A 121896-nucleotide genomic window follows, 5' to 3' on the forward strand; every position below is an offset into this window, starting at 1 on the left:
TAATAAAATAAATAAATAAATAAAAAAAGAAAAAAACATTTGCGTCAAAAATTTTAATAGCAAATAAAATAGTAGACTGGAAAATATCAGTAACTCGATTTTTTATTTCTTTACATTTCATTGAATACCTACGTCTCTCGTTTATTACTCTCTTATCTAATGACATACTCTACGATATCGTGAATAATTGTATGTATGCATCTACATATAATAATTATTGTTTTCCTGAATTAATTAAAATATAACAATAATTTTAATATTTTTTTTTAGAATTACAAAGTAAAAGTAATTTTAAAATTAATTAAGAGAAGATAAAATTATTTTTATTGAAAAAACCATGAATTTTTTTTTTTTACCAATTATTATGAAATACTCGAATATAAAACCATTAAAATAATTCAATTTTAGAATATTAATTAAAAAAAAAAAACTCAAATTTCAATTGAAATTTAGTTGACGCGTTAGATTTTTGTATATTTATAATAACGTTGAGCGTGAGATGATAAAAATTAAATTTTTATATTATTTTTTCAATTCAATTGAATTTAAAATAAGTAAATAAATAATTAAGTTTACGTTTGCATAAATTATTTTACAAAGTATATTTACTTAGTAGAGAAATACAAGTATTTATGATGAGAATTCGATTTAATTTCGATCATATTAACGAAAATTGTTACTTATTAAAATTGGCATTATTAATAATAAATTATTTGCCGTAATAATTAGATACTCAGAAAAATATTTGAAAATTGTATTCAAATTATTTTCTCTGAATGTCAAAAGACGATATAATATGGCCATATTGTATTTAAAATGTGATAGTGTGACGCTAAAATCGAATCGTAATTTTCAAAATTCAAATACATTCTACATACTCAAACATTCTATACGTACTCAAATATTTCTTGAATAAATGCAATTTCAATTTTTTTCGCACTATTGGTTTTGATATTGAAATATAATTGTAATTTCGTCAATAATGACATCTATTGTAAAAAAAACCTTAATTAAAAAACGTCAAAAATATTTACAACTCTGGTAGAATTATTAAGAATTTCTTTCTCATATTTTTATGAGAACTAGCTCAATATTTTATCATTTTTTGTTTCTTCTTCTTCTTTATTTGTCCATGACCTTTCTACAAATAACAACAGAACATACAAAATAAACATGAATAATATTTTTTTTTGAGGAAAGAACAATGAAATTCTTAAATTCAATAAATTTTTTAGAAAATTGTATGTAGTTTTAATCTATACAAATAAAAAAACGAAGGTTATTTTTGAATCAAAATTTACACGAATAAATTCTACTGAAATTTTATTGTTACAATAATAGTGTTGTGTACCTTTTCTTGCAAAAGTTATAAATAAAAATAATAGTTATTTCCAAAAATTTGTTTTCAGTTATAATATTGAGAAAGGGAGGGGTCCTTTTTACTTTTCTTTCTTTTTCAATGACTCCAAAATTATTGTTTTTTTGAACTGTAATATAGTTAACCAAAAACGTAAATACATAACAAAAAATAAAAACTATGTCATCAAAATTATTATAGACGAATAACTTTCATAATTTATAGGCTATAGTACCAAGAATATACCTATATATCGTCTATTTCTATGTGTGCGTAAGTTCTGAAAGACACATTTTGTGTACATATATTTACAAAATTTTCGAAATCAATAATTTCATCGTGGAAAAACGCGATTTTGTTTTAATTTTACCAAAGAAGGTTTTCTTTCCCTCTTATTTATTAGCGAGTGTTGTTTTTTTTACAACTTCACGTATTGTTAATCTAAAAATTTCAGCATTTGTATCGATGAATTTATTATCGAAATTTTAATTTCGAATATTTTTCCGCTTTCAGCTTCATAAGTTTCTATAGAGTAATGAAAATGTAATACGAACTTTTATAACTTGCTGTATTAACCAATAAACAATTTCTAAACTCCAAAAATACAAAAAGTTTAGAACTAATTTCTTCTATCGTCAGAAATTATGAATAAATATCAAATTGGTGAATTTGAGTTCGAAATCACAGTTAATTTTAACGATATAGATAACCAGAACTCGATAAGTTTCTCGTTACTATTTCTTAGACATTGCATAAGCTTTATACCGAACTTATATAATTGTAACAATGTAACAGTAATCTTCGAATTATGATTTCTCTTAAATATTTTCAAAATGAACTTCAAAATTTGACAATTCTGCAAAAAATTAAATTAAGTTTCCATGTTACGAGTATTAAATGGTAGTGAACGAAATAAGAATTTAACTTCAAAGCAGCAATTCAAATTTGTTTTATTTTTTAAATTTGAATCTGCCAGCTGTCAAAACATACAACTTGTCGCTGTTGTTGCTTTACAAAATTTCGAAACTGTAAAATTTTGGAATCCTACCTTGCATTCTTATTATGTTTATAGCCACCGATATATAATCATAAGTTCTATACTAGAGTAATAGCTTTTTTTATATAGAATGGACCGAGCCCACTCCACTGAAGAATTTTGCAATTTTTACAAAAAAAAAAAACTTTATTTACTTGATCCATTCATTTATTATTTTGGGTACTTGTTAAATAAAGTTTACGATTTATTTATTTTTACTTAATCCTTTTTCTGAATCGCAAAAAAAAAAGGTAACGCAAGAGTATGGGATGTGGAATATTTTGTGTAAACGTATGGCTTATTTACAAATAAATGTTATCAATTAATATACATCTACATAGTATATTATTTTTGTATTTAAATCAATTGTTTGCAATGCAAAGTTTTCGTATTATATGAAAAAAAAAATATTAATGTAAATTGAACATGTGTACATATGTACATTTGTTTACATACATTTCAATTTAATTAATTTTTTTAATCTGTTAAAACTGTGACGAATAAAAATGTGTTCAATTTTACACTTGGACAGTTAGAATCAATTTCAGTTATTTCCAATTTTCAATATTTTTAATTTTTTGTACTTATTTCAATGCATAAATATACACGTATAAATGTAGGTAACGTAAATATAAATAAATTAAATTCTGCATTAAAATAATAATAAAAAAAAAATCAGAGAGACATGATAATTTTTTATAGGATTAAAAATTATTGACAAGATAGTATCGTAAATGTAATTTGTTAAAATGCCAATATAATAGTTAAAACAATGTCAATGAAATAATAATGTTATACATCGAATCAAATTACGAGTAATATAACGGCTTATATCAAGATAATTAAATCAGTTTCCAATTACAATATAATTAATTGAGACAAAATATAGAATTTAAACACTGTACATAAAATGCTAATAAAAATCTTAAATTGTAATGCTATTCAAAATTTTAAATTGTAACAGATAATGACATATTTGATTTTTTTCAAAAATAAGAAAAAATTTAACGTTGATGAGCGCAATTAGAGTTTTTAATGTAATGTTGAAACCTCATTTTGAATTCTGTTCATCAATAATTTTTACGTTCAATGCTGAAATGATGGGGAGGTTGCAAAAGCTTCAAAATCGAGGTATGAGAATAATATTAAAATTAAATAAATTTACTTCCAAGACATTTATGTTGGAAACTTTGAAATGGATGAGTGTGTCGCAGCGGGTTAAAATGAATGTATTGATGACGGTATTCAAAATAAAAAATAAAATGATGCCAAGTTATTTAACTAATAGATTAATTTATGTTGAAAATGCTCAAAATTATTACTTAAGAAGTTTCTTGGATTTTAGATTAAATTTTTATACAAAAACCAAAACGCAAAATATGTTGATGTATAAGGGCTTAAAATTGTTTAATGAATTACCTACAAATTTAAAGTATGAGAATAATTTTAAAATATTTAAAAGAAACTTAATTCGACACATATTAGAAAACTTTGCTCTTTAATGAATAATGAATATGTATACTTTCCATAAAATAGTAAAAACAATTTTTGTAAATATGAAAATTTAATGTGATAATGTAAATACCTTAGTATTAATTGTAAATAGTTATTGTTATACTAAATAAAGAAATAATAATAAAAAAAAAAAAAACTTAACAAAGACGAATTTATTCTATAAAATGGTAATAATTTTACTTGTATATTGCATAGTACTATGTGATTTTGAGTAACCGTCAATGACAATATCTGACATTTGATTCAAGTTTAAGTAACGAATTGCGATTATGTTTTATTAACAGGAAAGGAAACTGTCAATTCAGTTAATTGTATGCCTGTTTGAAAGGTCTCCGCAGCATCTACAACTTTTGTTCGGTAGATTATTGAAAATTAGACCTTTGTAGCCTGAGATTCTGAAAAGAAATATTTAATAGAAAATAAGTTTAATACGAGTTTAATTTTCTTTAATTTATTAAGAGCCCACGCGAGATCACAGGACAGACCTTAATATTATCGGCAATCTTAAACATGAATTATATTTAGAATAATAATGTAGAGTATCAAAAAAACAATCTTAACATAGGAGAAGTTTTCTCAATTACTAGAACAAATGAAAACAAAAAAATGCTATTTCCTGTTATTCGAAATCGCAGAATAACGCGGCTGTTTATCGAATTAATAAATAATTTATGTAAAACATTTCGAATCTGTTACACATTAATCCTTGAAAAATTACTCAATTTTTATTAATATTTACAGCGAAATGTATATGCAAATTTCTTGCAATTTCTCATATAATAAAAGGCAATTTTCGGCCTAAAAATTTTTTTGTCATATTTGACTAAGGCGATTGATATAAAAAATTTGCATGCAAATTGTCACAATATCGGGAACCTTTTGATATAAAATAAAAAAATTAATTAAAACTTAACAAATATTGTTATTATTTGTTTTATTTATTTTAATTATAATATTAAAGAAGTAAAAAATACTTTTAATTCTGAAATATTCAAAAATATTTTGAAAAAAAAAAAACTAAAAACATAAAAATAAGATCATTAACCTTTAACTTTAATTGCATGTCAAATGCAATTTACACTTTATCAAAAATTTTTAAAGCCAAACATAACTAGTTCCTTAAATATTTTAAAGAAAAAAATAGATTAGTCAATAACGAGTGCATACATACACATATATATATATATATATTCGTTAATATTTACATTGGTATTATTAAAATAATTTAATGAAATAGAGGATTTTCGATAATTCAGACATGCACTGAATTCTCCAAATTAAATCTTAAAAGTCTTTTCACAATTACATACTTACAAATCTACAGAAACTAAATATATCTGCAGATTTGTAAAAATACTCGAGTAATTCTTCAATATTTCCAACATTTTTCTATTATGATCTTCTAATTTGTAATATTTTTCTACAATTATAAAAAAATTCTTTCAGAACTTTAAATGAAATCATAATTTTGTAACATGCTGCTGATTTTACAAGTTTTGCAGTCTGGATTTATCGAACGTGCTCTTTATTTAGACCAAATTTAGAACAAAATTATCAAAAATTGCAATACCTAGTCAATATTCTATCAAATATGAAAAAATTTATTGAAATGGAAATTTAGGAAAAGTCATTTAATTTCAATAAAATAAATTGTCAGAGCTTTATACGTGGTATTATTTAAAACATTTTATATACGCACATTTTTTCATTAATTTCAGCATCATTAATTTCAAGTCCATTCCTTTAATATGCCCATTCATCACATAATTCTTAGATTCTATATTCTTAAATTAAAAGTCTGTTTTTTATGACGTAAATTAAAAAAAAAATTATGGAAAAGATGGTGTTATTCGAGGAATTTTATAGAAAACAACGATATAAAGCAACATTTCTAATTTCTAATTTTGAGTAATTTTAAATTACAATAAATTATTTATGTATCAAAATTAAATATTATAAATTAATTTTGTCTATAAGTGAGTACAGTACATTAATATTTTTTTAAATAAAAAAAAAAAAAAGCTTATAACTATCAATTTAAATTATTTAATTTTAATAGTCTAATAAAAAAATAATTTATAATATGGGTACCTTCTATTAAATATTCAGATATAACTAAATCATCTGTTTCATTTCCACCACAACCACTCATTATTGGTTGTTGTTCACAATCATCAATAATAATATTATTTAAATTATTATTTTTATTAATATTAGTTGATTGTGTCGTTGTTGTTGCTGTTCCTGCTACTGTTGTTGTTTGTATTGTATTATTAATTCCACTATTACTAGTACCAGCATAATTTATATCACAATTAATACTATTATTAATAACACTAATACCACTATCAAAACGACGATTTTTAATATTTTTCATTGTTTTCATTGCTGTTGTTTGTGTTGTTGTTGCTGTATTATTATCAAAATTTTGTTTATTATTATCTAAATTAATTGATAATGATTTTTTAATATTATTATCATCATCATAATTATTAAATACATTTTCATCATTATTATCATCTAATATATCAATTGAATTTATTTGATTACGAAATGGTGAATATTGGCTTCTTTGGAAGCCCTTTGTATTAGGTGTTATTGGCATTTTCAAAAGGTTTTTTTTTAACTTAAAAAAAATATAATAAAAAAAAAATTTCTTATTTTTTGTTGAATAGTTTTTTTTTTTTTCAATTTAAATTTTAATTAAAATTTTTCTTTTTTAAATAATTAAATATTTTTATTGAATAATTTTATATAATTATATTATTTTATATTAATTATTATTTATTTTTTATATCACAAGAATAATTTTTAATTTAAATTTAATATTTTTATGTAAATGAATTGTAAAATTATTTTATATGCACTTATATCTCAATTTTTTATATTTTAAAATCATTATTATTTTAAATGTAATTAAGTAATTAATATAGTTATTTATATATTGTCAATATTCTGTATATATGTATTAATTTTCAATACACATGCAAAAAAATTTTTATTTTTTTATATAACACAATAAATTTATAATTTTAATTTAATTTGAATAGTTTTTAGTATATGTATATGTAAATGATTTTTTAATTTAATTATTATTATTTATTTTAATAATTATCTTAATATTTTTTTTCACAAATTATTTCAATTCATTAATAGCTTTTATACAATCTTTTCTTTCAATAATTTTTAATATCCTTAAGTACGATGTAATTGTTTTTTTTTTAAGTAAGTAAGTAATTATTATTATTGGGGTTATAATAATGTCACAGTTAATTTTTAATAGAAATATTTTTCTTTAATAATCAATTTGGTTTTTATAATTTTAAAATTTTCTTTTGTTTGTTTTTAATTTATTAAGTAATAATTTTTTGTTTTTAAATAATTTTATTACAATAATTTATTATAATAATTATTTTTTGTTATAATGCACCTATACAATATTTAATTTAATATGTGTCTTTATTTTTTTCTCTTAATAAAGTTTTATAAATTGTTTTTTATATTCTTAATTTATATTAATTTTAGTTTTTTTTTTTTTTTGTATAATTTATACGATTCTCCAAACCTGGTATATTTTGATATAATTTATTTTTTTTTTTGTTTTAAATTATGTACATTTCATTTATATATATTTTAGTATAATTAAACCGGTGGTTATAGCTTAGTTAAATAATTATATTTATAATATATTTTAATATTTCTTCATAAACAATTCAATTCTTGTAAATTATATGCACTTGTTTGAAAAAAAATTATGATTATAGCAAAAAAAAATAATTATGATTATTAATTTTTAAAATTCCAATTTATTATAAAATTAAAAAATTTTTGTTATTAAGTAATAATGATTTAGAAAATAATTTTAGTTGTTTATTAAAACTCTTAAAATTTTTTGTTTTAATATTATTAATAATTTATTTTCAAATATGTTTTCAAGTGATTTACAAAATTTTTTTAAGAAAATTATTCAAATTTTCATTAATTTTAATTTAATATTTATCTTTAATTTGAAATTACTTCTATTTCTGTTTTTTTTCGACCAATATTCCGATATTCGGATATTTCAGTGCTTTGCAAAATTTCTTTCAGTTTTTTGCTTTGAATTCAAATTCTAAATTATTTTTAGCTTTTATTCTCCTTTTATGCACCTTTTAATTTGTTGCAATTCGACAGTAATAATTACTTTGTCGCTCAAATAATACTTGTTGAATGATTCTTCAAATTCAATGCTTGAATTCAATCTCAATTGTAATCTCCTTCGATTACAATTAAATTCTCATCTCAAAAGATGTCCAAAAAAATCAAGTATATATATATATACATATATATAAGAAATGAAAAAATTTATATCAAATTATTTTTAATATTAATTTATTATTCCTTTTAATCTTCCTTATTTTAAATATAATTGTATATATTTTCTTTTATGTGATAAATTGCTATCTGTATAAAATTTTCTTAAATTTTCTTTTAATTTTAATGCTTAGTAGTCAATCTGTATACCACCACATTATAATATTTCTAATATTGTATTTATAATGATTTAAATTCTTCTTCAATATTATTATACAATTATATGATATTTGCATTATAATTTCTTTAATATTTGCAGCTTTCAATATTTTATAATAATAATGATAATACAATTTGTCGTAATTTAGTATTATTGTATTTATTGTTGTTGTATCTGTTGTTTTTATTAATTTCTTTTGTTTTGATTGTTCCTTTATTATTTCGCCTTGTATTTGTTTTATTTCAGTTGTTATTTCAGTTGTTTTTCTATCTTCATTTATATGAATTTCTTTTTCAAAAAATTGAATATTATTTTCAAATAATTTTAATTGATCATTTATTTTTAATATTATTTTTTCATAAAATAATATTATATTTTTATTGAATTTATGTCAGTCTCCTGGATCTGGTTTAACCATTGATATACCAACACGCCATCCAATAACAGTTGGTAATATTTTTAATTTATTAACTTTCATAATAATTGCGTTATAAATTTGATATGAAATTTTATGAAAATTTAATTTAATTAAAAAATCTATTGTTGATAATGTATTAAAAATTTCTTTACGTTTTTGTATACGTTTTATATAATTATCAAGTAATAATTTACCAATTATTATAAATATTATAATTAAAATAATTGTAAATAATTCAATAATAAATAATAATATTGTTGAAATAATTGTTGAAATTTTTGTTGTTGATATTAATGATGCTGTTGCTGTTGGTATTACTGTTTGTGCTGTTGTTGTTGTTGTTGAATTAATTATAATAGATTTTATTAAAAATTTATTAATAATTATTTGTAATAAAAATATTATAGCTGTATAAAAAAATACGGCTGCTGCTACCGCCGAAGCAATATAACAGCGCCGATTTTTAACATCATTTTTTTTATTAAATTTCGTTTTATCAATTAATTTTTTTATTTTGTCTTTTAAATTTAAATTATTTGCTGATTTAAATAGATTTTTTAGAAATTTTTTAATTGAATTATTATTTTTATTTTTTTTTGAATTTTTTATATTTCTAATATTATTTTGTTCTTTATATAAATTTTGTATATTTTGTTTTATTTCAATTGTAGAATTTATTTCACTTTTATAGTATTTTTTAGGTGGTAAATTTCGAAAGAATTTATTACAATATTTTTCAATATAAAATGTTGATTTATTTAATAATTTTTCACTATTTTTTTCTGAAAACATTACGTGTTTCAAATAATTTAATATAAATGAATTTTTGTTGTTTTCAATGTTCTTTTTTTTAGACTTTTGAACTTTTTAGAATTTTTCTTTTAATTGCTTTTTGTAAATATAATTGTCATTTATCTAGATAATTATACAATATTTGTGAAAAAAATTATTAATTATTTGGTTTTTGTTGAGTATATGAATTTTTAATTTCATGTCGATTACTTGTAACATTTCAAAAGTATTTATTATTTAATTATAATTTTTTCGACTGTATACAGTTTTTTTTCGATTGGTAACAAACGGTTCGAAAGAAAGACCTAAACAAAATTTAGTATGTTCGACTCAAATATTTGATTTGTATGGAACGCTTTATCGAATTCATATTTATCCATCACATTTCTATTAAAAGATAAGAAATCAAAAATTTTTTAAATTGGAATTTCATTGATTTGAACAAGAATTTTATTTTCTCTTCATTTAATATAAATAATATTAAAGATTATTATATGAATTTATCTTGACGCTATGCAAGAATATACTGAACTTTCAATGATACTATTGTGTTTATTTAAGATAGATTAGTTAGTATATTACGTCAAATTTTAATTGTATGGAAATTAGTCTGTGTAATTTCCGCCAATGATTCCGTGCGCAGTTTAAAATGAAATTGTGATAATTATGTACTTTTTGCGTTTTTTTTTTTTTGTTTTAAAAGACCGCGTTCTTTTACATTTATCGAATATTCATTCGAATTTTGAAAATTTGTGTAAATATTTTATAAAAGAATTACGTGAATGAATTAAACATTATTATCAGGCAACACTTTTCAATTGCTCTTAATCAAAAGAGAAAAATATTGACTTGCCAATTATATTATTTTATAATATATTATATAACTGTAAACTTGGTTGTGAAAAATATTTACAAAAAATAAAAAACCAGTGTTTGATATGTCCTTCAAATAAAAATTACATTTACACATTGAAGCCCGTGAAAAATTATTCATTATACAATTTTGTCTTTATTTTTAAAATCAGCATGTTAAAAAAAAATTAATATTATGAAATATTTTTCGAATCTCTCAAAAAAATCTTAAAATTTAAGCCTCTCAATGTTAAGTTTAGATCTTATACTTTAAATCTCTAAATTAAATTCGTTTTCCGCCATTTTTTTATTCAAACTTAAAAAAAACAGTTTTATTTTCTTTAATTTAAAAATTAATTTAAATACGAAATCTTTTATTGATTTTAATGCTATTTCTTCAAAATCTGTGATCTAAAATAATTATATAAAGTCTCCAAAGAACAACAAAAAGGATTTAATCAAAAAGAAATGCCAATAATCTATTAAATGTTGTCACTACTATTTTAATTTATGTTGTGTACCCACACTATTAATATTTTCACACATATGTATATACATATATATACATACTCAATGTTCGTACACATTTATAACATATTAACGGCATTTATTAATCTAATTATATCTTTGTTTATTGTACTTTTGTTGGACACACATAATTGAAAAATAAAGAGAAAAACACTTAAATTATCTTTTGATTTTTTTTTATTTGAGTGTGTGCCCTCTGCTGATGACACTTCAAATCTCTTTGGTATTTAAAAAAGAAAACTTAAGTTTAAGTATTCGAATTTTTCTTTTTTCTTTTTTAGTACAGTAAAGATGCAAAATCAATTTATAGTGTTGAATGAAATCCAAAATACGAATGCTCATCTAGTTATTCTACAACTGCTAATTTTTAAGAAAATTCAATGTTTGTGTTTTTAGCACTTTTCCAAAAGATTTTTGAAAAAAAGTGCTTATTAGTTTCACTCTGTCCGTCCGTCCGTCTGTCCGTGTGTCTGTTTACAAAACTTCTACACCGTTGAAGATAGAAAGCTGAAATTTTGTATGTACATAGATCTTTACTAGAAACTTATTTCCATAGAACAAAATTTTTACCTATCTCCCCCCCTCTAGAAGTTATACCCCCCCAAAACCCTAAAAACGGCCTTTTTTAACTATTTGTTGCAATGAAACCATAAGCATTTTTGAAATTTTGCAAACGCAGAAAGACAACGGCTTGCTTCCTCTAGCACGGTATACTATAGCTAAACTTTAGAAAAACAAAATGGCCGTTCAAATTTACCGTTATCTAAAGTCTTTTTTTTCCAAATTTTTGATTTCGTTTTTCTTCTAGACCCCAGCCTGTAGAAGCTTGAAATTTTAGGACCTTTTAGACATTACCAAATAGTTCATTTCGTTAGAAGAAAATTTTTTTCCATCTCCGCCCCCTCTCAAGTTATCGCCCCTTGAAATTTGTAAAATTTGAATTTTTGGCACCCTATATTTCCGAAACCGCAAGCTTTTTCAAATGTCTATAAACGCTAAAGGTTAACGGTAAATTCCATGACATTAAAAAATATAATTATTTTTCTTAACTCACACATTTAAACCTTAAAATCGAGCATTATGTTAACCCCTCTTTATATTAATTTTTGCTTTATTTCAAAGACTGCATAAATCGTTCATCCTAAATATATGCAATCCTAGAAATAGTTGTGTAAATTAATGAAAATAATTTTAATAGTGTGAAAGGTATACATAGACTGTATTTAAAAACAGAATTTTCACTTGTCGAAGGGAAAAGTGCTACAATACAAACCATTGGTTTGACCCAACTTTATTAAATGAAAGGTTAATAAACAAAAAAATGTGCTTATTGAAATGACTTTTTTGGTTCCAGTAGTTCAATACCAATTCCTCTAGAGCAATAAGATTCTAATGAAAATGTATTTTCGGAAGAAATTTATTTTTTAGAAGAAAAAGTTTTAATCCCTCAAATCCTTTAAAATTCAATTTTGACAACTTATCGTCCGAAAACCGTAAGCAATTTCCAAATTTAACTAACAAAAAAAAGTCGAATTTCGTTTTTATGAATAATTTTACAATAAGTATGAAATGAAAGAGTCTAATTTTTGATAACTAATTTTTCCGATACTCTGAGTTCTTTAATAAATATTTTTCTACAAAAAAATATATATAACTGTTTATCTTAACCGTCATGATGAGTTGCCTAATAATTGACAATTAAGTGATGATCGCTTTCGACAGATTAACAGAATTGAGCACAATGCGATTTTTTCGAGTGCCATTTGTTAAATTTTTTTTTTTGAGTTACAGTGGCTAAAAAGTATCATTCTCTTGAATTAATAGCTAGCACCTATATAAAAATTTTATAGTATGTGTGACGACACTTCAAAAAAACGTTAAAGAAATTACTGTCCGTCTCTCAAAATCGGCGAACAAGGAAATATATTTACCACCTGTTTTCATTTATTTTTTTTTCGCCCTAAAAGTATGCAATGGAAGAAAATATAGCATGTATGTATTATGATTTTAAGAGAATAAAGTAAATAGAAGATGTTTTTGGGACAAAAAAAGAACAGTTCACTTGTTTAAAATAAATGTGCTACTTTATAAACTTATTGATTCAATTCGAATTAACTTGAATTTGCAAACTTTTGTAAAATAGCACTAAAAATATGTATGTAATTATGACAAAATCAGAGTGTTGTTCGTATCTTACACAAACGTACACAATTAGTTCAAATGTTATAAAATATTCAATTTATTTAAATTATTTATTTAATTATTTATTTTCTTTTTCTTTCTTGTAGGCTTTCGAAATCAGATCTTATCATTTTTGAAATGACACTTGGATTCATTCAATTATGAAGTTTCGAATGAGCCAAAGCGAATGAAGTCGCTCTTTTTCTACAGATGCGGATTTTTTATCCCAAAACCTAATTAAAAAAAAATGGCTTTATATACACAGAGTGACGTTTTAAAATATCATGTAGAGAACGTGTGGAGCTGCCGTTTTCCTCATTGAATTGGAAAAGTTCGGTTTTATTGAAGATTTTGAAAAAAAAAAAAAATTAAACCTTCTTAAATTCTAAAATAAAACTTTTGAAATGTTATAAGATTTCCAAGTATAATTTTTGTATCTCATGTTTACCAGTTTTATATTAGAGTTGCCGCTTCCTTCTTTATAATACTCAATTTTCACTTTCAAAAATCAATTGTAAAGTCATAAAAAATTTGAAAATAAAATTATAACATGCGAGATAATTTTAATTGTTATTAAAAAAAACAGTTTATAAGTACACAGTCAAAAATTATTGGTGAAAAAAAAAATTGAATACACTCAAAAAAAAATTTAAGTAAAAAAGAAAATTTTTTCCTTTTCTCTATTTTTGTTTTTTGAACAGTCACAATTTATAATGTTTTATTTGTATTATAATTTAATGTATACTTTTTATATTAATTAATTTAAATTAATAATTGTAAAATAATTAACTTTAACTTAGAACATCTAAATGCTGATATATTATACATAATAAATAATTGTTTCAATAATAAATTCATTTTTATAGTATTTTTAGTTTTTTCGTTAAAATAAAACATTCGCACAAATTTAAAATAATTATTTTAACTTGTATATATATACAATTGCAATAATTTAATAATTAAGTAACAAAATTAATAAAATTTTCTTTTAAGTATAATATAACTGAAATGCACACTTTTTGTTTTAACAATAATTCTTTCACGTTTTTATTATTTTAAAAGCAAGATAATAAGAATGAATTATTAAAATATTTGTTGTTTTAATTTTTATTATGAATAAATTATTTTAAATTAGTTAAATAAATAAATTAATTAATAATAAAAAAAATTTGGTTTTCTTTTAAATACCAAAAATTAACATTATTAAGTTAAAAAAATTTTTTTAGAAACTTTTGGTTTTTTAAGTAAATGTTTGCTTCTTGTTTTTTCACAATTTTATTTTAATTAAAATTTTCTTTAATTATTTATTTAAATTGATATTTTTAACATTGTTATTAAAATTAAATTTTATTAGAAACAATAGTGTTTTTCATTTGTTTTAACAAAAAAATAGCAAGATTACTGTTAGAAAAGGTTTTTGGAAAATGTTCTACTCAGTTAATTAAATTAATTTGATTTATTTTAAATACTTAAGGAATTGAATACCGAACACAAAGTCAAAAAAAAAAACTGATAACTTTTTGGAATTTTCCAAATCTTTGTTTTATATTTATATTCGGAATGTTTAAGTTCAACTTGTTTGTTTTTTTTTATTACTTGTTTCCAAAACTTTCCTTTGTATTAGCTTTATTTTTTACGTTCACTAAAAAAAAAACAGTAGTATGTGAATTATTTTTTATTCTAAAAAAATTTTCTCTTTAATTTTTAATTTCTTAGAAAATTATTTAAAATGAAAGTAGAAAGCAAAAAGAAAATGAGATCACAAGTCCTTTTTATTTTTTTTACTCTGATTTTTTTTTAGATTTTTTTTTTTTTTTTTTTTTCTTCAAACTTCTTCAATTATTTTTTTTGTTTGTTCCTTTAAATTCCTTTTTCATTGAAACCACAAAATAGAAAACAAAAAATAAAATAATTTGTAAATTAAAAAAAGCTCTTTTAATATTTCTTTTTTCTCTGTGTGATGAATACACACATATGCATTGAGTATATACTCGTATGTATACATACTAGTGTATAAAACGTAACAATGAATATACCTACATATAATATGAATTTATACCTACATATAATATGAATTTATGAACTTATATACTTAACTATATAGAGTGTGCATTTGTATTTATTTCTGAACGTATGTTTGCGTTACGGTATACTTAATAATAATTTCAGTATAAATTTTAAATTTTTTTAAGATACGTTTAGATAGTGATTAAAAGCTGCTTTTGTAATATTAAGCGAATCTAACTTTACTTTAAAAACAAAATTTAAGAGAATTGAAAAAAAATCGAAAATAGTTATACATATAATACGCGTTTGGATAAGTAAAACTGATATAAATTGCATACCACTTGGCGCACTCGTTTAATAAATTATTCGGTAGAAGGTCAAGGCGTCCAGTGCTGCTGTTATGAACACATACTGATGTGATATTAGTTTTTATTACTAATTTTATTATTTTACTGTTTGTCATTTTTCAGTTTTACTGTTTGTAAAAGACGGTGCGGTGCGGTGCATCCGTCTTGTACCGTCCGTCATTCAAATAAAGACATAATATTTTGAGAGTATATGTACATGTTAAATTTTTAGAGTACATACTTTAAAATACTTTTTAAAGTACATGTTGAAAATAGTAATAGTAAAATATTTTTGAAAAAAAAAAATTTTTTTTTGAATCCGAAACTTAAATAATTTAGTCTTTCAAATTTAATTTAAATTAATTTTCTTAGAAGTTTATTTAATTTTTTTTTTTATGTTTAAAAATAATCGAATTTAAAAATTGAAAATTCGAAATCACTGAATTTAAATTCATTCTGAATATGTTTAATTTTTATAAAATATTTTATTATTAACAGTTAACAATATAAATCGTGCTTCTGCATAATGAATGTATAATATTTATGGGTATGTAGTAGTACAGGTAAAATAATTATACAATAAAAATTATATGAAAATAATTACAAAAAATAAACAGAATATATAATTATTTTGTTGACTATATATACATACATATATATATAAGAAGAAATTATAAAAAAAAAATATTGATGCGAATAGCACATGATCAACTGCTAAATTTTTCAAATAGTTACCAAATAGTTTAAGAAAGTGAACAATTTTGATTGTTGTTAATAAATTTATTTTTAAATTCAAATTAGTTAAAATTTTATAAAAAATTTTCAAGAAAATCTACTAATTATTATCTTAGATATTGTCAAAAATTTAACATGAGCATTTAGTTTACGAAGCAACCAACCTATTTCAGAAACTCATCAATTCATTCAAATCACATTTAAAATTGAAATACAAATTTTTATTAGAATTGATTAAGACGAAAATGATATGCAGGTGCGCATAAACTAACAATTATCGCGCATTAGTAAAAATTTTTTTTTTATTTTTACGTTCTTCTAGTGTACAAAAAGTTTATTATTTCCGTTTAAAACTCATCATATTAAATTTTGGATATAATTACAACATTAAATATAACTCTCTTAATAAATGCAATTAACCGAATTTCACTAATTAATTATACAACATTAATTCAATACATTATTAATTCAGTTTAAAATTAATTAAAATTAATCACTTAAACTAATTGTAAAAATAATTTAATTTTACAATTACAAATATACGAGTACATATGTATGGGGCATAGTTATTAATAATTTTTAGGGGATTTTTTTGTTAACTGGATTAAAATTTATTTAATTACATTTCACATGAACTTTTACCGTAACATATGCACACAAATACTCTTACTCTTATATATAAAATCAAAATCTGTATAAATTTTGTACACTCATATTATTTTAAGTGTAAGTATATTTTTTTTTTTATTCAGTGCAATATTTTTCTATTTTTTCTTCAAAATTTACTTTACAAATTTTTAATATTTTCAATATTAAAATTATTAATTTTCATTATTAATAATTATTATTTAAAATTTAGTATAGTGAAAGAAAATTCCGAGAAATAAAAATTAAGAAAAATAGAACGAGATTTTCATTTTCATTTTAACAAATTCTTAAATTTTTCTAAAAAAATTTTTGAATTCAAATTAAATATTATAGTTGTAAAAATTCTGCTATTATTTAATTTAAAATTTGTTTCAAATTCCTACAATTACAATAAATACAAATTAATATTCATTACAAATTATTGGATTGAAAAAAAAAAAAAATTATGTGTGTACACTGTTTTAATATTTTTTTTTTATTAATTAACAAGAAATTTCATATTTACTCCATATTTTTTCTGAAATTTTTTAAAGAATTTTTGCAATATTTTAATTTTTTAACAAAATTTTAAACAACTTTTTAATATTTTACAAATATTATATACATATTTTATAAATTTATTTTTTTCAAGAAAATTCAGCAAAACAAATATTTTTTTAATCGCTAGTGTCTTTAGTTAAGGATTCTCAATAAAATACTGAAAAAACTGAAATCGTATCTATTTTTTATACTCTCCCAAATGATTGTGTTTTTGTTAAAAAAAAATTTTTTTTGTATTTACATACAAAAATTTGTAAATATGCATATATATATATATCAATGAATATAATATACATATGTATGTATGTATAAGTATGTATATATACTTGGATATTTTGTATATATCAGTTATAATGATGATGACAGTATAGATATTTTAATAGAAAAAAAATATTAAGAAGCTTTTGTTTCCTCGAAAACTTTTTTATATTTTATGAGTTCATAATATATAAAAGTAACTGTATATATAAATGTTTAAACTGTTATTATTGCTAAGTATATAATGTATATGTGTATGTAATATAAAATAATAAGCATTTATTTCCCTACAATACATAAATATATTTTGTTTTTGATTCTCTTTCTGTTTTTTTTTTTCTTATAATATACCATAAACTTAATCAGTATGGTATACCCCTGCACATACATACAAACATATACATTATTTATACATATAGATCAGTGTTGTCAGATACTATATTCCTTGAAAATTCTCGAAAAAAAATAATTACAAATATAAAACTTGTTCAGTTTATTAGGTTTTATTTACAAAATATTTCATATTTTCCTTGATTGTGATTGATAAAACCTCATTTGAGCAGTTCTTAACAGATTGCATTGTTTATAATATGTATATACATAAGTTCCAGTAAATTTATCTATATTTACGGGATTTATGAATGTTTAATTCTAACTTAAAATTTTAATATCAAAAATGTTCGATAAATTCAAACTACCAAATCTACAATCTTTGATACAAAAGAGGCTAGTTAGTTCCTGCATATGTGGAATGATGCAAAAAGAAAAATACTTTTCTGTCAGAACTTCATAAATAGCCAGAACTTCAGGTGGTACATCTGAATTATAGAAAATCCCATATCTTAATAAAAATATTTTTGTTTTTACTTAAAATTTTTAATAAAATTGGTATCTTATACTTATAAATCCTATACTAAAAATACTTAAATAAGAATAAAACTGTAAATTTTCACTTTCTGGGACACAATTTTGCTAAAAAGTTTCTTAACTAGTCTCTTTAACAAACTGAATTTAAATATTCAATTTAAAAAAAAAAAAAATTTAATTGATTATTTCTTTAGACGAAGTTGAATTGTAGCAAAGGATTTTTTCTTTGAACTAAAGCTAACACACTAAAAATGTTTATTAAGACGGCAATTCGGTTTATTCTCTCAAAAAATGTTTTTTTTCTTTAGCATGTTGTTCAAAATGCGACAGAAAGAGAAATTGAGAGAGTTCCAAATTTTAAAGCAGTAGATATTTTGCTGTTTCTGTAAACCAAAAAATTTTTTCAATAAAAAATCAAAATAATTAATTTCAACGATTTGAGGAATTTCAAAATAAAATTTTCCCACTATTTTGATCAATTTGATTTTCTTATCTTCTCCTTTTACACTATAAAATTTCTATAGATATATGAGAAGGAAAATTTTTCACGATATATGACAACACTGATACACATACATACACATAATTTATATTTTATATAATTATATTCAAACGTTTACATACCAATTCCTTTTTAACATATAACATATACTATATAAAAACTTATATACTTAAATTGTAAATAAAATAATTGCTTAAATATTGCAACACAAACATTTTGTATATATAAGGACAATATTGGAGAAAAAAAAAAATGGAGTAATTAAAATTAAATATATTTGTAGTTGTAGTTCATTGGTAGTAGGACAATATTAAAATCATTAATGTTTTTTTTTTATTTTTTACTTATTTTACTTTTGGGTGCGAAAAAATCTTTATGTGTCTATTTAAAATTTATTTACTACACGAGTTATTTATTTGCCTTATTTATGTTCTTTATTTATACATATATATATATATAAATAGGTACACCTACAATAAATAATTAAACAGTTAAAAAATGATTGTTTTTCCTATATCCTCTTTATTATAATTCTTTTATATATTTTGACAAGAGGAGTTCATTATTTTATGTTATTATGGTGGTGATGAATTCATTTGTGTCGGCAAAATATTTTGTTATTTATTTCGTAATTTCATTTTTATACGAGTAGAATTTAATTTCATATTATCGCTTGTATTTTATTTATTTATTTATTACTTTTTATATATTGTTATTTTTCATTTCCTACAACTTTTTCCTATTAGAACGTACGTGTTAAGTATGTACATGTTATGTATGTAATATAAAATATAATTGGAATTTTCATATAAGTACCCACACAGTAGAATTTACTCTTATATTTTTTTTTTATATTATTCATTAAAATTTTTATGTTTTCTTATTGAAAGAAAATAAAAATTGTATTATTAAAATATTTATTAACATAATACTCGTATTAAACAATTTCGAGACATTAATTGAATTCAAATGTTATCACTATTATAAAAAAATAAATGTAATATGATTTGGGAGTAAGGTGAAAAATCTTATCATCAGCTTTTAAAAAGGGAAAATAAATTTTATATAGGAATTGAATATACTTGGCCTAATAAAATATAAAAATTAAGAAATACGATATTATAGTAAAAAGAATAAGAGAATAATAAAAATTATTTAATATAATAAAATAGAGATAAGTACATTGCACATATTATTGATTTGAAATTAGATTCGGAAAGTGAGTAACATATATTTGTATAATGTAATTTTCGAGTGAGAAGAATTATTCACTTCTATTTTTGAAATTGAGACGTTCAGTCGATAGTTTGAGAAAAAATGCAAAAATCCAATTAAAAAAATTCGCCTTAATGAGCTTAGAGAAATCTTATTGGAAATGTGAAACATCTATTAGAAAATACCGAGAACTCTGATTTGAACCAAATGCGGGTAAATTAAACTGTTTACGAGAAAAACTCTCCAGCTTGCAAGAACTTTAAATTGATTAATATTTTCACGGATCAAGTCATGATACTTTCAAAGTATAATCATGTATATATGAATTTTGTCAAATGAAATTTTTTGTAGTTGTTGAAATAGCGTCACTTACACTATAATAATTGATCGAAATATCTAGACAATTTTTAAATCTGTAAACATTTTTATATTGCAATCAGTTTGTAAAAAATTACAAATTCCATTCGATCATATAGCGGCATGTATGCGCGTTTGAAAAATTTTTTTTGTAAGTAATTAATATTTTACATTTAATAAATTTCTTTACATACTTTTAAAATAAATATTTAAATACTGCAATAAATTTGATCTTGTGGCTATTTAATCAACAATTTTGTTTTATTTTCTCATATTCAATAATTGCTCCCCACTACCTCTTCTTTATTAACATTTTCGCGCCTAAAATAAATTTGATTTCAACATCAGAGAAAATGAAAAAATTTTTACTTTTAAAGAAATTTACAATTTTTGTGAAATTTTTTTTTTAATTTTAATTAAAAAGCTTAACACAATAAAAATATTTATTTTTTGATTTCCTTTTATTTTAATAACTTTAATAAAATGCATTTAAAAATTTTTTTTTTAATAAATAAAATTGGATTTTAATTTTTTTTTTGTTAATAATAATGGGTGACTTTTTAAGTGTTAAGTTTTTAAATTTAAAAATGTTAATGTAAATTTTACTCGCAACAAAATTTTATTAAATGTTGACATTCGACAAATCAAATTTTTAGTTAATTTTTCTTGCAAAAAATGACCGTAATATCAACGAGTACACAATAATATTGTTTTTCAAACTGCAATTAATACAAAATAAGCCCTTTTCAAAAGCACAGTATATTGCGATATATAGTAAAAACTTCGCCATATTCATATTCGAAAACTAATATTATTAATCAAGTTTGTTTATAAACATTTCTTAATTATTATCAGAACTTTAGTGAAATTATGAGTAGTGCCGTTTGATCATACGGAAATGTTTTGCTTTAATGCAGTTATCAAAAATATATTACATATTCATCACGTATTACAAAAATCACCCATTATTTTATTTCTTAGTGATTCTAATATCATAGGATTTTTCTCAGTGATTTTTCATTTTTTGAATAGATAAGAGTACAATAAAAATTTTTCATATTGATTGACCTTCATATGAAATTACAAAATAAAATCTCTTTTAAGTTCTCCCTCTATATATGAAAAATTCGTGAATTCGATCGACTTGAGGAAGTTTTACTGCAAAAACAAAATTTTATACAAAAAATGCACGCACACATCCACACACAGCTAATAAATATACCTATTTCAATAAATATGTCCGTATGTATGTATATAAGTGTGGAATTTTCTTATGGTATTGTTCTTATTTATTTTTTTTTTTCATTTAAAATAAAAATTGCTATTGATTTTTTTTTGTTTGTTTGTTTTTTGAATTTTACCTTTCTTTTTTTGTCTTTTTCATTCAAATTTTATTCTTTTTTTCATTTTTTATATTTTCTTTTCATAATAAAAAAAAAAGCTCTTTTATTGTTATTTTTTCATCTTCTTTCATTATTTTTCTCATTTTTTTCAGTTTTCTTCGTTTTACAATTTCTTTTAAATATTTTCTTTTATTTTCAATTCAATTTTTCTTTTCTTTTCATTTCTCTGTTTTTTGTTTTTGCTTTCTTGATTTCTTTGCAGGTTATTTTGTTGTGTCTTGTGTGCGATTATATTTTTTTTTCTCTTTTCAAAATCCGGTAACCATTATCAAGAGATTATTATTTCATATATATTAAAAGGTAAAATATAAAATATGTGAGTGTATAGGTGTGTAAATATAAAAAGAAAATATAAAGATAAATGATATTAAAAAGGATATTTTTCCTTCCAAAGGATGTTGTTGGTGTGATAAAATCAAATTCAGTTTAAAAACAAAAAAAAAGGAAAAAAATTTTTCTTTTCTTTTGTTTTTTACATCTTTAATTTCTATTTATTATTTTGTATTTTATGTTTATTTTTTATTTATTCCCTTTAACAGTTGAATTTCTTAATAAAGTTTTCATTTAAAGATCAGTTTTTTTTCTTTTGTTTTTGTATAAATGTTTGTGTACCTAGCCTAGACAATAACAAAAACAATGGTTTAAACCTTTTTTTATTTTTTTTATTTTTGTTTTGTTTCCTTGTGACTTTTTGACTTTTTAATGTGTAGAGGTCTTATTTGAATTCAGATATACATATATATATATATATATATATATATATTTCTTTTTTCAAATTAAAGGTGCATAATGCAAATGCATAACAAAAGTATATTGATAAAAATATGTTATATAAAATTCAGGTGTATCGTGCAAGTGATTATTTTAGTTCTTTTAAAGTTTTCTTAAATTCAGTGTTGAATTTTTTTTTAATCAATTGGAAATTATGAAATTATTGAATATATAATTCGGGAAAATGAAATTTTTTTTTCAAATTATTTTGTTTCACATTAATTTAATTTGAAATTTTTAATGTTATCGGGAATCTTATAATTCACCAATTTCAATTTTAAACAGCTTTTACAGAAGAAAACACACTGTCATACGAAATGCAGTAGCAAAATTTTTATTTTTTATGACATAAAAGAATTTTAAAAATACTCTCTTCGAGTCTAATATTAATATATGAAAAATTAAAATGCTTATGACAAATCTCAAACTTCAAGTGATAACTGAGGTGTTTTTTTGATTGCATGATTGATACTATAAAATGAATGTCGTGGTTTGAAATTTGACATATTTTTATGTGATTTATCGTGTTATATCAAATAGTTTTTGAGAATTTGAAAACTAATCAATTAATTAACATGAAATTTGTCGAAAAAAAACTGCTCATATAAACTCATACAAAATCGTGTAAAGTTTCGATAAAAAATGAAAAAAATTAAAACTCAAAACAAAATCTGAATGGAATATTGAATAAGTACGATAAAAATATCATATTTTTACAATAAATAAATATTATAATCTTATCATATTAATTTGTGGGATGTGATTTTAGCAATTCCTTTGATTAAAAAGCATTTTTACGTAAGGCCAAGATAGAGACTAAAAAAATTTTTATATTATTGGCACCTATACTTAACCTGTTCCATTTCTTTTTTCCACCAAATTTGAGTTTAATTCGAAAAAAAAAAAAACAAAAGTTTCTCAAATTGTAGTACTCCGAGTTCTAAATACATTATTCATGAAAGTGCGGATGCGAATATTGCAAAAGTATAAATTGTAAATTTTATTTTATAAAAATTCAGTGTTGAGAATATTTTTGTGTATTTTAAACAGAATAATTTTTTTTGTGTGTGAAGAATAACAAAAATTACGCAGAAATTTTCATTTTTCAAATATGCACATATATTATGTACCTAGTCTCCTAGGCATGTACATACATGTATATGTATATATGTATCTAGCTAGCTATTAGTTCTACCCACGCTTTTCTTTTCCCTTTTTTATATAAAATTTTATTTTTTATTTTGTATTTTATTTTATGCTTATATTTTGATGTGTTTTAAAGAAAGAAAATAAATAGAAATGTAAAATTTTATTTGATTTTATTATTATTATCCTTGTCCCACGTTACTCTTACTGGTTGAGAAAATTTATAAATATTTTATAAAATTTTCTTTCTTTTTCTTATTTTCATTGCAAATAATAATGGTGTATGTTTTGTATGTAAGACAAACGATATACATACATATTATATGCATACGTAAGTATACATAAAAATTTAAGTAAAAAGGATTTATGTTTATTTTTAAAAAACTCTTATGTACTTATTATGAATAAAAAATACTTATATAAAATTTATGTAAATATTTTTATATACTATCTATTTTTATTATTATTACTGTTATTTTTATTATGTATATGTGGTTTGATTGAATTGCGAATCTTATATATTTAAAAAAAAAATATTTATTTTCTTACTTTTGTTTTTATTTTGTTTTGTTTTTTTTTAGTGGGTACATAATTGTTGCTTGACACGAATTTTTACTACACAAACTCATTTTTTATGCACATACATATTTGTGTATAATTTTGTTGTAAGTACAAATATTTTGTTAGTGTAGGTACGAAAAAACAGAAAAAAAACTTTTTTGCTGAATGAAAATGAGGTCGCGTAATTTTTTACTTTTTTTTTTTGTTTTTTTATTTATTTTTATGCAATTATATTTAAAATAAATTTTCAATTTTTATTTATTTTTTTCTTTGAATTATAAAAAGTTCATTATACAAAAAAAAATTAAAGACTTTCCTTTTCTATTACTTTACAAATTTGTTTATAAAATAAAAAAAATTAAGATGACTTGGAATTTTAAATAAAATTTCTGTAGGTACGTCCACCCTATTTGAATTCATGTTTGTTTTTATTTTATTTATCAAATTCTATTTGCCACCCTATTTGAATTTTTATGAAAATTTTCTATACCTTTTTTTAAAACTGCATATGAAAAATTCAATTGTCTTGCACAATTAATTGAGTTTTTAATGATTATTGCAAAAAAATATATATATATATATATATATAAATTAATAATGAAAATTTAATTTTTATTAATAAACTGCATAATTAAGACATTAGAATTGTTCCAAATAAGTATCTTATTTTATATGTATGTAAGTATATTATATTACTTAAGATGAATTAAAAATTTTCAAAATTTATTCAAATATTCATGTCATATGAAATATTACAATTAATTACAATTAATAGTTAAATGCAAACAAGCATTTTAAAAAAAATCAGAAAAGAACAATAATAAGCATCTATTTTATAGACAATTGAAAAAAAATTATAATACTCAGTTAAATAATTCGAATTCTATAAAGAAAAATTAATAAATAATTCTCAAATTTGAGATAAGATAAAAATGTACATATTTTTGATAAGATTTTAAAATAATGTTCATTTATAAAAATAATAAATTAGTTTGTAAGATAAAATAAATTGAGTTGAGCGAATAAAAATGAATTATTCGGAAACATTAAAAAGTTTATTCATAAGAAAGCTAATAAGAATAACTAACCATTTAGTTTAAACAATTTTTGAAAGAGAAATATTTAAATAATTTTTAAATTATAATTACTTACTTATTGTATAACATTATTATTTTAATATTCTATTATATCAATTATATTTCAAATTTAATAGAATTTTTTTTTATAGTTATCTACATATACATACATATATGTAAATATTCATTTTTAAAATATACTTAATAATGAACTGATTAATGAACTCATTACTAATCAATAAAAGATTATAATAAAAGATAATCTGTTTTTTCTTTTCACAACACATAAGTAATATTAATTTAAATAATTAACTACTTAGGTATATACTTGTTTCTGTCTTATTGTCTTTAAATCAAGCTCAATTCAAAATTCTTAATGCAAATATTACTTGATTTTATTATAGAAAATGTTAATGAACAACTTTTTTTTTTTTAATTCAAATAAAGGTATTGCATTGTTCTTTCAGTTTATTTTCAATTTATTTTGATCAACTTTATCAATAATCGTAAAATATTACAGATGTTAAAAACCTTATGTTTTTTATAAATAGAGGCTCTGAACACGTTTACGGGATCAGAACCATAAAAAGTTTGTTCAAGTTTTAATTATATAAATTAATTCATTGATAAGTTAAAAAATTTTATTATTCAAAAAATTATAATGATCTAAATTTCCGCAAGTGGAACAATTTGATTATTATTATTTAATTAAAGTTAAGGAACTGATTATTTTGCCGACACATGTTCCTATTTATAATAAATAAAACAGAATCTATTGAGTTAAACATGAAATTATAAAGTCATTTTAAATAATAATAATAAGTGGTTGGTATCTTACTACTTAAGTACCTCGTCAAATTTTAATTTTCAATTTTTGCTATTTACTTTAAGGAATGTGTGTGTATTATATTTCGAGTAGTTATTATAAATTTCATAAACCCTAAATATTTTTAATAGTTTTATTAAAAACTGCTTTAAATTCTAATTTACTCATTTTACTACATACTATACCTATATACTTAACTATTAAAAATATTGCAAAATTATCACAAAAATTTTTACATAATTACGTCGTAAAAGCAACCCTAAGCAACATAAACATTCATTATTGACCTTATACTAAATTTGAATGAAAATAATCTAAAAAAAAAAAAAAATAGTAAAAGAGCTTATAAATACAAAATAATATGTGTATGTACATGTATTAGAAAACAATATAAATTTTATAACACATCATTATATTCATATCTTTAAGAAAAAAGTGTGTGTTTACACAATTTTTATTTTCGAATAAGATTTTTTTAACACGTAATACATACAACTAAACAATCCCTAAGATATTTTAATACATGTACATACATATGTATCCACATAATTTAGTCTAATGAATTTTTATATAAAACAATTTAATTCAATGAAACATTTTTATGATTTTATTACAATGTAGATAAAAATATACTTCAATAACATACATATGTATACTCATAAACTGAACAGACATAATAAAGTCCTGAATGATTCAATTTCCTAAAAAAAAACACAATAATCAATGTGCCCAAGTTACAAATAACTTTTTGATTTGCAAATTTTATCCAAATCATTAGTTTAATAGTTTTTTCTTTTTGTGAATATAATAATTATGGATTGTATATAAGCATGTGGGCAGATTTTGAATACCATATATTCAAATGCAAAAAAAATTTTTATAACCATTTATGAACTTTGATACTTTACAGCTTTAGCTGACTTTGATTTTTATTTCAAATAATGTTTGATGATTAAAGAAAATAAAATTTGAAAGCAAAAAACGAAATTAATTTAAAAATTATGCGAAATCTTTTTGTAATGAATCATTCTAATGAAACGTGATGAATTTGCCTTCCATTTGCCATTTTTATTTTTTTCTTAATTTTTTTTTTTTGCAATCACTCCCTTTAGCCCGATTCTTAGCCTAAAATATTAGTATTAAATTAATTATTGTAATATTTATTGACAATTTAATTGAAATTACAATTTATTAATTAAATATTTTGTATAAGTTTGAAAAGTCCTTATGGTTATTTTTCTTTTTGAAAATTGAATCATTCAAAACTTGAGAGCTCAATTGAAATTTATTTCTTTATTTTATTTTAGCTTACAAAATTAATCAAAAAAAAAAACTTCTTATATAACTAAAAAGAGTTTAAATTCTTTTAAAAATATTTCATCACTTTTAAAACTTTTATATGACGTTTTTTTTCTTGGAAGAAAAAAATTATCTAAAAAATATTTTTTTTTTTTGTTATACCGACTCAAAACTGAAATTATGTACTTTTTCTTTTAACGTGCTTTGGATAACTGAGAAAAAATTGACAATATGTTGACAAATATTAATGACATTGACATTTGACATTTTTTTTTCTTGCAAAATGCCAAGAGATTTTTTTTTTCTTTCAAGTATTGCCAGGTGATGTAAAGACTGATTCTATTTTTTTTTTGGCTATTACAAAAATAAATGCAACAAAGTTAAATTTTAGCATGGGTTCAATTTAAAATTTACCTTTATTGTATTTATTCTTGTTAAAGTTTGAAGAAAATGAAAAGTTACACAAAAATTTTTTATATTTGTTGAAAAAATGGCTCCTTTGGTTTAATTTTTGCTTTAAGTTTATAAAATTCAGATTATTTTTTGATATTATAGTTGAAAATATTTTCATAATATTATTTATACTATTACAACTACTATATTTATAAAGTTTAGTATTTTCAATTTGCTAAAAAATTAAATAAATTTATCATTAGGCAAAATAGAGGACTGGAAGTTAATTTGTACGTTATAATGTCATTGCACAACATCATGAAGTAAACATTTCATAATTAATAAAAATCATTTAAAAAATTTGAATAATTTTGTAAAATTAAAATACGAAATAAATAAAATAAATTACTAGAAAAATAAAAAAAAAATTGTATTGCAAACATATTAAATAAAAATGGTAACTCTTATATTGTAAGATGCCAGAATTTGTTCAGATATTTTTTAACATGTACACAAACCAGTACAGCAGCGCTTAAATTTTTGCGGCAAGTACACATAAATATAAATTGACATTTCCTAATTTTTTATTTATTTGAATTTTTTTTTTTTTTGTCAATTATACAGTTGTATTTTCAATTTTGATAATGGAATTGTAGTAAGCTTTATTTTGAATTCAAATTTTTTAATTTAAATAATAAATTATGTAATATTTTTCCATAAAATGCATTATATATGAGTAAAAAATTTTAAAATTTATTACATATTAATTTATTACTTGGGAAAATTTCAATTTTCCCAAATTGAGAAAGTCTCGAGAACTTGGATATGTTTCCAAGACTTTGGAAAACTGGGATCTCAACTTTAAAACTACTAGTGCAAGTAACTGTTATTACAAATCAAAAATCTAATTCTATTAGATAAAATAATACGCAATTCCATAATAAAATACGTGAACAACGTAATGTAATTAAAAGTTCTAGTTATTCAAAAAAAAGTAAATGAAAAGTTGGGGTAGGTAATTAATACATAAATTTTTTTGGAAATTCATTATACATACATATAATTTTTTTTTTTATTGATTTTTAATTGATTTAAATTTGTAAGTGTAATACAATATTATTATAAAAATCAACATTAAGCACAAATTGAAGCTGAAATTGTTTAAATCTGGTTTTGTATTCAAATCCTGTTTGAGAGAACCAAATACCTAAGGGTATTACTTATTATTTTAATTTTGTTATGTAAATATTTGGTTTTATATTACATATTGTTATGATTTAAGTTTTTTTTTCTTTTTTGTATGAAGTAAAATTATACTCGTATTTTTATTGACAATTATTGTATAGAGCAGAACCAATTTTTTAGTTCAGACCCAGCAAGTGTTAAAGATTTACATAGTTTGAAAATGTATCAGAGACCAAAGAATGATAGAGTGGCTGGCTTTATATGCCGCTTTTATCAGATGGTCACTTGACAAATTTTATGATTCGTCTAATTTTTATTCAAAAGAATAATATTTTTCTATTTTTTTATTGCAAATCAATACAAAATCAATTTATTTAATTTAAAATAAGTCAATAAATTTAAAAATTGTATTTTATTAAATAAAAAAATGTTATAAATATAAAGGGACTTACCATTTTTCTCTGAATACTGTTGAATTTTCTCCTCCTTATCATTTTTAACATTTTTAAATTTAAGACGTTTTAAAATGAAATTTTTCATCGAAACTGAGTTTTTTTTTATTTTTTTCTTAATTAATATCACAAATTATGCTTATAATTTTCGTTTTAACAATTTTTAATCAAATAACTAAAAAATTCTTTTAATTTTTGGGTAGATGTTGTATGTACGAAGAAATTTCAAATATTTTATTTTATCACTTTTTATGATTTTTTTTTAAATTTATTGTAATTGATAAATTAGTTTTTATATTTAATTATAAATTTTAACAGTCACATAATTTCTATGTCACAATTTAATTATATTTTATCAAAAAAAGAAAATTTTACCACAAATAATGAATAATTTAATTGTTTTGTTTATTTTGAATAAATTTTTTGAATATTCAAATACGCTAGCTAATAAAATAAAAAAAAACCTTTAATTAGATATTTAAGATATTTAATTTATAAAATCTGTTATTGTAATTGAAATGAAAATATAAGCATCCACTTAAAATATACCATACAGTGTACTCTCATGTTTTCTTAGACGGCATAGCGTAAGTGGAGATACATATTACGATTATTCGCTTAAAACTCATCCCTTTAAGTGATGGGATATTATTTAAAATCGCATCTCTTCAAATGATTGAAGATTTCAGTATAGAATTTCAAATTTCAAAATTAATTTTATTCTGAACTTTATAAAATTTTTGAACATCCTTTCACTCTAAGATGGTTTTTAAAAGAATACGGTTTTCTTTATATTTTTAGGCACTGTAAAGCATATTGGAAGGATGAAATGTTGAAACTTTGCTTATTAATTTCTACCATTTTTCAAACAAGTTCGAAATTGAATTATTGAAGAAAACTATTGAAGAAGAGCAAATAATAGCTAAATAATAAAACATGTACACCTACATAATTTTGAAGTGATATGAGAATTTCGTAGATTTTTCCATGAAAAAATTAAAGAAATTTTATGTTTTTATAGCACCTTATATGTGTATATATTCGTGTCGATGAAAATATGCTTAATTTTAATAACTATAGCATTGAAATTTAATATTTTTAATGAACAAGAAAACAAATATAATATAATTTATTTGAACTAAAATAAATGTTTATCCAAGTAATACTAAAATTTTATATTGTATTGTAAAAGCTAGAATATTTTTTTTTAATTCGTTTAAGTTTTTTAACAAGAAAACTTTATTTTTCTGTAAATTAGTAATAAATATTAAAAGTATTGATCTGAAGGTTGAACAGTTTTCATCGTCAAAATATAAAAAGAAAAAAAAAAATATTGAAAAACAATTTGTTTTTAAAATTGAGAATGAGATCAATGAACGCGTTTTAGTTTTTAAAAGTTGAATTAGCGTATATATATGTATATAACAACACACATTTATTTTATTTTTACATAAAAAATATTTAATTTCGATTTTATTACTAGATAGATATTTACACATTTATTAACATATATTTGTATACAAGTATTCTTCGTTTATTGTAAATATTTAAGAAAATATATTAATTCTGGCGAATTTTTAATGATTGTTTGCAGAGTAATTGAAAAAGTACATAAGTATTCTTTGTTTTTAAAGTATATGTGTTAGTATTTATAAGTTATCTTAAATTATTGAAAACCTAAAATTTTAACTATTAAATTGAGTAAATATCAAACAATAAGAATCTTAAATTTGGCAGGAAAATAAAACTTTTCAAATTTTTGTAATACAAATCTAATTTTTTACTTTTAAAATCTTTCACTCTTTCACTTTTTACATTTAAACTTGTATAAAAATATTATAGCAACAAAAATTTCAATACAATATCACTTATATTTGTTTATTGATATCCTAAATAATTTTTATCATATATTAAATAGAATAATTCAAATCATTTAATTTAAATATGTATTAGAATCAAACTTAGTTGTATCGACCTAAGTGGATATAAAACTTATTGCAATTAGACATTGTAAATTAATTATAATAAATACAATTTAATTTGCATTTAATTTTTAGAAGAAAATAGGAAAACCACACCCGCATCTATCAAGTTTGAAAATATTTAGATTAAAACCGAACTATAAATAAGTTTATAAAATTAAAATTAATTAATCCCTTACTATTTTTATTAAAGTATTCAAAAAAAATTACTTGAACTATATAAAATATGAATATTTTATATGTTTTAATCGTCATTAAATTATAAAATAAAAAAATACATAAAGCAATCGTATAAAAAAATTAAAATTCAATCCGATTTATTTCATATTACATATTTCAAAATTATTAATGCTTTTTCATTTTGATTATAAATTTAAAAAGTTAATTATTAAGAAGGATTAATGAAATAATAATACCATTTGGTATTTTTTTGTTTTGCAAACTTTAAAACAAAAAACCGATTAAAAATTTTATTAAAGTAGACAAAGGCTTATTTTTCTATGGTGTATTTCATTGGAAATTCATAAAATATATGAGCGATTCGGTTTTCTTTTAAAATTTTACTTCAATTAATTTTATAAATTTAATCAGATTTTATAAATTTTTATTTTTAAAAAATTGATCGATTTTAATTATTATCTTTAAAATAAAAATTATTTTGAAATTTTCATTTTTTGCGGAAAAGATTATGAAATTTTGATTTTTAACAAGTTGTTTATTGTAAATTGATTAATTTAAGTACCATTAATTCACGTTGAATGTATATGTAATATGAATGTATTTTCTTAATATGAATGTATGAAGTTTTATAACAATATTGCATGAATTTCTAAAAATATTTTATTTGTTAGTTGTTACATAAATATTTTATTTACATACATTGAGTAATTGTGAATTTAAATAAGTAATTTTTCTTTTAATAATTTCATATTATTTAATTAATATTTTTATTCTTTTATCTTTTAGACATTTAAATAAATAAGTCTTGCCGAAAGCCTTAGCCAGTATTTCAGGGATTTCCAAATTTATATACATATTTATGAAAATATCATCCCATAATATGTGCAAAAAGGATGTATAAAAAGGATATGTTATGATATATTAGAATTAGCTTCATCCGATTTAGCTTATAAATGCAATGGTATTACACAAAAATATGCAAAAATATTTTGTTAAAGAAGAGAAGTTGAATAAGCCAGAAATTTAACTTTTTTTTATAATTTTATTTCTGCAAAATTTTTTGTATATCTAGCTTTAATATTTAAAATCAATATGAAAATAATAGAATTCAATTTTAGTGCATAAATAATTAAAAATATTTTTGTTATGAGATATTAGGTACATTAAATGTAGAAACTATTGTGAAAATTTATATCTTAAATGTCTTAATTAAATAGTTGTTAAAAAAATAATAGCATTAATTGTATACTTTGGTAGTTTAACATTCTTGAAGTAGAATTTTTCTTAATTTTGTTTGAATCTTTTGAATTCTTTTGTAATAAAGTGATTATATTACAACAATATTGCTAATTCTGTATTCATGTACGTATTATAAATTATTTTTTATTATAAATTATTTGTATCACATTTCACTAACGTTTTGTACCATAGATTTAAATATGATTGAGTTTTAATATTTAAAACTAGATTATTTTTTATAGTTTATTATTATTAATTTAAATTTAAAAGATATGTGTACGTATGTAAATTATATTATTTTATATTATTTTTAAATATTATAATTAATATTTTGTATTTATGATCGTTAACAATTTAATAAATGCGCATTATTTCCATTATTATTCAGGTGGAAAATTTACAAAGAATTTGAATGTTATACTGATAAATTTATTTATTTGTTTATAATTATTACTTATGTGTTTACATACATATATTAATACAAATAATAGTAATGTAATTATGTATTTATAGAAAAAAATTATTATCTTTTAATTGTAAAACAATGTAAATCAAGTCAAGTCTAAAAATTCGGTAATTAAAAGTAATTGAATAATTAAACATTTAAATAACTTTGGATTGAAGGTTTTTCAAACACATATATAAAATTTTTATATAAATCAGTTCAGAGGTATTTAAGAGTACATTAGCCTTTTTTCATATTTGGAAATGTATTTTTTAGAATATAATAAAAATTATTCTTAATTATTATTGTATGTATAAAAATTTATAATCTAATGTTTTAATTAGGGTAATTAAAGATTTTCTTTAATTTTTATTTTAGATTAAGATTTTATGCAGTTTACATAATCATCTTGTTTTTTTATTTAGAATTTTGATTACTGTACATAGACTAGAAAACTTGTTGTATTTCAAAAATGTTATCCTCATTTTCATAAATTAAAGTTCTGAGGAATCGCAAAAATGTAGATACAAGTAATATACCATGTTTTTGGTCGATTAACACACATTTTTGATTTCAAAAAAATTGAAATTATGAAATTTAGCTAAGCCCCGAAATAAATTTAATATTCAACACTAATAAAATAAAAATTTAAATAGAAAGGTATTATGAGATAAATTTACTTGAACACAAGTTAGTAAGATGTGGAATACTTAAAATTAATATGAATTTGGAAATAATTATAGTTATTGTCATAAATTTAAATTTAAAAGTTAAAAAAATGGAATTTATTTAAGGAAGAACTTTGCAAACAAAATTTAGTTGGCCTAAGTTCAAAAACTTTTAGCACTATCCTGAAATTTAGTTCAATAAGATCTGAAAATGAATTAAATATAATTTCTATGTGAAGAAATGTTGGACTAACGAAAAATTAAAAATGTTGTACCATTTATATTATGTAGACATAGAGAAATGTGATTGGTTTATTAAATGATTAAATTCCTAGAATGATATATTCTAAATGAAAAAAAAATTAAATTTATTTATAACCATTTAGATTAAACGAAGTTTATTTATAAATTGTATAATTTAGCAATATTATAAATTAAAGAATATTTTAATAACAAATTTAAGTATGTTCTCTACTTTTCCAATGAATAATTAATTAAAGAATAAAATTCGTTTTTTAATGATAGCAGTAAAAGAAAAAAAAAGTTGGAATTTAAATTAAAAAACTAGTTTTAGTTTTTATTATTTTAATCAATCATTTCGTCGTTATGTACAATAGTTTTGACATTAAATTTTCACTAATATCATTTTTAGTTTTAACTATGTCCTGACCCCTTTAATTTAATTACGGTCATTTTATATTGTAGAATCTTTTAACGAAATATTATTAAGTTTCAGTCTGTATATTAAAACAGCGAAAACAAAATCTTTATTTTTATAATATTATGGCCAATAAATTTTATTTCTTCTAAAATACACATATTTCGTTATTTATCAAATAGTGGTTTATATTTATCTTAATATTTAGAGTTTTAATTAGTGAAGATTTTATTGCTTTAAATTATAAATTTAAGCCCGCTGTATTGTAAAAGGAAAGTATTATTTTCCGATCTAATGTCAAATTTTGATTTTGTAAGAAACTTAGATTCCTCCGTGTCTATTGGTCAATTAGTTTTTGTGTATTAAGCTTTTTGTGTATTAGCTTATAATTAGTGCGAATTTTCTATAAATAACAAAAGTGTCGTCTTTAAGCATATTTTTAGCATATATTTACCATACATGTTCTATACGAATTAATTTAAATTTCCATTTAGTTTTGGCCTGATTTGAAGTGATTGATTATTCAATTTAATTAGAACATTTTTAATAAATTCTGTATAAAATCACAGCGGAATATAGTTCTACGGTTAGTGTTTAAGTAACTGTAATAATCTATTCAAAAAAAAAAGGTTAACATATTTTAAATTTATGTCTTATGGCCTCGATTTTTTTTTTATTACAGAATTTTATTATAAGGTTAATATTTTTACACATATTAAACACAATTAACACAAATATTATTTTTTTAAACATAATAAAATTATGGTTACAATTCATTAAACTTAACGTGATAATTTTTATGATCAATAGTAAACTAATATTCTTTAAAAAAAAGAAATTCATCAAATATAAAAAAAGGTTTAATCAAAAAATTTTAATTTTTGTCCTAAAGAGTATTTGTATATTGTTGTAATAAGTTTAATATTTCTAAAATAAATTATAATAATTAATTAATGTAAAATTAGGTTTATTTAATATCTTAATAATTCAATGGAACATGATACACATACTTTTCCACAAGTTACGTTTAATATTTAAAAGGTGTCTTTGACACCGGATGGGAGATACAAAAATGGATTTCGCGCATGCCTAGAGAAAGAGTTATTTAAAGATATTAAATGACATGATCTTGGTGCTTTAAAACGTGAAATTAATTGCTGACCCAATCCATCTTTGATTTAAACTTTGTTGCAAAAGTAATTATATGTAGAAAACAATTCGAATTAAGGTTGATAAGTGAAACGAATCACGTGGGAAATGTCAGAAATAAAAATTTAAAAAGTCACCCTTTATAGGTGCACACTTATATATTTTGTTTTTGAATGAAATTTTTTCAAACGTGATTTTGCATAATAAATTCATATATAGAATAAAATTAAATAAGCTTTAGGAAAAAAATGTTGATTGCCTAATTGTTACTCAAATAACAATTTCATTTACAGGGCAAAAATTACAATAATTTATGTTATTACTGTAATAAAACGCATTCGAGCATATTTTATTATGTAACTTGTAACTTTTGCTGTTTCGCTGGATTATTAAAGTAAAAATAAAAATTATTAGAGAATAATTTAAAATTTTTTTAATATCATAATTAAAAGTCTATTGGTATTTATAGTTCTGTTTTTTATTACAAATATTGTTTAAGTTAACTTTAAGATTTACTCCAATAAGATTATCTTGCTCATTTTTCAGGATTATCTTGACTTTTCTTTGAAGAAACCGTTTTATAATAGAGAAGGTTAATTTCGACTAGCCGAGTATTTTAGTTTTTGGTATAAGATTAAAATTAACAATGCTAGCTTTTTTATTTAAATTTCATTTGTTACAAAACTCATTATCATATATAATTGAATAACAATTATTAATTTTTATTGTTACTATTTTCAGTACTTACATAATTCTCCAATTAAAATTAATTATTTTAATGAATCAAATATTAATTTTATAGTATTATTAGTTGTTATACTTGAAAATAAGTTAATTTTATTTTTATAGTAGAATGTATAATTTAAATATCCATTAAATGAAATATTCAAAATTCTAAAATTAAATATTAAAAATTACTAATTACATATATATTTTTAGTACCGTTATTAGAATTATTACAGTTACTTAACTGACTAATTAATAATTAACAAAATTTTAGTTACCGTTATTAGATGTTGATTAGATGCTTAAATAAATTAAAATTAAAGAATTATCGAATTCATTAAGTTTAGAACTGTTAATTACTTTAAATACAATATTTAAAACTTGCATAAACGATGAATTTAAAATTTTTGGACACTTATTATTTTAAATTGAGAAAATTTATTTAAATATTAGCAGTTTTTAAATGTTTTCATAATATTCAAATATGTTTTTGTTTTGTATGCACAACTTTAATTTAGTCCCAACAATATTTGAAAAATATTTTTTATTATATTTTTAATTTATATTGTTGTTTACTTAATTTATTTTTTTCACCATTTTTTAATAATTAACACTTTTTTCTTCGACCAAAAATATTTTAATTTATCTACGATTTAAAAGATTCTGTTAGGTTTATTTTTATTCGAATATTTGATGCTGACTGAAAAATTTACATATGGTAACTAATATTTTATTTTCGAATTTCGAAATCAAAAAAATTAGAATAAACAATTTTTTCGTGTTAAGAAAAAAATAAAGAAAAACAACTTTAAAAATAGAGAAACAAAAGTTAAAATATAATTACTAAAAAAAAAAATCAAACAAGAAAATATTTTTTTTTTGTTGTTAAATTTTTCTTGAATTGATTATTTAATTTTTGCCTTCCACCCAGTGGCGTTACTTCAAGGTATTTTTTTTTCTTCTTGTTTTCTCAAAGAATACTAAAATTTTTATTTGAAAAATATATAAAGAATTTAATAATATTAATTTATTAACAGTAACTTGTTGAGAAAAGTATTTGTTAAGAAAAAGTGTAATTAAAAAAGATATTTTGGGGGTTAAATAACAGATGGCGGTAAAAATTTTAACATACACACTTGTATATATTTATATTAAAATTAATTAAGATAATAATTTGTAGTTACTTTTATTTGTGCATTGAAATTTTGTATTTCATTTTCAATGCAATTTCATTCAAATATTTTGAAAGTTAAATAAAAAGTAATGATATTTACATAAAGTTAGATAGCATAATAAAAAAGATTTACATTGCACCCAGAAATATGCAACATTAAATTAATTTTTAAGTGAAAGAGTTTTGTAAAACCAAAATCTATGTATGTACATATGTACATTTATTATTTATTATACGAACGAAACTCGTTATTAACTACGAGAAAACAATATTAGAAAGTCTAACAATTAAAATTCATATTCGAATTCGGTGAAACAATTCATAAAATTAATCACTTGTTAATACTCACATGTTTTTATTCTCACGTGTTTGTTATAAGTATATATAACATTTTTCAATTATTCGACTAAGTTGTAATTCAAAATGAATATATTTAAAATTAATTTATAAAATTGAAGTATGTTTATATTTAACAATTAAAATTGTATAATTATGTGCATTTATAAGTGTATGTTAGGGTAGGTTACAGAAATATCATTTTGTTAGATCTATTTGTAATACTGAGATTATTGTGTCTGCAAATCAATTAAAAATCTGTTTATTATTTATTGGTTTTTTATGTAAGAGTTTGGGAGCAGGTCTCTTAATTTCAATGCAAACAAAAGATTGATGTTTCGTCCACTTATAAGCATTTGTATTTAAAATTTGTTATAATATTTACATTACGTATTATTGGAAAAGGTTTTTTAATCTAATATATCATACATTTCATTTAAAAGTTGTGAGACCCAAGTACGAACTAAAAACGGGGTTTAAATGGAACTGTTTTGTTATGTCATTTATTATTTTTGTTACTATATGAGGCCACATAATATCACTACACTACACATAATTTAATATAAACAATTAAGCTTTTATTTTTTTTATAAACCAAAGGCCGACCCAGCCTAAAATACATGTTATGAAAAAATTTATATTGTAAGATAAGTGCAAGTATTTACTTTATGTTTAATATAATTGTTTATACATTAAAACTTCATAAATAAAAATATATATGCATGTATGTGTTACGATTTAAAGTTGTTTTAAAAATCCCCATTTCAACATTTTTATTTCCAATGATTCATAAGAATTTTGTACATCAAGTTGTCAGACAAGAAAATTAAAAAAAAAAATTTTATATTAGCAAAAAATTATTTCTATATATAGTTAATTATTTTTTTCAGTATTTTCTTATTAAATTCTTACAGTCAGTGAATGATCAACTCTTCTTATACATATACATATTATTTTTGTAAATTTTTAATTCACCTCAACCAAATTTTATTATGGTCAATTTTGAAAATGCAATAAGAAAATCAGAATTTATTACAAGATATTAAATTATTGAATTTCAATGTAATTAATATACATAGTTTTATATAATTTATAAACTTTATTTGTTATAAATATTTTTTAATTTGATAAAAAAAATAAAAGTAAAATCAAAATTATTCTTTGACACATAAATGACATAAATAGCGGAATTTATAGCTGGCGTCATATATTGTATTTTTGTTGTATATGTGTTTAATTAATTATAATTAGAAAAATTTGATATATTTATATTTTTTATGAGATTATTAATTATATTAAAAATTTATTAAATTTTCTTCTTATGATAGATAAAGAAAGATAATATCAACGAAAGATTAAAACGAAAGAACCAGGATGATTATGCGGGGGAAGAAGAACGAAATATGTTTTTATGTTATTGATTGTCATTATTAAATAGCAACAACTATAATTAATAAATTAATTAATTAGTAATAATCGAAAATCATAATAGAAAAATTAAAATAAATTTAAATTCAAAACCTGTTTATTTATCAAAAATTTGGAATTAAAAATTCTAAAATCATTTTCATAAGCTTGAGCCTGTAATTTTTTGTTAAATGTAGATATAACATGAAAGGTGTTAGCCCCAAGAACGATTAATATGTTAAAATATTTAAAAATATCTTGATCTTAATCTACTTATATATTTTAGTGCTTATATATTTTAATTAATTTTCAATGAAAATTTCACTTTTATCCTTGTTATTTCCAAAATTGTACACAGTATGTTAACAATCAACTTATTTTAACAATAATCAACTAATTTCAATAGATTATTAATGTTTTATTTATTTGATATTGAACTGTGAACTTGTTAAACATACATAATATGAGCTATGAATTTAATTAAATATCTTTTAGTTTTTGTTTGCAAAAGACATAAGAACAATTTTTTTTTCCTAAAATAATGAGAAAGAATCAAAAATTTTAATCACCACTTTAATGACATATTTGCTTTTAATTATTTTCAGAAATATTTTTTACAATTCTTTTGTATTGTTATTGAAACAAAAAACCTCTCTTTTGAACTTTTATTTAAAAAAAAAGAGAAATCCCGCTTTAAAAAGGTCATAATTGAGTATAGAGAAAATATTAAGCATCTGCTCAAATACAGAGAATTTTATACTTCAAAAAAATTTTTTTTTTTATTTTTTTTTAATTAAAAATTTTAAATTAAAAATAATTAAAAACTGAAAATATTTTTTCGCCTTAAGATGTAAAACAAACCTTTCAAATCAAGGAATTTTTTTTTAATTCATTGAAATTCTAACCAAATAATTAATTTTTTTTTAAAATAAATTTATATATAGAAGAAAACCACACTATGTCTTCGTATTAATTACAAAATAAATTATGTATACATATTAAAAATATTAAACACACCACGTTTACATTTACAATACTAAAATAATAATAATAATAAAGTTGAGACACGTGCTATCACTCTTTATCATAAAACCCGACTAACTGGTGAGAGAGTAAAAACATTGAAATTATATTAAAAAATTTGAGGTGCAATGACGCGTTTACTTTACCTCTTACATCAATAATATTGTAGTAACTAAACTATGTATCCGATTATTATCATAAATAGAAAAAGTCTCCGATTGTGGTGATTATAAAAAACAAGAATAAAAAAAATAAATTTTTAAATTCAACTTTGTTTAGTGCTCAATCAAAATCAACTTTATGCTGGTTGTAAAAATATATGTATTTTTCTTTCTCCATATACTTATATATATATATGTATTTTTGTATTTTTATTAACTATGTTGAATAAATAATATTGTATTATATACTAAAGCTGTAATATTTTTATACTTTAGTATACCACTTTGTTATTATTATAAATACAATTCAAAAATATATATACAAACATCCAAATATTTATATAATTTTATGGTATATATTATGCTATAAAATACCTGCACTATGTGCATATATATATATATATATATATATCTTTTTTACTTTATTATGTAGTGTGTGTATATTTAACTGGAGGAAAAACAATGAAACATGTTTTAAAATTTTTAAATTGAATAAATGATGGGTAGTTTTTTTTTTAACTTTGTTTGATGAAATGGGAGAAAACACACACTACACAGTATAAATATAGAGAAAACAAAACAAAAACGAAAAAAAAATATAAAATATTTGTTTAAATGAAAATAATTTTATGTTTTGCACAGCCTAAAAAACAACAAGTATAAAAAATGTGCAAAGGTATATTTTAAAAGTGTAAAAAAATTCTTATTACACACATACATATAAATTTATAAATATAGAATAAAAATTTAAGGTAAAATGGGGTTAAAAATAATGAATAAAATTTGGTGAAACTATATTAATAATTTTAAAAATGAAATTTTTTTAACGCTGGCAATATTTCGAGAAGAAATCTTCATATCGTGGCAGTCATAAGATGAATGAGATGAAAAAACAATAAGGATGCTTATCCACCATGGTTGAATTCGCATTTACAGTTCTGACTGCGAGAGATCTTGTAAGTTAAAGCAGCGCAGGAATAGAATTCCTAAAGCTGCGCTAACAACAATTGAGGTTATATATAAAAAAAACAAAATTTATGCGAGTGACAGCAGATGTTTTGCAGTTCTACCATTAAAACCAGAATATTCTTTGCAGTAAACTACAAAAACGTGCTTCCATTACAGAAGTGTAAACGAATTTCTGCGAGTATTCGGTTTTTTGTATTAAACAACTATAAATCAGGCAATCTGGTCAATGGATTCGGCGATGATCTTCCGGTCCGATCGATTCCTAAATGGATATTCCAGGTTATCATGTCTGCGGATGTGCGGCTTATGGAAAAAAGCTATCAGGACCAATCCGCGCACTGTAACAATTGCAGCTCTATCTTATTTTAAAGCCGTTTGTTCTTGATAATTTCTTATTATTCCGAAACTGTTAGTCCAAATTTTTACGAGGGTAAACTAAGAGTCACCAAAAAATTTAAATAGGTAAATATTTTATCTTAACTAACACAATTAGCCATTAAATTTGACCATTATGTTAAAGCTTCTTTATTTTTAGTTTCAGCCCTAAAAGTATGCAATAACTATTGCGCTATATAATTTTGGGGTGTTAATCAGAATAATTCAACAAGTAGGTTGCGTTTAAGAAAAAAGGATTTTCCAAGTAAAAATTCTAGGCAAATGTGCTTCTTTACACATCATTGGTTTACTATTTAAACATGACCCCTTAAGTACCCCCACTTACCACAATTTTATAATATTCAAATCAAAAAATATTACGTCAAAAAAAATCTACTTTGATATTTTAATCATGAACATCTCTATGTAAAGCATGAATTCTCGTCATCTCATTTTATTTAATGGAACCCATACTAGGTAACAAAATTTTACATTTACAACACAAAACTTGAATATGTTCACACATACTTGCAAAATTATATAGAATTTGTTTTAGTCCTTGAAATTTGTAATCTTGAATGCATATATTTAATAGTCATCCAACTGCATTCTCAATTGATGGTTAAATTATAAAAACAAAAATAAAAAAAAATAACAAAAGAAAAAAGCAAAAATACAAAAATTTAATGATAATTTTTGTTTTTGTTTTTCTTTTTGTATATTTGATCGCGCAAGGTGCTATGTCGGTACTTGTATACATCTACCGTATATAGCGGTGATTTGTAAAACAAAATATAAAAGTGCGCATTATAAATTATTACCATAGATGTATTTACGGTGTATTAATAAGCAAGTGACAGCCGCCGGCCGGAAATAAGCATACATATATTATGTATAGGTATATCTGCACCTTCATTCATCGTACATCACATATAATTTATTGTGGACCGTTTTAAATTTTTTTTCGTGTTTTTTGGTCTCATTCAATATAGGTATACTTTAAAATTTTTGTTTTAGCTTTTAAGCTTTCAAATTTATTTTATTTTAAATTTTTTTTGTTCTTCTCTATACAATTTTTTTTTTTAATATTATTAATTATACTTCAATATTAAATCAGCTTGGGAAAATATTAAATAAATTAGAAAAAAAATATAAAATTATTTGTCTAAATTAGTGTTTTTAATTTTTTTTTTCTGAAATATTTCACGGTTACTATTGCCATTTAGTAATCATTCAAAACATTATTAAGCAAACGAATTTTAAGAATTGAAAGGCGAAAAAAACCAATGATATTTTGTATGTGAAGTTAAGAGAGTAATTAATTTTATATTTATTTGAAAATATTTGATTTATAAATGTTATTTTAGAATTTTCACAGAAAATCACTACCGCAAGAATATTTTAATCGCATAGAGCGTCACTAAGGTCAAAAATTTTAGAGTTCCGTAATATGAAGTAACATTACTAGGTCCTGGCTAAAGCACCATTTGATTTTTCAATTCCATATATAATATATATTGAGTATTTAAGCGTTCATATTAAAATTTTCTATTATTCTTTATCAAAAATTCTTACCAAATTTTTTTCGATCATTTACATATTTTCTATTGTACAAATTATTTTGAAACGACTAGAAAATGCTCGACAGAATACTTATGTGCTAACAAATATGTTCGTAACCAAATTAAAACAACCGAACTACTTTAAAAATTGTCGAAATAAATTAATAGAAGTATGTTTTACAATTTTTTTTTAAGAAATTGAAACGTCACATTTGAAATAAGTTACGTGCTGCCGTCGCACAATATCTATAGGGCTTTGTTATTTGTTTGAATTTTAATTATTTCAACAATAAATCAATAAAGTAAATGATAATCAAATTGGAATATATTTCTAAATTTTTTAATTTTTTTAAGGTTACGGTTTTTAAACAGAATTTATTATACGACCGAATTTTATACGTACATATATGAAAAAATCTTGTAGTTCTCTGTTTTATTCACTAGAAATTATCACAAAAAATCATTTGAATCATTCATTTAAAAATAGAATTCATAGAATCCTGTATAAAATCTTAAAGAAATATGATGCTAAGGCATTAAAATTCAACAATATTTTTGTCATTGTAATATGGAGTTTCCCTTCAACTACGTTGTATATTGTATTAAAACAATTTTAATACAAGATTTAATTTATTATAAAAATTATCATAATAATTTTATTAATAAATTGTCATATGAGTGGGGATTTTTTATTTTTCTTGTTTATTCATAATTGTAAATTGTTAGAGATGTCGAGGAAAGTACATTTTTGTCTTTTAAATTATTAAAAGACCTTTAAGGTTAGAAATTTGAATTCTTATAATTATTTAAATTAATCTATTCGTACAATTCTACTAAATTACTATAAATTTTAGATTAAAATGCTTGTCAAAATTAATTTCATTTGATATAGTCGTATATAATTGCGAGTAAAAAGCATTTAAACATTCTAAACAAACTTTACTATAAACGCTTAATCTTAAATTGTACTAGCAGTATTACAATTGTTTAATGATAGTTGCAGAAAAGTAATATGAATAATTCATTTTATAAGGTTTTTTTTTTGTAAATGCGATTTAATTTACTTTAAGTAAATCATAAAAATTGTAAAAAAATTTCGATGCCAATTTTTAAATCAAAAATTAAGTAATTGATTTGATCATATACTTAAATATAATTTTTTTGTTGATAATTTACATAATTATGAATTATAATTTAAAAAATATAAATTTTGAAATTATAATTTATAATTGAAATTATTTGATAGAAAACTATGAGAATAAATAAAAATTGCATTGTGTTGTTTTGCAATTTTTAATTTTAGTGTTGGAAATCACTAAGAATTAATGATCTTATTGTTGATGCTATATAATTTTAAACAATTTTCAATAATTATGTGTCAAATTGCTATATAATTTTATGATTGTTTGAAAATTTTTAATTGAAAAAGTATTTAGTTTGGTTTTAGCATATTAAACATTGTAATTACTTTTTTATATGTAATTATATACAGTAGTCATAATTATGAATTATGATAGTGTATTAAATGAATATTTTTAAAAATTTATTCTTGAAATAAATGTGTAATTACCATTCTTTTTGCAAAATTGAGAAAAAATTATTTATAAGATATAAAGATATAGATATATTTTTGTAAAGTGTCGAATTCTGATTCAATTTGGTAACATTTCTTAATCTGCCATCGCAATTAACTCGTATAGTCCTATTTTAATTCAGTGCTACCGCAACAAATATGATTGAACAATGAAGTTTTAAGTACTGTCTCAACAAATTTAACCATATTAATTAGGAATTGCTCGCACCTTGGTGGTGAAATCACGTACGAATAGAGTTTATAATAATTGGTTTACTATTTTCGAAAAAATTTAGAACAAAATTCTAGATGACTTCCGAGTGACAATTACTTATACCAAGTGCTGCAGATTAACAAATATTTTCATTATATTAAAAAAGATATATTTAACGGAATATTTAAAAAAGAAGTTCACTGATTGCAGAAAGCAATCGTTATGGCATAAATCTTTAAGGCAAATGTCATGGCATTTTTAAAAGCAATTATGTATTTGTATGGCTATAAAAGAGAAATAATAGCAGTTTTCAAAAATTGTGTCAGACCATATGAAATATGATGTTAATCTCTTATACTTCTATAAACTTTTGAAAGTAATTTAACCATAAATAACACATAATGGTAACACTACGATATACGATATTTAAATGATTAAAAATGATAAAGTTTCGTAATAATTTTAAAATTATGAATAAGATTTCACAATATTGGGTTTTTCTGTCATTTATATTCAATATTTGTACGCTCACCAAGAAATTTCATAAGATCAAATTTCTACATACATATACGCTATAACATATATTATATACCTAATATATACTAATTTAAAATAAGTGCCGCTTAATTTTAATTATCTAATCTAATCTTTTTCTTTTAAGCAAAATTATCAATTTACTACGAATATTATACACTATCGCACATACATTTCAAAAACGTATAAGATACTAAAATTTTTATTTGTAAGTAGGTACAAGATCATATATCGCTATTTAATCATATCGAATGTGATTTTGAGTACCTTTGTAGGAAATACTAAAAAGTATAACTAAGTATAATTTTTTTTTATAGATTATTATAGAAATTATGAATAGTAGTTTGTTGATTAGCATGATTTGTATAATATAAAGAATTATTACTTGTAATTATATATACAAAAATGTTTTATTAGAGAATAATTATATAGATATACTTAATGATACTCAAATTAAGAATTCCAAAAGGTTATAGTTTTTGAAAAATGTGCTTTTTTATAGTTTGATTAAATATTAATTATTTTAATTCAATATCATTTGATTAAATAAAATTTACGTAATAACGTATAAGAATATTTTTCATTTTAAATAACAATTTTATAATAAACTTAGATTAACAAATTTTTTGTGGTTCAGTTGTATTTTTAGTAATTTAGATGTTAGAACATTCAAACTGTCATAGAGCATCTAATAAAATGCTGATCTAACTTCAACTTGATAGTTGTCTGGCAAAAATTTGACAAATATTTTACCGTGCGTAAGCACTTTGCACTGTAATGAAAAATTTGTATTAGTCACTGCGGAGAAAACAAATGAGAATTCAAATAGGAAGAAAAGGCATGATAAAATACCAAGTCCCTTCATGAAATAAAAAATAGAGGCTAGTTTAAAAATATAAATAATCACTTCAGTGTTTCAGTTATGTCATGTTTGGTATTCGGGCTATCAGATGTGTAATTAGAATTTTTGTATTTTATATTGTAACACAATAGCAGAAATGAATTTTTTAAAATTTATTATAAAAGGTATTATTTTAAAAATTTTATTTATTAAATATTCAACAACAAGCATAATTAGAAATTTTCTAAAACTTAAGATTTATTTAAGCAAAAATGAATTCAAAATTCGGTATATCTTCAAGTTATATCAAATTATTAAAATTAATTTGTATATATGTGTGTATTAATCATGATTAACAAAATTTCTACTTTAAATTCTTTAACTTCAACCTATACAGCTATAGTCAATTAAATATTTTTAAACATAAATTATTCTCGTATACAATAATATCGCGATACTATTTTTATAAACTTCTCAAATTTTGTATATTAATTATTTTATACTCAAATTTATATTTATATATGTATATTAAATTATTAAGAAAACAATATTCATTCAAAAAGCAAAAATTCCATTAAAAAAATTTTGTTTTTTTTTTTGATAATTTCAATTCAATAAATCCATTTAGCAACATAAGACTATGGATGTCTAACTTTTTTACTCTACTTTTTGAAGATAACAAAGTATTTCCTATCTTTATATTCATACTTAAATAATATAAATATTTGTGTATTGTATACATATTATATATACTTATTATTATACATATAGGAATTTATATAGAATTCGCAAAATATTTATTTTTTATATTGTGTATTTAATTAAGAATATACGTTCTATACAGGTAATGTATCGTACAGACTATGACGTATAATAAGTAATAACTCTACGGACGTTTTCAAATTGCTATTCAATTATGATTAAATTCTTTGTGTTCGAAATTCTTCTTTTTCGATTGTTCGAATTTCTATTCGAAAAAATTTTTTTAGAGAGATTCAAATATAGTAACTAGTATTATTTTAATTTTTACGAATAATTTTTATATTAATTTAGAATTTATTGCATATTATTTTAGTATTTTTTTCATATTTATAAATTTTAGTATTTATTCAATTATCTCACTCTCTATATACGAATTTGATATCAATTAAATATTTAATTTAATGTTATTTCAAGTAAAGCACGATTAAATTGATAAGAAAATTATTTTTAATATAATAATAATAATTATGTATTTTGAGGTTAGAAATGAATACCCTTACAATTTTAAATTTCAATTATATATTTGTTATGTACATATATTTTAGTATTTAATTGCAAAACAATTAAAAGTTACTTTATGTATGACGAATAAAAATTTTTTTATAATTTTAAACGCATTCCACACTTTAAATAAAAAATTAGCAAATTATTCCGCTCTTTATTTTTTAATTTGATTTTATTAAATTACACACGCTTAATATTTCAATAATGAAAATTAATTACTTTTTAAATACTCTGAAAGCACATAGAAATTTTTTTTTATTTTACTATTATCTCGTACTTATTAAGACGATGGTTAGAATCAAACTAATTTTTAATTTATTTTTAAGTTCCCTTTTTAATTTAGCAAAAAAAAAAAAAAAACAAGAAAAAAAAAGAGAGACAATAAAAAAACAAAAACAAAAAATAATTTTTTTTTAAAGGTATAATTATTAAAATGCGTTTATTTTATTGTATGTGTGTTATTTTACAGGGTGAATTAGAATATTTTTTGCTGAAACCATAAATTTAAAGTTATCTTAAGTGTTAACCTGAAATGAATATGTCAAGAGCACGTCTAAGCTTAAAGAAGACATAAAATTTGACATATTTTGTATGTAATTTTGTCATATACTGACAGAAGTAGATGCGTCTTTATTGTTAAAAAATTTTAAGATCAGCTTGATACAAATATATTTCTTTACTATAAATGAAATCGTATTGACGTGTATTGAACTCTTCATACAAAAAACTTGATCAACTCATCTATTTTTTGAACGAGTTCATTTTTGTTGAATACATTTATTTCTTTGTACATCAGTATGTTTGGTGTACATCTCGCCATGTTCTTTCTGATTAGCATTATAAGTTGTAAACGGAAAAATAACGATTTTCCGCTTTTCCGATTAAAATTTCTCTTTTTATTTTGTTCAGTCCGGTAATATGCATAAACAACTCTCTCTGACAACAACATTTTTATTTCTAACATATTTAAAAACTTATCTTGAGAATTTGAAAGTTTTAATACTTGTAATTGAATAATTTGTTTTTTCTAATATGGAATTGAAGGATTCATAAAAATCATAGATTAACTTTGGTCCAGAAAAATTTTAAATTTGTTCTATTTTGAGAATTTTAAGTGATAGGAAGATTAACATTAATCTTAAAATGTATATGACATTAAAGGTTTCCTCGTATATGAATTTTATTTAATTAACATTTGAGTTTGTTACAAAATTTAGTTAAGATCTTAAAATAAGAATATTCTAATTGAAATCTTGAATTTAGATAATTTATATGCATACATTAAAATGAAGAAAATTTGTTTAATTTTACTAGGAAAAATTGTATGAAAAATTGATAATTTAATTCTAATAATTTTTTACAGATATTTTTCAAGAATAAATTAATTAATTTAGTTTTGTATATGCACTATACTTTTTAAAGAAATTTAATTTATTATTTCAACATTCCTTTAATTGAATCATATATAAATAAAATTTTATTAAAATTAACAATGTTCTAATTTTTGTAATAAATAGTCGTACCTATGAATTTATGTGATATTTAATTAAAACTATAAATATTGCTTTGATTTAATTTTGAAAGTTATCTTAAGCTTCCAATGATTTATAAATCATATAATACAGGGTGTTCATTTTATTTAAAACTATATTTTGGAACATTGATTCTCAAATTTAATTGAAATTTTCTACAATTTAATTAACATTCTGTAAAAATTTGGTTAAATTATCGCAATTAAATTGTAAGTCGCATAGTATAAAATCGTATAGATTTTTGTGATAATTTTAATAATTTATTTGATCAAAAATTTGATTTAATTTCTAATATTTTAGAGATTATGACTAAATGTGTTATAAAAACATAAATCTTATGAGAATGCGTATAAGAATTAAGTGGCAATTCTCACGTGTCTCTTGAATATCGACATTATTAATTAAAGATGTTACATACGGAGATGAGAACACTTTTAGCTTCTCTGGAAAAGTTTTCAATGCACTTTGTCGGTGATTTAATGTCATTGATTTGCCAGAAGGAAAGGGTTTTCTGAAGCAATCACGGTTTCATAGTAGTAATACTGCGATAAATCGAGTGTCAGCAAAATAAGCGAATTCATCGAGAAGTTTTTTTTGAGGCAAATCATTAATTTATTTGGAACTACAATTGATCCTCTGCTTGAATCGCAATACATTATAGTGAGCATAAAATACCCTATAGTTTTTCAATTTAGAAAAAAAGTTTAACCCTCTTAATGGAAATTTCTTCATGCAACTGCAGAACAGATGGATGACGTAATCAAAGGAACGAGTTAAAGGCAGAAAAATTAATTAAAAAATTTTTCTCCTCGAACTGGACTCGAACCAGTGACCTACCGCTTTCTAGGCGGACGCTCTACCAACTGAGCTACAGAGGCATGAAGAAATTGCCGACGAAATGTTCTCTACATTGCTTATACTGTAATTCACATGATTACTAAGTATTTGTTTTGTTTACATTGATTGCTACATACAATCTACTATTGAAACACACAATAACAAGAACATATATATTTATAGGATTGTGCCTATTGCACTAATTAAATTATGAATTTTACTATACAACATCATAGTTGCGAAATTAATAAGAATGTGCTTATTACACTAATAATTTAACTTAATGGAAATTTCTTCATGCAACTGCAGAACAGATGGAGTGTAATAAGCACATTCTTATTAATTTCGCAACTATGATGTTGTATAGTAAAATTCATAATTTAACCCTCTATTATTTCTTCTCTAATTTTTGTGTTATAAAAAACAATTTACGAGTATGCTCATAATTTTGTATGTACGAGTAACTCTTTAAAATTTCGTAAATCAATCAAATTTTTTTACAATTTTCAATAATTAATAATTAACATTATTTATTAATCACAATGTTATTTTTACTCAGTCATTAAAAAAATCAAGTTGAAAGACCATAGAAAATCATAAAATTTACTGATGAAAACATGATAAGCACCTAAAAATAACGAAATTAAATAAAAATGAAAGTAAAAAGAGAAAAAATAAAATAAATTCGGAGAACCTTGACTTTGAATTAAAAAAAAAAAAACAAAATATTTTTCTAAAATGAAAATGTTATGAAATTTTCTGGCTATTTTTTACTTAAACAAATTTTTTTATACTTTAATTGTTATGTTTTTAAACCTTAAATCGCTTACTGATGAATTATGTACAATTTATACACACAAAACACACATCTTTGTATGTATTTGTAATTGTTTGAGCATCGGTTATTGATTCATAAAATTTTTGGCAAAAATTTTTAGCGGAAAAAAATTCTTTTACCGTAGCTTTTAACTGTTTCGTAAATTTTATTTGATATTTCGAAAAACATAACATTTTTTCTTCTTCATTTATGGTATTATATACAACAAATGCCATTTATAATATTTTTTCAAAAAATTTTGCGTGTTTTAGTTTCACTCTGTAGGTTGATCTGTCCGGGTGTTTATAAAATTTCTGTTTGAAAACTACAAACTTTATGAACAACTGGATGTTTGCTAGAAACTAAGTTTTGCATTACATATTTTCTTTTACATTCATTCTTTCTCTTTCAGGACATAAGGCCTCCACAAAGTCGCTGGAGCTTGACAAATAATATACTTGAATTTTTTGTTTGGCACACATTTTTTACTGTTAACATTAAAGTTATTGAAAAAAAGTCTTTTAAATTTTAAATCTGTATTGTGTAAAGTGTCTCAGTCCTGTAAAGAAAATATAATCGAGTTTTGCACACCTTGTATACAAGTTAAGTGATGCGAATTATATACAGAAAATTTTACATGTATAATTTGTAATACAGCGAGAATTTGTAATACATTTTGTAATACAAAATTTTACATGTATAATTTGTAATTGAATATGATATTAATTTAAACTTGCAGCAGCAGTCATAGCAGTACAAGTTAATTTGACATTGCATATATTTCTTAAACTTTAAATAATCTCTACGATAAATGACTCAATATTTTACGGTATAGCGAATAAATTATTTATCCGGTATAAATATATAAATACATTGACCTTTTCTGTTTACTTTTGGATCTATGTTTGTATATGTATACTAAAATATAAGTACCGTCATTTTGCAAAGTGACAATTTTACATATTATTTAAGTATATAATTTAAGTATTTTGAAAATTATTAAGATTATTATAACCGTTAATTAATGCACGGTTTTTCTTGCACAAAAATAATTAAAAATAAATTTCGTTTTTTTTTTAAAATTTAATAGGAAGTTAATTTTAAATATTAAGCTTTTAGTTTATAACAAGAACAAAGGTAGGGTGTGTGTTAGTAAAACTCTTTTAACAAATTTTTATTTTTTTTTTGTTTTTCAATAAATCATAGGTACAAGGTGATTTTTTTTAAATTATAATAATCAGGATTTCATTTTTATTTATTTATGTCTTCTGTGTTAGTTTTTTTATAAGTTATCATTGAAATATTGTGAATTATAACAACATAGTTACTAAAAATGTATTCAACAGAAGTGATAGACGAAAATATTGGTCAAGGCTAATTGGATTTTCTCCAAGAATAAAAGAAGAAATAAATATAAAAATTCGATTTGAGCAACTTAGAATATGGAAAATTGATAAAATTTTGATAGGCATTAATTCAAATATTCCAATATGTCAAATTTTTCCTGTGTTGGCCTTAAGCATTTTTTTTTTAGCAAACTACATAACGCTCTCATCAAAATATAAATATTCTTTAGGCAAATCTTTAATCTAATATAGGAATTTACAGCATGAACGCAAATGCTAGATCTAAATAGGTTTATAAGAAACTCAAGTGTATTTGAAAGAGTGGTTTGTGTAATTGCATTGAAATGAAGATGCAACGTTACCACAACATTGAAGCAAGTGTGCCTTACGATAGTGGCGTTATCCTAACCCAATCGTCATCAACCGACAAATAAAAAAGTGGTGGTGCCGGAAAAATAATAACTTTTATGCATTAAAGATTCTTTTAACGTAGTACTGAAAAACGCAATACTGTGCAAAAACATAACCTGATAGATATGCAATATATTTTTAACTACGCTCAAAATAGTTCAAACGATCAAACTGCATTACCCATAACAATTTCTCTATGCTGCATATAATTTGTGATGTTTATTAACAATTGATTCCTAACATTTCTTTATGAACATTAATGAAGCGTAGCGTTGAAATAAATGTAATATATTCATACCAATTATATTATAATTACAATAATTTGTAAGTAAATTACAATTGTTAACTGAAATTTTAATTATTAAGAATGTTCGAATTCTTTTAGTGATTTTTTATAAATTTTTGTCTTTCCTCAATTTGAAGCTATATTGTATTCGAATATTGTAATTCAAACAATAGCGTTCATGGTGTATAACACTCTCAATTACACTAGCTTATATGAAGGAACAGTTACACATATTTATTTTAGTAGGTGGCTTTAAAAGAATTTTCATACAAAACAGTGTTCCACTTATACCCAACTACTATAAAGATGTAGTGTGGATTGTTATATAGTTTTTTAAAATTTTATCTAATTATAATTTCTATATTATTTTAATCAAATTTAATAGTATACATATATGTATGTCGAATTGTTATAATTGTACATAAATAATGGAATTGTTATAATTGGCATACAAGTATTTACTTTGAATATTAACAATATTATTTAAATAATATAATAATAGTATAATAATAGCTATCACATAATAAATCAAAAAAAAATATTTAAACTAAATTAGCATGTAAGCAATTATTCAATATATTAATGTGTACTTACTTATATGTTACATATAATATATATAATGTTATTCAATACATATATAATATGTATGTATGATAGCCTTTCTTTAAATATTATAAAATAATCACTTAATTTAAGATTATAAAAAACTATTATAATTATTTCTAGTTTGATAGCTTTCGTAAAAATATTATTGTACAGTATAAATATGCCTAGCATATATATAATATAATTTATATCTGTATTTAAACTTTATATTGGTTTACAATTATAATTGAATTTATGTGGGTATACTTACCAATACATATAAATATATATATTTTTAAAATTTTGACAATAAAATTTATAATAAATTAATTATAGACGTGCAGTACAGAACAGAAAAAACTACATTATTGTGTATTCGGCTTAATGGAATGAAATTTTGAAAAAGGCGATTATTAATTTAAAAAATATTATTAAGTGTGTGTAGGTTTTAATAAATCTTATCTTTAATGTGATTTGAATATTAAGAATTTATTTTGTTTGCAAGTTTTTGTTCCAATAATATTATACGTGAAAAAATTTCAATTTATTACTTACTTGTATTTCATAATTTTATGTTAAAAAAAAAATTAGTATTCAAAAATATTTTTTTATTTACTTTAATTTTGTGACGATATGAAACAAAAGTGTAATAATCGATTAATTTATATTATGTATTTAATTTTTGTATAAAAAGTGGTAAATATTTTATAAGTTTGTTGTTTAGTGGTAAATATGGTAATGTTTACACAACGACTTGGCAAGAGAAATGAATTATGTGTCAAGCATTAATGCAAAAGTTGTCGTGTAAACATTGGTAATGGTGACATAAGAAATAAGGTGCATTTTGTTTATATGTGCTTGTAGAGAATTTTACACAATAATTATAAAGTATTCCAGCAAAACTTGTTTTAAATTCAATTTAAAATACAACTGCAAGAAAATTTGTACTACTTAAATACTTCAGTAATTAATTATATCTGTGATTTTATTTTTCTTTTGAAATTAAATATAAAATGTACTAAAGTGTATAACTCATGCATTTAAGTATGTTGGAGTCGAAAATTGTTGATGATCGGCCATCGGTATTGTTCATTATATAAGACCCATTATTTTTCAAATAGAATTTTGAGTCATTTAATATATTTTTAAGTCTTGAACTAAATTTAAACCCGAAATCCTTACAATTTATAGTTTTGTTAATAAATCTAAATAATTTAAATAAAATATTAGTATATTTAGTAAAAATTATAGAATTTTTGAAAATGCATTTCAATAATTTTGAACTTGAATAGCTTTGAAAGCGAAAAAACAACAGTACCCCTATGACTGCGACAGCGCGTCAATCATTGCAAAAATTTTCTTCAAAATTCATTATATTGTATTTTCTACAAGTAGTTACTTTAAATTTTTTGCAGTAATTGAAATACAAAAACTACTCTTATAATTGTTAAAAATTTTCCGAAACTTTTAAATCTGCCTCGATCTTTTGTTTCCAGTGGCATAAAATTAAAATTGTGAATTTACACCAAATATTTTTGACATGTCCATGTAGTAGTACTAGATTATCAAATTTTCTGTAAATTTGGTTCTAGAATAAAAGAACTCACTTATTAAAAATATACATATTTATTTATTGAATTTACATGCATACATATATTATAAACCCTTACAAAGTGAAAACTAAACATTTTTGGTTTTGGATGATTCTGAGTACACTCTGTTTAGAAACAAGCAGAATTTATGACTAATAAAACAAATTCGATTAAGAAGTTCAAGTTACAAGATGTTCGAATAAAACAAGTTTGATCACAATAATTGAATATTATGAACATTTTTAAAAAGGAAATTTTAAAGTAAGACAACAGGTTTACACTGGCTTCTTTATACTATCCTCAATGACCTAAAACACTAAAAGGCATAATTTTTATTAGAAATCAAAGTAATAAAAATTTTTATATAATTCATCAATGGTGGTTTTCGTTTTTTATTTATTTATTATTTAATTTTTATTAATTACACATAATTTTGTTGTATATATATATATATATATATATATATATACGTATATGTACATTTATGTAACATTAAGCATTTTATTACAATAATTAAATTCAAAAAAATTCATTTTTAAATTAAAAGTTTACATATAAAATAATAAAAAAAAAACATAACTAAAAATAAAATTAAAAAAATTTATATGAAAAAAATTAAAAAAAAAAAACAATAATTAAAAATTACAACAAAAATTCAAATAATTAAAATTAATATTTTTAATAGTACACAAATTTTATTGGGGGGTAGAAAAAAAAAAGAATTCATTTCAACATTTCTCTTAATTTTCGTACTCTAGTTGTAGCGTCCAATTATTTTACTAACATTAAGGCTGGATTTAGATATTTGAATTGAAATGTTGATTATAATAAAGTAAAGTTGTATTTGAAAATTTCCCTTTAGTTCTCTCAAAGTAACTAATGGAATTAGTTTTCAAAGAGCTTTAAAAAATTAATTAATTTTTCAGATGGGGTTTTTTAAATTAGGTGTAGGTAACAAAATAATTAAATTTTTTTGACCCAAATTTATTAATTGACAAAAAATTTTCCTTCGTCTTAGGGTCTTAAAAAATATTTCTTTTTATATACAAATAGCATTTACATCTATTCACCTTCTATCTTTTATACATTGATACATAAAAAAAAAATTTCCAGAAAATAGAAAAAAAATTTTCTAAATATTCTTTAAGAATTATTTGAAGATGTAGGATGACTTGAATAACTTAATAATGTTCCAGCATTATTTGGTTTTAAATCATTTGGATTAACATTTATTCTTTCATGTCCATTTGAATGTTGTATTTCAACATCATCATGATCAATATGATCTGGTTCAATAACTAAAGATCCATGTGGACCATGTGTTAAATGACCATGACCAAGATGTTCACCTAAATGATGATGACCATGTTGATGATGCATATGATGATGATGTTTTGAATGAATTTGATGAATTGTTTCATCCTTATTCGAACCACCATTATTCACTGAAGAAGAAGACGACGAAGAAGAAGAAATTGATGATGGTTTTTCAATTTCATTTGCAGCACTTGAATCTGTTGAGCTACCAATACTGCCAGATGTATTATCACCACCAACATGATGTATTGTACCAGTATTACCATGATGATGTTTATGATGCATATGATGTGTATGTATTTTATGATGTAATTTATGTAATAAAGAATTCTCATTTAAATCTAATTTATTCGGTATATTTTCAACTTCAACATCATTATGATGATGTTGTTCATTATGTTCATCACTTCTATCATCATAATCTTCATTCGATGATGAATTATCTGTATCATATTCATGATGTGATGGTTTCTTAGAATGATGATTTTGATGTTGATGATGATGTGTATAATGATGTGTAAAACCCATACCAATATGTGATCCTTTCAAATGACCCATACCAACATGTGAACCATCATTAAATGAAATATCATCATTATTTTCATCATCATCATTATTATTATAATTATGTTCAGAGCCGCTACCTTCATGATGATTATTATTTTTACGTAATTTTTCAAAATATTTTGAATTATCTAATGCTTGTAATGTTTCCAATAGCTTTGGTAAATCTAATTCTATATTTTCTCTATAGAAACTGTTTACTAATGCAGCAATTGTTGAATCACTGACTTTCTCTTTAGATTGTTCATTAATTATTTTCAATGCTTCAGTTAATTGTTCTTTATCCTTTTGTGAATTTTCTGATTGTATATTTTTTAATAATGTCATAATTTGACTATTCATTAAATTCTTTAATAATTTTGAACGTTCTGGATCTAAATTAAAGAATTTTGGATTAATTTCATCACGATTTTGTAAAGCATCTAATAAATCTGGTGCATCATTTTGTAATTCTTTTATTTCTTTGGCTGAATTTCCAAGTAATATTTGTTCTAAATATTTATCTTTTTCACATGATGTACATGTACAATTTGTTATATATTGAACAACTTTTAATTGTTGCGATTTTTTATCAGATTCATTATTAGCGTCACATTCCAAATTAATCTAAAAAAAAAAAGAATTTAAAAAAAGAAGTTAATTTTGACGAACGAACAAAATTCCAAAGAAAATTTCAAATGTGTTCGCCTAAATATATGCAATATTAAATGAATAAAATTTTAATAGAAATTTTTAGCATATAAAGCAGTCTAATTCAAAGCTTTTTAAATATAGCTAACAAGATGCATATATCTTATCTCTTCATCTGTTTTGAAATAAAAACTAGCAATAAGAAATTTATTTGAAGAAAATTAATTACCTATATTATAATTTTTATTTCAGAATTATTAAACTTACATGAATTAATTTCTTTTCTGATGGTTGACAGCTATCACAATATGGAACTATAACCTAAAAATAAAATAATATAAAGCAAAGTATATTCAAAATTACTAAAATTGAATTGAAAAAAAAATTATTATATTTACTTCTCCAGGATCACTTGGTTCTGTATGTGGTATTGAGTAGCTGAAACATGCACCAACACAAACATTATTATCAATTTCAACTGATTTACATCCAGGATGGCTAATTACTTGTTTTATTGGCAAAACATTACACCATGAATGTTTATCTGGGTACAAAGTAATATTGTGAACCTATATATGAAAAATGAAAATTGTAAATATAAATTAAATAATTTCTTGGTTTATATTAGAAAGAAAATCTATTAAGCAAAATTTCTAGAAATATGAAATTTTTAAAATTTTTTCAATGTTGTCAACATTACAAGGAGATTTTCAATTTTTCCACAATTAAAATATAATAGTATACTAGATTTAAAATACCACACTTGTCAAATTAGTAGCCAATCAATTTTTTATTACTATAATTCTTGGAGGAAATTAAAAAATAAATTTAACGCACTGAGTCTATCCCCAGAATAATTTTCTCGGTTTAAATTTTTGATTAACCAATCGCTGGCTGTGGTATTCAAGTCTTAAACAATATTATTGAAAATTTTACTCAATAAGCGTTAATTAACAATAATAAATACCTTATGTTCCCGATGTCCATTCACTGAGCTCAATAATAATAGTGATTCCAATAAAATAAAAATTAAAATGTCTTTTGTTCGCATGATTTTGTAAAATTTTTTCACATCAATATTAAATTTTCCTGGAGATTCTAATGATTCCATTGCTACTCCTTTGCTTTGATTTTTTTTTCAAATTAAATTCTGGTTTTTTACGCCTCAATTATTTTTTTTTTTTTGATATTAAAGAATTGCTTCAAAAGACCATTTAGAAAATTTTTAAAAATCTAAAATGAATAAAAGAATAAATTAAATTGTATAAAGAAATTAGAATGAATTTTTGTATTTATAAATTTTTATTTTTTTATAATGTCAAATGAAATTAAAGATTTTGACAAAAATAAAAAAAAAAAAGCTAAAATTAAAAAAGTATAATAAACAAAGAAAAAGCGTGTTTTACTAATTTATAATCTCAATAAATTATTTGAAAATCACAAAATGGAATTAATAAATAAGAAAAATAAAATACATAAATGACTGTTAAATTAAAAACAAAATGTTGAAATTATTCAATTGAGTTTTTTTTATTCAAATTTGGCAACTTAAATTGAATGTTTCAATTTTTCTTTTATTTGCAATGAATTTTCTGTCAATTCATTGGGATAATTGATCTTTGAAATTCTTTCTGTTATTTTTAGCCCAAATGATTCTTCTGTCCCCGTTCAGCATATAGTTTTTTTCTCGATTACTTCAAATTGGCAAATGGAAACGTAATTTGAGAGGTGAATTGATATTGAAAATAACAATGTTTAAAGGTTAAATGTACAATTGCACAGAGGGTAATTACGTACAAAACTGAATTTGTTTTCTTTTTTCTCAACATTCTTGTTATTATATTTTCTTATTTTTTTCAGGTATTCTGAGACAAAAACACTATTATCAGTAAATTAGAATTACGACTACATATTCCAAATTTGAAGAAAATTTATTTTCTATACTTGATGGGAGATACTACTAATTATGACAACTGGAAAATTTCTTATTTTTGTTTTTAATAAAAATATTATTGTGAATAATTGTTAAATTCATGAATCTGAGTTATCAAACATGTTGTAATTGTATTACTGTCAAAATTTTTTTCTCCAAAATCATTCAAATTGAACTACATAACATAAATTTATATTTTATAATTTCTACTATTCGTTATATGAAATATAACAATTCCATCAATATTATGTATAATTTTATTTTATTTAAAATGAATTTTAAATACATATAGAAATTTGTATTATTTTAAGGGCTAATCTAAAATGCAATCGTATTTGATACTTGAGAATAACACCAAACAGTGACACTTTGGTACAATCCTACATTTGTAATGGTAAAGTGACATTTCCATATCAATTTTTAAAATATTCTTAATGATAAATTAATTTTTTATCTACATATATTTTAAAATAAAAACATGAAATCAGAAAAATATTAAATAAATATGCACTTATGTATACAAATACACCTTTGCGATATGACAAGATTATTTTTGTTCAATTCACAATTTGATCTTGACACATGATCTTAGCAATTTTAAAATATTGCAATCATTTTTAACTAGGATAACATTAGTGTTTATGAAAAAACAATTTATAATTTTGATTAATACACAAATATTCTGCAAAATATCTGTTTGTTATCATAATTATGGTAATTTTTTAAATTTAAGTATATAAAGTGACCATATACCCTATAATAAAGAAATTAATATTTTTCCATGAAAAACGGTTTTAAAAATTTCAGCAAGACATCAATTAAGGTAATATCTTTGATTTGAAATAAAATATTTAACTAAAAAGGAGTAAAATACACTATTTTTAAATTAGAAGATTTTGAAATAAGCTGAGTGATCCTATGCTAATTCGAAAAATTTAAGCTTTAACTCAATTTACTGCATGGTCTGCATGGTTCCTGAGATCAGATCTGAAAGATTTTGGCATTACATTAGTTTTATCCAAATTACAGAATATGAAGCTACAGAACTGAAACATTAAATGAAACAATATATTTATGAGTGTAAAAACAAGCCTGATACAAAAATCGGAATATAAAATTTTGTAACAACTGTTTTCTTGAAATTTTTGTAGCTCTTCCAAATTTTTTAGAATATAAAGTACGAGTTATGGAGTTTCTATATATAAATTTAAATAGAATATAAATTTTGAATTTTTGGACGTCTTAAAAACTTTGAGAAAAAATTAATTTTTAAAATTCACCAATTCTCGTATGGTGAACGTGCTATATGAGACTCATAAAAACTTTGAGACTCACTCCCAAAATTTTTTGCATTTTTCATAGAAATGTATATAAAATTAGATCTCAAATTTAATTTTATCAACAAAAAAGTCAAATATTCCGTTACTGTTTTTTGGAATAAACCTAAAATTCAAATGCTAACAAATTGTATTTTTATATAATATTTTTTAATAAAATTTGTTTCAATTTTTCAATTTATTATCCTATAGAAGTCAATATTCCTTAGTGAAAAATAAATCACTATATGCGCTTAAAAATTCCCCGTAGTATACCTATTACCCGTTTGAGCTAAGACTCTTATTTATTGGAAAGACTTTGAATGTGGTCACTTTTAATTTTTTTGAAAAACCACATTCAATATAAATTTAATTTATTCATGTAAAACATGTTTGTCTACACTCACACTATTTGAACCACATAAAATTTTTCCATACTTTAATTTCCATACTTTAAATTATAAATTATAAAAATTTCCTTCAATTTATTTTTTTTTTCTTGTAAATTAATGAACTCCATTATATCGAAAATTTCATAGAAATTATTCATGACACAATATTAAATAATATGTATTAGATTAAATATTAAAAATTACTCCATATACATATATATACAAAAAATTTAATGTGCGGATGTATGTATATGACTGTGTTTTAAAATTATGCATAATATGTAAGTTTACCGTTTCAATATTAAAGACATAATCTTAAATCGTTCTTGAAACTGAATGCAATTAACATGGTTATAACACTCGTATAAATTTTGTTATATATACTAATATTTTAATGATCAGTACTGTTATATATAGAGCAAAATAACGATATATTGATTACTTAGAAATACATATGTATACAATGTGGTTAATGATTATATGTTCATATACACTTAAAAATAAATTTATTTAGAGTTAAAATCTTGCTAAAGGAGCTGAAAACATATTAAATATTTAAACTGGTATTTAGGTCAATTAATTTTATTGTTTTAATTAGTATAAATTTAAAGTAAGAAAAAATGTATAAAAGAGGTTTGATTTTGTTTGAAAAATAACCATGTTGCATGCAATACTAATTAAGTATATTTGGGCCATATTTGTTTTATGACACATTTTTAAGCTAATCAATTAATATGCTAAATACTTTAATGCTTTCAACTCTGAAAATTAAAGACAATATCTGACGAACATACAGAGTTTCTCGAACCAAGCTTTAATTCATTATATAAATAACGAATTAAAGTTTTTGTTGCTAATTTTTCCACGTGCCCTCATACTGAATATTATATTGAAATAAAAGTGAATTTAGAACTGTTATACCGCATTGTTTAGCTCTTATATTTACATTGTGTTTATAGCCAGTAAAAAAATTAATTGATTTATTGTTAATACAAATTAAACTGAAACTTTTAAATAACACTTAACTGCATTTTAAATAACACTTTTACCTAAATTACATACATATATATTTATGTATATGCTTTAAAAAACAATTAAATCTACATATGTACATACACATATAAAAATTTTCATTTCTAAATTGTAAATATTTTTGAATTATAAGAAAGAAGGGTGTGTGATTTTCAAGATTTAATTTATTTAAACTTTTTTTTCTTATAAATATGCTAATTTAAAATATATAAGTTATATAAAATTCGTATTTGAATTAAATTTTAAATATGTATTTGAAAATTCATACATATGTTTATGTATGTGTGAAATTATTTTTTTTAAATCTATATTTTTTATTTATAGAATAAAAATTATATGAGGCGCAAATTTTAAAAAGTATCTAAAAAATAATATGAGCTTAATCGAATATTAAATGCCTAAAAAAATATCTTGAAAATCTCTAATTTTTCATAGTCTACAAATATAAATTACACGAACATATTTTAAATGTTGCAAATTGTCAAAATTCATTTTTTGTCAAAAGGAATTGTGACAATTTGCAACATTGTTCAAATTTGAAACTGTTTATGATGATTTTTCAAAATAAGAAGCTCACAAGACCAAACTTACTATTTTTCATTAAAATAACTGAATTATACGGTCTCGTATATTTAAATAATATATACGGTCTCGTATATATTAAATACGGTCTCGTAAAAGGAACTTACAATGATCATAAGTCATAAATTTCAAAATTAAGCGTAATATGGCTGTTTAATTGACAGTTAACTCAATTTTTTAATTTATATTTGTCTAAACTAAAAAATATTATGAAATAAATTTAATTGAATAGGTTTAAGAATAAAAAATAACCAGTAAAAATCGCAAAATTCCATATATTTAAGTTGTACTGTACTTATACTCGATTTAATCGAAAATATGAAGTTAACGTCTTACTTGTATGCTTATAAAGTATATAAAGATTAATTTGCACTTAAATACCCAATGATATACAACTATACAAAAAAAAATATAAATACAAATTATATATTTTAATCTTATACAAATACATGTGCTAGAATATGTATATGTATATATGCATGTATATATATTAATAAAGGTGAGGAACATCTAAAAATCAGCAATTCCATCATTAACAATTTGCATTTTTTATTTTGCTTTTAACTTTTTTATTATTCTTATAAGGTCTAAAAAAGAGTGGCGAACAGTACTAGAAACAAAAATAATATTTTATTTATTATAAAAAAAAAAAAGAAAGGAAACAATCCAAGAAACGGCGAACTGGTTTGCATATAGAAAAAAAACTGGACATCGAATAAAAAATAATTTAAATTTTGTGTGTCTTTTTCTCTCTTTTCTGTTTTTTTTTTATTCAATAGATCAATGAACATCAAATAAATTATAACTGATTACATACATACATTTGTATATATATTATACACGGTGGCCAAGACATGAATGTATCACTGAGGTATCGCTCTTTTGTGTATACAAAAAATGTTCTGTTGTTGCTACTTTTTCAGTGATTTGGATCAGGTTTGCCTATCATAGACATGCTATCCCTAAAATTTTTGTTTGGAACTCGACGCCAATTCACGTAAAAAATAGGCCAGTTACGTGAATGTATGAGGTAATTTAAGGGTTAAAGGAAAATTGCTGATAAAGTTTTTTAAAAATTTTTACTTTAAACATAAATAATTAAATTTTTCATCAACAACTAAAAAAGGTTAACATTATTCAGCTGCACTTAAGCCAAATTCAATACGTAGCGCTCCCGGGATATAAGGAAAAAAGTAAAACTTGGACGCACTTCATAAACACGGGCTTTGAGCTCTAATAATAAAAAAAAACCTGTTGTTTTAACGTCCTCTTTCCGAACTGCTTCGGCAAATTGTTTCCTATCTAGGATACCTTGTATAAGATATATAAATATATACATATATAAAGCTGTACAAAATAATACTAAATATTATTAGATATAACAATATTTTACATAACAAATTCGCATATCATATTATTTTCATTCCGTTTTTTTTTTTTCTAAAAAGAATCGAACGATATGATGACGTTGACTAAAAAAAATATATCCATACATTGTGTGTGTATGTAGATCATAATATAGATATTATATATTAATATGTGTACGTGTGTATTTATGCGCGTTATATGCAAAATTCTATTTAAGAGTAGAAAATATATAAAAAATTTTTGCCTATAAATAGTCATTCATTCTTAAAAGAATTATCGTCAACCCAATTAACGTACTCGTATATAACATCGAATTTAATGTATGCGTGTATGAAGTACAAGACGGAACTTATATATACAATTTATAATTAATATAAATAAGTAATTAATGCTTATGGTGCTATTGCATATGGAACGAAGTCTTCTTGTTTTAAGTTTTTATTTGGCGTTTTTATCACTTCTACAATTAATGTCACAGTATAAAGTTTGATTTGATAATTTAGTAAATTAAACATAAGAAATTAATAAAAAATTAATAAATAAATTTGTTGTATTCGAAATAATGATGAAAACTACAGAGCATAAATAATCCACAATCAGTCTTAGAACTCGACTTATTTGCCATTAATTATGAAGCATATTACGTACGTAGATTTATACAACTCCGGATGATATGCAATTTTTAATGTTGCAATAATTGTTTGATTCCTTATTTTGTTTGATTATGGTCAATAACTCCTTTTGTATACTATACAACTGTATGATTGTATTTATTAAAGTAATCAAACAGGTTGTAATAATTCGTAGGCAAACTAATAGCAAGAATTTTAGTTAACGCATTCGATTTGTATTGATACAATTATTTACTTGCTTACATTATATGTGATCAATGATAATTGCATCAATATTTTATTAGAATAAAAAAATTTTATACAAAAAAGAGTAAGATGTTCATCAAGTTAAACCTTTTCAGCCCCACAATGTTTTACAATGAACAAACTAAATAGAGAAATGAACGAAAATAAATATTTTTCTTACTATTTCAATTTTTTTTTATTAAATTTAATTTTTTTTTCATCAAAATTATAGTATGATTGGTGTATGAAATTTCAATAAATTCGATCCGCTTATAATCTCTTCCCTCGTTTTTCACTTTTTCATTCGATATCTTATTTGCCTTCGTTTGGCAAATTCTATCCTATACAAACTAGTTAACCTTCAAAAAAACAAAAACAATAATTTGTTTTTTTTTTTTTTTTGCAAAGCTTGATTTTAAAAAATAAAAAGCTGTAATAATAATCTTTAATTCAACTTTAATTACAAATCAAATAAATTTACATTTATTTATATAGAAATGTATACATAACATATGCTATATCGGGGCTGCATAACCAGTTGATTTTGACACCAAATTCGGGTGATCTTGTGTTAGAAATATTTTCTTGATTGCAAATTGAACAAAAAATTTTAAGCAGAAATATTCAGTTCTGAATCTTCTTATAGGAGTAGGTAACAAAAGCATGTTTATCCTGAATTTTTCCAAAAAGGATTTATGGTATTTAGTCATCATAAGAATAGCAAAGTGTTATTGGACGCTAAGTTTCATTTCTATTAATGTGCAGCCTCTCTTTTTGATAATATGAAAAAATTTTGTTAGGTCACTCTCATAAGTTTGACATTAATCAAAATGGCTTACACACATACATATTTCATTAATTAATTTTAAAATCAAATGAGGAAGACTAACATTGCATATTCTTGAAGAATTCTAAAGAAAGTAATCAGAATTTCTTGTCTTTTTTAGTAGATTTCGAGACAATGGTGTTAATATTACTTAATTTTTAGAAAAACAAATGTTCGGCAGATCTGCTGTATTTTCTTGTATATTTTCAATATATACATATTATCTAAGTATATTACAATCAATATGAGCTGAGTATCAATATTTAAACAAACACTAATAAAAGTATAAGAATCTATATTTAAAATGTAATATAATCATACAACGAAAACTTCTCTAACTTACCTGGGTGTTTGTAATTAGAATTCAACAAAAAAAAAACAGCAATGAAAAAAAAATTAATTCTAAGATAAATTTAAAAAACAAAAAATAAAAAAAAAAAAATTGAATATTAGAAACACAAATTTATTAATAAAAAAATAATATACCAGAGTCGGATTGAATTGGTATTGAGGCACTCCAAATTAAAATGTTGTTAAACAAGTTCGTCCGCACTAAACAGTAACATTTAACAATTACTATTGGGTAAATTGGTTTTTATAACATGTGTTTGCAATAAAAAAATTTTTGTACCCCATTTATGTATAAAGAAATCTGTTAATACGGCTGTGAACTCAAGCTAGTAAATTAAATTCTAAAATTATCTGATTTTATAATAAATTCAAAAACTAAATCAAACTGTTATATGCTTGTAGTTATAAATCGACAAATAATCTTAGAAATTTGATGAATATATAGATAAATAAGTTTTTTGTTTGATAAATTACAAACTTCGTTCATGAATGTAAATCTAATCGCAGTCTGACATTTAATTTAACATTTATTTGCATTTCGATTGAAATTTTTGAATCGATTTGAATTAAATTGGTAGGATCAAATCGACTTGAATTGATAATAACCCTTAGTATATCTGATAAATATTTTTGACAAGTTTCATTAATCAATTAATTGTATTTCGTCTGTCCGTCTATTTACACAGTTTCGAAAAATCCACACCTTTCAAAATAGAGCAAAATATTAATTTTTGAAGTAATTTTTCCCCTACCAGGTAACTTACTTCAAATGTCAATGTTCAATCCTATTTAACCGACATTAATAAAATTCTTAATCAATTTTATTAAATTTCAATAAGATTTTTGCAACCGACCCTGGATGGAAAGAAAAAATTATTTTAGTTGTGCGGTTAGAAAAAAAAATCAAGTTTATATAATGCAAATAAGTGCATTAAAAAATGCATACAATTTTATCTCCGCTTTTCTTATATTTTTTGCGTCTTGTTTAAAGAAACTGTAAAATATGTACTAACACAAATAATTTATAGGAAAAAAAAAATTGCAATTATTAAAAAGAAACCAAGAAAAAAAAAATCGATAAAAAAATGCATAAATAATAAATGATAACTAGAAGATTATTTTTTTTATTAAACAAAAAAACAAAGTAAAAATTATTTAAAAAAATATAATTTGCTTTTTTTATTAAAAAACGACCAGAATATAGTCAAAAGAACCGGTTGAAATCTTGAACTTCAATTTCATGAAACTATAAAGAATTAACTATGCATACTTTTTATTTTGAGTTGAACAAGTAATAAAGAATTAATTTCAAATTCACAAAACTCAAAAAGAAAAAAAATAATCGAATTTTTTTGACAATTGGTATTTGAGTTTAATTTTTGAACTGTCAAAAATCATGAAAATAGCAGAATTGTAAGTAGAAAATTGCAATTTTTTTTTAGCGAAAAAAGTTATTGTGGTACTCCAGGGTTGATATCAGTTAATTTCGTTTTAAAACAATAAGAATTTTATTTGATTTAAATAAAAAAAAATGTTTTTAAATTTAATGGACTTTTATTTACTTTAAAATAACTTTATTGACTTTACATTCTTGATCCTATTTCCTTAAAACTTATGTGATACAAATACTTTATGGAACATTTGAAGTATTTGCAGAGTTTCAAATGGTGCGTTATTCCGCTCTTTTAAATTGTTCAATGCGGTTAAAGCTTTGTATCTTACATAGTAATTAAATACTTACATAGTAATTTTAAAAGGTGTGCTGTATATAAGATATTTCGCTAAGTTATTGAACACATTTTATAACAAAATAATTTGGTGTGAAATAAAATTACGGCATAAATGTTTTCAACATATGGGCTTATATATGTATGTAAATTGTCAGAAGACTTTTATATATCTTTCAATTTGCATTTTTTCGACTTAGCGAATTTCGTCGTCTTTGGAACTACTAATTACGAGTATATACCGTTTCATATATTTTTACTCATTTTAAATCTGAGAAATAAAGTTTTTTTTTGAGCGAACTACATCCATCTGCTGGATCATTTTCATTTTTATAATATCATATATATAACTATCGAATTAACTTTAAAAAAAATCCAAATAATTTTCAAATAAAATATTTTAAGAGTTTCATTAGGGCAATAAAATTTGAGAATAAATTTAAAATGTTCTAAAAAAACTTTAAATTTTTAAGTTTGATAAATCGAATTCAAAGTAAATAGCAATATTGAAATTGATAATAATTAACATGAACACACAAACTGCACAATTGTATATACATATATGTAACTAAATGCCTGCAGGTAGCTTCATCTATTTCTGCACATTGTTGGAAGATCATATACAAACCAAAAACAATTTAAAAAAATATAAATTATTTTTTAACCGAAACCGAATCATTGGGAAAAAATTTTCTGGTTTATTCATTATCATATAACAATTACTGTGATGATAAAAATATATATAGATGATGCAAATAAATTGATAATTACCACAATATTTCATTCATAAATATTTGTAATTTCAATATATACATATAACATTGATAAACATAATAATAAAGAGGTAATCGAACTTTTAACCTTAAGGCGCCTCAATGTTTAAAGTATGTTAATAAAAGGCGCCTCTATGTACTAAATTCAATTCATATTATATATATATAATATATATATATATATATATGTACTTAATTATTATTTTATATGTCTTCGTGGTTACCTTTCGATTATTCATTTTATAAACAATATATTGGCGAATATACTTAGATTTGTAATTGTTAATTTAATTAAAATATAAAAAATTAATTTATTACATATGCATTTAACATGATGACATTGTTAATAATATTAATTATTAATTGGTTTCATATTACTTTTTAAAGCCTAATTGAAAAGGGAACAATTTTATTAAGGTTTCTGGTTTATAAATATGATTTAAAAACAGAATTTTTAATCAGAAATTAAAGTAAAGAGAAAATAAATTCGAATCGAACCAATTGTTTATAAAGATTGCGAACATTTCATTTAAACAAGTGAATTTACTTAAAATTGAAAAAATAATATAATACTTGCACTCCGCTAGGAAGGAAACAATGAGAGGCGGATTAGACGAAAAATTTTCGTGAATAGGGAAATTGAAATTTTCAATGGTTAATTTAGAATTGGAAAATTTAGCAGAAAATTTTAAAGATATTTATATGTTATCGCCTAGAAATAACTAAAACTTCAGACTCCTGCAGATTATAAACTAAATGTGTAACTACAATTTAAAATATTATAAAATTAAAAAGGGTTCAAAATAATGGTTAATTTAAATGCTCCTTCTAACAAATGGTTTTGCTATTTTGTAACAATCCTTTTATACTTTAAAATGTAGTTGTTTTGTTTGTGAAAAAAGTCCATTTTAGAACCTTCAAGACGTCATAACTTCCAAAGAAGGCAAGGTTAATTGAAATTTTGTTCTTGAAAAATAGATTATTTATTTCAAGTAGAAGTTCTGTAAGCGGACGCACTAATGGAAGACGGACAGAATAAAACTAGTAAGCATATTTTTTTACTAAATTTACTTGAAAAGAAATGTGAAAGAAGGAAACCAAAGATTATTGGGATAATTAATTAATGATCGACTATATTACCCGTTATGTTCATAATGAATAAACAATAGAATAACAAAGTTTTAAATTAAAATATCAATGATTTTTATAATATCATTTAATTTGTTATAAATTCTAAAAATAGATCTCTAGATATATGAGAAATATGAGAATATTTAAATACAATTTTTTTAGCCATAATAAATTAAACCATACATGAATGAAAAAAAAAAAGAAAATTCAAGATCAGTTCCTGTAGAAACCACAATATACACCAACCATATAATTATGCAGAAATGATCAGAAATAATGGTAAATCAGTGGTTAAAATTCAATCTACGTTAGTACTACTATTATTAAAATTATTCTAAGAAGAATTACTTGGGAAATTCATATTAAGGTTTGTAGGTGTTCCTACAATATAGCTACAAAATATTTTTCTTTAAAAATCTTTTGAATTCGCAAGATTTAGGATCATGTTCTATTAATCACTCGTATACAGCGGTAGAATTGGGGTACTCCGAACTTAATTGTTATGAACAAGCTAGCCGAACACTGAATAATATTTATTGCTATATACGCACCAAATTAATACCAACTGCTAAGCCCTGAACAAGTGCATATATATTCCACTACATACATGTCTGCGAAATAACGTTAAACATACTTATTTATATACATACACACATATGTATTCAGTAATAATATTAAACTAGAAAAATTAAAAACAAAAATAAAAAAGAAATTATAATTAATTCCGACATATTTTTATACAAACTTACATTTTATGCATAAAATATAATTGCTGCGCGACCTAATCACTTCTATATTTTGCGTTCATTTGATAACCGCCTCTAGTATTTTGCTTTTCTTTGTATTTTCTACTTAGAAATTTCTAAATAGTTGCCGATCGATACTTTTTTTTTTAATTTTTTTATAAAACTAATTTTGAGCGTATAACAGTTTTGTCTAATTTTTCTATACACTTTTTATTTTTATTTTCTGGTTTTTTATTGTAGGAAACAAGGGATAGTTGTTAAATTTTTGCCTTACGTAACACCAAAGTGATACAACGAAACGCCCTCGTTATTTAATTTGAAATAAAGGAAAAATATGAAAAAAGTATGAAGCCCAAAATTACAGGACTCGGAAGTATGAAATTTCTGTTGCCTATCTAATGAACTATTATTGCAGCATGATATTGAAAACAAAACCAATACAAAAACAGCAAGTTTATTAAGAGAAAATTTCAATGAGAATTCAATAAAACCAAATTCCTATAAGAGCAACTTTACTAATATTCAGAATTGAAATACTAACAATTAGAATTAAAGTTATATTCAATATTCTTATGACTGGCTAATTTATAATGTATTATCCATAACATCGAAAATCAAGCAGATCTCAAAATTTTTCGAATACTCTTTAACAAAAATTCCTCTGTATTTTAAGTGAAAATTTTATATAAAGAAAAAAGTGAGAAAATCCACTATAGTCTTGAAATAAATTACTGCATATAGTTTTCACCGATAGTCTTTCCCATAATCTATTACAGGCATACTAGATTTGACATTCAGTCAAATACAAGCTTTGACAGACGGGGAATTTTTTTAAAAATTGGAATAGTTTCGCAAATAAAATTGTGTTAACTTTTCAAAATTAATTTCTTAATAACTTTCCATATTAATTTATCCAAAAATTCCAGATTACAAATTATATCTATAGCAAGAGTGATACAAATTGTTTCCCCCAAAACTATTCTTTCAATATCACCTACCCATTGCAATGAAAGTTATAAAAATTCAAAGTCGGTTTTGAGGCAATCGATAACAAACGATTATACCAGTTTCTTCATTCTTGCAGTTTCCAATGATTTATGTATATCATTCTTAACTTGAACTATGGAAATGAAATTTTCGAGACGGAAATGAAAAGAATGGCACAAGATGCGCGGTGCCCAGTTTCAATATATGTTCTTCTGTTAGGCTTATATTCCAAAAATTTCAATATACAGACTAAAATAATTTTTTTATTCGAAACCAATTTTTATTTGGTTTTATCTCGTAATTTGTTTTTATTACGCTAATAAACAGAAAAATATTAATAAAATACAAGTTTTAATATACACGAAAACCATACCTAATAGACAATCTATGAGTGTTTTTTAACTCCCAATAAAATGACCGGTTCAAAAATATATACATTGCACATACATAACATAGATCTACGTATATATAGATCTATCTACGTATATATAGATCTATGTACGTACAATAAAAAATAATATTACTTTATAGTAAGATAAAGATAAAAAAAGAAAAGAGAAAAAAAAATAGACAAATTCGCATAAAATTTTATGTGGGTTTTTTTTACTTTGGGTTTTAGAAAAATTATGAAAAGAAAAATTTAATTTTTTTTTTTGAGAGAGAAGAAAAAAAAAGCTTTTCTTTTCTCTGAAATTTTTTTACTCTTTTCCACCGTTTTTAACCATAATTTTATTTTTTTTTTTATTATTTTCTGTTTAATAATTACAAACAAATGAAAAAGAAAGAGTTTTGAAAGATATTAAACATGGTATTAAAATTTTTTTGGTTGTTTTCTTACTGTTCAACTAAACTCAACTGTACTGTTGTAAGATATTTTAGAGAGAAAGAGCAAAAATTCAAATTTCAAACTCCTACATTAATTCCTACATTTATTCGTGTATTATGCAGATATGCAGCAATTTGATATGGTATAACATTTTCAAATGTAAATATAAAATTTTCTTGCACAAATTATAATTTTTGCATTTTAATGTGTATAATTAATTGCTTTATCACAATATATTTTAGAACATGTTATGTAAAAAACGTTGTGGGAATGTGGGATTAAATTCTAGTATTCTAGTAGACATACAACTATATTCACTTTATCCACTCTTAAATTCACTTTATTGTGCCAGTTTAGGGTTTATAGTTATATAGAGTGTCCAAGACTCGATGTTATTCCCGAAATAGCACAATAGAATAAGTTCAGGCAAACAAAGTACACCAAGTAGAATATTTTTAATTCTTCTCTTTAAGTAAGTGAGATTTCAACCGTCCAACTTTTTTACTTACTTTTAGCTCGGGCAAATGAGATAGGCAAAGCCAATTTAGTGTACTTACTTTTAAAGCTTATGAAATTCCCCTTCTAACGGTATACTAATGGTGTCAAGGAATTGGCAAAAATAAGGTGTTTTATTGGTATTATTAATTTTTGAAGGGATGTGTTTCTATTTGCGTTTATGCACCACTTTCATTTCAACTTCAAACATTTACAAAAAAATTTTAGGAATATCATGCCTAAAGAGTAAAATTTTAAATCAAATTTCCAAAAAAATAATAAAAATTGGCTCAACCATATAAATTCAATTATATAATCCAAATTATGTTGATAATTCTTCAGATTTTATTGATATACCAAAAATGTAATTAAAGATCATTAAAATTCTGTTTTCTTCTTATATATATTAAGTGTTTTTCTTTAATAAAAATACTAAATTAATAATATCACGTATATGAATTAGAAAATTCAGTGCCATTAGGAGTAAATACTTTAATTATGCTCTCCTTTATTATTTAAAATAAAATAGAAGCAATATAATAGAAATAGTTTTAATAATGTCAAAAGCTAGACTCTTCAAAATTAGTTCCTTTTTTTTCAAATTAAAATCAAGCAAACAATAATCTTTTATTCTTTTATAATTTGCCTTAATATATGCAATATACTTTTGATAGTTTTATTGAAACTGTGGCTATTTTGAATTTGCAGTATTGTGTTTATGAAAAAAAAATGTTCTGGACCAAACATTTTTGTTTTCTTTTGCATATCATTTATTATTTTCAAATCTCAATAAGTTTTTGTAAATACAGTAAGAAATTTCATGAAAATTATAATTTCTCCAATTTATACTCTCAATTAATTTTTGGACCAGACATTTAAAAAAAAATATATAAAAAAAACAAAAACAATTCAACTGATTTAACTGCGCTAATCATGACAATTGAAATATTTTTTTGATACTTTAAAAATTTTTCTAATTAAGAATTGATTTTTAACATTTGTTCGTAAATATAAATATAGCGCAGTTTTTTGCTATATATATATATGTATGTACATATATATATCGTGATATGTTGCATTTATGATAAGACCTTAAATTTTTGGTCGAGGAAAAAATATTGTTTATACATGAAATAAAAACAATTCACATCTTTCGCAAATATGAATACATAAGTTTTTCGATGCTCCGATGCTTAGATTAAATTTTCACTGTTACCGATACCCAACAAATTTTGAACAAATTTTCAAATTTCCATGTTCATGCACATATTTAATTAAAATATAAATAGTATATTATAAATGGAATAATAACAAAATTATATTTAAATTTATTAAGAAAAGAAATACAGAAAAAAAAAAACATAATAAAATTTATTTAATTTTTTTGTGTTTATTTCTTAAAAAAGTAAAAAATGAACAATAAAAAAAAACAAAACGAAAGCACAACACTTTTAATATTAAACACAAATATCATTCGTATGTGTGTATGTTAACACAAAATATTGTACACAATGTAGTCATATACTCGTACATATGTACACAAGTATGTACACATATATAACGTGTATAATAGTTATGTTTTTAATTTTATTTAATTTTTTTTTTCTTTAAATCTGAAAATTTCACCTTTTACTTCTATATTTAAGTTTATTATAATTATATGTATATATTTATATATATGTATGTATGCATGTATATATATATATTATATGGTGGTCATTAATTATACCATCGCAAAAGCAGATAAATTCATAGTTTTTTTTTTGTATCCTAATTTTTATTTTCTTATTTTTTTTTTATATTTTTTTTTCTTAAACAACACCTATACAAGTAAAAATAACACTATTTTTTTTTTTTTTACCATGCATATGATTTTTTTATTTTTTGAATAAATAAACAATGTGTATACGTTTGTATGAGTGTTATAAATTAAAAATTTTTTTAATATTTAAAAAATAAAATTTTATTCACTTAATAAGCTTAAATTTTTGTACCCTTTTCTTTAATATTTTTATTTATTATTGCTGCTTAAAAATAAAATTTAAATCGCAATTTAAATTTTTTATGATATTAAGTAAGAAATTGTTAAAAAAATTTACACTGAGAAAATTAAACACTAAGAGCACCGCACACTTGATAATAGTGTTGCCACACTTGTATATAATTTTAATTATTTGCAAATTTAATTAGATTATTTTTTCAGATTTTCTATACATTTAATTAAAATTTAATTTAGGAAAATTAATTAAGGATAAAAAATATTAAATTCAATAACACGAACACTAAATTCAATAATACGAAAACTAAATATAATTAGGGTAACCGAATACACAATAATATTTGCATGAAAATGATTTTATTAAGATAAAAGAAAAAGTAAAAATCGTAATTATTACAAAATAAAATATTTTTTTTTATGAAATTAAAAAATAAAATAAAACCTTTTATTTTTGTTTTTTTTTTTCTTATTTTCTTTTTTATATATAGATTTCCCGCTTTCCGCTTCGTATATATATTTTTATATATATGTAATTATATACAGTTTATTATATAAAAGACAATCTCCGAATTGATCGCTTCAATGGTACATTTTAAACTAAAATCTCATATTAATAAAATTATATACGAAACCATTCGACTCTTTTCTCTATATATTTTTATATATATGTATTTATAAATTTATTATATATACTTACGTTATTCTATATAGTATATAATCTAGTGAGTATAACTGAATTGTGTGAGTATAGTACTCTCAAATAGTGTTGTTTTTCTTACCTTTATTTTTTTTTCTTATTTTCATTTCTTTTATATTTTTCTTCTTATTTTTATTATTGTCGTCGCTAGTTGCAAAAGAATATAGCAAATAAGGTGAAAATATATGCATATAAATATAATAAAATGTATACATACATATACATATATGACTTATATATGTATAAATAAATTTGAAGTTGATCTTCGCTATTATAAGTGATATTTAATTTAAAAAAAAAATGTTGAATGAAAATATTAAAATAAAATTAAATAACTTAATTTTTTCGATACTTAAAAAGCTTTCAATTACCCCAGCAGGGCAGTGCGTTGACTTACTGATTTTGTCCCTTCCTTAGTCCTTTATACCTTTTCTCTCTCTTCCCAAGATCATTCCGAACAAAAGAAATATCAAAAACCCAATTGGAATCGTATTGACAGCAAAGGAAAGTTTGACAACTGCACAGCGAAGATTTTTTACAACTTTACGGAGAAAATTTCTTATTGAATGGTAATGGCACAGCTGTTAAATTGCTAGAAATATTTAAAATTGCAAAAGCTTTAATTTTCTCCTTGCTCATCATCTATATATATGAAAGCTATTAAAAAATGAATTTAAAAACTTAATTTAAAAAACTTCTTAGAGTCATCAACATGTAATTCATCAGTAGTGCTACGATGTGTAAGAATCAAATTTAATAAAAAATAATGGTGAGATTAACAAAATGAATTATTCATGCGCTTATACATTTTTTTGTTTAAAATATTTAAGATTCAAACTTCATATTCCTTGTATGTTGCCATGTAGGTAAGTAAAATTTTGCAATAATTATAAGGTTATAGTAAAGGTTTAATAAATTATTAATTCATTTCCCATATTGTCGTTCTCATTTAATCATTTTAACTCATCTATTTTTGAACTTTACTTCTATAAATTTTATATTTTGTAAATTCATTTTAAAAATTTGTCACGTGGAATTGTTCAAGTGTGGGAACGCTGTTAAATTTTTTTTTTACATGCATTTCACTCTATTGGCAACTATAAAAGTTTAATACATTGTTATATTATTGAATTTCCTAAAAGTACAATGTAATAACGCTAGTTGAAAATAGATGCCAACACTTAGATTGTCAGCAATAGGTATTAAAATTTAAGTAGTTATAAACATTAAATGAATTTTAGAGACAGAAATGCAAAAATTTTTATTTCTTTGAATATAGCAATATACTCTACAAAAGCAAAAACACAAATTATATTTAGAAAATCGAAAAGTATAACTTATTAAAGTAAAGCTTTTATTTTTTTTTTTTGTGTATATTTTTAGTCAAAATCTCTTAGCATCTCATATTTCTTAATTTTTACATCTATTATTTTATTTAATTCTCAATATTCTCTATTTCGCATATAATGATAAAATAAAGTTGGGTTAGGTATCTTTTATTTTGTAGCATTTAATTTAATTGTACTCAATATAAAAAATTATGTACATACACACATATATGTGTACAAAAATAAGGTTATTTTATATATATATATATATATATATATATATATTATAGGATTATAAATGTTAATCATTAAAATTTATGGAAATGGAAAAATGAGCTTTTTGGGTACATTTAAGTAAAAAGTTTTCAATATTTTTCTAAATGTTGTGCCAAATTTTAGAATCAATTAAAAAAAATACTAAATAAATTACAATTGTAGAAGAAAGAAATTAAATTTAAATTACTTAAATTATATGTATATAATAATATATTCGAAATTAAAAATTTTTAAATTAGATATTTAACACATATTTGAAAAATTTGAGATTTTGACAATCCGAATAAGTAAACGAAAATATTTTTTTCTTATAAATTTACATAAAAAGAGAATTCGCCGCTCTTGAAAATTGACGTAAACAAGAGCATGAAAATAAATAATATGATTCAACGAAAATTTTAAGTTTAACCGTAAGAACTTATGATAAATAACAATATTATTGAAAAATACTAATAACAATTTTTTCCAGAACAGAGGCTTGTACAGTATAAAAAAAATTCCCTTGAAAAAATTAATTGCCAAATTTTATTTATAGTTTGACAAAGAGAAATTGTGTCAAATTTCTTAAAAAATTTCTCACAAATCATTCAAAATTCCATTGATGCATTTTTTTAAATGGAAGAATACAGATTTCAATGTCACCAAATAAAAGATGTCAACACAAACGGTAACTTACGTCAATCTTTAAATATAGAGCAAATGTCATAAATATAAATTAAATTTAAAATACTTCAGTATTATTTTAATTTATTCCTATTCTTAAATTCTATTTTTAATTTGAGGATTTAAAAATTTAATTTAAAATAATTGGCAAATATTATCATTATTTAGGAACAGTTTCTCGTTTAAGTCTTTTGTTTTAAAATAATAAAAAATTCTTAGAGTATTCTTTAACCATTGTGTATATAGTTATGAGTGACTCATAGTTATATGGTATATGGTGCTATACAGAACACAGTTTTTGTGATAACACATAATGCAATAATTGAGGGGTGCTAGTGACTGTTAAATTTTTTAAGTTAAAGCAGTGCCACTCTAAAAAATGTAGTTCTATTGTGTAATTACAAAAAATGTTTTTTTATGACACTAAAAAATATTTATATAAAGAATACGTATACTAGCAAATGATTAATTTTACATCCATAACAGGGAAAAAAAAATAAATTTTGTATACTAAATTAAGTAGTTCCAAAAAAGCTTTCTAAATCTAAATTAAACTTGTAATACAAATTTAGAACAATAAAATTATATTTTTTCAATATACTGGAGATTTTTCTAAAATAAAAACAATGATAAAAACAAAGGAATAATGCCCTCTTGTTCAAATTAAAAAATTTTCACACCATTAATGTACTCTTGTAAAACTCATTGACAAATAATTTCATTTCTAATGGCATTATAAATTTGCCAATCAGTTTATGATATTGGAAATTGTATACTTACATATACAGCGTGTTACTTTACTAAGTGCACTGTCATAAACTATTGGATCTTACGATTATGATTTTAGATTCTAATAATAATTTTTTTTTTAAATTTCGGAACCAAAAAATTTCCTATTTTTTCCTTTTGAAAAAAATTAATTTTTGAAGTGAAGTTACATTACAGCTTTCTCTTTCTTTAGAGACCGTGTAAAATGTACTCTTATTAGGAATTTATTAGAAACTTTTAATTACTTGATAATTATTGATCTAAATATATATTGTTGATTATTGAGCTAAATGTATAAAGGTCCTTTCATCCTTTACAAAATCTTAGCATTTTTAAACGAAAGGTTCAAGTATATCAATAATTATTGGAATAATCTCATAACTCAGTTATACTTTTGATAAACAAAATTTTTCAGCTATATCCCTATATATTATCAGCTCTCTGTCACTCTCTGTATTATTTTATTGAAAGATTCCCTTAAATTCTGCTTTTAGAAATTTTATAAAAATATTGACTCATCTGTTTTTATTTCACAGATATTTTGAGTTTAAAATTTGTACATACATGTTTAAAGTATGATTATAAGATAAACTCTATTTACTTTAAAAATTATACGGAACAACAAGTTGAACGTAAGCTTATATTAGTATTGTCAATAATAATTTTAAATAAATCTAATTCTATAATCTTTCAATGAAAAGATTTATTTGCGGAGCGTGCAAAACACTTTTTAACATATTATTGTGTATATGAGCTTACTTTTGACCTAAAATTATTCCGGGGGTCAAGACAATTTTAGTTGATATTTTTTAAAACTAAGATTATACTAAATAAAAATAAAAATTTATAAAAGCTTTCCAGTAGAAAACAAATTATCAGTCATGTCAAATTTTGTATCACAAAGTTTATTTAAATTCAATTTTTTGTGTTATTTTGCGGTTATCTGTCCAGTATTTTTTAATTCAAACAGTATTTTTTCACATTTTGTTTACTTTTTGTTCATTATAGTAAATAATGAATAAAGATTATAAATAGTCAGTGTGACCATCGTAAAACCTATTAAATTATTTGACAATTAATAAGAAATTTCTCGTTATTTCTTTTGTGGTAAGTATCACATGCCCCTACCGGCACCTTTTTATTTATTAATTGTTATTTCTAAATTATTATTTAATATGTCAAGTCCCTTTATACAAAACGGATTTGACATATTAAATAATAATTTAATAGGTAAAAATATAAAAGTGTTAAATTTAATAAAACTATTAAAAAAAACCTATAATTACCTTGCATTAATGAAACTGTTGACGTGTTTTATGTACCTTTTTCACCCCCACCTTTTTTAAAATACTTTATTTTCACCATGTCATTTATATATGTATGTAAATAAAAAATTAAATAAACAATTCACACCGCATTTTTTTTTTCTCGAATTTTTGAAAATTCTGTGATTCATTAGTTGTGTGTGAACGCTTGAACATATAGAGCGTATATAAAAGCTTTCGAAAAAAAAAGCAAAAAAAAAAATAAAAATAGAAAAATGTTTAAAACGATTATTTTGATATTTTTTTACCATAAATTAGTTTATACTTTAGGATATGAAATACCAAATGCAAAAATTGAAGTTTTTCATCCAAAAGGCTTTCAGGTTTCTATACCAGCTGAACCTGGTGTTACATTATTTGCTTTTCATGGTAAACTTAATGAAGAAATGGAAGGATTAGAAGCAGGAAATTGGTCAAAAGATATTACAAAAGCTAAAAATGGTCGTTTCACTTTTATCGATAGAAATACAGAAATTAAAATCGGTGATACAATTTATTTTTGGACATATGCACTTAATAATGGTCTTGGATATAGACAAGATAATGGAGAATTTATTGTTAAAAGTTATTCTAATCTAGATGATAGTAATAAACCAAGTTCTATTAATAATCAAAATACAAATAATGTAAAACCAATATCAATCTTAACAAGAAAATGTCAACCATCTATAACAATTGTAAACAATAACCTTGTAGAATGTGAAGGTGATTTAATATTTGAAGAAAATTTTGACAGTCCAATATTAAGTTCATCAAAATGGACAATAGAGAATCGTTTTATTAATGAACCAGATTTTTTATTTGTTATGTATTTTAAAAATTCAGATGCATTAAAAATTGAAAATGGTTTTGCTAAAATTAAACCATATCGATATTTTGGTAATGATGAAATTTCATTATATACAAAAGCATATAATTTTGGTTTGGAATGTACTGGTCTTATTGAAACTGATGAATGTGTTAAATCAGAAAATGATTTTACAATTTTACAACCATTAGTATCGGCACAATTTAATACAAAAAATAAATTTAATTTTAAATATGGTCGTATTGAAATTAGAGCACGTTTACCAAATGCTGATTGGATATTTCCACAAATATTTCTTGAGCCTGCTTCATATAATTTTTATGGAAAAAATGATTATCAATCTGGTCAAATGAGAATTGCATTTACAGAAGGCAATAATACATGTAATTTAAAAGGTGGTCTACTATTAAATTCAAATGAACCATTTAGATCAATAAAATTATGTCAGAAACAATGTGAAACAACATTATGGAGTAATGAATTTCATATATATTCATTAAATTGGCAATCAGATAAAATTACATTATCAGTTGATGGTAATCAATATTGTTTAATAGAACCACAATTAGGATTTCATTTATTAAAAATTCAAAATAAAGAATTACCAAATATTGAACATCTTTCGAAAGGTACAAAAATTGCACCATTTGATAAACAATTTTATATAACTTTAGGTTATGGTGTCGGTGGATTTGCTGATTTTCCCGATAATATTTTAAATAAACCATGGCGAAATGGTGATGTTAAAGCAATATTAAATTTTTGGAAAACTATGATTAAAAGGCATGAATGGTTAAAAGATGATGCTTCTGAATTTCAAATTGATTATATAAGAGTTTTTTCAATTTAGAAGAAGAAATAAGTCTAATAAGAAATATTTATAAAACATATTATTTATAATTTTAAAAACAAATTACGTTCACGAAAATTGAAAGCATCTCATAATCTCACAAAACAAAATTCAATATTGTTTGCTATTATATTTTAGAATTTATATTATCTTGAAATATAATAGCTTTCTATACGAAATCGTAATGTGATACTATATATACCCATTCTATATATTATAGTAAAATACATATTCAAAAGCTCGGATTTCCCTGTTAAATATCTTATCATCAAACTGACGTTTCTATTCAAAATAATCATTGATATTTTGCCGTCGAATGGGATGAAATAATTTTGCAAGCTAAACTGTTTTAGAATGTATAAAATGCCTCTCTGAAATTAGAAATGGAAATTTATAAAAATGAAATTAAATAAAAATTCTCTTAAAAAGTCTTTGAAGTATTTTGATTGTTTGTAAATAAGGTAAGTGTGAAACACCAAACATTTTTCTAAAACGCGATTTTTATCCTGTTAATAAAAGATACAGATACTCTTCCTTGTAAAGCAGATTTTGCATGCAGATTTCAGAAATTTTTAATTTATTCCTACTATTTCGGCAAAACTGTGATATGAGAAAAAAACACGCATACACCCCCGTAATATGCAAGATAAGGATAAAAAAAATCTATGGGTAACATAATGAATTCAGCAACTAAGATTAACAGGGTTTTAGGCAAAAAATAAGTCAATAAAACTAAAATATACTAATACATACGCTATTAATAGCCGACTATAATTTTTGCCGGGTATTCAATTTGTATATTATAATAGAGGGTGTTAAAATTTGGCAAGTCCCAAAATTAATTCTTTTACTTGTTTCAATTAGATTTTACCAATTTTTCCCAAAATAATTACCTGAACTTGGTATACGAATAACGAAGTGAATGTGACTAAATTTCATATACATAAATTCTTCTGATATACATAGATATGATAAATACTCATGTTCTTCTCGTCCGGCGAGTAAAAAGGCGAGAAACATAACCGGATTCTAAACAATTTTAAAACTACGACGTCTTAAAACAAAATTTAATAACGAAAATTTTTCTTTTTATTTCAATATTGAATGAATAATATTTTTTATGTTTCTTGAATCCCTAATTAACGGTATAAAAATAAAACTTCAAAACATTTGCATTTAGTTTCCTTCAATAATTTTTTTTTAAATGAAATTTAATATGAACATATAACGGTGTCAGTTTCATACAGAATGTTCTTATTATATAATTAATTTGCACTGCAGTCTGCACTGATCATCTATTCATTTGTTCGAGGTGGTGTACTTGTGGTCAGTTTTGACTACTCATGAATAGTTTGCACATGTAAATAAAACGTATTTATTATGTAGACCCTATTTCATGGCAATAACTTTTAAAAACGTTCGTTGGAGGAGAAACATGCTACCAGGGTAATAAATTGTAAATCGCTGTTAATAAACATTTGAGTTTTAGGAAGCACAACTGAAATCTTAAATTCTTACAACTTGGAATTTTTATTAAAATTTTGAATGTGTCATAAACTTACCTTGGAATATTTTCTAATTTTTTTTTTTCCAATTCCTTTTTGTAAAATTTTAGAAATGTTTTTTGTTTTGTTTTTCATTGAGCATTTTTGTTTTGCAAACGATGATTTTTATCTCGAAAGTTGAGATTAAAAATTTTATATATTGATTTAGTTTGAGTTAGGATTTTACGTAAAGAAATCGTTAATTAAAATGTTTATTAATAATAAATTAATTTTAATATTTTTTATATATTTTTTTAAAAATATTAAAATGTATGAGATACCAAAAGCAAGAATTGAAATCTTTTATCCAAAAGGATTTGAAGTATCAATTCCAGCTGATGATGGTGTTACATTATTTGCTTTTCATGGTAAACTTAATGAAGAAATGGAAGGATTAGAAGCAGGATATTGGTCAAAAGATATTACAAAAGCTAAAAATGGACGTTTTACATTTAGAGATAGAATAACATCAATTAAAATTGGTGACATCTTATATTATTGGACTTATGCCTTACATAATGGTTTAGGTTATCGTGAAGATAATGGTGTATATATTGTAAAAAAATATTCAAATATTGAAAATGAATTATCATCAGCAACAATTTCAACAACAACACCGATACCAATACAAAGAACTACAAAAACAAAATATAGACCAATTTATTTTCCAATTGATAAATGTGAAAATCTGCAATGTGATGAATCTATAACAATTGTAAATGGATTACAAGTTCAATGTAAAAATCAATTAATATTTGAAGAAAATTTCAATAATAACATTTTAAATTCATCTGTATGGAAATTAGAACATAGATTTAGTAGTGAACCAGATTATGAATTTGTATTGTATCATCAAAATTCATCTGCATTAAAATTACAAAATGGTATATTGAAAATTAAACCAATAAAATTAGTAAATCATTTAAATAATAAAGATATATCAACATTAAAATTTAATTTTAATTTTGGATTTAGTTGTACAGGTGAATATAATACAGATGATTGTTTTAGAAATCAACATTATTATGATATTTTACCACCAATGGTATCAGCACAAATTAGTACAATTAATAATTTTAATTTTAAATATGGTAAAATTGAAATACGTGCTAAATTACCAAAAGGTGATTGGGTATTTCCTCAATTATGGTTACAACCAACAACATATAGCTATGGTCAAAATGATTATCGTTCTGGTCAAATGAGAATTGCTTTTATGCAAGGCAATAATCCATGTATTGTAAATGGTGGTCTTATATTAGGATCTAAAGAACCATTAAGAACATATAAATTTTGTTCAAAAATTTGTTCTTATACTGATAATTGGACAAAAGATTTTCATTTGTATACATTAGAATGGAAAAATTATTCTATTAGATTATTAATTGATAATGATGAATATTGTAATATTATTCCAGGTGAAAATGGATTTCATTCTTTAAAAATTGGAAATAAAGTTTTACCAAATGCTTATCAATTAAGTAAAGGTAGCAATATAGCTCCATTTGATAAAGATTTTCATATTAGAATAGGTTATGGAATTGGCGGACATCATGATTTTGATGATGAAATGTTAAATAAACCATGGAAAAATTTTAATCCTCAATCGAATTCGAAATTTTGGAAAAGAATGGAGAATCGGGATGACTGGTTAAGTGATACAGATGAAGAATCAGAACTTCATATTGATTACATTAAAATATTTTCAATTTAGTTTAATAAATAAATAAATTTCAAATGAAAATTTTTAGCGGAATTAATCAAAATCTTATACAATTACATGTAATTTTATGAATATGGAAGGTCATATTAATTTTTTCCCTGTGTTAATAGTTAATATGAATATAGAAAAATCGGAAATTCCTAAAAAGTGCTGTGTTAAATGGGAAGAATTATATGTAATTACCTAAGTAAGTATGTATGTACATAGACTGTAATTACAAATTTTATTGCGGTTTTTGTTTTATAGAATTTTAACTAAAATCTTTTCCTGAAAATAGTTTTCAAATTTATTCAAATTTCACTACCAATCAAAAATTTCAAATCTGAATGAATCAATCAACTAGATGTCAGAGTACCTAATTCAAAATTTTGATTTTGAAGTTCAGAGACACCTGTTTACGTTTATAAAATTAAAAATTAAATAAAGATTAAAATATAAAAACTCTTTCATAACTCACTAGATGTCACTATCACTTAGTCCAAAAAAAATTCAGTTTTCGAAATTGATAGTTCGCTCGATTGACGCTTAATTCCAACAATTATTCCCACTAAAATACATGGCAGACCATTAAAATTAATCGTTTGTATGTTGTGCAGTTCCCATAAATTTTCTGCAAAAATTTATACCACTAATGTCAAACGATCAAACTTGTAATTGGTCTAAATGATAGCAGCTTCATCTTGTGTCAGATAATGAACTATTTGAATTAAACAAAAACGAATTATGTACGTACATAGTTATTCTTATGGAATTTTTATGGAATTAGAATAGAACTACATTTATTTTTTTTTTCCTTCTTCACTCCTCGCGGGAGCATAGGGCCGCTACAAAGCTTCGCCATCGCACTCTGTTGTGGGCCATGTTCTTGATTTCTGCCCATGTGTAACTTGTTTCTTTGTCGACGGTTCTGCGCCATGTATTTTTGGGACGCCCAACACCTCTAGAACTACATTTATATGTATTTAAAATTTCTTAAAATTAAAGTTTTTAAAATATTCAAAAAGAATTTTAAATTAAAATTTTTAAAATGTTCAAAAAGATAAGCTGAGAAAAATTATAATTAAAAAATTGAAAAGAAAAATTAAAATTTAACATTTTGAATTTTTTCGAAAATTAATTTGTCTTAAAACTTGTTTTTATTGCAATAATCAGCAGACACTTAACTCTGCATGACTTTGACATTTGCTTAAAATCTGCATAATATGATCGTTTTTGGCGATGTGTACTCATAAATAAACAGAACAGAAACAGATTAACAAAAAAACATCAAATCGTTTAATCTAGAAATTTATTACATTTTTCATTATATAAAAAATAAATGGAATAAAAACTTAATTTCAAAAAATTCTATATTGTTTTAAATTTGCAATTATGTCCACTAAATTTGATGGTTTCAGCCAAGAGGAAATTAATAAAATTAATGGAAAACCTAAAAAAGGAGGATGTAAGCAAAAAAAAAAAACATAAAAGCTCTAAAAGTTCTATGCTATTTTTACAATATTATTTCGTAGTATTTGCAGCAAAATCTTTAGGTGTTGGCCGAGGAATAAGAAGAGTTCCAGATAAAATGATTACATCAACTTCCTCACAGAACCAAAATCAAATTGTTAATCAAAAAAATAGTAAAAATAATGAAAATGGTGTAAAGATGAAATTATCATCAGTTCAAATCTCCGGAACTAGTGCAATTGATTATGATAAAAAAATATCGGACGAAAGTATAACTAAACTTCAAGAAGCAGCACATTTTCGACCTTTATCTATGAAAACAGAAAAAATTGTAGAAACAAAAAAAAATACCGATCTTCAAAGTGAAGCTGAAAGTACTGAAAATGACTCTATTATTCATCTGAGCCAACATGAAAATAAAAATTTGTCAATCAATGATTCAGATTACATTCATTCTGTTACGCAAAAAGAAACAAAATTACCACAAATGTCTCCATTTCGTGGAGTTTCTTTAAAAGATTTTGAAGCCCATAGAAAATTTCGAGAAGAGCAAAACAAAATCAAGAAAGATATACTATACAAAGCTATTGAAAAACAGTAATACATACTTACTTTTCTTTTTTAATGTTTCACAATAATTTTTACATTTTAGTTCTCAAAAAACTGCTGCAGAAGCCAAAAAAATTGAAGAAATAAAAAATGAATTAGCTAAACTAGATCAAGATTTAGCGGCTGACGTAGCAATTTTAAGAAAACAAATTGAAACTGCATGCATTAATTATGCCAATATTGAGTAAGCTTGTAAACTTGTATCTCATATTAAGCTGTAAAATTTTATTTATGTTTTTATTTTATTTTTTAAGAAAACATTATAATAAGGTAGAACAAATGTTTCTTAAAGCCAAATTAGATTTGCATAACGCATCAGAAAAAAAGGAATTATTAACAGAGCATTTATGTACGGTTATAACACACAATGAAGATCGTAAAGCGAAGAAACTTACAGAATTAATGGAAAAAGTAGGGTTATCACCTTCATCTGATGATCTACAGTTAAATGAAAATGATCATACGAATTATTCAGATCATATTAGTTCAAAAAATGAAAAGGAAGTCGTTGACAAATAATATTATGATGCAAAAATTTATGTATGTACATTTATAACTAAGAAAAACGTAACCGAGCTCTCAACTAACTATGTAAGTATATGGAATTTTGTAAGTTTGCACTTTATTTAACAAAAATTTAGTGTATCAATTGTCAAAATTAAAAAAATAATGTAGGAATATAATTAATATCAATTATAATTTTAATAGTTTTGATTTAATTTTCTTTATTATAATAATAATAAATCGTTTTAACGCATTGTACTATAAAAGTTCCACTATCTCAAAGATATTAATTAGATAAACGTTGAAGTATTTAGATAAGCAAATTTTATTGAATAACTCAAAAAGTTGATTTGTATAAATATAAAAACTTTCCATTTAATGCTTTTTGTTTTTAATACTTTTATTTTAGTTGGTAAAAATTAAATTTAAAAATAAATTTATTTCGTAAATTATAAAACAATATTTATTTGAAAATTTTGCATAGCTTTATAAAACTTGTATTCCTAATTCTTTTCTTAACTCAGCAATATCCTGTTCCCATCTTTTCTCCCAATATACATTTAGTAAAGGTTTTAATCGTTTTCCATTAGAGATCGCCCATGGTAAATATACACTTAAATATTTTTGCCTTTGTCTGAAATTTATAACAAGTAAAAACTAAACTAAAATGTTTTTGTGCAGTAAATTTTTTTTACTTTGGTCTTAGACGTATAGCACCAAATACAGCACCACCGTAGCACATTGGCAAACCAGTATTCAAGGCTTCAACCCATTTAACAGCTACTTCTCCTAACATATTCGTTGGCATTCCCAAAATTGTATGAATTAAATCATGACATTCTCGGTATCTTGTCATAATATAAGCTAATTCTGGATCATCCATAAATCGTACATCCATGCGTGAATCAGGCGTTACTTTCTAAAACAAAAAGTTATTCAAGTGTTTTTATTTTAATTATAAACTTACATTATCATCCAAAAATTTTATATAATTTCTACCAAATGTATTCTCGGCTAAGTTTTTCAATTCACTTAAATTAACAGTTTTTGTATTAATTCTTGGTTTATCTATTAAAATGAGTTTTCCTTCAGTAGAAGAATTCATATTTTCATAAATAGTTTGCAACGCTGATACACCAGTTGTTTCACCAAGGCAAGCGATCATATCATGTCTTTAAAATTATAAAACATGTTATATAATGTAAGATACAAAATGTTATTTTGTTTTATTAAAATACCGCGTCGGATCTATTAAGGCTGCTAAAGATGATCCAAAACTTAAAATATATTTTTGAGTTGATGACAATTTTATTTGCCTCTTAAGAAATTCCTTAGCAAATAAGTCATCTTCTTTATGAATATCTTCAGAATTTTCGTTATTTTCAGCTGATTCATCCAAATTTTGCTTATTTTTCAACTGAGAAGATAAATAACTAATTTTTGAATTAAATATATGATTTGAATTTATTCTTTGAATGGTGCCAAGCAACGCTGGTAATTGAGATGTTCTTGAAACTTTAAAAATTTTATTAATCATTGTAAGCACTTTTATTTTGTGTTTACATTAACTAAAATATAAAAAGAGAAAAAATTTAATTGCAAATTAGAATCAATAGTAAAGAGTTTTTTATTTATTAAAGTAAAACCTAAAGGACAAATTATTAAAGCGTTTAAACAATTTTTGGTTACACATGCTTGCTTTTCGAATTAAAGATCTTAGTGCATAAATATGTAAGTACATTATTTGGGAATTGAAATGCCATTACACAATATGTACACACATACGTAAATTTATGAAATGTCCAGTGTTTCATCGCTTAATAGTATAAAAATGTATAACCAATTATTAAATATTTGTGCATCTATTTGTGACATTTAATATTTTATATGTTTATAAAATGTTTGTCTGATATAAAATAATAATTTATGATAAAAAAAAATTGTCATTAAATTTATTAAATTTGAATTTTTTTTATTATCACAATCTCGTTTACCGATTTTTATCTATGGTACTCACCACTTAATTAACTATGTTTCAGATATACGTTTGTATATACATATATGTATTTCACCTGTCTAGAGTAGAACTATAATAACTCACAATTTGCAATTTATTCAGAAGAGCAAATTATAGATTCGAAATTTAATTTCAATTCAAATTCTCGTAAGATAGCTTCAAACTATAAAAAAAAACTTGTATTAATTTTGGATAATAATAATCCTATATCCACGTAAATAAAATAAATATGAACATAAGACACGCGAATATGATTTTTAAGCCGAACTACTTATAAACCTGCCTCATTTAGTTACCAATTTATAAATAATAATTCTTCTGTAGATTTATTATATAGATATAATAATAGAATTATTGTAATTATCATCTCTTCATAAGTATGAACTCGAAATATGGTGTTAAATTTAAAATATGTATGTATGTAAGTATATATAAGAAAACCCAAAATTGTTTTTATATTATGTTTGCAAATAAATACCAATGGAAATAAATGACTACGTACATAAGTAAATAAATTAACCTTGAATCAATTTTTATTCGCTACATCATTAGTGAAGACGTTTTCAATCATAATTTTTTTTTATTATAATGAGAATACTTACATTAATATATGTATATATACATGTGTATATAATATACATATTGTATAAGCAATGCAAAAAATAATCTACCTTTTAACATCCAAATCATAAAAGTTAATTAATAAATTCTATAATTAATTAGTGAATCATAAAGTCGTAAGTACATAAGCGAAAACTTTAATGTATACAAAATTTTAATGTAATTGTATATTCAATACCAGATATACAGTGCACAACATTTTTTTTCGTTTATTTTCACTTGTTTACGAGTATTAAATTGTAATATGCATTTTTGTTTTAAAGAGCGACTCAATCTATATGGATCGATGCGTTTATAATGCACTATTCAATATATTAATAGGATGGACTGAAAAATACTCTGCAAATGTATCTGACGTCGGTGGTAATTTAAATTTACATTTGTATATTGCAAAACTCGAATTTTTGTTATTTCCTTACAATATTACATGTCAAGAAATCTTCGGCAAGAAAATGCTCTTAAAGCAGAAACTCATTTTCTTTTTATTTATATTTTTGTAATATTGAATGTACATTACAAAATTAGATTTGGAGAATATGATTGGAGGCGTGTTAGAAGCTGTTTACTTTACACGCAACAACTCTGCTTAAACATATTCATAAAATCTGATTTGAATTATGTTGATTTATGATTTAATTTATGCTCACAAAATTTGCAATTTTCTTTTCCGAAAATTAATGATACAGCTAATTATTAGTTCTTTGATGCATGATTCTTTTTTTTTAGAATGAAAGAACTATTTTAAGGTAGGCTTTTCCAGCGCAAAAAATCATATAGCGAAAACTTAGTAAATTTTTCATTTTCCGGGGAAATTCGGCTTTTCATTTGCATTCATGTATGCATCCTAAGGGAAATACGGGTATCAAGTATCTAAGAGAAATAACTTGTCAAACTAATTTTCAATTATATTTTTAAAAATTAAATTAGCTTTATATGGTACTCATAAAATTTTACTATGAAAATTTTCATAACTATGAAAATTTTACAAATTTATTTTGAAAATATTATTAGCATAAATAATAATTTATGTTGTGTAAGAAACCACATTTTATAAAAACTATTAAATTTTTTTTTGAAAAAAAAAAATTAACTTCCGAGTTGTCGAAGATCTAAAATATCTTTTGATTTATTTTAAATTTTTTTTTCAAGTTTTTTAAATCTTATATTACAAATCATTTTCTTAATCAATGAGGAGATTTCAGTTTATTTCAATTTTGTTTTGCCTTTAGATAAAAAAAAAATCAAGGTTAAAATATTTATTAAATGTATGGTGTATAAACATATGTACATCCTCATTTTTTCTGCTAGTTAATAATGTACATACATAAATGTGAATATTATTGTGTAAATAAAACTTCTTGTTAAGAATTTACACAGGTCTGTTTAGTATGATCAAAGAACAAAATGTGTAGTTAAAGAACTTTTTTTAAAATAAACAATATTATATAAGTCTATGTATTTCGTTGTAAGTCAAAAATTATACAATGTACATTATGTAGCAAAAAAAATAATTGAGCAATAAACACATTTATTCTAAAAATATCTACCGCATAAATAAGGTTTTATTAAACGTAAAAATTTGTTTATCATTTTGGACTTAGCTAAGTTATTTGGTTTGGAACTCATACTTTCTTTATTGTATGAGCATTAGACTTATTTTTAAAAGTTTTAATGAATTGCGATGCATTTATACTGCATAAAAATGAACGACATTAAAAATAATTCGTATTTTAATGTTATAAAATACTAAAAATTCTATAATATGTTTAAGAAATTTTCTCGTACATTATATGCAACAGCATATTTAGTAAATTAAATAAAAATTAATTGAAAAAAGAAACTTCTTCTTAAAAAATAGACTTAGTAACTTAAATATAAAGCTTTAAATTCATTACAAGACATTAAAATGCTATTAAAAAACTTGTAATGGATCTGCTTTAATAAAGCAAGTATACATAGTATATTTTAAATTCTAGTAGTAATTAGTTTTCAATAAATACCATAATGAAATATATAGATTACAATAAATTATGGACGTGATTCTACAATATTTTATCACAATTAACAAAAATAACAAAATGAATACTTTTTTTTAAATATTTTTTTTTTATTTATTTCTCTAGAATTATTTAAGATACACATTCAATTTTTTTGTTTTGTTCTTAATTTGATAACATAATATGATTAATTAAAATCGACTTAATTATATAATATATTTGATATATTTACAATTGTAAATATTTAATATATTTACATGGTTTTAATTTAAATAGAATTGTTACTTCATTAACTAAAAAAAAATTAACAAAATTGAAAATTTCTTAATGGAGATTTTTTTTTTTTTTTCATAAATGCGTATCCATTTAATTACATATCTGTGTTAATAGAAAATCAAAAAAGCTGTTTCGGATTTTTTTGTTTCTTATTAAAATTTTCTAAAAAAATGAATTAAATATTTTAATAAATTGATTTTTAACAAATTCTTAAAATCATTCATTGTAAATTATTTTATTACTTTTGTTTTAAGTTTTGTTTTATTATGAAAAATTAGGCATTTAAAATAGACTTTTATTCTAAAATGATTATAAAGTTTATACAATTAATTTATTTTATTTTATTTAAAACAAAATTCGAGAAAATACTTATTCGAATAGTTAAAGAATTCATTAACAACATATTTATTAAAAGATATTAAAACAAAATAAAGTTGTATTGTAAATTTATTGTGATTTTCAATAAAATCATTTAAATTTAAAATAATTACATATGCATATTTTGACAATATAATAAAGCATTTTATAATACTTAAAATTATATTAATATTTTCTGCTAAAAATAAAATTCGATCCGAGTATTTTCAAAATAATTTTCAGTTTTCTTAACACTATTTTAATGCATGTGCATATATTAATAAGATTCGAAGTAAATAGTAAAATTAAAGTTATTTATTTGCAATATTATATTTTTAATATAAATAATTTTTGGCGAATGTTCTTTTTAAGATAAAATTAAGGGAAATCAAAAAACAGCTTTTAAGATTTATAGTAAGATTAAGTAATTTTTAAAACAGCCTTTGATTATAAATCAAAATAATAATAAACTAATTAAAAATTAATATTATTTTTTTTTTATTTAAAAAAAATATTAATGTAGAAACTTAATTCTAAAATTATTAACAATTGATAGTTTTTATTTATTATTTAAAATGGTTTTTCATTAAATTAAATAACTTTGGTATGTTTACATACTTTATAGTTGTTTTTATATGCTTTTAATTAAAGAAAACTGATTTTAATAACTTTTAGATTTGACATTAAAAGAAATGAATTACATATTTATCATTTAAGACTTAAAGTTGGTGAATTTAATCAAGATCTAAAATTTACAAGTCATTGTTTTAAAATAAGTATTATTACAATTTAATTTTTATTTCTGTGAAAATGTACCTAAACCATTTTATTACAATAGTTACAATTTTTTGATCGATGAAAAATTTGTATTTTCAGTATTTTTTGGTCAAAAGATTGACGGCAAGTATCAGGAGAAGAAAAATAAAAAAAAAAATTATAAAAAATGAAGTATTAAAAATACAAACGGTGGATTTTTTTAAAACAAACATGTTTGTCATACGACAATATTTTCAGAATTTTAAGTAACTTGGTACTGAGATAAAATCATTGTACCTAATTAAAATTCAAAAATTTCTGACCATTCTATTGACTAGTTAAAAAATATCAATATTAATATAAATACAGTTTTTAAAATAAATAATGGCAAATTTTCTTTTTTTACAATTACATGTGGTTAGGTAGATATTTACCTACTTATTTCCTAAAAATTACATTTTTAATATTAATATTGTTTAAAAAGTTATCAAATATACAGTTTTCTCATTTTACATGTTATTTACAAGTTTTACTTCTTTAATACTAAACATTATAATTTCACTTAAATATATAAAAAAATTTGTTCTTTTTGTTCAAATGAGTAATTTTTTAAAAAAAGAAAAATGTAGCTAATAACTTTTTTTGCTATACCGACTCAATCTTATCATTTCTAATATTCTTATCAGGCGCTTGTTTTCTTCTAAATGTAACATATGTGTATAATAAACTACCGAAAACACTTATATTTATACCAATACAATTTAACCATGAAAAAACATAATCACCACCAATGAACATTCCTAAATATGTTACACAAATGTTTTTTAAGCAACCAACTATTGTTGTTGTCAATGCTGAATTATAATGGGTACATAATATTGTACTATACGATAATATGAAACCCATAACACAGGATAACAAAAATTGTATTACAAAGAATGGTTCATTCCATTGTGGATATTCAATTGCTTTTTTCAAATCTCCAATTAAATATGTTCCAATTGTTGCTGGTAAAATCATAAATAATGAATTATAAAACATTAAGCCATATTTACCCATTTCATTTGCTTCTAATTTTTTTTTTGAATAAACACCATTTGCTGCTGTTAGAGCATTAGTAATCATAACAAAAATATATCCATGCATATTAAATGATAGATCATCACTTGCTGCTAACAACGCTCCACCGATCATAGCATATACACTAACTTGAACTGCAAATGTTGGGCGTACACCTAAAATTTTTAATTCTAACAGCATTGTCATTAATATCGAGAATCTTCGTAATGCAGCAAACATTGGTAAACTTAAAGCCTGTGTACCACCTAGCCCGAACATCATATTTCCAAGATATATTAAGGGCAAAGGAAATATTTTTGTAAATGAATCCTTACTAAAATTTGGAAATGAAACTAGACGAATTTTCCGGCCAATATATAACACTAATATGCTGGCTATCATTTGACCTAAACTGAGGAACAAAAATGATGGAAAACTATATGAAGTTAACACAGTCTTATTGACTACTGTAATCATAAATGATGATACTCCATAAAAAGCAGCACTTCCAACTTTTCTTAAATAAGAAACAGTATTATCGTTGTTAATTAAAGGAACCGAATCGGAATTGCTCGTTGATGCCATTTTTATATTATGTATGAATTTTTCTTTTCTAATATTGTTCAGTAGACTATCACTTATAATAATTATAATTTTTTTCACATTTTTTATCTTGAGGAAAAATCCCCAAAAATTATATAAAAACGGAAATATTTATATCATTATCAACACATTTGTATTTTTTTTATATTAATATTGTATAACATAATACTTTAATGGTCATTTATAAATTTACATAAAAAAAAAACGAATAAAAAATTAAAATTGTCCTCGTGGAGTATTCACGCATCGAAATAATTTTTGATTTAATTTTTAATTCCTTCAAAAATCTAATGTCAAAATCATATACATATATATATGTATATAAATGTGTGACTATTCGTAAATACAAATCCAAAATTTCAAACCATTGTTTGCAGCGTGATTACATTTAAACGATTGCAATTACACTCGAAAATTAAGTTTTCGAAAACTTTAAAGCTACTTGGTTTATTTGTAGTGACACCGGCCATAAAAGTTAAATATTTTCGACTTTTACCAGCTGATCGATAAAATATCAAATAAAAGCAATTGACGTTTTATTAACTTATTATTAAATCTATTCATTCTTTGATAAACTAAATAATCAATATTTATTATTTACATACCAATATTATGCTTGAAATTATTGCGAATCAAATTAATGTCAACAAACTTGAAAATAATGGTTAAATGTATGTAGATATGTCACATATGGCTTATTTTATGTCATTCATAAAAATTTGGCCGTTTACATATTAGATGCTGTTTACATATACGATGAAATCGAAGATTTAATCTGAGTCTGATGCACGTCGTCAAAACGTGAAAACACTTTGTCAAATCATATACGGCTGCAAATAAGAAAAATTATGTTATTATCACCAGATTTAGTCTTAGATTTTCTAAAAGTGAAATGGCGAAAATTAATTTTTTGTAAGATTTTTGAGCAGCGATCCGCTGATCTTTATTTTGATTATAATTTTGATATAAATGCAAAAAATATTTATTATATTTGACGTAAATTTTATCATTACCGTATATTTAATCTAGGATATGGTCGTATATGATGAAGGTACCTTTAGGTATTTTAGTGACATCACCGTTCTTTCAAATTCGTAAAACTCACTTTAGGCCCCAATTGCACTTCAAATTATTAGCGGGAGCTTAGAGTTAGTAGCGAACTGAAATGATGAAATATCCCTTGCTTTACGTTTAGTAAGCATTTCTCGTGAACATGCGAATTTATGAATATAATATTAGATACATATCTATTAATATAGTTAAATATAAAATATATGTATATTTGGTTTTGATTTATAAACAAAAACTTAAATTTTTAAATTGAAACTTAACTGAATTATTTTTTAATTTTTGTCTCGTCAATGGATTTACATATTTTTTTTTAAAATGGGTATGCAGCGTTTACCTACTTATAAACTTTATTTTTATCTGAGAGTGTGACAAGTATAAAAAAAGAGTATGCTCAACGCATACACGTGTAAATAGGCCCAAATATTTTTGACAATCGCATATCGCGCTCCTTTAGGCATAGCACTAAAGTTGATTAACTGTTTCATTACATTTATATTTGAATTCTGCTTAAAGTTTAAATCGAAATTGTCATTTTCACAGTTTATAGTGTATTGTTCAACAAAGTAACGAACCCAACTTTACAGAATAGGTATATATCATTCATGCGACATGTAAAATATCGGAGTAGGTGCATATATGAGTTTAACGTTATTCCTTGTCGCGTCTTAATGGACCAAGTTTTTAAATGTTCAAAATTATAGTAATATTGTATAACTAAATAACAGTATCAGCAATTAGGAATTTTAAATCGAATTGTGTATGAACACTGTGTTACTGGAATTTTGAAATCGAAAATCCTGCAAGATTGGGTGTGATATGAGATGGCTAAATGTAATGACTTTTTTATATTTGTAATAAATAATATGTACTATGTACATTCTTACATATAGTCATTTTTTAACTAAAGCAAACATTCTTTATAAGAATTATTGCTTATATAATCTGCTGCATATACACACAAGCATATGCATATCCGAATATAATCATTCCCATCTTAGTATTAAGAAAGGATGAATTTCAAAATAAAAAATATCCCGTATTACATTTTCCCATGTTTATCAATATTGATCATTGTGAAACAAAATCGTAGTTTTGAATTTCCATGTAGTTCCACAATTTCAGTGACTATCATTTTTTATTGGCTAGTTATAATAATTTAAATGAAAATTTCCTTGCCCAATTGTTTTTTATAATATTCGCAACGTGGTATAATAATTTATTTATAATTTTTAATTGTAATTGAATAAACACGAAAATTTGAAAAATTTCAAATGAAGGTCTTTTATATTTTACAATTTTGCACCCATCCGAACTTTTAATGCAAAGTATTACTAACATGAAATCTATACTATCGTGCAGAATTAAAATATTTTTTTAGTTAGCATTTATTATATTCTAGGACTTCAAATTTTACTTGTTCCGTAAAAATTTCCTTAGGTTCAATTACATTATATATTGGATTGAAATTTAAGAAACAAATTATTCTTACGACTTTCCGGCGTTTCTTAAAATTGAAATTTAAGAAAAAACAGAGTCGTTTATTTTTTTGGTTAGAACTCCAATATTAAAAAGAACTTTATATATGAATTAAAAATTGCTAATTTATGTACAATGTTCAAAGAGATGTGTCATCAAATTTTTAAATTTCAATACATTTGATTTTTTTAATAAAATTTATTTTAAAACAGTGTACTTATTTGCTACGTATTGATATAAAAAATTACATATTTAATTTTAATTAATTACTATTTTTTTCTTTTATATCATACCTAACCACCTTAACATAACAATCATTTTTTTTTTCAAATACATTTTTTATTATTATTCTACAACTTAAAATTACCTCCTCTCTGACGCTTTGATATTAGAACGATTTTGTTGAGTCCTCACACTTCTATTTGCTTTCCCTTGATTAATAGTTTGCGACTGCTGTTGTTGTGATGGTTTTGATGGCTCGTTAGATACAGAATTTGTCTGTAATCTTGACGAGGTTTGTGAAGTCGTGGAAGCCAACGATGATGATGATAATGATGATGCTGAAGGTGGTGTTATTTGAGACCCTAATTTTGTTTGTCCAGTTATTGAAGTTACTGAATTTATTTGTGTGTTATTTGAAGTGGATGGAACAGTAGTCAAAGAACTCCTTTGCATCACAGAGTTTCCATTATTAGAAGAACCGTTATTGTTGTTGTTGATAACCATCGGGGTACCAGGCATTTGTGCAGCACCCATAACATTAGGGATTGTTCCTGGTATTTCTGAACGTTTTGGTTCACTCATGTTCAATTGTTCGTTAAAAGTCATACAAAATTCTCCTATTTTTAAAATCTCACCATTTTTGCCTGAATATAATGTTAGACATTGCCGCCAAACGGAAGCGTAACCTTTGGTTAGCCTCACTATATCTCCCGGTACAAGTAACTTTCCAGGTTCATCCCACACTGAAACATTTATAGAAGCTGTTTGGTCTGCCACTTTGAAATTTCTTACTTCCCGATTCTCTTTTGTTAATGTGGGTGCTCCTACTTCAAGTACTATAAACACAACGTTTATATTTTTTAGACCCGGTTTTATATCTAAAAGGACTCAGTTTTGCACTTTTTTATTTCAAAGAATTTATTTTCAATTGCACTAACCTTTTATCGGTATACAATCATTAAACATTTTTCTCCTAAAATATATTTGTATATCGAAATCCGAATTTAACCAAATTCCCAAATATCACAAGCCACTGCATATATGCAGACTTTCAATTAATCAAATTGAAATTTTCACATATGTTTGTGACATTTTTTACTTTTAAAAAGCTTATACTGTCTGAAAATCAGGGATGTGAAAACCCTTTTTTTTAAATTTAAGTTTTGCTTTACAGTTTTTATTTAAATTGGAAGAAGCTATATGCGCTGTTTTATTTTATTATATAATGCTTGGACAATATAAACGGCGTTTTTAAAGACCTAACAATCGCTATCTTATGAAGCAAAAATAAACTTTGTCTATTGAGCGTGTTTTTTTTCAGCAAGAAATATTATTTAATTATTCGACAAGTCCATTTTATTAATTTTAACATATTTAAGTTTGACGTTGTCAAAAAACAACTCCGTTATTCTTCAAACAAGTTATTTTAAAACTGACCTTATTAATTTCTAAAAATTTTCAGAGTAATTTTTTATATATTAACTATAAAAGAGATGATAACATTATTTGACTATAGTTAGCGATATATGTGAATATATGTTACGCGTATTAAGAATTATCAAAGATAGCACCCAATATCATTTTGCCCCAAGGAATCTGTTCTTTACCTCTTGAAATTTTTCTTATTTCAGGAGATAAACTTCAATTGCATCCTATTAAGGGAAAGGAAAAATAAAAAACCTAATAGATCCAGTTATCTAACCCAATATGTTCATATTGTGTTTAAAAATGATCTAAAAAATAAAACATGCATATATATTAATCAAAAATTTTATAATCCTGTTACGTACATTTGAGTTGTAAGTCTTAAAAGAAACTTAAACTTAAAGATTTTTTTTCATTATTACAATTTGACAGATTAATAGTTTTAAAAAAATTACTGCAAAACTACTCTTACTGTTCTGATGTTTGAAGATCTCGCTTTATTAACAATGCGATTGATTTAGCACAGTAGAAGTTATATCCCTTTCATTTTTAAAATTTAATCGTATGTTCTTTTTATGCTGCTGTCAAATTTTTTAGTCGTCAGCTGGACTTTTGACAACTCGTAATAAATTTAAATTTAAAAAAAAAAAACAAAAGAAATTAAAATCTGGTTTTCATTTTCTACGTTTCCCTTTTTCCGATAGTGGTTACTTTTTTTCTCTTTTTATAATTCATCTTGAAAAATTTCGACAATTTTGAAATAAATTTTTCACTTAAAAATGTTATAAGTAAGAATTGATGTGATATATCTTAAAAAGCTTTAACAAGAAAAAAAGTACATACATATATATAAAAAAAAATACGTAATAACCAGCAGCTGAAAAAGTCGACATTACCTTATCGAAAAATTTAGAAGAAAATGAATATAAACCTTAATGGCCATATTAGATTACCTGTACCTGTTATTAAAAAAAAAGTTATTGGCGTATTACGTGAAACAGATGAAAATCCTTTGAAAAATAATGGAAAAATCATTACTACAACAAATGGTAATAATATAAATGGATACGCAAGAAATACGACTGTCATTAATGGGCAAGGAAATCTAGTCGATATTTGCAAACGTCGCATGGATTGGACAAGACAATGGCTGATAAAAAATCAATTTATGTTAGCTGAAAATTTGCTGCCTGAATTAAAAGCAAATGAAATATATTATTTTAATGATTATTTTAAAATGACTGAAAAACAATTTAGATACCTTGTAGTTAAACTTGCGCCGATAATAACAAAAAAAGAACCACAAAGGAAAAAAAAATCTTTTAGTGCTGAGGAGAGATTAGCAATATCATTAAAATATCTAGCTACTGGTATGTATTAATTTTTTTTTAATTTCACTTTCTAAAGTAATTTTTTTTATAAGTACTTGCGTACTGGGGTCCCCCCATATAATATATAACAATGTTATTTATTTTAATTAAAAAATATTAAGAATATTTTTTTAAAAATTCAAAAAATTTCAATTCAGTATTCATTTTGATAATAATAATAATATTATTTCAGGCGAGTTTCACTCCTGTAAGCATTATTGTTTCAAAGCCTCTCAAAACGTGATACAAACAATGATAACAGACATATGCCTAGCAATTTACGAAACTTTACATAACGACTACATAAAAAGTCCAAAAACCGCTGATGAGTGGCGTGAAATATCACAGGGGTTTACAAAAGAGTCAAAACTGCCAAATTGTACGGGTTCCTTAATAGCCCGGCATATTCTTTTTAAAAGACCAAAACAGCCCAATGTTCGTTATAATCCAAAACATGTGGATGACAAAACTATGATATTAATGGCAATTGTTGATGCTTACATGAATTTCATATATGTTGATATTGGTCAGAGAAGTTTTTTGGAAGATCGTACTATTTTTGAATCATCTCTGCTTAAAGAACGTATTGAAAGTGGCTCTTTAAATTTACCATGCAATGATAAAATACCAAATGAAAATAAAGTGCTTCCTAGTTTTTTTGTCACGACAGACAAAATGCCATTAAAAACTTATTTGATGAAACAATATTGTCATAGTGAGAGTCTTAATCTTTATCAAACTGGAACTATTAAAAGTGGCAGTACAGATAGTAATTATGATTCAAGCGATGATGCAAGCACAATCCCTGAACAAATGCATTTTGATTCGAAAATTAATTTCATTAAGGATAAAGGTGATTCAACTTTAACAAATTTAATAAATATGTTTCCTATTTTAATGGACCCATTCAAATTAGACTATGAAATGGCTAAAAAAGTCACATTAGGATGCATAACATTATACAATTTTTTGAGAAAGACTAATAGAGAATTGGGATTTTTAAATAATTTGACGAATCAAGATTCTGATAATGAAAAAACAAAATGTTTTGCGCAAATCCAACAACAAGATACCAGTGAAAATAATGACACTTTAGCGCAATCACAAAGAAACTTCTTAATGTTTTATGTTAGTAAACATTTGGGCAACATAAATTGAAAAATTAAACAAAATTTAAATATGCATTCAAAATCTGATAAAAATATTTAAATGATTGTTATTATAACGCGGAGATATATGATAACCATAAAGATTTATACATACGCATTCTTCTAATTTAATACGTCTTTGAATATGTTGATGATTTTAATTTTTACCTAAACAATTTGAAATCAATTCTATTTTTTTCATTTTCATAAATAAAAAATTTATTATTTGATAGTATATATGTATTTGATAGAATTTTGATTTAAAGTAATATACTGCAATTCATAAGCGATAGAATGCAATAAATTTTTACATTAAAATCTATCTTTAAATTAAGGAAAATTAATAAAAATTTACATTTTTTCTCTGAAAAAAAAGTAATTATATTAAATTTTATGAAGTTAGTAAATTCAAATTATAAACTACACCATAAAAGAACTATGTGAGTATCAGAATCAACTTTTTATATACATTAAAAAATTTGTTCGAAAATTAGAAAATACATTTAAGTTAAAAAAAATGCTATAAACTTTAAGAATTTCATTAATTCTTTATTAATATCAGGAAGTGATATACACTAGTGAATATGTGAGAAAATATAAAAGAAAATAAGAATATAATATAAAATAGAATGCAGGTCGATGGGATATGCATATGGATATTAAAAAACCAAGTCTTTTCAATATCACAACATAGCAACAGCTTTTACATCACACAGATGAGTGTTTTTGATAATTTAGTTATAGCTGAGTTTTAGCCCATTTAACAAAAACTGCGATTTTTAAGAAATATTTTCCAATTTCCCAGTTTTAGTTTTATTTCTATGCAATATGTTTTTTACAAATACCTAATTTACAGTTTTTGCTCTTAGGGTTATATGTATAAAGTTCTGCTTCTAAGATGTAGGAACGAAAGCAGAATAATGCTGTTTGCGTTCGCACATCCCTTACACAAAACTTTCCCACTTTGATTTTTTTAATATATTATTTGCCGCGCCATTCTCCACATCACTTAAGTCGCTATTTAAGAAATTCTCTATTTCCTCCAATGTTCTATTTCGTTTTAAGCTTTTTCGAAAACATTTTCTCGGAATGTCCTGAATAATTGAAACTATTTTGCCCTCTTGAATAGCTGATGATTTAGGTGGAATAGAAGATGAAACTTTTTCTGCTTCCATTTTCGAATTTTCAGAAAAATGATGACATTTCATTCTATATTCAATGTTCATATTCTGTAATCTTGCATCTTCTAATTTCAATTTTTCCTCATTCGTAATTTTTAATATATTTAAAAGAGGCCATTTTTGTAAATTGCCTAAATTCCTTAAATCTGCATTTTCCGAATAATCACAATCATTCTCAAACTTATTCCATTTATTCTTTTTGGAAACTAGATTTTCAAAATCTCCTTCCATTTCAGTTTTAAAAGATATTGAAGTTTTATTATCGATTGTTTTAGCATTTAAACGTTGAACAATTTCACGGCATTCCTTACTAGTTCCATTTCCAAATTCTTGCATTAAAGATTGTTTTTCACCACATACTTTACAAATCCATTTCTTAGTTTTTTTCAGCATATCTACCTTAAAAAATTAGTTAAATCTTAATTGCAACTTTGCCATATACTTATGTATGCATATGCATTAAATACAAAATCTTGTTCTCTTACTTGAAATAATTCACATTTAAAGCATTTGACTACATGATATTCCTGAGGCATTTTCGCAGCTAAATTCAGTTTGCTTAAATTCTAAAGCACTATCTAATTTATTTTATATTTATTTATGTACCATACATACTGTCATATAATTACGTATGTACAAAATGAAAAAACTTGTCATATAACATTTTTCCACGAAGAAAATCACATCTGGGATATGTTTTAATAAAACCGGCAACTATTATTATCACAGGCTTAAAAATTAAGTTCTCAATATACAGAAATAATTTATTCTTAGGATTTTTATAATGTTTAATTTTCATGAGAAATATTTCATTCATCTTGTTTTTCATTCATTTTAAAAACTGACAGAAAACATATTTCATAACGTTAATACGTGTGTATTTGAAACTTGACGTTAATTTGAAATAACAATTCCAAAAAGCTACGTTTATTATTATGCCTGCTTTTCCCAATGTGGAATGTGAATTAAAAAATAAAAAATGCTATTTCTTAAGAAAATGCACAATGTACATACCGAATCGATACGAAATACGAATATTAATATTCGTTTTAACGAAATCTTCACATAGAAATTAGAATTCAGTATTAATTTACTGTGAAAACAGAGCCAAGCATGTTGCGTATAATATCGTACACACACGGAACAGATAATGTCAAAAAAAAACGCCAGCGATAAAATAAAAATTTACGGTTTCATCGCTGTCGATAATTTCTTTTGATTGTGGGCAGTCCCATTTAAATATGCGTTCTATTATTGTATTATTTAGTTTCCGGCGCGAAAAATCGTTCTTTCTCTGTTTTCAATTTTGGCGTTTGTTTATATTTTTATTTACTTTAATTTTAATTAAGAAGTTAGTTTAATTTTGTTTTAAAATGGTTTTTGTTGTGTAAATAAATATTAAAAAAATATCTACTTTAGATTTTATAAATTATATAAATTTAATAATTCAAAATTTACTTTTGCTAAAACAACAATAAATCAAGAACATTTCATAAAAATTTATATAATGAAAAAATCATTGAAATAAATTTTGATATGAAAATCTGGATACAAATTGGAATGATACTATATAATTGTAATCCAGATATAAGAACAAAAATGGTAAACCATATCATTTTTATTTATATTAATAATTGTATAATTTTGGTTAATTGCATTTTCATTTTCTTGTACATTAACTTATCATTATATAATCAAGGATAAGTATTCAATTTCCCGAAATTCTGCTTTAAAAAATCTTTTAAATTAAAACAATATGTAATCAGGAAACGAAGGTGCACTTAAAAATTTTTTTAACAACTCAAAAATTTTTTCTAAAAAATTATTTTGTTTACCACAATTGAATGACATTGAAGCGTATTTTTTTTTGCCGTTGCTAAATTTTAAAATGCATCAATGCCTGATTATATTTGTAGTTTTAATACTTTGTTCGCAATTTTGAAATCAGCTTTATTTTGGGTAATAAAATATATTAAAAAACGTAGCCTTTAAAAAAGTTTCAAAATAATGGATGATACTTCATAATTCCATTTAATGTGAAACTCTACCTATATTAAAGTGACAGCTAGAATATTGTCACAAAGGAGGGCATTAATTAAAAAAAAAATAAAGAACGTTCTTAAAAATTAGAATGGTGGAATTTTTAAGATGAAAATAAAATTTAGAATTATATAAAGTTGGTACAAATATAATACATTTTTTAAAATTTTCGCAAAAATTTTATATTTAATTAAAAAAGTTTAATCGACCAGAATAGGTCGATTTTCATCAAACTGGCTGCAAATTTTATGAGCTTATTTGATGAAGAATTTGTTTATAATGTGAGAAAAGACATTCAATCATATTTAAAAAAGTATCAATCAAATAATCGGTAAGTTAATAAATAAATGATTGATTTTAGAAATTTAAAATTTTAAAAGCAAACATTTATTTGTTGTATATTTTATTTATTTTATACATATTTAGATTTGAAAAATTTAAAAGTCATATGTCGAAAATTAGTTTTTGGAAACATATTTCAAGGACTTCAGGTTGAAAAAAGTTCAAAAACCCTGTCGCATTTAATTAAAAAAAAATTTTTAGTATAAAAATGATTTTTGTATTAATAGCTTCATAATCTGCATTTAAATTGAAGCTTTTTAATTTTATTTATAAAAACTGAAATAAACTGATTGACAACTGATTTTGCTTTAAATAAATTGCTATATATTTAAATATATGCATATATGAAAATATGTAATAGAAATATGTACATAGGTAGGTAAATATATATAGTTGAATAGGAACATACATTTTATTAATGTATATACATACATACCTACATATTAATAGGCTAGATATTAATTTTATTGTCGACCATATGAATATTTGTACATTATATTGCATTATTATAAATTGATCTCAATTCATTTCATAGTAAAATGGTACAAGGTCTTGAAAAGAAAACTTAGGTAATTAGACAAATTTCCGAATTATTGATATATTAGAGTTATTTTTTAGGTGAATTTTGTTGAGTTAAAATTTATGTTTGAAATTTCCTGTATTAGATTGCTTCAAGCCGAAGTTTAATTCAAGAATAGATCAGATCTCCTTAAAGCTAAATTAATAGAAGTATAAAGTAAAAAAAAAACTAATTAGATTTTAAAAAAATCAAAAATACATGTGTAGCTACATACGTATGTAGCTAAATGTAGATCAATGTAATGTTCATTGTAACATCGCTTATATAATATTACAAATTATTTTTTTTTATATTGAATTCGGTTTTTATAACAATAGATCAATATAATATCAAGTTTTATCTCACTGTAGCTTACATGTTATCATAGTGAGTATTAAAGTAATGAATGAATTTTATACTACCACCACAATAAGCGGTTTTACCAACCACCCATTGTTTTGAAACGAAAGAAAAGTTAAAATACTTCAATCGTGAGATTCATAGTTTAACAAAAATTATTAATTCTCCAATATCAAAAAAATTATAGCTTTTTTGTATTTAAAAAAAAGAAGAAGAAAATGAGAGAGAATACCTAAAACGAGCTTTAATACATATACATACATATATTATTATTCAATGATCTACGTTACTACTATACAATAAATTTTAAGCATTTTTATGCTGAAATCTTAAAGCAAGAAATTTTATTATTATTAATTTACTTTTAACTTTTTCATTTTTTCTTTACTATTTTTCTTGACTGGCTTAAATGACCTTTACGTAATTTTTTTAATATGATAACTGTCCTAAATAAAAATTTATAAAAATGTAAGTGTATTGCGGTTAAAATAAATTTTTTGTAAACCATAAATTTTATAAAAAGTGGTTTGCGAAAGAAGAAATATAATACATGTTTGTTATTATGTATTTCAATTTGCCCATTTATTTTTTACAAAGATTCTGAAAAATGTGATAAAACTGATATGTATATATAATTATAGGCATAAAATTATTGAGGCAGGTACAACACAAAGTGCGTAGATAATAATAAGCCTGTGTTTTAATAGTACTGTGTTTTATAAATTATTTAGTAAAGTAGATCTCCTTAATCTCCTTAACATTCATCTCCTTAATGTAGTATAATATTAAAACTGATATAATAATGTATTAAGAAATCTTAAAATCGTTAATAAAAATAACACTTATTGCTTTTCAGACGATATTATCATTTATTAATACTTTTATCATTTCTTTTTTTCTAATGTAAACTAATTGTAATAGTTTAACAAATATTATATCTTAATAAATATAATATTGAACGTAATAAGAATATAATTTTTCTAACATTTTTATGAATATTAGAAATTTATATTTTTAACTGAACTGATCTCCAACTGAATTAATAAATTTCTACTATTTTACAATTTAATTATAATAACATATATTAATTTTTATAATACATAACGATTAATATTTGAAAATTGCGATTATTTTTTTGATAAAATAAAATAATGCTTATATAACAATTTGCTTTTAAAATTATAATTATGAATTTATTTAAAATTGTGTAGTTTTTATCTTGAAAACTTTTGTATTTTAAAATGCCATGTTTAATGTGTATATTTATATTTTTATTAAACAAATAAACAACATTTTTAAAAAATATTATATTTCTTCTAGAGTTTTAATTTTCCCACCGGTTAACAATTATAGAAGATTTCTGATTCATCGAACGTGCGAGGAGTTTTCTCTAACATATAACTTAGTAACATTCTCGGTTGGTTCTGGTCCTGAACGAAGAACTGTAGTGTGCTACAAAGAACAACTTCAAATACCAATTGAATTTTTGTCATCATCAGATAAGTTAATATATGCAATCAAAAAGTAATTATAAAAACATTAAGTAATTCTTTTTTTTTATATATACAGAAAAGAAGAAAGAAATAAAAACTGGAGATCCTCTGATACAAAATTTGATCCGAAAAAATTTAATAATAATAAAATGGGTGTTGAAAAGAATAATGAAAGTGGTATATCAACTCCAAGTAAGTGAAATACATTTATAAAGAAAAAACCAGTTGAAATAGTTTAAATCAAATTGAAATGTTATGTATATAGATATATACATATGTACTCAGTTTCTTCCTGTACACTCCATAATTTTATTTTATATTTTTTTTTTGCATTATTTAATCGTTTATATGTATTCATTATTAGATTACAAAGAAGTCAAGTTTTTGGAGATTGGTTCTTCGTAATTTGTATACAATTATAATTATAGGGTGGGCAATGATAAATCATGGTGGATATCTGGTATGTTACATGAAAATTATGTATGACCAACGATTTGACATTACCGTTATGAATGAGTTTATTAATTGAGAAAAAGAGTTGCGAAAAAGACATTTATCTAGTTTCGACTGATTCAAGCTGTTTTTTGTAACAAAGAAATTTTTTTAATCCTTCAAAAATACATCCGACACGAACAATATTTTGTTTTTTAAAAACGTCAAGTATTAACTACGAGAACTTTGACATCGGTTCTAGACCACTATGTGTAGCAAATTTTATAAAACTAATGTATCCAACTAAATAAAGTAAAAGATTAATGAGTAAAAAAATTCACCCCACAAGTCTTCAAATTATGCAACTTTGAGGGTTTCCTTATTTTTCTTTTTCTTTCTCTTTTTACTTTCACTTTATATCTTACCTTTTTGAGACTGTTTAATCAGGAAGTCAAATGAAATACAAGAAAAAAAGTAAATAAGTAAAGATATTTTTTATTTTTTTTTAATTTTGTTTATATAAACAAACAAAAATTATACTTATTTTTATATATATTAAAAATAAATAGTATGTATATTATGCGCCTTTATGTAATTATTATAAAATTTGTTTATTTTTTTTATTATATTTCTATAATTTAAATTTTCTTCTTTTATTTTATTTTTGTTAAGAAAAATATAAATAGGTAGGTAATGTAAGATTATTGCTGTAAGCATCCCCATTGTAAAATGCATAAAGATTAAAGATTGCAAATAGTTTTCCTTTTTTCTTTCTTATGATAAAGCTTATAATAAAATACTTACCTTGTTTTTACTATACTTACTTACAATGAATAGTATAGTAGCATAAGCTTCACCTACTGAAACTATATTATCAAGCAGGTTATAAACAAGTAATAAAAAACTACTATAAAAGCTTCGCTTTTTTTTACACGAATATGTAGGTACATTTATAATTTTTTTGTTTTTTGATTACTTGTTTTTTTATTTTTTTTTTTTATTTTTCATTTTTGTTTTATATACATATATATTTTTTTATAATCTTAAATCTTAAAATATTTAATTTGAAAAGTTTAGTCAGTAACAAAATGTTAATTTAAACGGTTGGTTGGAATAAAATTTAGCTAAAATATTCGTTTATGTTTTGTTTATTTTTTATACCAGTTACTTAAAACAATAAACCTTTTATAAAAAACACAAAAAAAGTTAACATTATTTTCCGCGTGTACAAACCACGTATTACGTAATTGAATATTCTATGCAAATTACATAAGTATAAGAAAAAAGAAAATCTTGCTATTTTACAAAAAAAAAATCCTAGTATTTATTTATATAATACAATATTTTTGGAAATTGTAATTATTACTTTTATTATTCTTATTCTTAATATGTAATAAAAAATATTGATTTTAAATATTATTACAAAAATAATATATGAAACAGTGTGTTGTGCCCTGTGTTTATTAAAACAAAATTGTTAAAATAAAAATATTTATTAAAATAAAATTTGTAAGAATTTCGAATTCTAATAGGTATATAGAAAATTTTTATAATTATTAAAGTATATTTAAAATAAACTGGAAAAAATCTAAAGTCATTGGAGCTTTTTACATGTGAATGCATTGATCGTATGCAAATCACTTCTTTTATGCTTCTTATACCAAGCTAGAAAATGAAATTTATATAATATGGGCGAAAATGTATAAGAAGCATAAAAGAAGTATTGTGCTTGTGAATGTGCTCAATGCATACACTTTAAAACTGGGCTATTAAGTTAAAAAAAATTTTTACTTCATTTGATTTTAAAAAATATTTCTGAAACATATTTTAAGTAATTTGATATGAAATACAAATTATATCAGAATATAAGTAATCAAAATTCATACATTTTACAAATAATGTTTATATAATGAGGAATATTAAAAGGAATGAAGCAGTTTAATATTTTATGCAAAAATAATAAAAGTGAGGTAAAGATAAAACTATAAAATAATTTACATATATGATAAAGAAAAATTCTAATATTTTCTGATTTATTTCAATTTTAAATATTTTAAAATATTTTTGGTTTGTGTGAGTACAGCAATTAATGCTCTAAGTTCCATATATATTTTTGTGCTAAAGTTTGAATTGAGAAAAACGCACTTATTTTTTCTTCAGAAAACCTTAAATTTTTGTTTTTCCCATTTTACAAAAGAAGAACGTACACGTATGTACATATGTTCGAATTGTGTTTAAGAATATAAATCGTTGTGTACAAGAACGAATGTATAGAAAAGAGATTGCTTTAATTAACTATGCATATGTTTCCAATATTAATTTATGATTAATTTGCATAATTTTTTGTAAAATCATCTATATTTTAACTACATACACAAGTGCAAATTGAAAAGAAAATAAAACATACATGTGTATATATAAGAAAATTATAAAATATTTTGTGATAAAATTATAAAATTTTTTAATACAATTTACGTAGCGCGTATGTAATATTATGTAATTAAAAAAATTGTCTTATTATGCTTGATATGAAATAATCACATTACTAACAGTACACATATTGTGTACATGTGACATACACCTATATAATATTTATAATATTTTTAATAAATAATTTGTAGATTTATCATTGGACCGTTGAACATGCAATTAATTAGCGTATGAAACAATTGAGAAAATTTTATATATTTTTAAAAATAATTTCGTATTCTAAAATATAAAAGATAAATTGACATTGAAATGTAAAAATTTAATAGGTGTTGTCTTGTTTCAAGTATGTTTTGAATAGAAAAATAAATGTATTATTTTCTGTATTATAAATCGAACCTGTATTTATTTCCTTTAATTTATCTGATTAATTTATTCAAATAAATAACATTTCTGGTATTAGATAAGAAATAAATTTTTCTTGTCCAAAAAACAAATAGAAATTCGTATTATCAATACCTTACAAAACAGCTTTTTATTATTTCAAATTCAACACAAAATCATGTGTTCCAATTTACATTTGAATTTCCTAAAAAATACAGGTTTTTCTTTTTAATCACACTGCAACGGACTTTTATTCTTACCTAATTTTCACAATATTTAAAAAAAAAATTCATTTATCTTGAATTTAACGCGAATTCAACCTACATGTATTAAATGAGGTAAAATCCATTCTGGGTTATTGCATTTACTATTATGAACTGTACCAATACATATATTATTTATTTATTAGACATTCATGGATTTTTGAAAATGTTTGCCAGTTTATGCTATTTTATATTTTGTATTTTGAATTCTCCTGATATGTAATTGTTTGCCACAATTTTTATAATTTCTTTTGACTTTTTTTTCTTTAACATATCTCCGATAAAACTTATTGGTCTATGCATGGTCGACTTAACAATGTTACACCGCCCTAACATACTAAAATTTTTACATTTTTTTTCCTCTTTATTCTAGTCACCCAAACTACTATTTTTTTTTTTTATTTACTACTATTTTATACTTACTAAGTATACAATATTCTTATACTTGTAATTTACGCCTTATTAATCCACATTTAAAATTTTAAAATGAAGTTAAAGAAAAAATTTGATTAGGTGTTTTACATTACAAAAAAAAATATATTATATAAAATATAACAGATATATAGATATGGTATAATAATTTGCAATTTTATAATGCAATCTATAATTTAGTCTTACGTACATATATATGTGTATAAATACAATGTTACTTTATAGCATGATTCCTTCTTTCACCTACTTTTGTTTTTTTCTTGCTGTAAGCATTTTATGCAATATTACATGTGTTTAAAAAGCGAATTGTAAAAAAAAAATTCATGAGTTTTTTTTTTGTTTATGATTACTTAATTTTACTTAAATAAAAGAAATAATTTTTGGTTTCGTTTACCTAACATAGGTATAGTATAGCGTTTTTTTTTTGTTTTTTGTTTTTTTTCTAATATAGAGCGTTCAAATTTGTAAGATTTGAGTACAAAAATAATAATAGTTTATACGATTAATAGAAATTTTTAATGCTTTTTGTTTTGGTAAGGTATTACATAATACGATATATGTATGTAGGTATCTAAAATTTATAAATTGGGCCAAATATTTTAATTGATGATTAAGACGTGTTCAATATACGAGCTCAGTATATTTTAGATATATAGAGAATCAAATGTTCTATAAATTAAATTTTCATTTAAAATATGAGTTATGATATTTACTTAAATTCAAAATAATTAAATAAAAGGTTACAAAAAGTTGATAAAATATATTTTATTCAAACGCCTATAAGGCATATAATATTTTGAAGTGTATTTTAGAAAATTATAAGAGGTGATGCCATATATCTGTTGTACTAGGGTAATTTGCTAACATTTTTTTGTATTCTTGTACTTAAAATTAATAAATATTCAATAGTTATTTGACTATTTTTTCTATAATTGTTTTTAAATTAAAAAAAAAAACATGATTATTCGTAAATACATGAATTATAAAAATACTTTAAATCCACATAATTCGTTAATTTAATTTTATTAATTTTATTCTATTGATATTGAATATTTTTCGTTGTATTCATTTTCTCATCCCATTAATTGAATGTCTCATTGCAAAGATTTTAATTAAATGCCATTTCAACGAATTTGATTAATGGTTGTGTGTTGCACTTCACTTTTTGTTGGAATGACACAAAGAATGAAATATATAAGTATGTCAATCATAGATGGAAAATTCGTCAAGCAAAATAGGTAATGGAAGAATGTTTATCTTTAAAATCAATTCAGATCTCGATTAGTTAAGATATTTTGGAAAGTTTGAAAGTAATCGATGCAGCATCGATGTGTCATCGTGTAAAAATTTACAAAAATGTATCAATACGGTAATACTTTAAAATTTGGTGTCCAAAATCTGTGCATCAATTTTTTTTTGTGATTTTGTATAAATGTAAAGTTTTTTAAATAGAAGCTGAGAAGTAAATAATTTATTATTTTAACTCAATAACTAATAACTTAATTATTTTTTTATGCACGGTATTAATATTTTTAAATGTTTCATTATATTAAAATCTCCAAAACTTAATTGAAATTAAAAATTTTTTAGATTAAATTAAAAATTAACAAAAATGTCAAAATAATATTGCATCAGCAAGGTAAACGCATCACATTGCGATAGCATCAGCAACTTTTTTTTTTTGTATCGACGCTGCACATTTTTGATTACTTTCCGATTATACCCTTCTTGCTCAAGTAATAAATATTATGTTAAAATTTGATGTACGAACCAAATCTTTTAAGGGACCTCAAGAATTTTAATTGAATTAATTGAGGTCAAAATGATCTATTTAATTTTTCTCTATAATATTTTTTATGTCTGAATATTTTTATTATGATGATTGTAATAATTTTAAGTACTGTAGGTAATTTCTCCTTTTTCAAGCCGAAATTTTAAACAACATGATTTCAAATTTTAAATTCTTACTTTTGAAGTATTCTTTAGATTCTAGAGAATATTTCAATGAGATGTTGCCTGAGATGTTTCAAGTTAAATTTCCATCAATCACATATTGAGTACAAATATTTTTTCATTAAATTATGTTAACATGTATAATATAACTATATTTGTTTTTTCTTTTTTTTCGTTTTTTTTTATCTATGTACATAATACAAATTTTTTTCTCATATTATAATTGTTAAATAACACAAATAAATTTTTAAAAAAGTATTACGAAAATGAAGCAAAACCCCAAAACTCCAAAATGAAATTGAAAGTATTATAAAACAAAACAAAGAAAAAAAATATGAAAAAAATCGAGGTCATTTTTAACAAGTATTTCTTAATATGTATGTATATGTGTATGTATGAATTTGTTTTTTTCATTTGTAGTTTGCATACGTACAACTCGCTCTTCAAAATATTATCTTACAGATTGTTTTTTTTTTTTGTCTGTTTTTCTTTTTTGTTTTGTCTACTTCGCGGTTATTGTATTCATTATTATATTATTTTATATTAAATAAGTATACATATATATATATATACAAACAAATTATTATGTATAACATATATGTAATACTATATATATATACGTACATATATGTAAAATAATATGCAATTTTGTATCTCTATATCTGCTTTTATAGCGGCATACATACATTTTTAGTTAACCTAAATGGATTTAAGATGTGCAATAAAAATATAAACGCAGAAATATTTAATTAAAACTGGATAAAAAAACACATTCTTTATCAATAATTAATATTTTATAATAATTAATATTTTATCGTATTTATACCGTTATTATAATAACGGTATAAATACGATATAACGCTTTTATTTGTAAAGATCTCAATAACTATCATATAAAAGTCACTTAAAACTTGTAAGTTATAAAAAAAAACTGTATTTGAATTTATATACATAAATCTGGTATCGTGTTAATATGACCTATACTTTCGAAGCAGGATCATAGAATTGGTACACACAAAAAAATAAAAATAAAGGATTAAAATTATTGGGCCTATAAAAACAAAAAAAAAATTTGATATGATCAACATATAACCGATCCCAACCATGTATTGTCTAATTTGACCAAAGTGTTGCACAAAATTATAAAAAGGCCCTTTTAAACCTCTCTTATCAATTTTAAGCAACAAACCTAGAAAAAAAAATAAATTTGATATATAAGCTCTTGGTAGAGGTCGGAATTCTCTGAAAAGCTTGCCATTTAGTTTCGGTAGTAAACAGAATTCAAATATTAAATTTTAAGTAATTCTGCAGTCAGTTTGTTAAATATGGTAAAAAAAAAATGTAAAATCGGTTTCTGACGCGGTTTCCAAGTCCTGACATTCCCAAAACACCCATATTTCAAATATTAAATATCAAGGAAATTGATTTATTATGTTCATATTTATATTTTATTTAAATGTAAATTTTCGCCGGAATGAAATTGCAATTGCTGACACTTGATTTCTTCCAAAAATTAGGTACGAGAACGTACTGTCAAGCAAAGCTTATATAAAAAATTACAAGTTAATCTGTTGAATAATTTTTTAAAAATAATTAAAAATGTAAAATCGACCCGAGAGTCTCGGGTACATTTTCCGAGAATCTCGGGTACACTTCCCGAGACCTGATAGATTCCAAAAATTCATCAATCCGTGTCATAAGCAAAGTTACGTTATCTGATTATAAATTTTCATTAAAATCGATTTAGCTAAACTTTTGATGTATGCGCACACACTAACCGACAGACGGAAATTTGATGCCATCACATAACCCCCCTTATTGTATGCAATGCGGAGTAAAAATAAATTTTGGTTCGTCTTTAAAACTATTATTAACTTGGGGTCCTAAGTATCAGCGAGTTTCGGGCGCCCTTTATATTATGTTAATAAATAAATAATTATAAGCACAAGGGCCGATTTCACGATAATTCAAAAAGTTTAATAAACGTATAGTACTTTTTTAAAAAAGCTAAATTTTTTTAAAAAATTATTAATAATTTGTACTTTATTTTCGAAAGATCTAATCGCAAATTACACCATTTTACTTTCTTCATTTTACAATTTAGAATTTATTTCCTTAATTATTTAATGTTACCTCCTGTATAGTGCTATAATATTTATTGGTATCTATATCTCTATACTATAATATTGTAATCTTTAAGAGTGTAAAATTGTATAATAAATTTCATCATTCGTTGTAAACTTAACTTTAACTCCTTATGCATTTTTTTTATTGCTGCCATAGTACGTATTTAACACAAAAGTTAAAAAAGCAATTGAAGTTTTAATAAAAAGTTTTTTTATATACTTATATTTTTTTTTTTGTACTTTCAAACATTTATTACATACTACAATATTTTGAAAAAAACTTGTTTATTTCATATACGGAATACGAGTATATTGGAGTCATCAAAATGTGGTTAAAAAAAAAACTAGATATTTATGACATAATAGTTGTAGTGCTCACACTTACTTACTCGTATACATGAACTCAATGTACAAGCGCCAGAAAATTTATAATATTACCGGCTTTTTTTTTATCTTTCTTTTGCTTCTATGTATGTTTAAAACTGGACAGATATTTAGCATTTTTACACAATAATAAAACCTATTTTAAAATATACGTGAATAAATAACAATATTACTATGTCTTTTGATTTAAACGTTTAATTAATTAATTCTACTTTTTGTTTATACATTTTGAGATTCTCTGAATTTTGCATAAATAAATAAACATAATTCTCTTGCAGATCTTGAAATACTATAAAACTAGTAAACTAGTTCTAAAAGAACTAGTGATAAATTTGTAAAATTATCTAAGCCCCGTAAAAGAAATAGATTTATTAAAGTTAATTACAGTTAAAGTTGCTAATATAATAATGAAACCAACAATGCCTTTGAAGAAGGAATATTGATGAAATGGAATTTTATCTATGTATATTAGAATTTACACTTTGGTCTAATTAAAAGTGTAAATACAAAAAATATTTCTAATTTATTAATTGTAAAACTATTTTATTTCAAAAATTATGAAATTTTAATTTTATTTTTTATTTTCTTTTTTTATAGTATTTCAAATCAAATTAAATATATAGCAAATAATACTTCATAAACGATTAAATATCAATACATAATTTCGATTTCAAGTAGAAGAGAAGACATTAAATTATAGATAAAATAAATTATTTCAATTACAAAATCATTAATTCTTGATGTTGTAGCAAATGATAAACTTTTTTCTATTTTCTTTTTGAATTTTTAGGAAACTCAGTAGAAAAATATTGTCCACCAGCATTACGAAAACTGAAAGAATCAAGTGAATTAGAAAAGCCAGGACTTAAAACGACAGCGAAAACATTAGTAAATGAATCACCTGAAAATAAAAGTCAATGTACATCTAAAACACAAATACCATCAACAGAAAATATCTCAACAGCCTCAACGAGTAGCAAAAGTGGTTGTATTGGTGTAACTAGGTGAATTTAATTTCTACAATATTATCAAGTTTTTTCCTACAAGTTTATAGCACTTTAAAAATAATTGAAACAATTTGTCAAATTATAGTAGCGCTCAATCATAATAGTTGAATTTAATTTTAATTTTTCTATATAATTTTTTTTATTTAATTTTAACTGAATTTATGTTTTAAGACCTGCTCGACGTGAAAGAAGACCAGATCGTGAAGTGTACGTTCCTCGAGCTCGACGAAGCCAAACATCAATTCCTAATCAATCAAGTATAAACATATCACCAATATCAACTTCGTCATTGACAAATAGTTGTGCGTCAGATGAGAAAACAGTTTCATCAACCATAAATAGTCATAAGAAAAATAAAGAACAAAACCATCATTATCATCACAATCATCAGCGTGATCAACATCAACAAAATCATCAACAGCAACAAAATAAAATAACAAAACATTTAGCAGAAGATGATAAACGCCATTTATCGAGTACAACCACGACAACAGCTACAAATTCATCATACGAAATACCTTCATACGAGCCTGTGATTTCAAAAACATCATTAAAAAATAACGATAATTGTGATAATAAAACAACTGATAACCTAGTAGATACAACTAATTATACTGAGGAAATTATATTACAAAACAACAAACAAACCAAAAATAATAAACTTACGAATTCCGAATTAGTTAACAACTGTGATAGTTTGGATGTTACGCAAAATTGTGTCAATAGTACAAATATTATAACACGAAATAATCAACATCAGCTTATTACAGAAATGAACAAATCAAATAAAATGGCATCTTTGGATCAAAAAGGGAATTCCACACCGTTGCGAATAGAAGATGCGAATAACAAATTGCATAACAAAAATGATCATGACGTTGAAGAATTTGAACGGGCATCGAAAGTAATCAAATTAAATCCAAATACAATTATTTCAATTTACTTTTTTTAGGAAATTAATCGAAGCAATCGAAGAATAATAAAACAAACTTTCAAATCAGATATTCTCGAAATACCGGAACCAACTTTAAAAGTTTTACCTTCCAATAATAATCAAAAACTTACTAAAATAAAATCTATTGATCCAGAATTAGACGATTGGGATACCATTTTTGATGATAACGGGGAATGTTTAGATCCAAAATTAATAGAAGAACTAACCGCAACGGTTGGAAAGGTTCAAATTGAAACACCCAAAACAGATTATTCGGTATAAATACAATTGGATATTTTTTAATATTTATAAATTTTATTATAACTTCAGCAAAAATATAATTGAATAATGTTTTCGTGATTTTAAGGCCTACCTTATGAAACAAGATATTTTAAGTGAAGAAGAATTTCCACATGTTTTGGAGATCTCCAATTTTCCAGTTGAATTTAAAACACAGGATTTGATGATGATATTCTCTGACTATAAAGAATCTGGGTTTGACATTAAATGGGTGGACGATACCCATGCATTGGCTGTGTTTAGCAGTTCTAAAATAGGTAAAATATGACGTTAAGAAGTTGAATTATGCTTTCGTCATAACTTGTTAGTACTTTAGGACTTACGAAATTTGATTTTACCAAATAAATTTTTTAAACAGCAATTCTTCTAAAATAATTCAAAATTTTATTTTCTTGTAGTTATTGGCAAATAATATCAATATGCATTTTATTTGCATTAAAAAGTAATATTTGAGAACTTGTATTCAATAATTTTCATAAGATTATATTACTCCCGAACTTATGACTTGTTGTTTTATTTTATAATGATTAAGTAAAGAAATTGAATGTATACCGATCGCTTATAAATTAATTACGTTATATTGATTGTAAGTAATAACTATTTCAGTTTCAGAATTAAAATTGCTCTAATACTAAATAATACTGCATATTTTACTGTATAAATTAATTTAAAAACTTTATTTGCTTTATCACAAAATTTTAATAGTAACGTAATAAATTATGTTCATAATTATGACAGCACTTCAGTTTATGCATGTAATATATTATAGTAACTTTAATTTTGAAATTAGAAATTGACTTTCTCATTTAAAAATTCCAATTTTAGTTAATTTTTTAAACTGATACGCGTGATATTTTAAATTTAAACATTAAAAGATACATATGTATACACATATGTTCAAATATCTTTATTATATTTGCTAATATTTCTTTTAATATTTTAAAAAGTACAAAAATTAGCCGTTTTATTGTAACTTTTAGCTGCTGAAGTTTTAGCAAAACATCATCCATTCGTTGCATTAAAACCGTTAGCGGAAGCTACTTTTGAATCAAGAGCAAAAGCTAAAAAATGTTCAAGCTCATTACAACCATATCGGCCGAGACCAGAAACTTGTGCTGCTTTAGCTCGTCGTTTAGTAACAGGGGCGTTAGGTGTACGCCTTAAAACTGCTGCCCAGGAAAGGGAAAATGAAAAAAGAGTTCTCAAGGAAGCCAAAGGTACAGATAAACAGATTTTAGTATTAATTATGTGCTATATAAATTAATTAAATACAATCATTTTTTCATAATATAGAACGAAAACTATTAGCTGCCAAGCAACGAGATGAAGTTTGGGAAAGTTAAGTGTTTAAAATTAAATTTGATTTAATTGAAATGTATTTTAAAAAATCGCTAGTAGACTCTTAGTCAAAGTATTTTTGTAATTTTCTTTAAGTTTCATATTCATTAAATCAAAGAAAAAAAAATTCAAAATAACAATATTAGTAATAAGATGTACGAATCAATTTATTTTTAATAGTTTTTATTTTATTTGCCTTTAAGAATAATTTTGTTAGTTGATAAGAACTCAATTGTGCTCAATTCTTTATTAATTAAAAAAAAAATTTTTTCGGGTCGTGTTATGCAATACATATGTATATTTATTTATAAAATAATAATATGCTATCTAAATTTGTTTCTTTTAATGTTAAAAATAAAAGCATCTTTTGTTGTCCTCTCACCCACCCAAAATAATAATCCCTTACAAGATAATTTCTAAAATTTGTACCGTTTAACATAACATTTTGTGTTGAACGTATAACTTGAAGTAATGGGGTATTATTCAATAGAAATTCAAATTTCGGAATTTGATTTTATTCTACAAATAACGAAAATTTTAGCATAATATCCAATTACCTCAAGTAATTTATCTATATAACAATATAATATAACATTTGTTATTGTTATTAGTTATTAGCTATATTGTTATTAGTTATTGTTATATATATAACAACAACTAATAACAATATTAGTGATTTGTGAAACATAAATTTAAAAATATATCATTAAAAATTAATCCTTTTTTTTCGAGAACCATGTTAATATTAATCGATAGCACTAGTGCAATTACTGTAATACAATAATTTAAACAAAGCGTATAAGTATTTGCAATTTTATATTAGGTACATATACTTTTTGTGTTGCTTTTTTTTTTTTTTTGGATTTAAGAATATATTGATTCTATTTTATATGTATTAAATATATTTACATATTCTAAGAAACAATAACATAATTAATTATTAAATGTGAATAAGTGCAATATTTTTATTATTTAAATAAAAATTGTATAAAATCTAATATGCTTTCATTATTTTTTTTTTCTAGATATTTAAAAATGAAAATAATTTTTTGACCATTCAGTTTTCTCTGAAACGGAAATTAAATTTGAATCCAATTTAATTTTTTATTCCCAACAGTCCCAACAAATGAAACGTCGATGTTATGAATACATATCAGCTTATCAAATTATTTATTTCTTCAGCGCTCGTTTGTTGAAACTTGGGCACTTTTTTAAAAAGAGTTCCAGTTGTGGAACTATGTACATATTTTTGTATATTTATGTATCTATTGCGAAAATATTTTATTAACTATAAATGTTTTGTTAATTCCAAAATTTTTCTACTATATTAATCCATACATAAGTCATAAATACATATACGCATATACATACATACATATGTATGTACAAAGCATGTAATTTGTTCATAGATAAGTAATTAAATACGAGTATATATTACATAAAAATTTTAAGATTTACAGAAAATTATATTAAATATGT

General features: G+C 22.8%; 12 protein-coding genes across 17 annotated transcripts in view; 5 read left to right on the top strand and 7 right to left on the bottom strand.

Moving 5' to 3' along the window:
- The window catches only part of LOC129609318 (polyamine-transporting ATPase 13A3), a 23275-nt gene extending 16499 nt beyond the window's left edge, over window positions 1-6776 (bottom strand). The window contains exon 1 of the mRNA XM_055521281.1: window positions 6000-6776. Within this exon, the coding sequence (XP_055377256.1) occupies window positions 6000-6513 (514 nt within the window). The 5' untranslated portion in view covers window positions 6514-6776. The remainder of the gene's footprint in view (window positions 1-5999) is intronic.
- An 822-nt stretch (window positions 6777-7598) lies between these two features.
- LOC129609319 (uncharacterized) lies at window positions 7599-13814 on the bottom strand. The gene is made up of 2 exons (XM_055521283.1): window positions 13641-13814; window positions 7599-9754 (listed from the first exon to the last, which is right to left on the bottom strand). Exon 2 carries the CDS (start codon window positions 9629-9631, stop codon window positions 8813-8815), a length of 819 nt encoding a protein of 272 aa, XP_055377258.1. The 5' UTR covers window positions 9632-9754; window positions 13641-13814; the 3' UTR covers window positions 7599-8812.
- Window positions 13815-56129: 42315 nt separating this feature from the next.
- LOC129609003 (probable serine/threonine-protein kinase fhkB) lies at window positions 56130-76098 on the bottom strand. 2 transcript variants are annotated; one of them, XM_055520831.1, is made up of 5 exons: window positions 75963-76098; window positions 59147-59412; window positions 58578-58748; window positions 58447-58500; window positions 56130-58155 (listed from the first exon to the last, which is right to left on the bottom strand). In XM_055520831.1, the coding sequence occupies exons 2-5, from the start codon at window positions 59288-59290 to the stop codon at window positions 56812-56814; spliced, it is 1713 nt and encodes a 570-aa protein (XP_055376806.1). In that variant the 5' UTR covers window positions 59291-59412; window positions 75963-76098; the 3' UTR covers window positions 56130-56811. The 2 variants fall into 2 exon arrangements, with proteins under 2 accessions (XP_055376806.1, XP_055376807.1); XM_055520832.1 differs by lacking the exon at window positions 75963-76098 and adding an exon at window positions 71217-71396.
- A 4627-nt stretch (window positions 76099-80725) lies between these two features.
- Window positions 80726-82656, top strand: LOC129609019 (beta-1,3-glucan-binding protein 1-like). The gene has a single exon (XM_055520853.1). It carries the CDS (start codon window positions 80793-80795, stop codon window positions 82233-82235), a length of 1443 nt encoding a protein of 480 aa, XP_055376828.1. The 5' UTR covers window positions 80726-80792; the 3' UTR covers window positions 82236-82656.
- A 1319-nt stretch (window positions 82657-83975) lies between these two features.
- LOC129609018 (gram-negative bacteria-binding protein 3-like) lies at window positions 83976-85528 on the top strand. Its single transcript, XM_055520852.1, has one exon. It carries the CDS (start codon window positions 83988-83990, stop codon window positions 85491-85493), a length of 1506 nt encoding a protein of 501 aa, XP_055376827.1. The 5' UTR covers window positions 83976-83987; the 3' UTR covers window positions 85494-85528.
- Window positions 85529-86723: 1195 nt separating this feature from the next.
- Window positions 86724-88340, top strand: LOC129608980 (RAB6-interacting golgin). The gene is made up of 4 exons (XM_055520788.1): window positions 86724-86946; window positions 87014-87548; window positions 87604-87744; window positions 87815-88340. The coding sequence occupies exons 1-4, from the start codon at window positions 86874-86876 to the stop codon at window positions 88077-88079; spliced, it is 1014 nt and encodes a 337-aa protein (XP_055376763.1). The 5' UTR covers window positions 86724-86873; the 3' UTR covers window positions 88080-88340.
- Window positions 88341-88452: 112 nt separating this feature from the next.
- On the bottom strand, window positions 88453-96454 carry LOC129608982 (ubiquinone biosynthesis protein COQ4 homolog, mitochondrial). Of its 4 annotated transcripts, none has more exons than XM_055520790.1 (5): window positions 96356-96454; window positions 89303-89632; window positions 89032-89236; window positions 88760-88983; window positions 88453-88698 (listed from the first exon to the last, which is right to left on the bottom strand). In XM_055520790.1, the coding sequence occupies exons 2-5, from the start codon at window positions 89599-89601 to the stop codon at window positions 88551-88553; spliced, it is 876 nt and encodes a 291-aa protein (XP_055376765.1). In that variant the 5' UTR covers window positions 89602-89632; window positions 96356-96454; the 3' UTR covers window positions 88453-88550. The 4 variants fall into 4 exon arrangements, with proteins under 4 accessions (XP_055376765.1, XP_055376766.1, XP_055376768.1 ...); XM_055520791.1 differs by lacking the exon at window positions 96356-96454 and adding an exon at window positions 90137-90337; XM_055520793.1 differs by lacking the exon at window positions 96356-96454 and adding an exon at window positions 90082-90137.
- LOC129608981 (UDP-sugar transporter UST74c) lies at window positions 94238-96317 on the bottom strand. Its single transcript, XM_055520789.1, has one exon. The coding sequence runs from the start codon at window positions 95730-95732 to the stop codon at window positions 94734-94736; it is 999 nt and encodes a 332-aa protein (XP_055376764.1). The 5' UTR covers window positions 95733-96317; the 3' UTR covers window positions 94238-94733.
- A 2011-nt stretch (window positions 96455-98465) lies between the features above and the next one.
- On the bottom strand, window positions 98466-99574 carry LOC129609190 (SOSS complex subunit B homolog). The gene is made up of 2 exons (XM_055521110.1): window positions 99458-99574; window positions 98466-99397 (listed from the first exon to the last, which is right to left on the bottom strand). Exons 1-2 carry the CDS (start codon window positions 99483-99485, stop codon window positions 98661-98663), a joined length of 765 nt encoding a protein of 254 aa, XP_055377085.1. The 5' UTR covers window positions 99486-99574; the 3' UTR covers window positions 98466-98660.
- Window positions 99575-100554: 980 nt separating this feature from the next.
- Window positions 100555-102777, top strand: LOC129609123 (uncharacterized). Its single transcript, XM_055521003.1, has 2 exons — window positions 100555-101314; window positions 101508-102777. Exons 1-2 carry the CDS (start codon window positions 100864-100866, stop codon window positions 102470-102472), a joined length of 1416 nt encoding a protein of 471 aa, XP_055376978.1. The 5' UTR covers window positions 100555-100863; the 3' UTR covers window positions 102473-102777.
- A 192-nt stretch (window positions 102778-102969) lies between these two features.
- Window positions 102970-104448, bottom strand: LOC129609184 (uncharacterized). Of its 2 annotated transcripts, none has more exons than XM_055521104.1 (2): window positions 104129-104448; window positions 102970-104038 (listed from the first exon to the last, which is right to left on the bottom strand). In XM_055521104.1, the coding sequence occupies exon 2, from the start codon at window positions 104034-104036 to the stop codon at window positions 103407-103409; it is 630 nt and encodes a 209-aa protein (XP_055377079.1). In that variant the 5' UTR covers window positions 104037-104038; window positions 104129-104448; the 3' UTR covers window positions 102970-103406. The 2 variants fall into 2 exon arrangements, with proteins under 2 accessions (XP_055377079.1, XP_055377078.1); XM_055521103.1 differs by having other exon boundaries at window positions 102971-104042.
- A 1271-nt stretch (window positions 104449-105719) lies between these two features.
- On the top strand, window positions 105720-121182 carry LOC129609031 (dual specificity protein kinase pyk3). Its single transcript, XM_055520869.1, has 9 exons — window positions 105720-106014; window positions 108265-108447; window positions 108514-108629; window positions 117629-117842; window positions 118017-118749; window positions 118798-119055; window positions 119147-119336; window positions 120060-120296; window positions 120373-121182. Exons 1-9 carry the CDS (start codon window positions 105932-105934, stop codon window positions 120420-120422), a joined length of 2064 nt encoding a protein of 687 aa, XP_055376844.1. The 5' UTR covers window positions 105720-105931; the 3' UTR covers window positions 120423-121182.
- The last annotated feature ends 714 nt before the right edge of the window (window positions 121183-121896 follow it).

Source organism: Condylostylus longicornis, unplaced genomic scaffold, assembly GCF_029603195.1.
Source record: "Condylostylus longicornis isolate FDR11 unplaced genomic scaffold, ASM2960319v2 ptg000038l, whole genome shotgun sequence".
Taxonomy (NCBI): Eukaryota; Metazoa; Arthropoda; class Insecta; order Diptera; family Dolichopodidae; genus Condylostylus; species Condylostylus longicornis.

What these genes read in the sequence shown, in the direction of transcription:
- LOC129608982 (XM_055520790.1), bottom strand. Translation starts at nt 89,601, where the DNA reads ATGATTAATAAAATTTTTAAAGTTTCAAGAACATCTCAATTACCAGCG. An exon ending in GCCTTAATAGATCCGACGCG is followed by an intron (nt 89,237 to 89,302) that starts GTATTTTAATAA and finishes ATAATTTTAAAG; the next exon opens with ACATGATATGATCGCTTGCC. An exon ending in GCTATACGTCTAAGACCAAA is followed by an intron (nt 88,699 to 88,759) that starts GTAAAAAAAATT and finishes TATAAATTTCAG; the next exon opens with ACAAAGGCAAAAATATTTAA.
- LOC129608981 (XM_055520789.1), bottom strand. Translation starts at nt 95,732, where the DNA reads ATGGCATCAACGAGCAATTCCGATTCGGTTCCTTTAATTAACAACGAT.
- LOC129609319 (XM_055521283.1), bottom strand. Translation starts at nt 9,631, where the DNA reads ATGTTTTCAGAAAAAAATAGTGAAAAATTATTAAATAAATCAACATTT.
- LOC129609031 (XM_055520869.1), top strand. Translation starts at nt 105,932, where the DNA reads ATGAGCTTATTTGATGAAGAATTTGTTTATAATGTGAGAAAAGACATT. An exon ending in CACCCAAAACAGATTATTCG is followed by an intron (nt 119,056 to 119,146) that starts GTATAAATACAA and finishes CGTGATTTTAAG; the next exon opens with GCCTACCTTATGAAACAAGA. An exon ending in GTTTAGCAGTTCTAAAATAG is followed by an intron (nt 119,337 to 120,059) that starts GTAAAATATGAC and finishes TGTAACTTTTAG; the next exon opens with CTGCTGAAGTTTTAGCAAAA.
- LOC129609123 (XM_055521003.1), top strand. Translation starts at nt 100,864, where the DNA reads ATGAATATAAACCTTAATGGCCATATTAGATTACCTGTACCTGTTATT. An exon ending in ATTAAAATATCTAGCTACTG is followed by an intron (nt 101,315 to 101,507) that starts GTATGTATTAAT and finishes ATATTATTTCAG; the next exon opens with GCGAGTTTCACTCCTGTAAG.
- LOC129609184 (XM_055521103.1), bottom strand. Translation starts at nt 104,179, where the DNA reads ATGCCTCAGGAATATCATGTAGTCAAATGCTTTAAATGTGAATTATTT. An exon ending in TTAAATGTGAATTATTTCAA is followed by an intron (nt 104,043 to 104,128) that starts GTAAGAGAACAA and finishes TAATTTTTTAAG; the next exon opens with GTAGATATGCTGAAAAAAAC.
- LOC129608980 (XM_055520788.1), top strand. Translation starts at nt 86,874, where the DNA reads ATGTCCACTAAATTTGATGGTTTCAGCCAAGAGGAAATTAATAAAATT. An exon ending in AAAACCTAAAAAAGGAGGAT is followed by an intron (nt 86,947 to 87,013) that starts GTAAGCAAAAAA and finishes ATTATTTCGTAG; the next exon opens with TATTTGCAGCAAAATCTTTA. An exon ending in ATTAATTATGCCAATATTGA is followed by an intron (nt 87,745 to 87,814) that starts GTAAGCTTGTAA and finishes TTATTTTTTAAG; the next exon opens with AAAACATTATAATAAGGTAG.
- LOC129609190 (XM_055521110.1), bottom strand. Translation starts at nt 99,485, where the DNA reads ATGTTTAATGATTGTATACCGATAAAAG. An exon ending in TGATTGTATACCGATAAAAG is followed by an intron (nt 99,398 to 99,457) that starts GTTAGTGCAATT and finishes GAGTCCTTTTAG; the next exon opens with ATATAAAACCGGGTCTAAAA.
- LOC129609018 (XM_055520852.1), top strand. Translation starts at nt 83,988, where the DNA reads ATGTTTATTAATAATAAATTAATTTTAATATTTTTTATATATTTTTTT.
- LOC129609019 (XM_055520853.1), top strand. Translation starts at nt 80,793, where the DNA reads ATGTTTAAAACGATTATTTTGATATTTTTTTACCATAAATTAGTTTAT.
- LOC129609003 (XM_055520831.1), bottom strand. Translation starts at nt 59,290, where the DNA reads ATGGAATCATTAGAATCTCCAGGAAAATTTAATATTGATGTGAAAAAA. An exon ending in AACCAAGTGATCCTGGAGAA is followed by an intron (nt 58,501 to 58,577) that starts GTAAATATAATA and finishes TTTTATTTTTAG; the next exon opens with GTTATAGTTCCATATTGTGA. An exon ending in CAGAAAAGAAATTAATTCAT is followed by an intron (nt 58,156 to 58,446) that starts GTAAGTTTAATA and finishes TTTTTTTTTTAG; the next exon opens with ATTAATTTGGAATGTGACGC.